General features: G+C 43.0%; 1 protein-coding gene across 1 annotated transcript; it reads right to left on the bottom strand.

The window, feature by feature from the left end:
* Window positions 1-20,770: 20,770 nt before the first annotated feature.
* LMO7 (LIM domain 7) lies at window positions 20,771-116,446 on the bottom strand (the record flags this gene model as incomplete). Its single annotated transcript, XM_083361305.1, has 32 exons — window positions 20,771-21,313; window positions 23,388-23,490; window positions 25,693-25,801; window positions 29,849-30,148; window positions 31,386-31,605; window positions 32,675-32,721; window positions 34,116-34,172; window positions 35,609-36,726; window positions 39,635-39,727; window positions 41,292-41,396; window positions 44,230-44,255; window positions 47,240-47,296; window positions 49,088-49,145; window positions 50,350-50,534; window positions 51,286-51,447; window positions 52,140-52,254; window positions 53,019-53,315; window positions 54,020-54,431; window positions 55,809-55,951; window positions 57,259-57,376; window positions 62,318-62,347; window positions 64,414-65,136; window positions 65,806-65,964; window positions 66,221-66,520; window positions 68,690-68,942; window positions 71,482-71,680; window positions 73,582-73,695; window positions 76,046-76,076; window positions 89,409-89,515; window positions 107,633-107,702; window positions 115,589-115,659; window positions 116,342-116,446. The coding sequence occupies 32 exons, from the start codon at window positions 116,444-116,446 to the stop codon at window positions 21,291-21,293; spliced, it is 5,910 nt and encodes a 1,969-aa protein (XP_083217431.1). The 3' UTR covers window positions 20,771-21,290.
* Window positions 116,447-144,179: the final 27,733 nt, after the last annotated feature.

The raw sequence follows: 144,179 nt of genomic DNA on the forward strand, positions 1-144,179 counted from the left end.
TAGGCAGAGAGGCAAATCTACCTGGTGCCCTCTTGCTGGATCTTCACCCTCATTTGGAAAAGTCAACAAATTCTATCGCTCTGAAAAAATGGCATAAATTCCTCCACCCAGATGACCAAGCTGTAGGGAGCCCTCTTTCGAAGCAGGGAAGGCTGTATGAGTCCAAGAGTTAAATCAGAGGAGGTCTGTCTCAGGGCCATAAAATGGCTACAAGAGCTATTGTATGGAAAACAGGAAGTACAAGTACAGGATCTTTCATTTCTGATATATGTCAAGGTGAAATCTTAGTGAAAATTTCAGTCATTCCTTATGTGAATTTCAATAAGTCTATTTCAAAGAAGCTTTTTCTAACCAAAGATATCAAAAGAGGCAAATCAGTCTTCCCTGTTTAGCTGCATAAACACAGCATTATTTCCCTCAAGTGTAGCACCTGCTTTTTTTCAGATCAACCAAGTGTTAACCCATCCGTTGCAATAGGAATTGACTGACTGGCTTGTTGCTCAAGCCTGACCTCATGGGCTGAGAGAGAAGGCCACCCAGCTGGATTTCATGGCTAAGGCTGGACTAGGCCTCACCAACTCATGTTGACTCAACTATTAGATCAAACAGGCTCCCATTCCCTTGAGACACCATAATATTTTGAAGTATGCAGGAAATCAGTGTGATTCCAACTCTTCAGCACCTCCAGCAACTCTGTGTGGATGTGTGGGTGTGTATTTGTGTCACAAGTACTTTTCTTTCCTTCTCTGTAGATGACCTATGGAGCTAACAAAAAAGAAAAAGAAAGAATCCAGCACTCAAATAAAATGTGTGACTATTACAAGAATGACAAGGGATCTCCTCTCCTCTCTCAATTACTCTCATCTGCAAAAAAATTGGTTACCTCCCCTGGCGTTTTCTATTTACCCATATTGACTTGAGACCATGAATCCAAAGTACACAACTGAAACTTGCTGACTCCCTTCAAGAAGCTTTCCATCTGGTAAAATGGAATAGGTCAGGGGTGATCAGGAGCAAAAGATAGGATGATGAGATGAGATGAGATGAGATGAGATGAGATGAGATGAGATGAGATGAGATGAGATGAGATGACATGAGATGACATGAGATGAGATGAGATGAGTATGGGGAAGAGAGAGGAGAGGAGAGGAGAGGAGAGGAGAGGAGAGGAGAGGAGAGGAGAGGAGAGGAGAGAAGAGAAGAGAAGAGAAGAGAAGAGAAGAGAAGAGAAGAGAAGAGAAGAGAAGAGAAGAGAAGAGAAGAGAAGAGAAGAGAAACTTTACTGTCATTTTTTTACTGTGGGCACATTGGCGCACATTAAAAATGAATTTTAGTTGCTAGCTCTCAAAAGTGTCCACAAATAACACACATTTAAACATGCTATGTACAACATATATATACATATATATATATAAACTTTCACCCTTACCTATAAATAATGTAAATATTCAACACTGTCCAACTTGAATACATAGTGGAAAGAGGAAGCTTTAGAATTCACTAGGTTAACACTATATGGAACGAAACTATGACTAAGAATGCAGATCTTTCTGAGCCGATAAGGAAGCTCCAGAAATGCCACCCTAAAAATCTGACTAAAATCAAGAAATGGCCAAAAGAATCACCACCATAATTATTCATTCTAAGGTTACCAAATTTGTTTGGTAAACATAATTGTTGTTAGGGGGGCTCAATGGCTCAGCGGTTAAAGACCCTGAGCTTGTCAGCTGGAAACACCGCGCGACAGGGTGAGCTCCTGTTCCTTGCTCCAGCTCCTGACCACCTAGGAGTTTGAAAGCATGCAGATGCAAGTAGATTAATAGGTGCCATTTCAGTGGGAAGGTAACAGCACTTTGGCACCTTTGGCATATAGCCAGGCTGGCCATATTTCCCTTGAAGAAATGGAAATGAGCAACACACCCTAAAGTCAGAGATGACTGAACAGAAAAACCTTCACCTTTACCTAATTGTTGTTAGTTTTGACTGATGACCCTAGCAAGAAAAAAAAATATTATTGTCAGTAAATAGTTTTGCAGAGCATGATAAGAAAGTGGTTTTGAGTAGCTCTGAAGGAATGCTAGTCATATTTTCTGTTGTGGTTTATGGAATGATATCACAGGAGAGAGAAAGAGAGAACAAACAGTACTTAACACCAGGTAATTCTGGTCACATGAGTTGCTATTTAGTGTTTTTGCTGATGCTCTTTTCAACAATCTCCTTCTTTACAATGGATGTCTAACAATAAAGTCCCAAGACAATAATAGAGAAAAGAATGAGCTGCTAAAGCTTTTGAAGAAAATCATTGCCTTTTCTAGTGAATGCAATCCTCAATTCAGTAATAGAAAACAAGGCCGATACAAAACCAAGGGATTTTTTTTTTGAAAAAATAAAATAAAATGCGGATAGGAAAGAGACTAAAAATGGAAGAGAATTGCTATGTACTGGGCTTTTGGAATATCACCACGTGCGTTGGTGATATTCAGTTCAAAATTTATTTACTTATAAACGTACCTAGTCAAGCTTGTATACCACTTCAGTAAGTTTCTAAGCAGCTTACAGTAAATAGAACACAATCCAGACCAAATTAACCATTGTCATTCAAATCAGTAGAAAAATATTCTAAAATATTCAAATATGCAGGAAGACCCTTGATTACTTTTCAGTTATTCCTCCTTGTTCTTACTTCTCATACTTGTCTGTCGAACACAGGAATGGCATAAAAACAAATGGCAAGGGAGTAAGTTCCTCAGATATTTTTCCTCACCTCCATACTATCTTATGAGCAGGAACTCAAAGAGCCTTGGTGGAGCAGTGGGCTAATGCCTCCTGAAGTAACACCAGCTGCCTGCAATTAGTGCAGGTTCGAGTCCCACCAGGCTCAAGGTTGACTCAGCCTTCCATCCTTCCGAGGTAGGTAAAATGAGGACCCAGATTGTTGGAGGCAATAAGCTGACTTTGTAAAAATGCCGCTTGGGGGGAGGGGGAAGCCCTAATAAGCAGGCATATACATAGAATGAAGGCTATTGCTAAGCACATTGATTTGTGCTTTAGATTGTATAGTAGAGTGTAAAGCTGGCCTGGTCTGAATACAAGTAGGAATTAACAGATGGTGGTTTATATATCTAAATATGGGAATGCCTCTCTCCTTTTGCTACCCACTCAGCCTGAATCAAGACAGACAAGAAAGGAAGCTGTAGGTTCCTAAAACAGTCATCCAAATCCTTAGTAAAGCAAACTAGGAAATATGTTGATTTCTCTTGACCTGAACTGAAAATGATTAAGGAAGATCTAAGAAATGCAGTATTTCTTAGAGCCCTATTATTTCCTTATCATTCTCAAATGGGTTGCCATTTATGAATTTCCGACAATCTTCTCCTCAAACGTTATCTCTGAAGATCTACAGATCTCTGAAAGACTATACTGTACAACCAGTTTTTCCCATTTATATGAAGACTTCCATGAGATAACAAAGCAAAGCATTCTTGATCATGAAAGAGGAAAGGGAGTGAATGAGAGAGATGGGTAGCAGGAACAGGCTTCTTCTTCTTCTTCTTCTTCTTCTTCTTCTTCTTCTTCTTCTTCTTCTTCTTCTTCTTCTTCTTCTTCTTCTTCTCCTTCTCCTCCTCCTCCTCCTTCTTCTCCTTCTCCTTCTTCTTCTCCTCCTCCTACTCCTCCTTCTTCTTCCTCTTCCTCCTCCTCCTCTTCTTCCCCTTCCCCTTCCCCTTCCCCTTCCTCTTCCTCCCCTTCTCCTCCTCCTCCTCCTCCTCCTCCTCCTCCTCCTCCTCCTCCTCCTCCTCCTTTCTTCTTCACAGCAAAGCTCCAGATAACAATATGAGAGCAACAAAGAGTCAACAGTTTCCCTATGTCTTTATTGCCCTGTGATGGTGTCCCAGACCTTATAGCCCTAGGTAGGTCTAATGCAGGAGATAGGTCCAGAGTTCACAGGTCACCACATTTGTTTTCTGCTATTTTCCTTCCTTCCAGGCAGACATTCAGTCTACATGATGCCATCTATCTGTAAATTGTACCACCTCCTTGACTGTGTCTTTTTATCTGCCCCTTCTTACTACTCAACAACTGCCATACTTACATCTTTTGTGATTGGTACAGTTTCTTGCAAATTGGTATTGTTGCTACCTCTCTCGCTTAGTTAATTAGCCCCTTGGTTAGAGAGTCAGATTTAGCAATCCTTATTAATTAAGTCACCTGTGTAGTGTTAATATGAAACACTGATTCACAATTCTGCTAATGAGAGAAAGATGGCTACCCAGAGAACAAGGTTTCTCTTGCCATCAAAAAAGCACACCTGTTTTTCCAGGATCCAAAATGTGGTTTTGCAAGGCTCTTTTCCCTGAAGGAATGTATCTCTATAACAACACACAAACATACTGTCACATACTAGCCCTGTGGGAAGAAATAAAGGGAAGCCAATTTAAAATGTTTTCCAAAATGTTGCTTATCACACTCGGATGACAGCATCAAAGGGATATCAAATCAGCAGAAAGTGTGAGGCTCATGGTAAGTTCAGTTTGCTATGCTTTTATATAGAAAGACAATGATGGTGTTGGACTAGAGTAGGGGTGTCAAACTGCTGGCCCACGGGCCGGATGCGTCATAATGAAACCACGCCCATCCCATTGCCAGCAATGGGAAAAAAGTCATGATACATCGCAACACGTCATGCAATGTCATGGGTTTGACACCCCTGGACTAGAGGGTACTTCATTTCAGGGCTTTTCATCCTTCTCAGCTGCAGTCTCCATGCAAAGTGTTCTGGTATTGCAAATTGTTGGGCTGTTCCTGGTGGCTGCATTTAAGGCCAGCCTGAAGTCAGGAGTCAGCAGAAAAGCATAAGGGTATAATTTGTATAATTATACCACAGGGTAATAATTTGATGGGGCATGATGGCCCAACAGTTAAAGATGTTGAGTTTGGCAGTTGAAAAGCTGAGAGTCTCGGTTTGAGACCCAAGCACTGCACGATGGGGTGAGCTCCCGTTCTTGCCACAGCTCCTGCCAACTGAGCAGTTCGAAAGCATGAAAATGTGACTAGGTAAATGAGTACCACTTTGATGGGAAGGTAACAGCATTCCTTGGTGTATAGCCATGCAGGCTACATGAGCATAGAGGTGTCTTCGGACAATGCTGGCTCTCTTGACTACAAAATGGAGATGAGCATCATCCCCTGGAAGGGGAAACCTTTACCTTTAGAATGTTTGTGGTCTTTCAGGTAATTTCTGCACATCACTGGATTCTGCTTATGTTTTTATCACTGGATCATCCTTTGTGGTAGGGGTCCCCAACCCCTGGTCCATGGACTAGCATTGGGCCACTGCATATCAGACACCAGGCCATGCAAAAAAGCAAAGCCCTATCCACAAAAAAAACACCCTCTATCCATTGAACTGGTCCTTGGTGCCGGAAAGTTTGGGGGTCACTGTGGCATCTGTGGCATCAACCTCTCAGCTGGGCATCTGTAGTCACGGCTTTTCTAGTCTTCCTGTAGTAGATAAAACTCTTTTTTTAAAAAATGTTTTATTGGTTTTTTATAATAACATCCTTAGTGCCTGGTCTACATCGTGTTGACTTGGTTCATAATTTTTTTAGATAAATATATACAGTTAATAATAATTAATAAACAATCAATGTTGTTGTTAGCTCCGAAGTTGTGTCCAACCCCATGTACAACATTCCTCCAGGCCTTCCTGTCTTCTACCATCTTCTGGAGTCCATTTAAGCTCACGCCTACTGCTTCAGTGACTCCATCCAGCCACCTTATTCTCTGTCGTCTCCTTCTTCTATTGCCCTCCATCTTTCTCAGCATTAGGCTCTTCTCCAGTGAGTCCTTCCTTCTCATTTAATATATAAATTGTAAATATATTTCCTAGATATTCTCATCACCCAATGATATTCTCCTTCTATATCCTTAAACAAATATAATTTCTAATATTTGACATTTTCCGTATATAAATGATTAAGTAAAAACATTTTCTTCTATATTTATACCAACAATAGTAGCGTCCATATATAGCATTCTTTTCCCAGCTTATGTTATTTTCATAAGAGTCATCTTATTGATTTACCATGTATCTTATTTTCATAAATCTTGTTTAAGCTCAATTTCTCCATCATATTCAAACAATTCTTGTCAATCATATTTTCCCAGTATTTAACATCTAAATATCAAAAATTTCCATTTAAATATATCATCCCAGTATTTTCATATTTCATATATTATAGAGATACTATAATACTTATCTATCATAACATCTATCCATAACATCTTTCTAGTCAGATTATATTTCACTTCCATTTGTAAAAGTTAGTTAAATCACTATATATCCTTTTTTTTTCAGAATTCTTATTAAGCCTAATTTCTCCTCAATATTCCAATCTTTCCTTAATCCTAAATCTTTTCAAACTTAATTTATCTTTAAAATTCAAACTTTTCCTTCACTTACAACATCCTAATATTTTTACATTTTGTATCTTATAAAAAAACAACTATATTACTTATGTCTCTTATCCCATTTATTCTAAAGTCCCTTTATGGCCAAAGTTATTTATTTATTTAGCCATATTCAAACAGGTGTTTACTCATATAATATTCCATGTGGTAGGGCGAATCCAGTCTCTTCAGCCTGTCTCTCATCTTCTTCCTTTGCCAAATTGTCTTCCAAATTAATATTTTCAACTTGCTCAGTTCTTGTATTTTCGTAGTTATTGTTAGGAGTGGGGGATACACAGCAGATAAGATGTGTGCTTTTTGCCTCCCAAACAATGATTCTCCTAGCAGCCTCCATTTTGTTAAGTCTTCTTTCTTCTTAGGTTTGTTTTGACGTTCTACTGCCTAAGGCAGGGATCTTCAAACTTGGCCCTTTTATGACTTGTGGACTTCAACTCCCAGAATTCCTCATCCAGCGTGCCTGGCTGAGGAATTCTGGGAGTTGAAGTCCACAAGTCATAAAAGGGCCAAGTTTGAAGACCCCTGGCCCAAGGTTATATAGTTATCGTTGTCTCTAAGTCTTGTAAGCTTTTTCTTGTTTGTATTAAGGTATAATTCCCTTCAATTGCAACTTCACCAGTCAAGTCATATTTTTTTCTACGTAGTTCACATTCTGTTGTCTGGATTGTTTGTTCATTCTTTACCATCATTCTTTGAATGTTTTTTGATTGTAGATTTAAGTTAAAAGTATATTCACTTATAGTGTCAAAATTATATTTACGGTAATCTCCTCTTGGTTTAAGCCTATTGTAGTTTGTATCTGTCGTACAATTACATAAATTTCGTCTTCAAAAGTATTTGTCTTGCCTTGAAGTGTTTCCAAAGGTCCTTGATCTTTCAAGATAAATCTTTCAGGAGTAGATATTAGGTGTGGTTTTCTATCATTTTTTGATGGGTATGTCATATCCATGTTGTCTCCCCCTTTCAAGTAGTCCATCATAAATGCCATAGTCTCTGTAGTTAGCGTTGTCCAGCTAGCCAAAACTTAACATCCATACAGTCCAATTTTGTATAGTTCTTGCTGTCATATATAATTTTTGTGATCCACTGTAGTTTTCAGTTGTCAAAGTTTCAGTAAAGTCAATTCTTTATAACAATTCTTTCTTTTCTTTCAGGAGTCAGTTGTCAATTCAGTATAATTAACCAGCTTAAATCCTTCCTGTTACTTCCCTTCTCAATACATTATCATAGATCAGTAGTAGGCAACCTTGGCTCTTTTATGACTCGTGGACTTCAACTCCCAGAATTCCTGAGCCAGCATGGCTCAACTTGGAAACTCTCCCTTTCCCCTCAGCATGGCTGGCTCAGGAATTCTGGGAGTTGAAGTCCACGAGTCATAAGAGAGCCAAGGTTGCCTCAGTAGTACCTCTGTCGTAGATCAAAGTTTTTAAACAGTTCATAAATTTAAACCACAATCAGAACATTTATTTTCCTTGAAACGCTTTCCAATCTTATAAGAAATTAGCTTACTTAACTTCAAGCGGCTCACAAGGGGACAAGTATCGTTTAATAAAAAAGAAGACTAGCACGCTTATGAGAGGGCTGGGAGACAAAATGTTCTCTTTGGAGAGCAATCTTGATAACCGTATGAGCAGCAGAGTCGAATAAAAGCGCCCCCCCTCCCCGGGTCTACCTCAGCCATTTATTGGGCAGGAATAGGCATTGCCGAGCTCTAATAGAGGAACACAGAACTCCTGCTGAGCTATAGTGCCATTTTAAAAAAATTGCAAACAACTAGAATTACAGCTGCTTATGGTTTTGTTTTAAAATATCCATGGAAACAAGCTGTTTCTAAATGAATCAACTCCAGTGCTCATTGTCCAAAGTATGTGATACGGAAAATGTCTTTACGCGCGCAAAATGGGAGATGCCAGGAGGTATGACCACTTTGAGTTAAATGGCTTGAAAGAGCATTGGGGTCGGGGCCAGGTAGAGCCAGGGTGATTTTTGCCTTTCACGGCTCACCTGAAATGTCCTTCAAGATGATTGTTTGACAGATGTCCCCACACAAAGACAAAAAAGGACATCTTCTCTAATGTACTGATTCCTTCCTTCCTTCCTTCCTTCCTTCCTTCCTTCCTTCCTTCCTTCCTTCCTTCCTTCCTTCCTTCCTTCATTCTCTCATCCTCCTTCCTTCCTTCCAACTTCCTTTCTTCCTCCTTCTCCCTCCCTCCCTTCCTTTCTCCTCTCTCTCCCTCTCCTTCCTTTTTACTTCCCTTCTTTCCTCCTCCTCTTCTTCCTTCCTTCCTTTTCTCCCATCCTCCCATTCTCCCTCCCTCTTTCCTTCCTTCCTTCCTTCTTTCCTTCTCACCCTCCCTTCCTCCCTCTTCTTCCTTCCTCCCTTCTTTCTTCTCTCCCTCTCCCTTCCTTCCTTCCTCCCTCCCTCCCTCTCTCCCTTCCTTCTTTTCTCCCATCCTCCCTCCCTCTTTCCTCCCTTCCTTGTTTCCTTTCCACCCTACCTCCTTTCCTCTTCTCTCCCTTTCCTTCCTTCCTCCCTCCCTTTGTAAATGTGATGCAAGGATTTCAACATCATCATTGTCGTCGTCGTCATCATCATCATCGTCATCATCATCATCATCCCCAAAAACCTTCAGACCTCCTTCTGAATTGGCTCTTAGTGGGACCGTTGGTTTAAATCTGCCAAGGTAAGATGCCATCCCGTTCATCAAGATCTTGGAAGGCAGCATGAAATTTTAATTTTCAACCCTGATAATTAACACAGGGAGTGAAGTAGTGGGAAATTACCACCCTTGTTTTGGTCTCAAGTGCTGGCTCATTAATGTTTCTCATAACGTAACAGATACATGATTGATATTTCTAGTTTTGATTTCTCCACTCTGGAGATTATTCCACTGTACTATCCTCAGGTGAACTTTGATTTCTGAAATGGCTGGCTGTCAAGTTGAGAGGTCAAGCTTCAATGTACATGTGCATGCCCAGCCTGGGAAAGAAAGGGATTTCTACAGATTAGAAATGCCTTTTTTTCTCGCAATTGCTTTCCCACAGAAGTTCAAGTTGGAAACCTTCCACACTATGATAATTATCTCTGTTATTACTGGAATGTCTGAAGGTGACTTTCTGAATGAATTGAGCTTCTAAATATAAAAGGCCCCTATGTTAATTGTTTGGATCGGAAGTGATGCTTCCTGAATTACCACTTCAAATTTGAGGGGAGAAAAAAGAAGGTGGCTGGTGCTACAATTATTTTTTTCCTAGATGCTTTTTATGGAAAATGTACAAATGCTTTTGGTTCCTATTTTGTAGGCTGTACCAGCTCTGACTAAAGATTAATCTTATTAAATACAAAAGCCCATATTTGATTAAACAGTTTTATTTTTTTTTTCTAAGAAAATATAAACATTTTCCACTTTTCTATGTATGCTTTCAAAGTAGCATCAGAACCATTTTATTACATTTCAGTTATATTCAGTTATGTGCAATCTATTCCACTAAAGTCCAATCTTTTTCTAAGCTATTCCGGAATATTACTTATCCTGAGAGTGAATTCTGCGATGGTTATGTGCAGCTGAGAGAACTGGGAAGAAACTGTATGGATTACATATGAAAGAATGCCTGTGGAATTTTAAAAAGTTTATTTGTTACTCAAGAGAATATCTTCAACTTTATATATTTGCATAAACGGAAACTCTAAGCTATTGGACATAGTAGCAAACTCTATTAGGACATATTATTGATCTGACTTTATATAAAGTTCTATCAATTTAAGCACGCATACGGTCTGTTGCTATAACAACTCTGAAAGGGAAATGTATATATGGTTAAATATAACACTATTTCATTTGCTGAAAATAGGAAAGAGGGGGCCCTTGAGTAGCGTGGTGGCCTAGAGGTGGAGCTCTTGCCTCAAAATCAGGCGGCTGGGAGTTCAGTGCTAGATAGCAGCAGGTATTTCTCTCTGAGTGCAAAAAGAAAATATCTGCTGAGAACTCCAAATAGGTGTCAGGAAGGACATCCAGCCAGTAAACACTCAGATCCATTCAGTCAGCACAACTCCACCCCAATGCAAAGGATTACAGAGTCATTAAAGGGGGGGGCACTTATAATAATAGCTAAGATGTCTAGGACTAGACCAGGGGTGTCAAATTGACGGCCTGCAGGCCGGATGTGTCACGTACAGGTCACGCCCACCCCAGGTCTGCCAAGGCAAAAAAATGACACAATACATCACGATATTTTATTATTTATTTATTTATTTATTTATTTATTTATTTATTTATTTATTTAATAATATTTATATACCGCCCTTCTCCCGAAGGACTCAGGGTGGTGAACAGGGCAAGAATAAAAAATACAAAGTTACAAAAGTTAAAAAAGGAATTAAATATATGCCCACTAAAAACAGTAAATGCAAATATTAAAACACAATAAAAAAACCCCACCAATCCCCCATCAGGCCAGGCCGGCTTGTTCGAATAAGAATGTCTTTAGATCGCGACGAAAGGAGCGAAGATCGGGCGCCATCCGGAGCTCAACCGGTAACTGATTCCATAACTCCGGGGCGCCCACAGAGAAGGATCTCCCCCTGGGGGCCACCAATCGACATTCTCTGATCGGTGGCACCCTGAGGAGGCCCTCTCTGTGGGAACGTACAGGGCGAAGGGAAGTTGATGCCGGCAGCAGGTGTTCCCTAAGGTACTCCGGACCCCTGCCATGTAGGGCCTTAAACACCATTACTAGTACCTTGAATCTCACCCGGAGATATGTCACGTGACAATCGAGTTTGACAGCCGTGCTCTACACTCTCTCAAAATAATACAGATGGCCTCTTGTCTGAAATGCGCTGGCTTTGGTCAAAGGCTAACATTTTCTCTGCTTGCAGAGGAAAGCTGCTTGATTTTGCCACCATCCTTTGACATGCCCTCTTTCAGTAGTTCTCTCCAGTTCAAGGCTGCATTATGACAGGAAGGAAATGAAGGCCTATGTTGAATTGTTTAGTCCCTGGGCTTAGACATTTAGCTAGGCAGCAGTTTCTTTCACTAACTTTTGCGGAATGAATGACAATTGGCTGGGCATATACCCCATGCTATGCTGTAAAGCAAAGCAAAATGCGAATCAATGGGTATAAGTTGGACCAAACCACCATCAATGCCTTTTGCTAAGGCTGAGATTTAGCTGCAGTTCTGCTTCTCATGGAAGATAATGGAATGTTTCAGGTGTTATTTTTTAAGAAAAAAAAAAAAAAGAAACCCTAATGCAATTGAAAAGGCATTCTCTTGCAATTTTAAACAATGAATTAGTATCCATCCTTAATTCTTGTTTCCTATATGTTTGCATTATGTTTTGGTATTTGGGGGATGGAAATATTAGCAAGCAAAAATAACACAGTTGGAAGGGACCTTGCAGGTCTTCAAGTCCAACCTTCTGCTCAGGCAGGAGACCCTATATCATTTCAGACAAATGGCTGTCCAATCTCTTCTTAAAAACTTTCAATGTTGGAGCACCCACAACATCTGGAGGCAAGCTGTTCTACTGATTAATTGTTCTCACTGCCAGGAATTTTCTGCTTAGTTCAAGGTTGGGTCTCTCCAACCTAGATAAGTTTCCATCTGTTGTTTCTTGTCTTGCCTTCAGGTGTTTCGGAGGCCCCTCTTCTTTGTGACAGCCACTTAGAAACTGGCCAGGAATTATTATTCTGCTTTCTTGCTTTTTTGCCTTCTCTCTCTCTCTCTCTCTCTCTCTCTCTCTCTCTCTCTCTCTCTCTCTCTCTTTCTTTCTTTCCCCTAAAAATTCTAGAATTTAACATCTGCGTGTACATAGTCTGTTAATTGGCTGGAATCCTTTTTTCTTTCACATAGCCAGGATCATGGATTTTGTCTATTGACTTCTGTGGTTTCTGCCTTGTTCAGCTGAATAATGTGGAGTTACTTCTTGGCTGTAAACGCTGTTTGTATTGATTTAAAAAACAGTCAAGGATATATTACAGTTTCATGGCAACTCATTTTAAACACTATATCTATCAACAATCAATACAATATTTAAATCCAAGTTGCTATGACACATCATTTTAAAAAGGAAAAAAAGGAGGAAGTATATAAATTCAGTTACAGAACTATTAATACGTTGTTGTTGTTGTTTTTTAAACAAAACTATTTTTTTCTGAGGAATGATTTTCCAAAATAACAATTTCTGCAACTTAAGGTTTTGTTCACCTACTGTATTTGCACCAACATGGTTTGCTGAATTTTTCTTTCGGTCCTATGTAAACTCACTCATTGTAATGTGTGAAAGGGACGTGGTGGCTCAGTGGGTTAGGATGCTGAGCTTGTCGATCAGAAGGTCGGAAGTTTGGCGGATCGAATCCCGAGTGCCGTGTAACAGAGTGAGCGCCTGTTACTCGTCCCAGCTTCTGCCAACCTAGCAGTTCAAAAGCACGTAAAAATGCAAGTAGAAAAATAGGGACCACTGCGGTGGGAAGGTAACAGCGTTCGGTGCGCCTTGGGCGTCTAGTCATGCCAGCCACATGACCACGGAGACGTCCTTGGACAAGCGCTGGCTCTTCAGCTTTGAAATGGAGATGAGCACCGGCCCCTAGAATTGGAAACGACTAGCACACATGTGCAGGGGAACCTTTACCTTTACCTTTAATGTGTGAAACCAATCTATTGTGGGCTATCCAACAAGCAGCAACTTTCCCAATTATTGTTAAAAGCTCTTTGAACTGAGGCCGTTTCCAACTCTAGAAGTGACCCACAGTTCCGATTTAGACAGTTTTATTAGTGTGTGTTATAACATACCAAAACAAAAACAAAAGCAGATACAGTAGTAGGGAACAGAAAAGAGATGGGAAGAGTGAGAAAAAGAAGGGGAGAAAGAAAGAAAAGGCGTTGTCTTCCAACTCCTTTTGGTGCAGTAGAATAAGGTATTAACATCAAACCTCATTTTTTTACTTTTACATAATAGTTTAAACTAGCCATTTCTATAACAACTAATCGATCTAATCGGCAAAACCCCAAATCAAACTTTCTTCCCTCCCCCCACCTCAAGCAAAAAGTCCAGAAGCGGTTTCCAAGTAAAAATAAAAGTATTTGTATTTTTTTTCTTTGATTAAAGCAATCAATTTAGCCATCTCTGCTAATTCCATCAACTTTGGCAGCCATCTGTCCATTGTCAGGATGGAAATATCCTTCCATTTCTGTATGTAGAGTAGTCTTGCTGCCGTCAACATATGTAACGTCAAAGTTCCAAAAAAGTTTCCCCAAGTCTTTTTCCATTAAACCCAAAAGAAAAGTCTCCTGTTTTCTCTTTTCTCGGCCTGGTCTGATGGGAGTGGGGTATTTTAATATTAATTTTATTAATTTTTATTGTAATTTGGGCTACACTATTTAATTCTTTCTTACATTTTGTACATTGTATTTTTTATTGTATTGCCCTGTACACCGCCCTGAGTCCTTTGGGAGAAGGGCGGTATAGAAATTAAATAATAATAATAATAATAATAATAATAATAATAATAATAATAATAATAATAATAATAATAATAATAATTAGATTCACTTTTAAGAATTTTCTGTATTAGAATATGAATCCTATTCCAATATTTCTTTCCTTTATCACACGTCCACAGTGACCCTCAGTTCAATCAATCCTAGTTCATTGCAATATTCAACCTGAAATCTTTTGTGATCCTTGGAAGTAGTGAGCCTGGCTCTTGACTGAACTATGTTCAATGGGTAGGAGAGAGGGGGAAAATTGTTAGTCACATGAAGTAAAATAGTACTACTGTTACTGATTTATAAATACAACTTCAATAATGAAATGTAGCCAATGTCTAGATTATTCCCATTTTTCTGTCTCCCTTTTAGAATTTTGGCCCTTGATGTATCACCAAAGCCACATGTGTGATTACCAATAAGAAAAATACGATGCTTCTCTATCATCAGAGTGCAGGTCACAGAATAAGAGACTTCTCCATCTTCTTTTCTGTTTATCTCATTGGGCCTTGCCTCGACATGTCTCTCCTTTCAACTCACTCAACATCCTGATTTACATGACCCTGGCTTTCATCATAGGCCTTCATTTGGTAAAAAGCTAGATGCTGGGCTTGTTGATGGAAAGGTTGCCAGTTTGAGACCCAAGTACCGTGTGATGGGGTGAGCTCCTGTTCCTGTCCCAGATCCTGCCAAGCTAGCAGTTGAAAAGCTTGCAAATGGAAGTAGATAAATAGGTACCACTTTTGGCTTGAAGGTAACAATGTTCTGTGCACCTTGGGATATGTAGTCATGCTGGCCACATGACCACAGAAACATCTTCAGACAATGCTGCCTCCCTTGGCTAGGAAATAAGAGATGAGCACACCTCCCCCCCAATTTGGACATGACTGAACATGACCTTTTTACCTTTCTTGATATTGCTTTTGATCTATAGCCAACTGTAATCAGGGTTTTCCTTCTTACAGTTCCCCATGCCTTCTTCATGTGACAGAAATGGGATGGCCAAATCATGATTAACAAAAGATTGCATTTTCTCAGATCCTTGGTGATCGGCAAAGATTAAGTAGCTAATTTCTTTGTTATACCAACTTGTTCGAATGCTAGCAAAAGTCATTCCTGGTTTTGACCTGTCAGTTGCCTCTTGCAATTAATTGATTCCTTTTCCCCAGAATTTCCCAATGATTAGTTGTTAAAACAGTCTTTCAGCCTTTGAGCCTTTTCCCAATCCAGAATCTCAGTGACCCCGTGCCAATAATTTCCATATACATCTTTCCAAAAATGTTCAACTTTACCTTATTTTGCACAGGTGAACTAGGCCTGCATCTTACCCAGGTTTGCAATGGACTGGATTTTGATCCAATCCTTAATTTCCTGTGTGACAAAAACAGACACCCCCCCCCAGATTGAGAACAGATGCAGTAGATATCTAAACAAAGGGACACATTTGCCTCTCATTTTAAATGGTGAGATGAAGTTTTCAAAAAGAAAACCTTATTGTATAAAAATTGCATTTAAACACTGCCACCTTGTGCTTAAACGGATCTATCTTTAATCGAAAAGCCAACATTCTACATTTTGCATTTGCAACTGAAGTATTGAGATATTTCAGAACACGCAGGTTTGAAATCTTATTAATGTATATCAATGTATAAGGGGCTGCCACAAAAAAGAGGGGGGGGGGTCAACCTATTCTCTAAAGCACCAGAAGGCAGGACAAGAACTAATCAAGGAGAGAACCATCCTAGAAATCAGGAGAAATTTCCTGGCAGTGAGAACAATTAATCAGTGGAACAGCTTGACTCCAGAAGTTTGTCTGGAATAGTATAGGGTCTTTGGCTATGGGATTTGGGTTTGGCTAGTCTAAAGAAAAGAAGAAATAGGGGAGATATGATAGCAGTGTTCCAGTATCTGAGGGGCTGCCACGAGGCAGAGGGGGCCAGGTTGTTCACCAGAGCACAAGGACAAGAAACAATGGCTGGAAACTGATTAAGGAGAGAAGCAACCTGGAATTGAGGAGAAACTTCCTGAAAGTGACAACAATCAACCAGTGGAACAGCTTGCCTTCAGAAATTGTGGGTGCTCCATCACTGGAGATTTTTAAGAGGAGACTGTCTAAGATGGTATAGGTTCTCCTGCTTGAGCAGAGGGCTGGACTAGAAGACCTCCAAGGTCCCTTCCAGCTCTATTCTACTCTATTCTACTCTATTCTACTCTATTCTACTCTAGTCTACTCTACTCTACTCTACTCTACTCTATTCTATTCTATTCTACTCTACTCTACTCTACTCTACTCTACTCTATTCTATTCTATTCTATTCTATTCTATTCTATTCTATTCTATTCTATTCTATTCTATTCTATTCTATTCTATTCTATTCTATTCTATTCTATTCCTGTTCCATTCCATTCCATTCCATTCCATTCCATTCCATTCAATTCCATTCCATTCCAATTCATTACTTTAATGCCTCCAAGATTTTGTTCACATATGACTATCTGCCTTGTCAAGGCACTGAAATAAGTCATTGTTTTCAGGAGGAAAAACAGCACAAGATCAGCAGTGGGGAAACAGCTACAAAAAAAATAGGAAGACCACCCCAGCCCAACACCCAGCAGGCTGTTGTCGGGAGGAGGAGGGGAGGGAAAGGGATTCTGTCAATTTCAGCAAGAGTCTCTGAGTGAAGTCAGGGATAGGAAACATTAGGGATTCCCTCTCCTGTTCTTCAACTAAAATCACCACCTTCCTACCCCACTGGATCAAAACTACAGTGAAGGAAGAGAGAATTGTTTCCATCCCATGAAGTGTTCTTGGTGGTAGATCAACAATTGGAAGCACCAATTCAGAGCGGTGGGTAAGATTTCTTTGCAGCAATTGCTTCCTCCATAGTTGCTGCTCCAGTGTTTCTTCCAGAAAAGGCATTTCCTCTGCCCCTCTCCAAAGGTCACACCTTTCCTCCAAATTCCATCCCCACTGCACACACAAACAACACCCCACCTCAGCCAAGAGATCGAGTGGAGGGGTGATTGATCTCCTCCTTGCACGTCTGGCCCCCAAGGCAAAGATAATTCAGTAGCTGTCTAGCCCATGGCAAGAAGGAGGGTGTTGTGATTCAGTGTCAGCCTGTGCTCCCAGAAGCTGAGTCTGAGGAATCTGAGGAGGAGGAGGGGTTTGGAGAGCCTTTGGTGTCGGAGGGAGGCTCTGATGCACTGCAGGACTCTCAACCTGGCCCCTCCAGTCGTGTTCCTCATGAGGCTCAGCTGTGTGAGGAAGAGGTGTCGGACTCAGAGGAGTCACAGCTGAATCTGTTCAGAGACGCTAGAAGCAGAAGGCAATCCAGCAGAGCAGAGCAGAGAAAATCAATGAGGCAACTGGGTGAAAGGAGGAGAAGGCATTGAGATGCCATGCCTTGGGACAGATAATAAAAGGGGAAGGTGTGGGCAGTGCTGGTTGCTGAAGGCAACCGTTTGGAGACATTCAAAGAGAATCCTGGTCTTCTTCTTGCTAATCTGTTTGACTCTTGTTGACTCTTGTTGGATGTTTTGAATCATGTATTTTTGGTTGAAGGAAATATTCTGCTGCTTTTTTGTTTGAAAGACTTTATTACTTGGAACTGTAAATAAATTTGGGTTGTGTTTTTTCCAGCCTATTGATTGTTAAAAGGGAAAAGGGGTTATCCCTGTCACACAAACAGGTCCAGTCGTTGGCTGGATCAGAACAGAGGGAGAGAATTTGTAGTCACTCAGGCGAAATGAGAACAGGAGCCCTGAGACAGATTCCACCCCAAATGACTCCATATTGGCCCAAAAGCTCCTGCACGAAGCCCACATAGTCATTGCACTCTTGAAACAATTTGTGTCCACATCCTTTGGGGCAGCCCCAGACTCAACCACAAGGCTGAGGCAAGCAACAGGCAAGCAACCGTTCCTAATTTCCGTCTGACGGTCAAACTTCCCAGATATGCAACAATGCAGAAGGTTTGAAAATTAAAACCAAAAAGTGGAGAGAAGACAATGAAGAGCAAGGGGGGGAAGGGGGGTAGGACAATGTTCCTAGGACCTCCAAAAAGATTTTACTTTGTGCCAACCAAGATAAAAAGCTTTATCAAGGACACGAGAAACCATCCCAAAGGTGCTTTTTCAGGAGCCAACTGTACTTTCTTGTTTTTCTTTGAAGATGTTTCGCTTCTCATCCCAGAAGCTTCTTCAGCTCTGACTGGACGGTGGGGAATGGAAGGATTTATATTCCTTGCAGACAGCTGGTCATTTGCCTTCTTTTAGAGAGTCCTTGAGGCTATTTGGAGGTGTCCTCAGGGTCACCTGAGTAGTGCAAATGGTTCAGGTGACCTTGAGGACATAGTTAAATCTCCAAGTGGCCTCAACAAATCTCTAAAAGAATGCAAATGATCAGTTGTCTGAAAGGAATAAAAATCCTTCCATTCCCCACCGTCCGGTCAGAACTGAAGAAGCTTCTTGGATGAGAAGTGAAACGTCTTCAAAGAAAAACAAGAAAGTGCAGTTGTCTCTTGAAAAAGCATCTTTGGGACAACCATGATCTGGATGTCTGATAATTTCCATAGATACTACAAAGCAAAATCCTACAGGATAAACCTGTCACATTTTTGTAGCAAGCAGAATTAAGCAAGCAAGAAAAAAAAATTAAACATATTGTTTATTTTATAGGAGCTAACAGAAACACATTCCAAAACAGATGCTAACTTGTAGCATTTTTAATATGCTGAAAATCCTAAACCAAACACTGATGACCGGGAGTTGATACAAATATGTTTGGACTAATGAGAAATATTTAGTTAAAAAGACTGAAAAATAAGTCAATGGTATGCCTTTCTCAAGTCATATTATACTTTAATGCACTTTGAACATTTTCACAATTTAAATGACTTATCTCTCATAAACATCTAAATATTGGGTGTTTTGTTTTTTTGCTAATTACTCATCAAAAATAGAAGTAAGAAAGATGTGCTGGCATATGTTTTTTTTCCATGTCAGCTGCAAGTCGCGTGAACCGAGTGAAATCATTAACCAGTTTTCAAAGGAGAAGTTTGACTAACTTTTATTGCAATGACAATGAAATCCCCTTTGTCAGTGAAAAATACCTTTTGGTTCATAAATTGAAAAGAACTTGATGAATCCAGCCTAACCCAACAAGACTGCAGAAGTGGAATTCTTAGGGCAAATGCTATTCTCTCATCTCCCAATGCTCAAAAGCAGGGGTCTTCAAACTTGGCCCTTTTATGACTTGTGGACTTCAACTCCCAGAATTCCTCAGCCAGGAACGCTTGTGGGAGATCTCAAGTCTTCTCCTTGTTCAGAGAAAAAATATGAACAGCTGGTCTACTCACTGCCTTTTTGTTTTTTGCCATGGTTTTTGGCTCCGCTTTTGGTGGAGCCATTTTTAAACTCTGGAATCGGATTTCTTTTTCTAGTTAAAGTATTTGATTGCTCATCCCACAGGTGCTTTTCAAAGGTCAACTGGAATCCTTGGTTTGCCCTTGAAAATGTTTTGCTTCTTATCTAAGAGGCTTCTCGGAATGATATTCCCCACCATTCAGTCAGAACTGAAGAAGCTTCTTGGATGAGAAACGAAGCATTTTCAAGGAAAAATCAAGGAAGTCCAGCTGACTATGGGACAACCATGACCTGTATTATTGAGACTCCCCATAGGTATTTGATGGGGTTCTAGACTGTTGCCTTTTTCATAAAATATTAACTATTATTATTTGCTTTTTTTAACAAATAATGTCATCTGGGGATCTTACCTAAACTTTGACTTTCAAGACAAAACCTTGTAAGATCCTTTGTCCAGACAACTAATTGATCTGCCAGTCTCCTTGCAAAAAATACAATGGCCCAAGTCATCTCTACTTCCATCTCTGTGTACGGGATGTGAACTTTGAATCCAATTCTACATGATCTAGATATGTAGATTCTGCCCTTTTGTGGGCAAGACTGCTTCTTCACAGTTGCCAAAAAGCCAGGGAATTTCAGTCAGAAAGCCCACATGATATAGGCATATGGGGATGTTCAAGATTTGTGAACCTAGTGAAGAGGCTCATCTGGAAACTTCATCATCCTAACCTATAACATTTCTAGTTATTTTTTACAATAAAGCCACACACCTGAAGGTTTACCATTATAAACAACCTTGGTGTGGATTGCTCATTATCTGTCATGGTGGCCACAATCGATGTGTTTGCTTAAGGTGAATCCATGGGGCCTCAGATATAACTATTTGTTATGTCAGAGGGAAGCTGCACTCACACAATTCACTAAGCCAAGACATGGTTTGTTCTTGTCTTTTTGCTACATGAAACAATATGGTCTTAGTGTTAGATGTGAACCAGGCCGCTATCTGCAGCCTAGTTCATCTTTGGCCAACTAAAAGTAAAATAATAAGAGGACGTTTCGTTTCTCAGTACTTGGCTTTTATTTTGAACGTTCTAGAGTCTAGACCAGGGGTAAGCAACCTTGGCTCTTTTATGACTTGCGGACTTCAACTCCCAGAATTCCTGAGTTTGGGTGTTGAAGTCCACAAGTCATAAAAGAGCCAAGGTTGCCTACCCCTGGGCTAGACAGATGCAGAAGTTGTCAAATGTACTGCTCCTTCCTTAACACCCATTTAATTTATTTCCTATGTGCTTTTTAATCTAGAATTTAAAGCTTCGCAATCTTGATTTAATTTTGACAATGTATAATTAAGAAGGAATGCATTTGGGATCTTAGCTCGGAAATATTGTACTCAAAAGAAGCCACTCAAAGTTACAAATTCTTTCTGCACAATTTTTTCCCCCCAGAGACACAGCAAGGACATTCGACCAGTTTGTCTAGGTGCAGCATCAGCAACTTTATTTACAAATACAAAAGAAAACAGAAGGAAAAATTCTTCAGTTATGTTAACCTGTTTGAGGTGCATGGAGAGTTACATTTTTCAAACACGGGACAAAAAAGAGTTTTTCACAATTTCCCCAGCTGGATTCAAACTGTTAAAGCACAAAGGGGTATCGAAGAAAGGGAAGTGGACAGTTTTAAAAGGGTAATATTACTTTAGCGTAGCTTAACTGAGATAAAGACTGCAACCACCTCTGCGTGTCTTCAAATGTAAATCTCACAAAGTTCTGCACAACTCTCTAGTATGTGATGACTTTCTTATAAATATTTCAAAATAGGTTTTTACGAAGGAGGAGGTGCGTCTTCCGCATGATCTAGACAGCCAAACTTCTGGTCCTATAAAACACACCCACTCCGAATATTTATAGATTTGCAGCAGCTGTTTCCTTCTCTCTCTGTCGCAGAGCCTTCTCCTTCTTCTTGTTCGGATCACATGGTGGTCACCTGTCCAGCTATCAACATCAGAAAGAAAAGAAGACTGCTAAGTGCAGAGTAAATTCAGGGTATTTTTTTTAAAAAAAGTTTGTATACAGTTAGTCCCTGGCTTACAATAGTTTGTCTAGTGGCCGTTCAAAGTTTAGAACAGGACCGAAAAAGTGAGTTATGAACCGTTTTTCAGACTTACGAATGCTGCAGTATCCCCATGGTCATGTGATCAAAATTCATTTGCTTGGCGACTAACTCGTACTGTTGAGGATTGGCAATGAGGGTGGGGTGGGGGGTGTTTGGTTTTTATTCCCCCCCCCTCTGCTGGGTGGTTGCAGCAGGTTTTGGTGGGACACTGTGACCGTCATAAATATGGATCATTTGCCAAGCATCTGAATGTAAATCACAAGACCCTGGAGATGCTGCAACATTCCGGCTGATCGGCGCTTCTTCTGGGCTCAGCAGAAGCACTGGGATCAGCGCCGAGTTCCAGATGGAGCCTGGCACTGATCCTGGCGCTTCTGCTAAGCCCTGACAGCCCTGCAGCTCCAGCCGTCTCTCGCTCAGGCTTGTGTGGTTGTGCTGCCACCAGTTCAGCTTATTCCCCTCCCCCACTACCACGTTTCTAGGATGGTCACATACCACCTGCCAGGTGCCAATGTACCACAGGTGGTACCCGTACCACTGGTTAAAAAGCCCTGTCCTAGAGGTCTTTCTCTTCCAGCTTCTCAATGGCTGATGAAATGTATTCGTGACACGAGAAGATTTCTAAAGTGCCATTTTGAGAGCCCTTCCATAGCTAGCAGTCGTAGCTCTAAGGACAGACATTCAGTCTCAGGCCTCAAAAGCAAGGAAGGAACAAGAACAAGTCAGCGACATCCAGGGCTGCCTAATAATTACTAGTCACGACGTCTAGAAGCTTCTAGACCCAGCATGGAAGATGAATTGAAAGCCAGGAGAAACATCTTCCACGTTTTGGTAGCCCATCGTCTCTCCACAGCAGTTCACACCAAGCTCAGCACATTTGGCCTTTTGCCTTCCGTTTGCCTTTAGTTTGATGTCACCAACCATGTCTCAAAAGGGCTTTCTTGATTTTTTGCTTTGAAAACATTTTGCTTCTCATCCAAGAAGCTCCTTGACATGAAGAAACTCCGTGGATAACAAACAAAATGTCTTTAAAGGAAAAAAAAAACCAAGACTTTGCAAGCATGTTTTTATAAGAAAAGCTTTGTTGTGCAGAGGGCAGGGTGGCAAACCACAAAAAGGGTGTTGTAACATCACAAGGCAAATGTAAGTCACAATGGGACCAGCCTTTCACGGCGTGCCTTTCAGCATTATTTCACCATCGGGGATTAAAAAAAGGCTTAAAATAACATTTTTCATAAAAAGTTTGTTTACAAAATAAAATGATTAAAATTCAGAATCGAGCTTCCCCATATACAGTCTGTGACCTAGTCCTCATTTAACACAAAGCAGGCTATTTTTATTTTTTTATTTTTTTGTTTTGTGGTGCATAAAATGAAATGTAAACAATTTAAAAAGGCGTGTTATTTCCTTTTCCCTCCAATTGGAGGGACTTTAAAGGCCACTTCCTCCAATTCCCTAGCTGGTGCACAATTGTAAGTTAAAAATATGCTGCAATGCTTTTAAAGTCATGAAAATCTTACACCAATTATTACTATATTTTACTGCACCATTTACACTACACTGGTTTCCAATTTATAATAGCAATATCTATTGCTCCATAGTGCTTTACAGCACACTCTGAAGAGCTTACAAATGTCAGCACATTGGCCCCAACAATCTTGGTCCTCATTTTACCAACCTCAGAAGGATGGAAGGACGAGTCAACCGTGAGCCGGTCAGGATCGAACACCTGGCAGTATGAGCAGAATTAGCCTGCAATACTGCATTCTAACTACTGCCAGGGATCTTAATAGAAAAATAACCCATTCGTTCAGAGCAGACCATCTTGTCCAACTTTGATAGCTAACTATCTAACCAAGTGAAGCATCTGATTTCTGAAAAAAAAAAAACTAAAAAACCCCTTTCAGGATCAGGAAGCTTGTATTGTGACTGTCTAGAGAAGGAGCTTCTTACTTTTAAATCTGAGATAGCAGCTGTTGCAGAAGAGTTCGCTGTTTCGGATACGGACTTCTGCTCCGGCTTGTGATCCTCCGAGATCGCCCTGGCAAGCAACGCACTGTGCAGAGAAATCAGAGAATTAGACCCAATCAAAAGTGGGAATCAGAAGGTGAGTTCTCAGCCGGGGATTTTGAAAGCAAGAAGAACAGGATGGTTAATATCCTGCTAGGCAAAGAATTGTGGAGCGATGGAATAAAACAAGACCAAAAAGCTGCATGGCCTACACAGAAATGGAGATCCATAGAGAGTCACGTCTTGCTTTCTGAAACAGAATTGAATGTATGGCACATGGAGAATTGAATGTATGGCACATGGAGAAAGCAACGATTTTGGCACCAAGCGGTTTCTTTTGAAGACTCCTATGCAGATTCTTCGCGCTTCAGTTCAGCCAGCCTTCCTAAATGATTTCTTGCTGCACTTTGCTTAGAGTCATAAATATGCCTGTTTCAAATGCATCAAGGATCACTGAGAATTTCCTAACAGTGAGAACAATTAACCAGTGGAATGGCTTGTCTCCAGAAGCTGTGGGTGCTCCATCACTGGAGGCTTTTAAGAAGAGATTGGATAGCCGGTTGTCTGGAATGGTCTCCTGCTGAAGCAGGGGACTGGACTAGAAGACCTCCAAGGTCCCTTCCAACTCTGTTATTCTATGTTCTAGATGAAAACTGTGTCCAAATGTCCCTACCATTGGGTTGGTGTGAACTCAATGTGACTCGTTTGATAAAAATGTTATTCTATATCACTATAATAGGATTGCATTTAATATACAGGCAGTCCTCAGTTTATGACAGTGGTCATAAAGCGACCGCCATGATTACTAATCTGCAATGGATGGGTTTGGGTTTTTTTTGGCCATAAACCAGAAATAAATGCCTTTTTCTGACTAAAAAATATTAATCACAGTCACATGACTGTGGGACACTGCAAACAACTCTAAATGTAGGCTGGTTGCTGAATGCCCAAAATGCGATTGTGTGATCATTAGAACTTTGATTCTGGGTGAAAAGTGGCCTGGGGTCTTCCATTGTCACTTCAGTCACTAAACGGCCAATCATAAATGTCTACTACCTGTAGACATTTAAGTGCTTTAAAAGATCTTGTAAGCACCATTTTGGATAGCCTGCAGTACATACTTCCTTGTTTTTCTTTGAAGACATTTCACTACTCATCCAAGAAGCTTCTTCAGCTCTGACTGGATGGTGGGGAATGGAAGGATTTATACTCCTTGAAGACAGCTGGTCATTTGCCTTCTTATAGAGAGTCCTTTAGGCCATCTGGAGGTTTATCTGTGTCCTGAAATGTGCAAATGGGTGTGGAAGATAAGCCTCCAGGTGACCTCAACAACTCTCTAAAAGAAGGCAAATGACCAGCTATCTGCAGGGAGTATAAATCCTTCCATTCCCCACCTTCCGCTCAGAGCTGCAGAAGCTTCTAGGATGAGAAGCGAAATGTCTTCAAAGAAAAACCAGAAAGTCCAGTTGCCTCCTGAAAAAGCACCTTTGAGGCAACCATGAATGACCTGGGGCACTAAGAATCTCCACAGGCATTTGCACTACTTATCAGCAACTCAATATTTTTGTTATGCATTTATACCTAAGCACAAGAGGAAGACATAAAATCTGGGCAAAAGTTGGTGACTTTTATGCAGTGGCAGTGATGGTGCTTTCCCTGCTGTGACGACAACGTGTGCAAGGAAGCGGATACAGAAGTAAGCCCAAGACACCAGGGGTTAAACCCATGCGGCCTGTTCTGCTTTATCTTAACATGTTCTACATCAGAGAAGCTTCATTCTCATTTGTTCCCCCCTCCCCCCCCAAAAAAAGCACTAAATCAAGGTGGACTCAGCCTTCCATCCTTCCGAGGGAGGTAAAATGAGGACCCAGATTGTTGGGGGCAATTAAGCTGACTTTGTAATAATGCCGCTTGGGGGTGTGTGTGAAAGCCCTAATAAGCAGGCATATACATAGAATGAAGGCTACTGCTAAGCTTGTAAGCCGCCCTGAGTCTTCGGAGAAGGGCGGGATATAAATGGAATTAAATAAATAAATAAATAAATAAATAAATAAATCAAGGAGCCAAGGAGCAACAGTCAATGTGGAAGGTTTCCCTTTAGCTGACAGATTTTGTTGCATTGGGTCTTGCACATACTACATTAGAGAGGCTAGCAAAGCCAGGATGCGGGGGGAGGGGGGGAGAGATATCGGCTGCCGTGCAAAAAAGGCAGGAAGCACCCCTGCCTCTCACTGGTTCCCCCTCTCACCTTAAAACAATGTAAGTGATAGCAAAGGCCAAGAGATTCGATGATCATAGCCGCTCCTTTGCCCAGAGCGTTTCTGCAGCTGGAACACATTCGCTTTCCACTCACCGACCTAAATATAGAACAAGAATGTGATTGAGAAGCAGATGGCAGCAGACCAGCAACCCAACAAGGAAAAGGCCTGGCCTCGGGAGGAGCAATGAAATAAAAAAAAACAACAACCCAAGACTGCAAGGAGAAAAGCAGAAATGAATCACCGGAAAGAGTTACCTTCTTCTCCAAATGAAACGCACAGCTGTTACGCAACTCAGAGTTAGCCTAAGCCAGTGATGGCGAACCTTTTAGAGACCGAGTGCCCAAATTGCAACCCAAAACCCACTTATGTATCTTCGGGGGCCGGGTGGGCGTGTCCCATCAGCTGGGTGTGGCCCATCGGGTGGGCGTGGCTGCAGTGGTAAAGGCAGACTGGGTGGGACTAAAAAGTTCAATCAATCAATTCCAACTTTGCTAGTTCTTTTTTTTTCCTGCAAGAAGTTGAAATTGATTGATTGATTGAACTCTTTTTTTAATTTTTTTGCACACGGCGGTGGAGGCCTAAAGCAAAAAGGTTTTATAAAGCCCAGCTGAAGGCATAGGACTGGGATGACGGCACACATGCCCACAGAGAGGGCTGCGCGTGCCACCTGTGGCACGTGTGCCATAGGTTCGCCACCACGGGCCTAAGTCATTGAACCCTCCTATTCTCGGCTAGATTTAGGAAAGCAGCCCATACAGTTGAGGGCCCCAACTCATTCCTTATGGGTGGAAGACAGTTTTCAAACCACAGCATCTGTTTCTTCTTTAGGCAACGTGATGATGCCTTTGAAGTCAGGCGATATTAAAGGTGGGGAATGAGACTGAAGACCCAGCCTAGCCAGCCTCTTGCCAGTTGCCAATGCTGGTAACACAGAGATGCTTCTGGGCTGGGGGAGTCTTGCCCCTCCCTTTGGGGGTTCAGGTAGCCTTTGCCTCACTTTCCTGGAGAAGCCCAGGGGTCACGGGTTCAAAGAAGGCCACCAAAGTACAGGTAGTCCTTAACTTACAACAGTTTAGTTCAAAGTTACAACAGCATTGGAAAAAAGTAACTTACAACCACTTTTTCACACTTAAAGACTGTTGCAACATCCCTGCTGGTCACGTGATCAAAATTCAGAAGCTTGGCAGCTGACTCACATTTATGATGGTCGCAGTGTCCCAGGGTCATGGGATCCCCTTGTGCAAACTTCTGACTGGCAAAGTCAAGATTCACTTAACAGCCATTTTACTAACTTAACAACTGTAGTGTTTCACTTAACAAAGGTGGCAAGAAAAGTCGTAAAATGGGGCAAAACTCACTTAATACATTTCTCACTTAGCAACATAAATTCTGGACTCAGTTGTGGTCATACGTTAAGGACTACCTGCATACTGCTGGGGATGACGTTTGTCTAGTCTTTGGACACTGAGTGTGTCCATTTTCAACCAGCACACTCTCTATGGATTTGGCTTCCAATTACACACCTGGAAACCTTTAAAAAGTCAATTATCAAACATAAAATTACATGGAATCTAGTGCTTTCATTGACTTTTCTGGCTATTTGGACAATATTTCTAAATGTGCCTTGTTGGGAAGTTGGTTTATTAATCAAATTTGTATGACTGATGTTCAGTGATGGCTGAAAATCACGAGTCTGGTTTACAGCAGCCTTTGTCAAAACTCTCTTAACAAATGTCTCACTTGGGAATTTCATGTTTGGGATCAATTGTGGTCGAGGATTACCCACATGTAAAACAACAGCCACGAAAAGAATAAGCAAGTAGCTTTGAGTACACTCATAAATTCTAAATGATACAATCAAAGGATTAAAAAAAATAAAAGGGTTCAGCCACCTTAGAAAAAGGAACAGCAAAAGAGAGGCAAAGGTGTTCTGTTGGCACTCACTATTTGTATTCAGTCACCATAGCTACATGTAGGCTGAAAAATGGTGGCTTGTTCTCCTGTTCACAGAAATAAAGTGGCTAAAGCAGAGAAAAGCACCCAATTGTTTCAAATGAAGGGATAGTGTGGATAAATCTCCCTAAAATCAATGAATCAGCCAATCAGAGCCTTGGTGGAGCAGTGGGCTAATGCCTCCTTAAGTAACACCAGCTGCCTTCAATTAGTGCAGGTTCGAGTCCCACCAGGCTCAAGGTTGACTCAGCCTTCCATCCTTCCGAGGTAGGTAAAATGAGGACCCAGATTGTTGGGGGCAATTAAGCTGACTTCGTAATAATGCCGCTTGGGGTGTGTGTGAAAGCCCTAATAAGCAGGCATATACATAGAATGAAGGCTACTGCTAAGCTTGTAAGTCGCCCTGAGTCTTCGGAGAAGGGCGGGATATAAATGGAATTAAAATAAATAAAATAAATAAAATAAACTATAGTAGTATTAAACATCAGAATCATGTTAATTTCAAGAAGATGGATGACCTGCTGTGGAGGAAGGCATACAGTCAGTCCTCGACTTAGGTAAAAGGTAAAGGTTCCCCCGCACATGCGTGCTAGTCGTTTCCGACTCTAGGGGCCGGTGCTCATCTCCGTTTCAAAGCCGAAGAGCCAGCGCTTGTCCGAGGACGTCTCGGTGGTCATATGGCCGGCATGACTAGATGCCAAAGGCACATGGAACGCTGATACCTTCCCACCGTAGTGGTCCCTATTTTTCTACTTGCATTTTTAGGTGCTTTCGAACTGCTAGGTTGGCAGAAGCTGGGACGAGTAACAGGCGCTCACTCTGCTACGCGGCACTCGGGATTCGACCCGCCAAACTGCCGACCTTCTGATCGACAAGCTCAGCGTCCTAACCCACTGAGCCACCGTGTCCCTTTTAAGTTGTTGACTTACAACCATTCATTTAGTGAATGTTTGAAGTTACAACGGCACTGGAAAAATAAACAAGTAATGGTCCTTTTTCACACTAAAAGCCACTGAAGCATCTCGTTGGTTACAGGGTGAACATTCGGTCATTTGGCAACTGACTCCTATTTGTGACGGTCACAGTGTGTCCCAGGGTCCTGCAGTCAATTTTTGCCACCTTCCGACAAGCAAAGTCAGTGGGGATTCACCTAACAATGTCACCAATTTAACAACTGCAGGGATTCACGTAACACCGGTAGCAAGCAAGAAAGGTCATAAAATGGGGCAAAACTCACTTAACTCTCACACTCAGCAAGAGGAGTTTTGGGCTCGACTGTGGTCGTAAGGCGAGGACTACCTGTATACTTTTTGGTACTATAACACAGGGCTTTTCAACCTTTTCACCCATTGTACCACTTTTAGGATATGGCAACATCCGAGTACCACCAGTCACCTAGCAAGGTGTCAAAAACTTGATGACAAAAAAAAGGAAAAAAGTGATGAAGTACAGGTAGTCCTCAACTTACAACAGTTCACTTAGTGACTGTTCGAAGTTACAACGGCACTGAAAACAGTGCCCCCCAAGCCACAGCCGAGCAAGACACCTGCCTGCCTGCCCGGCTGCGCTCTTCCTCCTGTCCGAGATTTTCATTGTTGTGAGCATTTCTGTTGAGGATTGGCAGCGGAGGTGGGGTGGGTTTTTTTGGTTTTTATTCCCCCCCTTCTGCTGGGTGGTTGCAGCAGGTTTTGGTCACTTCACATGACCCTGGGACACTGTGACCATCATAAATATGAATCAGCTGCCAAGCATCTGAATGTAAATCACAAGACCCTGGAGATGCTGCAGCATTCCAGCTGATCAGCGCTTCTTCTGGGCTCAGCAGAAGCACTGGAATCAGCGCCGAGCTCCAGATGGAGCCTGGCACTGATCCTGGCGCTTCTGCTAAGCCCTGACAGCCCTGCAGCTCCAGCCGTCTCTCGCTCAGGCTTGTGTGGTTGTGCTGCCACCAGTTCATCTTATTCCCCTCCCCCACTACTTTTCTAGGATGGTCGTGTACCACCTGCTAGGTGCCAATGTACCACAGGTGATACCCGTACCACTGCTTGAAAAGCCCTCGTATAACACACCCAATAACATTGCAAGGAATTCACAGCAGATCTCAGGGGGGTTGCCAGGTTGTTTTTCTCAAGCTCCCACCCCAAAAGATGAGGGAGAGCCAAAAAAGGATTCAGCAGATGCTTCTGATACCTGTTGCGCTGTTGCGTCCCAGACTGAGAAGAAGCGGTTGGCGAAGGAGCTTGAGGAAGAGAAGGCGATGGGGGGATGTGGGGCAGGGAAGATGTTTTCATAGATACAGAGGAAGGAGAGGGCAGGCTGGAAGACGGGGTGCGCATGTAGGCCCGATTGGAGGTGGACACCACAGGAGGAACATGCTGGCCAAACTCTTGGCTGCTTGATAAAGATGTAGAAGATGCAGATTGGTTCATCCAGGAATGAGGCCTCCAGGTGTTTGTCCTTGAAGAGTCAAGATTATCTAAGCTCTCACCTCTGGAAGAGAAATGTACAGTGGCTGTAGCAGATCATTCTACACAAAACATAGAAAAATTCTACACTGTAACTGGAGAATAACTGCGGTGAGGTTTCAACAAATGTAATGGAGTTGCTTATGCCAGTGATGGCGAACCTTTTAGAGACCGAGTGCCCAATCTGCAACCCCAAACCCACTTATGTATCGTCAGGTGCCGGGTGGGCATGGCCCGTTGGGTGAGCGTAGCTGCAGTGGTAACGGCAGACTGGGTGGGACTAAAAAAGTTCAATCAATTCCAACTTTGCGAGATCTTTTTTTTCCCCGTGAGAAGTTGAAATTGATTGAACCTTCTTTTTTTGTACACGGCAGCGGCGGCGGTGGCCTAAGTGAAAAGGTTTTATAAAACCCATCTGAAGACCTAGGACTAGGGCGATGGCATGCGTGCCCACAGAGAGGGCTCTGCGTGCCACCTGTGACACGTGTGGCATAGGTTTACCACCACGGGCTTATGCTAATAGAATGACAAGGGGCAGAAAAATCACAGCTCGATACAAGAGAAGATGCTGAATTCCACACACTGACCGAAGGGCTGACTCTTGAATATCTTGAACTGCACGCCCGAAGACACCAAAAGAAGCCCCGGATGTAATTGAGCAGGCACTTGCAAAGGCAGCTTATGAGAGGAGAAAATGTTATTGAAAAGGGGGAAATTTCATCTCCGAGAAGAAAGAGAGAAGTTGGATCTCTTCTTCCCCAAAAGGCAACCGGACTTTCTTGGTTTTTTTTTTATCCTCAAAAAGGTTTCGCTTCTCATCCAAGAAGCTTCTTCAGTTCTGACTGAATGGTGCGGAATGGAAGGATTTATAGCCTTTGCAAGTCATCTGGTCGTTAGCACTAGGTGGATCTGACACTACGTATCTCCTGCTTACAACGCAGTCCTTGCAGCAGTCTCAAGAAGGTTTCACCCCTATTTGCACTCTGATCGGATGACTCTCAGAGCGCTAATGACCAGATGAGTGCAAAGAACAGAAATCCTTCCATTTCCCACCATTCAGTCAGAACTGAAGAAGGATGAGAAGCAAAATCCTTTCAAGGATAAAACCAACAAAGTCCAATTGCCCTTTAGTGGGTGGGTGGGTGGGAACACATTTGGGACAACCATGACCTGGATCACTGAGAATCTTCAGGGGTCAGAGGGGGGAGATCAGAACTGGGGGTGTTCAGTCACGGTAGGGCTGTTCCTGGGGGCTCCATTACCTCCTCATTTTACTGCCGGCCAGACTGAAGGGCTCTTTGTGCATGCTGGAGCTGCGCTGCCGGATCCAGCTGTTGTCCGTGTGCAGAGAGGTCCTTTTCCTCATTTCCTGAAGAATCTGCTGCCTTTCCAGCTCAGCGGCTGACAAGCCCTGTTCCTTCTGAGATCTTTTCAGGGAGTTGGTGGCATTCCAAGATTGCTCAGAGAACTTCTTCTTCAGCCCTAATGTGATAGTGTTTTTTTTAATTTCATTCAGAAGAGTAAAATGCAAATTCAAATTGAAAAAAAAAAGATTTAACATTGACAAAACAGAACAAGACAGCAACTTTTTTTAAAAAAAAATTAAAAAAAATCAACAACACAAAACCATTTGTTCGCCATTGCTTCCTACCTACCTACCTACCTATCTAATCAAAGAGCAACCTGGAACTAAGGAGAAGCTTCCTAACAATGAGGACGATTAACCAGTGGAAGAGACATTTGGGTGCTCCATCACTGGAGGTTTTTAAGAAGAGACTGGACAGTCACTTGTCTGAAATGGTATAGGACAGGGGTAGGCAACCTCGGCTCTTTTATGACTTGTGGACTTCAACTGCCAGAATTCCTCAGTCAGCTAAGCTGACTGAGGAATTTTGGGAGTTGAAGTCCACGAGTCATAAAAGAGCTGAGGTTGCCTACCCCTGGTATAGGATGTGCTGCTTGAGCAGTGGGTTGGACTAGAAGACCTCTAAGGTCCCTTCCTGCTCTATTCTGATTCTGATTCTACATATTATGCCCCCAGCTGAGCACTGACAAATCTATTGCAACAATAATAGCTCCCCCCTCCCGCCTTGCAAAACTGGTTGAAAATTTATAAGATTCTACGTTTCATTTGCAATTTGGTTGACCTGCTGTATATTACATACATGAAAGGGGAAAAAAATAGCTAACAGGTTACCCGACAGCGAAGTTAAAAATTCAAAGCACTCTGCTTAACAAGTCTTGTTTATTCATAGAAAATCTACTACAGTTTCCTATTCACCACAAGTCACTCCAATCATTACAACTCTGATCTGTCCAGGATCAAAATACCTTTGTTTGGTGCTCGATAATTTGGTATTAAGAACTAAAAAAAGACCTAATCCGAAACAAGGGATATATACTTTGATGCCGTGAAGGCTGCAGAAAACCCTAAGGCCTCATTTATTACTAAGACTACATTAGTCATGGCCCCTTGGAATTATGTTTTATTTACAGATTCACTTTTCCTGGCTCTCTGCCTGTTTTTTCCCCTTTCCACGACAGAACTTACCACTGGGCTGAGGATTGTCTAAATCAGTGGTTGATCTGGATTTATTTCTGGGGAAAAAAGGAGAAACAATATTATTGACGTTCTTCACAGAATGACATATCACATGCAACATACATAACCATCTCTGGGAGTGCAAAGCATGTTATAACAACTCAGACTGATGATTTAACGATTATTTGTAAAAGTGCTAAAGAAGCCCCCGGAAAATGGGAAGTAATAGGTTCACGGCAGAAAATATGACTTCTCACAGGAATTTTCAAGATATAACTTTAGTATTACTCAAGAGCTCCTAAGAATAGAGTTAGCGTGTGGGGGTTTTTTTGGGGGGGGGTTTGTTTTCTGTTCCAAGAATCTCAAGATATTGGTCTGGGCATTTTACATATAAGCTGCCAACTGTTTCTTCCAATCTATTGCAGATGTTGAGCTCATATTTTCCAGGAGGAAAATCTATCCTAAAGCACCAAACCAGAATGGCATTTTCTCTGCTGAACGTCCAGGGCTGGCTTTTATTAAACGGTATCTCTGCATCTTTAGTGCCTGCAAACGAAGCACGCCAATCTAAGCCGCATCCCACACTTGGGCAGCGCCAATAGATGTCAGTCTTGAAGAAGCCACAGAGATCCTTCATCCATTTTCCTGGGGTCGCTCCAGCCCGTGATGACAGAGGTTCAGCCACACACCTGGTGGGCAGGAGGGTCCCAATCTAAAGAGCAGAACCTTGGGAGAAATGGCCCAGAGAGATTCCTGACAATTAATCAGTGGAACAACTTGCCTCCAGAAGTTGTGAATGCTCCAACACTGGACATTTTTAAGAAGAGACTGGACAACCATTTGTCTGAAATGGTATAGGGTTTCCTGCCTGAGCAAGGGGTTGGACTAGATGACCTCCAAGGTCCCATCCCATTCTAATCCATTCCATATTGCTATTCTATTCTATTCTATTCTATTCTATTCTATTCTATTCTATTCTATTCTATTCTATTCTATTCTATTCTATTCTATTCTATTCTATTCTATTCTCTCTTCCATATTGTCTATTCTATTCTATTCTATTCTATTCTATTCTATTCTATTCTATTCTATTCTATTCTATTCTATTCTATTCTATTCTATTAATTAAGGCAGAGGGAACCATTCTAGTAGCTTCCAAATTATGGGGGACACCATGTTTGTAAATGCTGATGCCCATGCTAGATCACACTGATGGAAGCTTAAGTTTAAAGGGTTGAACAGCATCTGGTTGTCCTGATTTGTTCCTGCTCTGGACCAAACCTTTGAATTCAGCATGTAGGGATATGTTTAGGAAATTATGTGACTTTAAAAAAAGAAAAAAAAGGAATCAATCAAGAGTGATTCACTTTCCAGAAGGGAAGGACCAGGAAGTAACTTTTCCTTTTAAAATTCCAAACAGCGCCATTAGTAAAAACTCATTGATTTTTACCTGTCCACACTGAAGTACTTTCCTTGCTCATTGGAGAGTCTTGGTGATTCATAATGTCTGGAGTAAAGAGACCATAAACAAGAGTTAGCTAGAGTAAAGGCCAAGAGCTTCTGACTATCCATCCATCCATCCATCCATCCATCGAGATTGGCTGGCAATCTCAAACAAATGATTCAGGATGATGAACAATCATAAAATCATAACTGTAGATAATAAACAGGAGATGGGGCCCCTCACATACCCAGGCCCAGGAACATAGGCATTCAAGAATGTCAGGCCATCCTAATCTCTGAAGAGAGAACGTTCTAAGGATAGGGGCTATGACAAAGGAAGTCCATCTCCTGGTTCCTGCCAGCTGACTATCCTTGGCTGATGGGACTCATCCTCTGTTGCAATCACTAGAAGACAGTTATTGCATAAGCTAGGAGTGGCCCTCATGTTTGATCATCCAGCTAAAAAAATGTATATAGTTCTCTGGATCACAAGTTCCATAAATAGTCTTTGACGAACATATGAATTGGGAATACAGATCTGTATACTACAATATAATAAATGGTTGACTTGAATTTCTCATGTCAGTTTTTACTATCAGGTCAACACAGCTGCAAGAGCTTGGCAAGTCGTGTTTTACTGGCAAGCTACCTTTAGAAGTAAGATTGTTGAGATTATCTAAACCATGGGGTCAAACTCGATCACGTCCTGTGACGGATCGTGACGGATCGCGACATAACTTGCCTCTGTGGAGCTGAGGTGAGGCGTGGCCTGCACGTGACACATCTGGCCCCGTGGGCCGCCATTTTGACACCCCTGATCTAAAACATTTACTGAAGATGACTTGGTGTGAAGTCATTGAAAGGCTTTCAAGTGAAATGACAAAGCAGCAGCAAAATATATAAGCATCAAAGAACAAAATGCTTCCACAGCAGGACCAAAGAGAGCTATGGATGGAAGCCTATGAAGAAAAATGGCCCCCAGCAACCATTTTCTCATCACTCCATGGTTTTAGGGGCAGTGAGGATTCAGTCAACTTCTTAAGGAGTCTGAGGAAGGAACACACTTTCTCGATGCAGGGACCCTGAAAAGTCCTTTCCGCAGTTTTACTAAGTCAAGAAGGCAGTAAGGAACACTCACACCGCACAGTGGGACAAAACCTCCATCCATAAATACTGGGAACTAGGGGGAAAATCACATCTATTTATTGCTTGGGAGCTAAGAGAAGACAGCAGGTCCAGTCTGGGCACCAGCCCATAAAATACTATGGCTTTGTGTGACATGCATTAATAATATAGGATTTCCACAAATTCTTCCCTAAACCTTAAATGTAAGATTAGGGCATAGAGCAGGGGTCCCCAAATTTGGCAACTTTAAGACCTGTGGACTTCAACTCCCAGAATTCCCCAGCCAGCCATGCTGGCTGGGGAATTCTGGGAGTTGAAGCCCACAGGTCTTAAAGTTACCAAGGTTGGGGACCCCAGGCATAGAGTAATGCAGACCTTTGATACTGAAATCTTTGCACTGACACCTCCTTGACTGGTTCCACCAGCGGCTTTTGAGATGCTTCGCCACGATATCTTGGTTCCTTGATTGGTTCCATCAGAAGGTCCTTAGATGTTTCTTCCTGATACCTTGGCTCCTTCATAGGTTCCATCACAAAGTCTCGAGATGCTTCTTCCCGATAACTTGGTTCCTTTCTAGGATCCACTAACAGCTTTTGAGATGCTTCTTCCTGATACCTTGGCTCCTTGATCGGTTCCATCAGCAGGTCCTTAGATGCTTCGCCACGATACCTTGGTTCCTTGATTGGCTCCATCAGCAGGTCCTTAGATGTTTCTTCCCGATACCTTGGTTCCTTGATTGGCTCCATCAGCAGGTCCTTAGATGTTTCTTCCCGATACCTTGGTTCCTTGATTGGCTCCATCAGCAGGTCCTTAGATGTTTCTTCCCGATACCTTGGTTCCTTGATTGGTTCCATCAGCAGGTCATGAGATGCTTCTTCCCGATACCTTGGTTCCTTGATAGGTTCCATCAGCAGGTCATGAGATGCTTCTTCCTGGTATCTTAATTCCTTGATTATTTCCACATGAGTTTTGTGAGATTCTTCTTCCCAAAACCTTGGTTCCTTGAGCGGTTCCAGCAGTAACTTTTGAGATGTCTCTTCCTGATACCCTGGTTCTTTGATTGGTTCAAAGAGCAGATTCTGAGATGTTTCACCACCATATTTTGGTTCTTTAATTGGCTCCATCAGAAGATTTTGAGATGTTTCTTCCCAATGCCTTGGTTCCTTGACAAGTTCTACCTGCGATCTTTGAGGCACTTCTTCTGGATAACTTGGTTCCTTTGCATAGTATACTGTGTCCTGTCCATTCCATCCCTTCCCATTTTCTCTTTCTTGTAACTTTCTCTTTTGCTCCACCTGTAAAACTCCTTGTTGTTCTAAGCTGCTTCTCGCTAGCTCGCCATCTTTCCCCTGATACTCTGGCCTGCTTTCCTCTTCCCAATTTCTTTCGGAACTAAGACAATCACTCTTGTTACTTCCATTCCTTTCCCACAAAGAAGTTGGGACCTCCTGTACACTCCCGGTTATAGCAGGGCACGTCAGGTTAGTCTGTTCCTAAAAAAGAATACAAGTTTTGAAGAAGTTAAATACAGAAGAGAAAGTTAGGTATGTTTTGCTATGAATTGAGGTACACGTGATGGGTCTTTCATTAGAAAGATAGTTCAGGTAGTATATCAGAGATTTGGATCAATGGATTTTTAAAAAAAAACCAAGCAAAAGGTATTCCACCTGTCTTTGGAGTTGACTTTATGTCACTTCAGACCATCCAAGTCTCTAGCTGATTGTCTACATCAGGGGTGTCAAACTCAATTTCATTGAGGGCTGCATCAGCATTGCGGTTGCCCTCAGGGGGCTGGGTGGGTGTGGCCTGGGTGGGTGTGGCCTACTGGGTGGGCGTGGCTAGAGTGCATATGGCCTACTGGGTAGGCGTGGCCAGCTCTACATCGTTGGCATCAAGGGTGCCTATGGGGGCCTGGGCAGGAGTGGGACAGATCTGAGGGTCTCTGGCAGAAGGAGGGTCTCTGGGCCACGGCCAAGGCAGTGGGGGCCGTTCCCTCATTGTTTCCAGGATGGCTTCGCAGGCCACATGAAACCACTTCGTGGGCCGGATCCGGCCCCCGGGCCTTGTGTTTGACACGTCTGGTCTACATCAACAAGCAAATGCTGTTCCTATGCAGAGGATTTTCCACAATACTGATAGTCCTCCACTCACAACCTTTGTTTAGTGATCGCTCGAAGTTACAGCGGCACTGGAAAAAAGTGACTTATGACCTTTTCTTCACACTTATGACTGTTGCAGCATCCCCATGGTCATGTGATTAAAATTGAGACACTTGACAATGTGAAGTTCTAGGACCACATTATAAAAAACATCTTGAGACTCTGGAAAGAGTGCAGAGTACAGCAACTAAGATGATGAGGGGACTGGAGGCTAAATCGTAGGAAGAGTGATTGCAGGAATTGGGTGTGTCTACTCTAGGGGAAAAAAGGTCTAGCGGTGACATGGTAGCAATGTTCCAATATCTGAGGGGTTGCCACAAAGAAGAGGGGGTCAATTTATTTTTCCATAGCACCAGAAGGCAAGACAAGATACAATGGATGAAAATTAATCAAGGAGAGAAGCAACCTAGAACTGAGGAGAAATTCCCTGACAATTAGAACAATTAGAACAACTTGCCTCCAGAAGTTGTGGGTGCTCCATCCCTGGAGGCTTTTCAAAAGAGACTGGACTTGTCTGAAATCATACAGGTAGCCCTCAACTTACAACAGTTCACTTAGTGACCATTCTGAGTTACAACAACACGGAAAAAAGTCAACCATGACCATTTTTCACACTTATGACCATTGCAGCATCCCCATGATCATGTGATTTGCATTTGGATGCTTGACAACTGACTCGCATGTAATGACAGTTCCAGGGCCCTGGGGTCATGTGATCACCCTTTGTGACCTTCTGACAAACAAAAGTCAATGGGGAAGCCAGATTCACTTAACAACTGTGTTACTAACTTAACAGCTGCAGTGATTCATTTAACAACTTTGGCAAGAAAGATCCTAAGATGGGGCAAAACCCACTTAACAACCATCTTACTTAGCAACAGTAATATTGGGCAGTGATGTGGTCATAAGTGGAGAATTACCTGTACCCAAAATAGATGATGATGATGATGATGATGATGATGATGATGATGATCATCATCTTCTTCTTCTTCTTCTTCTTCTTCTTCTTCTTCTTCTTCTTCTTCTTCTTATTATTATTATTATTATTATTATTATTATTATTATTATTATTATTATTCTTATTATTATTATTATTATTATTATTATTATTATTATTATTATTATTATTATTATTATTTCTGAATACCAGGGACTGAATCTGGTAATCTTATGTAAAAGTGCATGCTATAGGACCAGACACATCTTATAACTTGATTAAATTAACATTATTTTAGGCTAGCTGGTTGAAGCCAGAAAGAACCAAAGAATCCTGTATCTTTCAAAGATGAATTTGCCCAAATCCATTTGAAATGAATAAAGTTGTGCATCCAAAACCAACCAACCAACCAACCAACCAGTATTTTCTTTAGATGGGCCTTTCTGGGGTTCTGTCTTTTTGCCAACTAATTTTGACTGCATTTTTAATCTGTAACATTTGGTGTGTAATTACACCAAATTCAGTCAAGTATTTCAGAGGTTCCCCTGTGTTGTTTTCTCTGCACCCTTGCTTTGGAGTTTATTTGTAACACATGTATGTGAAGATCATAGACCCTAACAGAATAATGCAATAACAGAGTTGGGAGGGACCCTGGAGATTTTCTAGTCCAACCACCTGCTCCAGCAGGAGAACCTATGCCATTTCAGACAAATGGGTGTTCAATTTCTTTTTTAAAGCCTCCAGTGTTGGAAAACCCACAGCTTCTGGGGGCAGGTCGTTCCACTGTTTGATTGTTCTAACTGTCAGGAAATCTCTCCTTAGTTCTAGGTTGTTTCTCTCTTTGGTTAGTTTCCATCCATTGCTTCTTGTCCTCCCTTCAGGTACTTTGGAGAATAGCTTGACTCCCTCTTCTTTGGGGCAGCTCCTGAGATATTGGAAGACTGCTCTCAATATTAGAACAGAAGTTCTCCTAATTTTAATTTTCAACTCTGCAGTGCCTGGGAACAATTTCTAGGCTTTGGCACCTCATTCGTAATTTTTTTATTGACAGCTAAGGAAAGACAGAGAGTTTTCTGCTGGGTTTGTGCTAACTGCCCAGTTCTCTCGGCTACCAAAACACTTTGCTTTTTTTTTTCTTTGAGGTTTATGCTTTGTCTACATTCAGCTTTTCCTCAACAAAGGAACAAGGCCGGTCTGTGCTTCTGCCTTCCAGGTGTATTGCTTTAGAAATGGCCTTGAGAAGCTCAGGAGCAATTTTTGCCTTTCTGCAAGAGAGGTCAAACTGCAAACAGGCTGAGCACTGACCTCCTTTAAGTAACTGGATATGTCTTTTTCTGCCTCCCGCTGGGCTTTCAGCCACTCTTCCTTAAGCCTGTCTTGCTCACGCTTGTACTGCTCCTGATGGGAAGAAGCAAATCAAGGCAAAATCTTACAAAGGCAAAGAGAAACTCCAGGAAACAGGATGTTTTCCGTCCCGACTCACCCGCCAAGGCGTTCCCTTTTTGTAAGCAACACCACGCAAAGGATTGGACTAAAGAATGGAGAGGAAGGCAAGGAAATTATACACATTGAGTCGAGATAGTCTGTTTTCAGCCATTTTGGCCTCATTGGCTCTTGCTCCACTGTGGTGGCACAGTGATTAGAATGCAGTATTGCAGGCTAACTCACTGCTCACTGCCAGGAGTTCGATCCTGACCGGCTCAAGGTTGACTCAGCCTTCCCTCCTTCCAAGGTCAGTTAAATGACCCAGATTGTGGGGGGCAATGTGCAGACTCTGTAAACTTAGAGAGGGCTATAGAGCACAATGAAGTGGTATATAAATCAAAGTCCTATTGCTATTGCCGCACCCGCTTTCTCGAAGGAAATGACAATGGCCTTTTTCCAATCACCTGGCACAAACCCTTCGCACGCACACTAAACAAGTTGTACAACCACCCCAGAAGCAAACCGCATCCACGTGGCAACATTTTCCCAGGTACACTTCCAGACTCATCGTTGTAGGCCATTTTTCTTTCATTACCATTTTTATATGATTCCCTCCCACCTTAATATATTTTTTTTTCTTATTTGGAGTTTTTTCTTCCATTTTTATCATCCTGCCAAGCATCCAACACTAGTTTTTACTACTATTTCCCCCCACAACTTTTTAGCAACTTTCCCACAAATGCTTTTCCAAAAGGCAACCGGACTTCCTTGGTTTTGTTCCTTTGAAAATGTTTTGCTTCTCATCCAAGCAGCTTCTTCAATTCTGAAGAATTGAAGAAGCTTCTTGGATGAGAAACAAAATATTTTCAAGAAAAAACAAACAAACATGAAAACCCAGTTGCCTTTTGGAAAAGCACCTTTGGGACAATCATGACCTGGATGATTGAGAATCTCCGTAGACATTTTAGCAACTTGTAAGACCTGGAATATGTAGTAAAAATGCTATGGAAAGCCTATGTTTTGCCCTCCAAACTCCTCCCTCTGAGGGGTCCTTGGTGCTTTCTGAGCTTGGTTGTTTTCTTGCAGACATTTCGTTACCCAAACTAAGTAACATCATCAGTGCATTATCTATTTCGGGTAATGAAATGTGTGCAAGAAAACAACCAAGCTTGGAGAGCAGCAAGGAGCCCTCATTTCAGTCTTGGGCTACAAATCTTCTCCTTTAATGACTCTTCTCCCTAAACAGATCTCCAAGATCTATGAAGGACACTCAGCCACCAAAACATCCCGGCTTTATATGGGCAAAAATCCTTTGATCATTGCTAAATGTGTAACCAAGTGCACCTGGATAGAATCACCCTGCCAGTAGCTACCTAAAGTAGCATGCTGGGGCAGGTTTTCTATCCTCAAGTGTTTCACCGAGAAGAGAGGCCCTGAGGGAGCGTCAGCTTCCAGACATGTTTTAGTCAGGGTGTTCTGCTCCAAGAGCAGAAGCAGCTCTAGCAGGAAGGACAACCACACAAGTTTACTTCCAGACCTGGAGTAAGCGTTCCTGCTCTGCTTGCCATTTCTCTTGCCTTTTTCTTTCTTCCTCTTGATCCCAAGTCCAACGGCTGGGAGCCGCAATGGGTGGGACAGGGAGCTGAAAGAAGAAACCAAAGGTTAGCAGGCCCAGAGGGTTCTCTGTAGAAGGCTGGCAAAAACAGGAGTGCTGGGCTATCAAAATGGGTGCTGAACCCTTTGCAGGGCAATAAACAACAGAATAACAGGCCTTCTAGTCTAACCCCTTGCTCAAGCAGGAGACCATTTCAGACAAATGTCTTTTTAAAAAGCTCCAGTGATGGAGCACCCGTAAGTTCTGCAGACCATTCCACTGATTAATTGTTCTCACGGTCAGACAATTTCTCCTTAGTTGTAGGTTGGTTCTCTACCTGATTAGTTTCCATCTGTTGCTTCTTGTCCTGCCTTCTGGTACCTTGGAAAATGGGTTGACCCCCCTTTTCTTTGTGGCAACCCCTTGGATATCAGAACACTGCTATCATGTCACCCGTAGTCCTTCTTTTCGTTAAACTAGACATACCCAGTTCCTGCAACTGTTCTTCATATGTTTTAGCCTTCAGGGAATAAACCTTCCCCTCCAATTCAACGCATCTGGAATCCAGTCTAACCCTCTTGATGGGAATGGAGAGGGGAGGGGAAAACTTTGGAGAACAAATTGTCAAGATCAGGGATAGGCAACCTTGGCTCTTTTATGACTCGTGGACTTCAACTCCCAGAATTCCTGAGCCAGGCTGGCTCAGGAATTCTGGGAGTTGAGGTCCACGAGTCATAAAAGAGCCAAGGTTGTCTAGCCCTGGTCAAGATGATGAAAGGAGACTTCCGGTTTGCCAAGCCAGCCGGCATGGATGTCTGGAGGATGGCTCTCGTCTTCCACGTCCAGTTTTGCATCGCTGGGGGGTCCTAAAAGGGCCGAAGAGTCACCCTGGAGGGGTGACCAGAAAGAAGGGGCTTTTGCAGAAACACGGGGGAGCCGCAACCCCCCTCCCATTAGTGCCTGCATTCCCTTTGTACCGGCGTACGAAAGACTGGCCATAGTAATATGGCCAGTTACTAGGCAGCAGACAGCCAATGTCAAATTTACCATCAGGCAACATTAAAGCAGCATGGAAGAGATGGGGTAAGATTCCTCTCTTATACCTTAATCTTCTTCTTTTCACCTAAATAAGCTGCTAAGTACCTTCCCCCTGTGGAGAGGGAGGGGGGAATTTAACCGCCCCTTCAAACAAGTGGCAAGCAAGCTCAGGGGTGTTTTTTTTAAAAATGTTGAAAAAAGAAACGGATTAAAAGAAAAGAACTTTCAAAGCGCTTGGGGGACACCCAGTGGCTAAACCTGAAATTGCAATCTGATTTTCTTTTTTAAAGAAAAAATTAAGAAAACGTTTAAGAAAAATAAGATAAGATTAACCTTGAACACCAGATGTAAAACACCACCATGGAAGAGTTTCAAAAAGAAATCTATGCTATGTGGGAAATATCCTACCAAACCTATCAGTTCCTTTCTGCAGCTGGCAATGAAATAAGACCTTTTGGAAAAGAAATAGAAAGTATCTCGAAGAAACAAACTCAAATTGTGACTACAGCTACTATTTTATCGGGACAGAACTTAACAGAAGAATCAAATACATTGGCAGAAGAATTAACTACTCAAAAAACACAGGTTTTCGAAGACAAAAATGAGAAACAGTTGGAACAAAATTTATTCAGCCCAGCGCAACTATATCAAGAGGCGAAAATAATAAGAAGATTTGGTGTTGTTAACAGACCCCTCAATCCTTCAAAAACGGAGACTAGAGGGCTACTTAAATATGATACAACAATACAAGAATGTTTTGATGACCTTGAGGCAAAGAAGCGAAAAATGACATGGCAAAGGAAGAAAGCAAGAATAAGATTGAAGAAATATGGACATACTTAAGAGGCCTGAAATAGATAACACCAAAACAGATAGGATTGTACTTGGATTATGAGAGATTGCTTTGATTAGTAGATAAAAATATTGACTAATTAAAAAAAACAAAAATAAAATACAGATGTATGAATACTAACATTGAAATACTGAACTCTTTAAATGAAATGGATTAAGATGTATATATGTTAAGAATGATACAATGTAATTAATATACTTGGATGTAGTAACATGAAAGGATGTGTTAAATATTGAAACAGAGAAATTTTGGTTAATTTTCAATATCTGGAAATTATAAATGAGAAATAAAAATATTATATTGTCCTCCTCCTCTTCCTCCTCCCTGCAATTGGTATTCTAATGACTACCATTCTCATATTGTACTACTAACTTGTCGATACGAAAATGAGATAAATAAGAAGTGTATTTACATTACTAGGTATTGGAGAAAACTGTGTAAAGGGAAAGGTGGTTATTTACAAATATGAAAATGGGAAACTTTAAATGTTTAATCTTAATATTAATGTAAAATTAAAACTGGAAAAATATATAAGGTGTTTTGATATCTTAAAAATGGAATGTTATAATATAAAATATATTAAGGTATTGATAAATATAAGAAAACTATTAAATGACTGATGGATAGCAATGAGAAGTATGTTAATTTAGATAAGAGATAATATGTATTAAAGGAAATAAGAGAGAGGGAATATTAGTTACAACAACTTGGAGATCTGTAATATTATGCATTTGTCTGAAATGGAACTATTGTAACCCAGGCACCACGCTGCTTTTTAAAGATATTATTGTAATAGTGGAAAATTAATAAAAAAACAAATGAAAAAAAAAAGATGATGGAAGGACTTGATAGGTGAATACAAGTGGCAACTCTAGCCTAAACATCTGGCTGACATGATGATGATGATGATGATGATGATAGTAATAATAATAATAATAATAATAATAATAATAATAATAATAATAATAATAATAATGGAGCATTACTTACATCAAGTATTGCAGGCTCCTGACCTCCTGGGTGATTTATGAAAAAAAGAAGAACAAGAAGAGGGTGGAAAATCTTTGTTACTCTTATCTGGAAGAGATCCTTTCAACCCATACCAAAAGGCTGCCCTGGAACCACCCCTTTTTTGGATCAAGTATTCATCTAACGTGTTCCAACAGGCAAATATTTCTTATGGTCATTAAAAAAAGGAAAATCATTAAACAGGTACTCCTCGACTTACAACCATTCACTTAGGGACCATTCAAAGTTACAATGGCACTGAAAAACGGGATTTATGACTGGTTTTCCACACTTAAGACCACTGGAGCATCCCCACGGTCAGGTGATCAAAATTCAGCTGCTTGGCCTCCGACTCATATTTAGGACGGTTGCAGTGTCCCTAGATCGCCTTCTGCAACTCCTGACAAGCAAAGTCAATGGGAGAGCCAGATTCACATAACAACCGTTTTACTCACTTAACAAATGCAGTGAATATTTAACAACTGTGACAAGAAAGGTAGTAAAATGGGGCAAAATTCACTTAACAACTCTCTCACTGACCAGCAGAACTTGTTGTAAGTTGAGGATTACCTGCTTTGGTTTCATACAAACACCATGAATTGCACATTTTTTTTAATCAAGTCTGCCATACATACACAACAATAAAGTATTTATGGTAACCTCCTTGATTATTATGCCAGTACACCAAAAATAAATTCTGAGAAGACAGTTCAAGAAGAAGATTTCCAAGAATGCTATGGTAGTATACTGTTTTGTTGGGGGAATTCACATTCCTGTATCATTTCCAACTATCTCTTCTTTGCAAAACTATATCCCAATTCCCCAACCAGTCAAAAATGTGTGGTCTTCAAAAACAAGCATGTCACACCAGCCTTGGTAGGCTGATGGGGACTAATCTAGAATTTTGAGCAATTTGAAAGGAAGTGAGCTGAGTACATTATTTATGAAATCACTGTTGCAATGGCCACATTCATTGAGGCAAAGTTCAAAGCTAACAGATAAGTAGTTTATCCAAAAACATTTGTATGAGACAGAAATGGAATTCAGCCCCAGCGTTCCAGCTGACTCGTCATATACTTTCCACATGAGGTACCTCATGGAAAAATCCCATCCCTGAAGAGGTACAAACTTCAAGAGCTGTTCATGTTATAATCCATTTTCTTTTATTTTTTCCAGAATGGATAGATTGGGACACACACTTGGCCTTCTAGCCCCAGGGCCTTCCAAAATTCTTTGTGGTACTGCACTCTATGGTTCTCCTGTCCAGACCTGGACTTCCTCTTTGCCCCCCTCCTGCAGCGTCGGCTCTCATTTCCCCACTTCTGTCCCCACCAGCCTGAGTCACCCCCTTGCCTAGCCAAACCTTCCTTCCCATGCCAGACATTTTGAGAAACAGTGTTGGCATCCATTTTTGCTTTTCCACAAGTGCTTCCCAACTGACTGTGTTAAAATTATATTTGAATTTTAGGTGATCCTGCTGAGAAGACTTAGTGATGTGATACAAGTCCACTCTTTAGTATAAAGCTTCCACTATAGTGTGTGTGTGTGTGTGTGTGTGTGCGTGCACGTGTGCACACATGCGCACACAACTTGCCCAGAAAAACTAAACTAAAAACAGAGTCTCAAACAATATGCATTCCTTATGCAAAAACCTGATACTGGGGAAAAGATTGACAAAGAAGTCAAGTTGCAGTTTTCTAACTGCCTTCCTTCCTTCCTTCCTTCCTTCCTTCCTTCCTTCCTTCCTTCCTTCCTTCCTTCCTTCCTTCCTTCCTTCCTCCCTCCCTCCCTCCCTTCTTCTCTCTCTCTCTCTCTCTCTCTCTCTCTCTCTCTCTCTCTCTCTTTCTTTCTGTCTTTTGTGATAAAGTTACATTCTGCATTTAGGGAAGTTTGGCCTGCATTTCTGAAGACCTTGCCAGCTTGTGCACAAAGCCGTGCCATAAAAGAGCGCCTGGCAGAGATGCTGAGGGCAAGATATAGTTAGGACTAAGACAGGCCTTTCATCCTTTGTATGGAAAAAACGGAGACAATGGTAAAATAACACCGAGGAAAAAAGACCTTTGACTAATACATAATACAAACATCAGTGAGAAATATTGTCTTCATCACTTCAAAACATTCCACGTATAACAAATAAAACAAACACAGGTTTCTGAAGTGAGGGTGAAAAAGGTGACGTGTGGCATGCAAAAACACACTCCTAGCAGCTTTTAAGAACTCAGGTATAGGATTCGTGGCGTAACACCAGCTGCCTGCAATTAGTGCAGGTTCGCATCCCACCAGGCTCAAGGTTGACTCAGCCTTCCATCCTTCCGAGGTAGGTAAAATGAGGACCCAGATTGTTGGGGGCAATTAAGCTGACTTTGTAATAATGCCGCTTGGGGTGTGTGTGAAAGCCCTAATAAGCAGGCATATACATAGAATGAAGGCTACTGCTAAGCTTGTAAGCCGCCCTGAGTCTTTGGAGAAGGGCGGGATATAAATGGAATTAAAATAAAAATAAAATAAAATGCTTCCTTTAGTTTTTGAAGGATTAAAATTGTCCCATGGAGATAAGACATCTATTCCTATAACACACGGATGCACCAATTGTAATAATAAATGTGACTTTAACATTGATCATTTCTTTCAGCCTGGTCATTTTACATAACACAGGTTTTGCTGAATTCCAGCACGCAGGAGAAAAGACGATGAGTCGAATGAAAACAGGCCGTACTACATTTGGTGCTCACTACGAACAGGATTTGAATTTGTCAAGAGTGTCAAAGGTTTGAGGGAAAAGGAACACACAAATCCCATTACCACAAAGATATACCCATGAATTGTAACCTGATGCCCCTAGGGAAAAGAATGGAAAGAGATTAAGAAAGTTGGCATGATAGAACCCAACACCAGAGGCTGATTAAGAGAAGGCAGGGGAGGCACAATTTCATGAAATTACATGAAATGTTAGCTTTGGGGGGTGGGTGGGGGGAATACTGATTGCTTTTACCTTGTTCAAAAAACTGGGATCGCCTTTTTAAGTTTTTCAAAGAAATAGGTTCTGTGTCTATTTGGAAAAAAATATGGAGATACAAACAGGTCAGTGTGGCGTGGTCTAATTTCACTGAAAATATCCAAGGTATTATTGTTGTTGTACAGCATTGTTACCGTGGCCAGGAAACCACAATGCTGTGGCAGAGTAGTAGCTTGGCTTGACAAGGTACCAGTCCTGCTAGAGGACATGCTTGCACGTCTCCCGAGGTGCGCCACAGAGCTGCCTCACAAGTGGGCACCACAAGCGGGAAGGTTCAGAGCCATCTGGAATCTGACTGCCTGCACAGAGCACCAGCTCATCTCCCCACCAAAGTGGTACCTATCTATCTACTTTCATAGAACATGCTTTTGAACTATTAGGTGGACAGAAGCTGAAGGGAGTGACAGGAGCTCACCCCACCATGCAGTGCTAGGGCTCAAAGTGCTGGAGCTGAGACTATCGCCAGCATCATTAAGCCACTGAGCCACCGTTCCTCAACATTGACAGGCATTGGCTTGACTGCATTCAAACAAATGGGTCATCGCTTTGGGGATAGGGGGACCCGATTTTTCAGAGCCTAAATCCAAGCCCTGCTCTTCGCTAACCCAGACCCATTGAAGCATCACCAGATCAGAGCCAAATCAGCAGTTCCTGCAACCGGGTTAGGTCCGAGTGCCAATTTTGCCCTAGCAAAGTTGCCTGATCCCAATGCTATTCTCAGCCTAAAGCACTTGTAAAGGAGACTATTTGTAGCTCAGGCTTGAAATGAGGAGTCCTTGGTGCTCTCTGAGCTGGATTGGTTTTTTTTTGCAGACGTTTCATTACCCAAACTGGGTAACATCATTAATAATAGGGTCACTATTGATGATGTTACCTACTTGGGTAATGAAACATCTGCAAGAAAATGATCAAACTCAAGAGAACGCCAAGGACTCCTAAGCCCCTTTATGTGGTAACTCTACAGAGGGTCTTCAGCTCTTTGGAGGACAGGTAGGTCTTCTCAATCATGATGATGATAACTTTATTGTCACTTTGAATGTACACCAATCGGCATACATCAAAATGAAATTTCGTTGCATACAGCTCTCAAAGGGTCACCACCTCCGATATATACTCCTTGTTCGGGGCCCGCTCAAATTTCACATTGTCCATTTTAGTCTCTAGGGAGTGAACGATGGCAAACAGGACAGATGGAAACTCCTTTTCAAATTTTATTCATTGGGAAAGAGCTCACCCCAATTTAAAGAGGTTTTCCAGGCCAACAAAAAGCAGGGGAGCAACTGCCGTGATGGCTTAAAGATCCCTCCAGGATGGCCTCAGTTTTGCTCCCAAGCTGTACTGTTAAGCTGGGCTGAAAAGAAACAGACCACTGCTCTCTGACCATCACACACAGTTCTAGCAGACCATGCAGGCTAGTATTAGGTTACAGCTTAGGTTTTCCTTCTTTTATTTTCCAATAAAGGCTAACATTAAAAAAGAAGCCCAAATCTTATAAGGCACACAGACAAATATACCTGGCCAGAGGGTTGTTGTTGTTTTTTTTTAAGCTTGAAGACCCCTTACCCATTTTTCTGGAAGAGGCCGTTAACCTGCCCAGCAGGTTGAAAATGGAGTCAGAAGGCAGATGAGTCGAAGCAGGTAAAAACCTCTCCTTTTGCTATTGACTTGCTGCATCTCTGCCTGGGTTTGTATTTCTAAAACCACTGTGTTTTTATTAGCAGCTAATAATATGTTATTTTTGTTTACTTTTTGTAGAACCGACCCCTTTCTGCGGCTTAACTAATAATAAGCTCTCTTACTTCCAAGTGCACTGGATAGGTTTACCTTTTTGTTCACAGCAGCTGGCATCATCCTGCATTCCGTTGACTTTTGTTTCCGAACCCTGGAAACAGAAAATGAGCAGAGGATGGCTTTAATTTCCTTCCAGAAGGTAATACTTGACTTTGACTCGTCTGACAAACCAAATCACCAGCTACCTTGCTTCTCTCCTGGATTAGTTTCCAACCATTGCTTCTTGTCCTGCTTTCAGGTGCTTTGGAGAATAGCTTGGCTCCCTCTTCTTTGTGGCAACCTCTGAGATATTGGAACACGGCTATCATTTCACCCCTAGTCCTCCTCTTCATTAAACTAGACATACCCAATTCCTGCAACCGTTCCTTGTATGTTTTAGCCTCTAATCCACCAAGAACTCCTTGTCTTCACCCTGGCAGGATTGGACACCCACTTTATGGAGTGTTATTAATGACTCTTTGACCCAGCGCAGAGCCACCATCTGATTGGGCTGCCCACGTTCTAAAGCTAAAGTCTTGTAGCTTTGCCTTAGAAATGCTGTTCTTTGGCCTCGTGATTTCTTTATTAGAATTCACGAATAATCTATATTTTATATTATATTAAATAAAGTGTTATATATTAAATGTTATTTGATATTTATTAAATTTATATCTGCCCATCGGGCAGATTAAGGCAACTCTGGGTGGCTTACAATGTAATGAAACATACAGTACACCCCCCAAAATGATTAGAAATGTAAAAACAGATTAAAATTTACAAAAGATTAAGAACACATTTTCCTTGGCAGATTAACCTGAAGGGCTGGAATTGATTTTGGACTGGCAGAGCAGAATTTGAAGAAAATTCTCATGATCCCAATTTAAAGCAAATGCTTCTCTCTCTCTCTCTCTCTCTCTCTCTCTCTCTCTCTCTCTCTCTCTCTCTCTCTCTCTCTCTCTCTCTCTCTCTCTCTCTCTCTCTCTCTCTCTCTTTATGTGTTTGTGGTTGTGCCTTTGTGTCACCTTTGTGTGACTCCTTGGCTACTGTTTGGATTAGTCCCTGCAATTTTAGGGACTGGCCCAAGGTCACCCAGCTGGCTTCATGTCTAAAGTAAGACTACAACTCACAGTCTCCCAGTTTCTAGCTCAATGTCCTTAACCACTACCCCAGATCACTTTAATACCCCTGCAGAAGGAGATGAAGACACCTCCCCCACCCCAGGTTTAAGGGTAAAAGAACAGTGTTACATCTTGGAATCACCCATGACTAGAAGTTGTGAACACACTTTCTTCTGGAGGGACAGGTCCATAACTTACATCATTCTGCAAATGGCTGCGCAACTCCTTTTTGGACATCTGTTGACTTTGCGTTGAAGCGTGATCTCCTGATGTGGCATCGATCCATTTGTTTTCAGGTGTACCTATAATTTTGGTAGCCATACTGGTAAGATTGAGGATTTTGTGCCTTGCAAATGGCGGGAAAGGCTGGTCTTTGCCCCAATCTGATTGATAATTGGAGATCAAAAGAAATCGAAAAGGTAGACAGGGGGAACGTCAAAGTGTAAAGGGAATTGACAAAAATATATCCAAACAATACATAAAGAGGAGAAAAAAATATAATAGAGGACAGGAGAAGGAAGGAGTGATTTTGGGTGTTAATGTGGAATATGCTATTAGGGCTTTTTATGATAGACCGCCTTTTCCCCAAAGCAAGAGTTAGTCAAAAGTGTGCACAATCAAAGCAAGTTAACTAACAGCAACTATTTTATAGACCACCTTTTGCCCAAAGCAATAATTAGTCAAAAGCTTGCACAATAAATAGCAAGTTTACTAACAGCAACTTTATTTTAAATTAAAAGAATTTCAAAATGTTGGGAAGTAGAGTTGATCTTAGAGTCTTCACACATATCGTTGCCTAATGAATGGGGGCATAGACAAAATCAGAGTACATTGAGATCAACTCTTACCAAGAACATCCTTACTCCAGGAAATGACTTCCCAATTTCTAGAAAGTAAACTTGCTCAACCAGCTGGTTACAGTGTAATTCATGCAACGATGAGAAAATAATAAATATTTCTTGCCACAAATGCCTTTTTTTTACAAAAGCAGAAATACTAACTGTAGTTACTTTAACGGAAACAAACCACCAGCTCCTGCTGAAGGCCGTAAGAATTCAGAACTTATCCACCATAATACAACTTAGAGGACAGAGGAGACAACTCACACTGCACTCAGTGCAAGTAAACACGCACCCTTCCTTCCATGCCGCCTCACGTCCATGATAAGGCATCCATTTTCCATGGCCTGGCAAATGGCGGCTTCCCACTCGCCCTGCTCCAGGTGTGAAACCCTGGTGCCCCCAAGGGACAGGATTTCATCCCCAACTTTCAACTGACAAAAATCTGCAGGACTCCCTGTGGAGAGAAAGGCCAATGAAGTCACATAAAGCCTCCATATAGCCAGCATCAGACTGCAGAGCATGTTCGTCCAAGCAACTCTCTCCTAACGTTTTAAGGAAACCTGCTTGCAAGATTTGAGGTCATTGGTCGTATCGGCTGTATTGGCGCCCTTTCGAGCAGGTGTGGGAAAGCCATGGGGGCGAAGTAATGCTTTGAGCTCAAGTCACAAAGCTTTGCAAAAATGCCCCTTTGGAATGCCGGATGGTGCCATGAAAGTTTGTGTGACACCAAGGAAGGGATATTTCTTATGAAGAAAAAGAAGGCCTTTTTTTTGCAGGGGGGGGGGGAAGGGAGATCAATGTTGGAACGAGACACTCCAGGATGGAAAGTTAGCCCAGAATTTCTTGCATAGCCCCGAGATCCATAGTAAAAACTGTTAGGAGATGAGATGGTCCTGCATTTGAATATTAATATCAAACTGTTTGGGGCTTTAGAAGGAACCAGCAGATCCTAAAAGCAAGTCAACTTTGCATGTCCACAGTCTCTGTTTTTTCACATCCTTGCAAGCTGATTTTTTTTTTACCTCCCCTTTCTCCTTTTCCATTTTCTCCCTTCCCTTCCCTTCCCTTCCCTTCCCTTCCCTTCCCTTCCCTTCCCTTCCCTTCCCTTCCTCAAGGAAACTGCAAGACTTAAATACTGTTATTTACCTTCTTCTATTGATTTTACAAAGACACCAGAAGGATTCTGGTACACGGCAAATCCAAAGCTATGATTGCTGCCTGGTTTCTGATTTATACTGATTCTCATATCGCTGTATTGCTCCTAAAAAATGGAGGAGGGGGAGGAGGGGGAGGAGGAGGAGGGGGAGGAGGAGGAAGATACCAAAGAAAGAATGTCAACAGTCACTCATTCACATTACCCTAGCTAGTCTTGTTAGATTGTTTCAGGCACAGCTGGAGCATTCACTATTTATGTCCTGTCTCTCCTGACATTTTAAGTAATTTAAGTAATTTAAGAGCCTTCGTGTGGTTTGAAGTGATAGAAATCCATCAAAACACTAAACCAGGGCTCTTCAAACTTGGCCCTTTTATGACTTGTGGACTTCAACTTGTGGACTTCAACATGAAGTCTACAAGTCATAAAAGGGCCACGTTTGAAAACCCCTGCACTAAAGAAAGAGAATATCCAACAAATATAACAGTCCTTGACAGACAAGAGTTGAGACCATCCTGGATTAATTGCCAGAGAGTTGTGCAACTAAGAAGGCATTTCCTGCAGGATTAACCACTGAAGCTACTTCTTGTCCCATCAAACTGTTCTCCATAAGCTCTGGCACTTTCCAGCCCTCTTCTGAGCTCTCTAGAGAAAGTCTTCTGAGCCACAGAGAGTCCTAGAAAACTGTTTCAAGTCCTCACATTTATGACTCATTAGAAGAACCTCCCATTTATTCCCCAGGTTGACTACCCTCAAGATTCCCTTCTCTAGGAAAGTTATCCATGATCTTCTCTAGCTTACAAGTAACGCCTGATTCTTTGCGGTGTGGAGCTTCCTGTGCTTTGGAAAACAGAAGCATGTCTCCAACTTACGTGCTGTCTTGACTCTTCAGTGCCAGAAATGCTTCTCTCCTTGGGGGTAGAAGATATAACGGTCATTGAATCAGGACTGGTTTGATGATCTGATTTAGGGTCCAACTCAGGTGTTCTCCTTCTCTGCTCCTCCAGTAAGTGGCTTGTCCTGCTTTTGCTGCCTTCTGCAACTCGTTGCTCCATCTGGCCTTGGCTTTGTAGTGACTCTCCTGTCTGAGCTTCAGAGCCCCTGCTGTGCCCTGACGGAGCATTCCTGGGCCCTTCCATTCCTCCATTGTATTTCATGGCTGCATCCATCTGGAAGAAAGATTTTTAAAAGAGACATTTTCAACAGTGGCCTGGGCAGCATCTACTGAAAATCTTCCTCATGTTTTCCCAGACTTGGGAAATTAGCCTTGCTAATTATCTGCAGTGTTAACGCAGCATTCTCGTTGGCTTTAAGTCAGAATGTTCTAGTCTGGATGAAACCGCGAAAGACTAGGTTGCAAGGACATAATAGCAATAGTACTTAGACTTATTGACCGCTTCACATTGCTTTACAGCCCTTTCTAAGCAGTTTACAGAGTCAGCATATTGCTTCCCAACAATCTGGCTCCTCATTTTACCGACCTCGGAAGGATGGAAGGCTGAGTCAACCTTGAGCCGGTGAGAATCGAACTGCCAAACTGCAGTACTGCATTCTAACCACTGCGCCACCATGGCTCATACACAAACCTAGAGAGGTCCAGATTTAAAACACTGTTGTGTTGATATACAAATAGTAGAGAAATAGTTGCAAATCCAAAGTGAAATAATTTTGATTCCTTTTAAGTGAGTAGTTTTACCATTTCTCTTGGAAATCTCCATGAGGGGCTTGTGCATCTATACACAAGAACAGATATACATTATATTTTCTTTTTTATATCTTAGATATGAGACTGCAATATAAAAGCAATTAAAGTGTGAAATTAGCCAGAGTTGCTCTCTTTGGATACAAGCCAGTTTTTTTTGTTTTTTTTTACCGTAAAGGACCTGGGAAACGAAGAGATTCCTCTCATAGGGGTCCCAAAAGGCCTGGGGGTGACCACCGATGTCAATCTGGCTGTGTCGGTCTTTTGATAGCTTCTTGGTAGAGAGGCTGAAACCAGACCAGATCCAGTTTGGGCATTTGATGAGTGGGAACTTGGCAAAGGGGTCTCCATCCTTTCTCCAGCCAGGCTGCCTACTGAGGTGAGAGGCTCATCCTTCACCTCACGTTCTGGTTTCCGGTCCCTTAGCTCATGATCATCTTCCCTTTTCAAGCCTCCATTTGCCTCAGTTGGAATACAAACTTTGAGAGATGCTTTCTCTTCCCTAAAGACGTCATCGTTTGAGAAATACGATTGTTCCATCTCCTGCCAAGAGTTCCTCAGAGGAGCTTGATCTCGCCTCTCTCTAGAAGAAAACCAAAAGCTTTGGGTAACCTATGACCTCACAAGTACACTCTCTCTCTCTCTCTCTCTCTCTCTCTCTCTCTCTGCGTGTGTGTGTGTGTGTACAACTTGCAAGGTTGCAGTTATGTTGATTCAAGGGGACACAGCAGGATTCAGGGCTGTTCTACAACACTCTACTGTCCCCAAAGTTACATGTACTATTTTCACGATGCTGGTGGCACATTTTTTCTCTGGACTTTTTTTTAAAAAAAAATAATAATAATTCTATGTTACATAAAGAGGATTTGTGGACGTTTCAAATTAAAAGGTAAAACCTCCAATGCTGCTTGACCATCAGGGGAATATATTTTAAGAGCCAATGGTATCAAATCCAATCCTCCAGTTACAACAGCTCTTTTAGTTGACCATTTGAAGTTACAAGGGCACTGGGGAAAAAAAAGGCTTTGTTTTTCACGGTTTGCATTGCAGCGTTCCCATGATCATGCGATTGACATTCAAATGCTTGGCAACTGGCATGAACTTATGACTGTTCCAGTGTCCCGGGGTCATGTGATCACCTTTTGTAACCTTCTGGTCAGCAAAATCAATGGGAAAGCCAGATTCACTCAACAACCCTGTTATTGACTTAACAACTGCAGGGATTCACTTAACAATTGCGGCAAGAAAAGTCGTAAAACACAGCCAAATTCAGTTAACCACTGTCTTGCGCAACAACAGAAATTTTGGCCTCAGTTGTGGTTGCAGGTAGAAGACTACCGATAAACAGAATTTTATTTGTGCGTTCCTTCTTAAGAAAGCACAAAGTGCCTCCTGCATTTCATTGAAAAGAACTCTGGATACCTGATAGCATCGAACTAGGACAAAATGAAGCAGGCCAAGAAAGATCTTTGAAAGGCTCTTTTGCAGGGCAAACATCACCCATTCCCCACACCCCTTCCAAACCTCCTCAATAGTTATGTAAGACTTGTATTAAGAATGCAGAAATGGAGCTTGTGTCAAAGCAAGTTGGTTCGAGAGGCCAGAGACAAATCAATATTGTAACGGAATAAGCAAATAAGGAAGTTGAAAATGAACCCAGTTAACGTGGCGACATCAGCGAAGCTTAAGTTAAAAGGCTTCTTTCAAAATGTGGCCTGAAATGACTGACGTATTTGTTAAATTAATTTCATTGATATTCGATCGTCATCATTTAATTATGGAGGAATCCAATTATCAAATCACTCCGGAGAGAAGAACTGACAATTAAATACGCTGGCAACTGAGCGTGTAAATAAAGTCAATCAATTAAAACTAGTTGCTGCTGAATTCCAGCCAACGTAAAAAAAAGGGGGGGGGGATTAAGCCTTTAAAGCTGCTAGACATGGCTGGCTAGTATTACCTGTCTCTCTGCATTTCTTTCAGGGTTTTGCTGCGTCGTTCCGAGCTTTCCGAAGCTCTTCGCTCAATTTCTTCTCTCTCCTCCTTTTTCCTTTGCAGATCAGAGGTGTGACTCTTGCGCCTACTTTTCCATTTTGCCAAATCCTACACAAAAAAGCCAGATCAAGCAACGTTAGGTAAAGCCTCGGTCTACGAGCAACTCCAGCTGAATGCTCAAGGGCCGTGTTCCCTGACCAAGAGTGAGCAGCTGACTGTTTTCACCTGAGATGCCTGCTGTGTTGCCTTCTCAAGTGTCTTTTCACCAGCCTGCACCCCAATCTGAACAATGGCAGCCTTTCAGCTTCCTGACGGTTACCAAAAAGTTTTGCAGGAGAAAATGCACCTACTGCTCTAAAAAGGAAGCTCGCGACATTCCAATATTCCTTCCTAATTTCTACACAAATCCTAACCTCCCAACGTTTTAGGCTTTGTTATTCAAAGCAGCAACGGGAGCTGGAATTTGATCACCTGATCACAACCTGATCACCCAGCTCAGGACCATTTCACATACTCTTGAATTACCTGGTGTAATTCAAAAGGGTGACTGAAAACCAAAACAAGTATTGGATTCTCAGATGCCCCAACTGAGGAATACAATCCCACCACAGTGATTACTTCGCCGTGGTGACGCAGTGGTAAGAATGCAGTATTGCAGGCAAATTCTGCCAACTGCCAGCGGTTCAATCCTCAAGGTTGACTCAGCCTTCTATCCTTCTGAACTCAGACTGTTGGCGGCAATAGCTGACTCTGTAGAGAGGGCTGTAAAGTATATAAATCTAAGTGCTATTGCTATTGTTGTTGATGTTAATTTTAGCCTCACTTTCAGGAATTGTTGTTATTCCCACACTTTAGCCTATGAGAACATGTGTGGTAGGCAATTTCTTAAGAACTAAGCACCTTAATGGTTGCACTTTCCAGTCTTGGATTCTTCTCTGTTATCCTTTTGGCTACAACAAGATTCAGGCCTTTTAATCATGTCTGATCTTTCTGTATCATGATCTGCTAATCAGTTTTATATCTGCTGTTACAATATTTGCTATCTGCAGATGTCAATCAATTCTATTTTTTTCTCAGACAGAAAATGCACCTTTCTGAATTCTCATCTGATGCCAAGAATCACCATTGGAAGAAAAATCACATTGCTTCTCTAGCATTTCTATTGGAAGATATGGAGACCAAAGCTAGAGAAAGCATCCTTTGAAGTTCTCCTGGGCCTTTAATCCATCTCCCATTACTCTGTTCCCACCCTCAGCCCTCCTCCCACTTCTAAAGGAGAATCCAACCCATGTGCCATCCCATCTCCTACTTCTGATAGGCACGGGGTTAATGGCTGCCACCCAAATTCAGCTTCTTGTGACCGTCTTTTAGAACCACCGAGAGGGACTGCAAAGAGGGGTCTTTCCAGGTCTTACATCTTGCCACTGCTGATCTTGTTCCCGCAGCTGAGCTTTTATTCTCTGGAGCTCTTCGTAACGCATCTGCCGGATCGTTTGTAGCTCATCTGCACTGACGTCATTCAAGGATTTACTCCTAGAGGTAGAAACAGACTTTTAGAATTCCAGACCATTTCCTTCTTCAAGAAGGGATCAAACAATCTGATTAGCAGAAATAGGACTAGGTGCTCTACAACCAGGCAGTTTTTAGTGGTGTGTGGGGTGAGAATGCTTTGCTGCACCTATGAAATGGCCATCTCAGAGAGTCACAAAATTGTGGAGTTGGAAGAAGCCAGAAGGATCCCTTGGTCCAACCCTCTACAAGGGAGAACCAATTAAGAGAGTTGGCTCTCCAGTCTCTTCTTAAGAAACTCCAGAGATGAAGAAGCCATATCCGTCACACTGTGACACTATAGACTTTGCCATCAGATTTTTTTTCTCCTTATACTTAAATGAAATGCAGGTTTCTAAAAACAGTTCCTGACCGTCTTCCGTGGGTTATCCTTTTATAGAGCACTTTAGGTAACTTTTAATGGTCTTTAATGAAAGGGTCTAAATATGAGCTGGCCATTCCCACCAGTCTTTTCAAGGCTCTGGGTCAATATTTAGAAGATCTCTCTTCCAAATGCGTAACTCGGGACACTCAGAAAGTTACTACACTGAATATCAAAGTCTGCCTCCCACTTCATGGTCAGGATTCTCTTGGAATGCAGGAGAAAAGGAAAAAAAAAAGATTCTGAGATCATGTATTTCCTGTAGCCCTAAAATAGGCTGAGCAAAATAGACTGCAGAACCATAGTACAAAAAAAAATAAACACTGCCCTTTGCATCTGATCTTAAGCATTACAGAGAAAGCGGTCTCCCACTTCCTATTCAGGAGTTTCTCCATGATCCCACCAATCTTGACCCTCCCTACAACAGATTTTGACATCATGCATAAATGCAGGTGGCCACAGTTGAAGATATGAGAAACAATGGGCGGGGGGGATGCTAAATCTTGATCGTCTTAGGTTTGTCCATTATGTGTGGCTGGGGTACCCCAACATTTGCACTATAACCCCCTAAAGTACACCATGAAGCTATGTGGCTCCCTGATTGAACAAAGGGTGATAGGACGTAGGCACAGGCAAGAAAGAAACAAATCCCATATTTTAAAGAATTATGGCACAGTTTTGGTATAATACAATGTGATGTTGTGTTTTATCAACCAGTTAATAGCTTCATCCTACAGTGGTTGAGATAAGCTATTATTTATTTTATTTTATTTATTTTTATTTTATTGCATTTATATACCGCCCTTTCCCTGAGGACTCAGGGCGGTTTACAGGGAGTTAAAAATCAACAATACAAAAGTTAAAACCCAATTTAAAAAATATTAAATCAACCCTGTACTATTAAAAACCCCAATTAAAATGAATGTCTCCTCAGCCTGGGCCCGAGAGCTCAAAGAGCCAGGTCTTCAGGCCCCGGCGGAATGATCGGAGGTCATTGGCTTATTTAACATGAGAATGAATGCTTCTTTTTTTCATCTACCAAGAAAATTCCATAAATGAGATAGCTTGATTGTATACATGGGGAAAGTTTATAAATCTATCTATTTTATATTTATTTTGAAGGAGGAGGAGGAGAAGGAGAAGAAAGAGGAGGAGGGGAGGAAAAATATGAGGAGGAGGAGGAGGAGGAGGAGGAGGAGGAGGAGGAGAAGAAGAAGAAGAAGAAGAAGAAGAAGAAGAAGAAGAAGAAGAAGAAGAAGAAGAAGAAGAAGAAGAAGAAGAAGAAGAAGAAGAAGAAGAAGAAGACGACAAGGGAGAGAAAAGTAACATATGACAAAACTCATCACTTCATAATTAATAACAAAAGATCTAAGCACATCAGAGTCGAGAGTTATATGTCCCCTCGCAGTGACCCTTGATGATTCTGGAAGCTGATAACCGGTTAGGATGGAGTTAATCTCCAGACTGATCGTGGATCTGATTCTCTTCCAAATCCAGCTTCCCCCCAACCCGCCCTCCCCCGCTAGACAAAACTTCAAAAAACTGATGAAAGACTCATGCATCTTCACCCAATCCTCATGTGCCCCCCAACCCCAAGGCAGCCCCCATGCACATCAGCAGCATCAGCATCAGCCAAAGCAACTCTTGGAGCTCAGCCTGGACCAGCATTTCCTTCTGGGCTTATCTTTTATTTTCTCTTTTCTCTTCTTTTCACTTTCTTTCTTTACTTTCTTCCTTTTCTTTCCCTCCCTCCCTCCCTTTCTTTCTTTCCTTCTTTCTCTTTCTTTTTCTTTCTTTTCCTTCCTTCCTTCCTTCCTTCCTTCCTTCCTTCCTTCCTTCCTTCCTTCCTTCCTTCCTTCCTTCCTTCCATTCTTTTTCAGGGTTAAAGGAATCTTGTCAGCTACCAGCTAATTGATTCATCCTCTTGTCCAGACAAATAGATTGTCCCCCACCCAAGGGGATTACAGTATATTAACTAAAATCCAGGGCAAACCATAATTCAAATAGCATATTAAATTCTGAGATGCAGCCACAAGCTTTCTTTCCATCTGGAAATGAAACAACCCTTTCATTTTCATGGATCATTCCGGGCTGTAGAGTGTGCTGAGGAAGAGCGTGGTGAATGATGATTAGAAGATCTTACACATGAGGGGTCCTTGTTATTACCTGAGCTTGGTTGTTTTCTTACAGATGTAACAATGAAGCTCAGAGATAACCAAGGAACCCTCATTTCCACCCTGAGCAATAAATATTCGTCTTTATCGGAATTTAGAAATACTAGGAGTGACAACCTCTGAGTAACATTAGTCCAATCCTAACTGAACTGCTCTTGCCCTATCTCTGCCATCAGCTAAAAAAAATGGAGTAGCCTTTATTGATGTATCTGTATCTATATCTCTCTCATTTGTCTGTCTACCTGTCTACCTACCTGCCTATCTCTCTCTGCCTAATTCTATCTGGGTGTCTGTCTGTCTCTCTCTCTCTCTCTCTCTCTATCTCTCTATCTTCTATCTATCCATCCATAAATCCAGTGGTGGGATTCAGCCATTTCACACAACTTCAATAGAACCAGTAGCTAATTTCTTGTTGACTTTGGCAAATCGGCTGAAGCTCTAAACGTTTTTCACAAGGCCCAGAACAACCCACTGGAAGTGCGTGAATGCCGCTTCCAGAACTCCATTCTGAGCCTCAGAGGTCTGGGGCAGTCCTCCCAGGCCCAGAACAGCCCACCGGAAGTGTGTGGATGCCACTTCCAGAAGTCTATTCTGAGCCTCAGAGGCCCGGGGGAGACTTCCCCGGCCCAGAACAGACCACTGGGAGTGCATGGACATCGCTTCCAGAAGTCCATTCTGAGCCTCAGAGGCCCGAGGGAGGCCTCCCAGGCCCAGACCAGAGCACTGGAAGTGTGTGGACACCACTTCAGGAGTCTGTTCTGAGCCTCAGAGGCCCGGGAAAGGCCTCACAGGCCCAGAATGGCCCACTGGAAGTGCATGGACACTGCTTCCAGAAGTCAGTTTTGAGCATCGGAGGCTCAGGCCCAGAACACACTTCTGAAGCGGTGTCCATGCAGAGAACCGGTTGTTCAGGTATTTAAATTCCATTCTATCTATCTATCTATCTATCTATCTATCTATCTATCTATCTATCTATCTATCTATCTATCTATCATCTATCTTTCTATCTACCTACCTACCTACCTATCATCTGAAAAATTCATATATAGACTGATGCTTCAGAGGTGCCTCAGGTGTTCTGAGTTTAAAACAGGGCGGTCTTGGATTCAAGCATTCTCTTGGGTATCAGATTTCTATCCAGAGTTCAGGAGAGAACTGGCCACTCAATTTCATGCTGCAAAAACGGCCCATTTTCTTTTAAACTCCTGAAAGGCTGGCGTGGCAGAGCCGGTTCGGCACACGTTCACAGGCCGAGAATAATTTTGAACATAAGTAAGAGGTTGCTGCCTAAGACATTGTTTATATTCTCTCTACATTCTTTACTGGAATTAGGAAGAAAAAGCTGGAATTAAAGAGTCCAGGAATGGCAACACAAGGCCGACCTTCCTGTAGGTTGTGACTTCTTTTCTTCAAGCGACTGCCAAATATAAAACCTATATTGTGTGCGTGGATTAGAAAGCGATAAGGAGCCTAAGAAATACAGGTTTCAGGTTTGATTGTGTGGTTTGTAAGTTGTTCAGTGCATTCAACACTGTAGCTTCTACTATTGTTGAGGTACCCAAAGATACTGCTTTGGGTGGCCTACTGTACATTGCTGGCTATGGGGAAGTAAACATTTTTAGAAATGTTTTTCAATCCACGTTCTGCTATTTCCCTTGCCTGCCCTGCGTGGCCTCTAACCGCCCTTATTCTGTGGCCCCTCAAACGTTTTAGGCGTTCTTCTACATAATATGGAAGGTTTTGACTTTCTGTGGGGATGTTTCTTTGTTTATTAAACTGCTTAATCACCCATCTCCCTCACAGAGGGGCTCTGGGCGACATACAATTTAATCAGTACTATAAAACTTCAAAAGCCCCAATAATTTAAGATTAAACAATGCTCTGAGTGCGGCTGTTTCAGAGACCTGGGACAAACAGCTGCATGCAACTGAACACCTCCCACACGTACAGACAACATCAGCATGATGGCTTGTGACAACTGGCTTATGCAGCAACAGCTACATTTTATTTTTGACTTGGTTGTATTTATTTCTGACTTATTTGGGGTCTTCAGCCAAACAGGAGCAGAGTCGCCAGCTCTTACCAGAACCGGAGCGGTTTGTGAGAATTTGCAAAGCTGTGCCTAGAGCTCGCTGCCCCATCTCCCAGCTTCCAAGTTAGATTCTTGTGGGCTTTCAGGGACAGCAGCAAAAGCCCCTGCAATCTCTTGGGGGGGGGGGAGTCCCAAAGATGCTTCCGAGGGCGCTTTGCAAGCCAGTTGAGCGCCAGACCCAAAGCACATGCACACATGGCCTCAAGCAGAGTTACAAGGAGGTCAATGGGGAGGTTAGGGACGTTCACAGTCTGCCATGCTTCCATCATTCCACTTACCCGTGTTCCTCAGAAATCTTTTGCAACAGCCTGAGGGAAATCAGAAAACCAACAAAGTTCATGCGTTCCGTTCCACTGGCATTGCCATATGTAACGATGCCCACAGGTCCATGCCCACCTTATCAGCTACAGCAGCAGTTGAGCTGGAAAAAGGGCATGAGGTCCCTGCAACTAGCTCAACAGCTTTGTCTTTTAAAGAACCACTTTAACTTTTTCTGCCCTCTGTTTCTCATTGTTCGATACGGACCATGCAAATGTACGCGCTTCACTTATGAAAATGCCAATGGTTACATCACATAGTTGTACACAGAACATTTTTTTTCACTATTTCAAACAAATATTAAGACATGTCAAAAGCTTCACACAGGGGGAAAAGAAACAGCTGCAGCTGATTTAGATTCGGTCGATTTTTAGAAGATAGGTACGTTGTCGACTTACAACCACAATTGAGCCCCAAGGCTTCCATTTCTACGCAAGGCAATTGCTGAGTAGGTTTTGCCCCCATCTTGCCATCTTTTCTTGCCACTGCTGTTGTTACAGTCATTGAGTGAATTTGGCTTGTCCCATTGATTCGGCTTCTCGAAAGCCATCTGGGGAAGGTGATCACATGAACCCAGGGCAGCACAACTGTCCTAAATACATGCCAGTTGTCAAGCACCCAAATTTTGATCATGTGGCCATGGGGATTCTACAATGGACGTAAGTGTGAAAAACGGCCCTAAATCAGTTTTTTAGTGTCATTGTAACTTTGAATGGTCACTATACAAATTGCTGTAAGCCGAGGACTATGGGTACTAATTCCAGAACTGCTTAAAGACCATGTGAATTGAATGCCTGGCCCCTGCCCAGTTGGTGGGCACGGGAGAAAAAAAAACCCAGTAAGAAAGGCTCTTGCCAGCAGAGAACTCAATACATGGGTGGAGTGGTCAAGTATTTATTCTAAATTTAATATTTAAGTTTAAGAAAATGATCAGCTTGCAGATACTTATTTCCCAATGAAAAATGTACAATGGGTCCTTTGGAATGAGGCGGTGAGCAAAGACAGGGAACGCTTAAAGAAGAAGTTATGACTGGTGCAAGGAGAATGGAATGGATGAGGTCATTTCAAGATGAAAAAGACTTTACCAGATGAACATCAGAAACCTCATTAAGATTGACCAAAGACTGTGTCTTCACGGTGAACGATGGGGCCAATAATCAGCTCTCTAGAATCCAAACTTCTTCTGTAAAGGTTGGAAAAACCCTCCCATATGAGGGGAATTAAAAACAAAAATCAGTGGAAATGTCCCTGCCTTTTTCCCCTTCCTCAAGTATAAACAAACATGTCAACTTCTTTGGAACTGGGCTTGTTTTCTGAGCAACAAGGAAACAATTCTGGACAATTCAGACAAAAACAAGGCTTGGGGTGGGGGAAAGAAACTGTTGTTGTTGTTTTTTTTAAAAAAAAGCCGAATATTAAGCCAGCGTGATTCAGGGGGCACACATTCTGAAACAGTTTAATAGACATTAATTAATAGTCAAGCCAGATTAAATATTGCCAAAATATAGATTCTACTTTGAACTGATCAAAGGAGTTGCAGGCTAAGCAGCAACACATTAAGCCCTTGGTGGGGAAGATAAAATTGTAAAAGAAGTTTATCTTCCTTCCATCTCAGTTTCAAAGACGATTTTCAACACGATAGAAGCATTTTATATTCACATAAGATTTTTTTTGTGGGGGGGAATAGGCTGTCAGTGATTATGGCTTATGTTTATTCAACTACAGACTTCAAATATACATCATTTTTTGGAGAACAATTGCATACTAAGGGGTACCAGCTTCTTATTAAGAACAGAAACCTGTATTCTTGACCCACTGCAATAAACGTAACCTTGGGGTTACTCCACAAATAGGTCTGTAACTTCTGACAGATGGATTGCGAGCCGTTGATGACCTGAATGAGCAACAACAGAACTTATGGGGATAGACATGGACATCAAGCTTAAACGTCACACCAAGACATGCCTTGTTGAAAACCAAACACCACCGTTTGCTTCCAAGCACTATTTCTAAATACTCAGATGCAAGCACGATCCATGCATGACCACGAGCTGACCTTTCAACCATTTGCCGTTTCTTGTGCCTGATTCTGCTGGCCTCTCGGATGGTTTCCCATTTTTCCATATCTTCTTTGCTACACACTCCTGGAGAGAAGCTCTTGCGTTGCACGCTCCCTCCTAGGCTGAGCAGCTCCATTTTTCGGATCAACATATCGTCTTTCTTTTGCCTTGAAGAAGGAGACAAGACTTTTCCTCTGCTTTCACGTTCACTCTTAAGGGTGGACTTCTCCAGCAAGCATAGAAATTTGGCCTGAATTTCTGGGGGCAGACTCCAAGGGTCCGGAAAAAGGGCTGGCCGGTATTTGTCAGGGCCCCCCGATAAAGGCACTTCTTTCTTTTGCGGTTGAGTTTTGCGAACTGTGAGGTCATCTTTTTCTAAATCTGGGAATATTTCCTCTTCCCCATCTCTGGGCTGAAGCACAATTTCTCCTTCGACCCAAGGGCCTTGTTGACAAGACCTCCTAAAATACTCAAAATCTTGGAGAACGACGGGATTCGCGTGGGAGGCACCAGTCTTACGGACGAACAAATCATCATTTTCCAAATCTGGGTAGAAGTCTCTAATCTCATGGATTCTTTGGTCACAGCCTGGCCTAAGGTAATTATATTTTCTGCACGTTATGAGCCGAGGCCCTGAAGATGGGTCAACTTTGGTTCTATGGTCAGAAGACAGGTAACCCTCTGAATATTTTTGCAGGGCTCGAAGAAATAAAAACTGGCTGAGATATAAAAGATACATATAAACGTTAGACTTGCAGAATGCTGTAGGTCACAGAGACCACAAACTTAGCAAAGGTTGCTAGCCTTAGCAAAGGTTGCAACCTTAGCAAAATTTATCAATTCTGGGCTCTGTCATTTCTGCACAGGAATGAAGGATTCTCCCCGTAGACAAAGATCTGTCCACATCAGAAACGGATGCAGGAAAGAGAGGAAAAGATTACAATGCTTTCCCCTCTCCTTTTGCTATCATAGCTGGAGGCTTTCAAAAAAAAAACTATTAAGGAACATCCCCTCGAAAGAGGTTGTCAGCTGCTGAAGTGATACAACCCAGAGAAAGTTTTGCCGACTTAACAAGCGCTCAACTGATGCAGACACTCCAGAAAAGTTCACAAACACACATGGAAGCAAGGATGCCCAGTTCTTTAAAAGGACAAGACGTCTACTTTGGGGTGACAGCAAAGCAGGCCAGCCATTATAACAGGCACAGGAGTAGCAACCAGCAGACATAAAGCGATCCAGATCGCTTTAGTAGCATGAATTCCAAAATGCTCAGGTACAGAGACTGTATTAGAAAAACAGCTTCCGTATCAATATTTCACATCCCCGTTTAGCAAACCACAAATGCCTTCACTCAGGTCAACCCATCTGGCTCATGCAATTGTAGGAACCTTGGCAGTTCAGAGGAACAGCTACGTTTCTCGCCTTCAGCAATTTCAGGGGCTGGCTTGATAGGTTGAGAATCTTCTTGGCATCTGATGCCCAAGCTGTCTATGATGCTATGGCTGGGCTGGGCTTTTGCTTCCTCCTCTTCAGCATCTGCCAAGTTACTGTATAGGATCCCACATCGGGAGAAGGAGAAAAGGCAGGGAAATAAGTCCTGACCGAAAAGTTAGGTGTAGCAATCTATTTCAGCAAACAACACAGAGGCCACAGGCAACGATGAACAGAAAAAAAAACTATCCACTGCAATTGCCACAGGCAACAATGGACACCTCCCCCCCCCATGTTCATTGACTCCAATGAGCTAAAATGCATTTTCTAGAAATCAGGTTGGGTGCAGAAAGAACATGCAAGATGACAAACCTGAATCCTTGAATTTCCTTATACCACTGTTTGGAAAAAGATATCCTTTGTGCTTTTTTCCAGTGCAACTCTTCACCGGGAGCCCAAGACTTAGGGAGAAATTTATGAGAGGAAACTTTTACAGCTGATACAGCAGCACTTATTTTGCGAGCATAAAGGTCATCGGCTTCAATGTCTGGGATGCCCGTGGTTTTCTCCTCCTCCTCCTCTTCCTCCTCCTCCAAATAGTTGGAGAAGTCTGAAAGAATGTAAGTTGCTGACTTGCGTTCCATCCCGGGCCCCAAAATTCTTCTGTGGTTGCTGCACAAACCATCCAGCGAAGTTGGATATATTCAAATACAAACAGAAAAATTGGCTATTGAATACAGAAGACCGTCTTGCCCTTTGTCTTAAAATTACTGACTTGCGAATGAAGCTAAAGGAATTATCGGCACAAAACCATTGTACCAAACAAGTACAAAACTGTTGAATACATGTAATCCTTCTAAGAAAATAAAATTATAGGAATCGTTATTAAAAAAAAACCACCCTACTGATGGAAGACATGTCTTAAAGAGACTCCCAAAATATTATTTACAGAAAGCTTTTCGAGAACAGATTATTTTTGATCTAGAGAGCTGGATATGATGAATGGGTCAACTGGACAATGATCCCCAAATCCTTTCTGATGGTTACCAAAAGGGGAGCAGAAGCTTTTCTTTGCCAAGGACCCACATTTTGCCAAGTCCTCTACAAACACCTGAAGTATTCTCTCACTTTCCTCTTCCAAGAGATGCTTACCGACAGGCCAGCAGATCATCAGTGGCCATGCAACGCCACTATCACCTAGTCCGATTCTCTGCAGAGATTGGCCCAAATAGTAGTTGAAGAATAGAAAGAAAAGACTAGCACCAATGATGTTATCTAGTTTGGCTAATGAAACATCTGCAAGAAAACAACCAGGTTCCAAAAGCAGCAAGGACCCCCTCAAGAAAAGCGATGGAATATAATTAATACCCATGGCATACGCTAGAATCATGTGATGTACAAAAACCATAGCAAACAAACCCTTGCAGTCACGCGCAGCTAGTCCCTATGAATTTCAGAAGGTAGACAAGGAAAGATGCTCCTGGTCTACAGTTTCTACCCTCTTGGAGAATAGCTTGTCTGGGGTGGGAGGGAAAGATGGAGCCTGAATGCGAGTTATGGCTTATTTTAGGTTCCAACCAATGAACAGCAGTTTTACCCTCGATAATCTTATTAAAGAGACAGAACACAAAGAGTCCAATTTTACCATAATGGTTGATAAGTGATTAATAAACCTAGTAAGCTGTAAATAGAATCCAACATTGTCCAGACATCTTTCGGAGTTCCCAAGTTAAACTAAGATGTTCTTCAATTAAGTGTGCTTCGTTTAGTTTTTAACATACACAGTTAAACGGCGGAATTGGTGACAACTACTAACAGAACTGAGCCCATCACTGCAAAGTTAACTCAGTGGTTTTTCACTGTAATTTGAATTACTAGCAGCTGAAAGGGAATCCGAGGGACCAGGGCTACCATCCTCCTGCCCAGGTTATGAGCCAGGAGGCATCTGACATTCAATAACCTGATCAACTGAAGTCTTAGATTCTTGGCTATTAAAGGTGCCGGCTGTTCTGTACCAGCCTACTACCTGCCCTGCAGAAAAGGCAGGGACAACCCCTTTACAAAACGGCAAGAGGCTGGAACTAAGCCTGCCAAATTTATTCACATAAAACAGATCCAAAACAGAGCAAACTGAGCAAAACAAAATATGAACCACTAAAACAGGAGCTATTCAAACGGTTGCCTTCAGCAAACCAGCCCTCCCACACATTCCCCTTTTAAACAGTTCAAGGCGTGGCTTCTCTCTGCCTCCTTCCGAGGTGCCCCATTGCCTTCCTCTGTTTACTCCTGATTGACTGCCTCCTGCATCGGGCATCCTTGAACAGGGCCAGCTATGGGTCATCTTCATCCACGCTGTCAGGCTCACACAGCTGGGTCTGCGTCGTAACCAGATGGGAGGGGCCTGGCTGAGGGCTCTGCGGAGCCTCAAGGCTATCCTCAGCAAGCTCTCCAACACCCCCCTCCTCCTCCTCTGAATCGTCCGACCCAACTGCCGAACCCACAGGCTGACCCTGAATCACAACACCGGCATAACCAGAACTAGCAAATGGAAATAACTTTTCCTTCTCCTTCCCCATTGGGTTTCTCGCTTTCCCAGTTTGTCTTGGTTTAGCAAAGCATCCCTCTGTATCAGGATGAAGTCACGATTTGCCCTCAGAGCTAAAGGTTCAAATTAAGCCTTGCCGCTCACAAAGATGAAATGCTAAACCATTCCTAAGGGAAACAGCAGGGAAAGAAAATTGCATCAGAAAAGACGACGGTGCATTGGGGACCAACAAGCAGATTTTTCTCAGCCTTTGCTGTAATCAGGGGGTTTGACATACGTGAGCATTGCGAGAATACCTTGAAAAATTGCCATCTGGTTCAGTAAATACGGGACTTGCCCAGCTTCTTCTGTTATCTTCGTTCTTCTCGATTCTCTTCTTCCTTAAGGGAGCTGGCATATAAGTTGGTGGCTTGGTTTTGCTGGGCAGGAAACGGTTGAATTCTGCAGCAGGCTTGGGTTCAATTAAGGCAACTCGGCGGTAGGACATGTCATCTTTGCCGGGATCGTGCATTCTGGCGCGTGTCTCAGAATCCGTGTCACTCTCAAAATCTTTTACAGATATAAGAAGGGACAAAGATCCAGTGAAAATGTAAGAACTGGGGACCCACAAAATGACAATCAAATACTGGTTGGTTCATTGCTTTCTGTTGGAAACAAACAGACCAAATGGCTTTTTTAGATGAACACCATAATTTCGCATCAAAATTAACTTGGTTTCATCTTCAGGAGATCCATTAAAAAAATATATTAATTCCTATTTTACACTTGCAAAATGATGCATTAGTCCCAGCGCAATGCCACAGACAATATTCCGTTCCAGAATTTGCAGTACAGGTAGTCTTCAACACACAATCACAATTGAGCCCAAACTTTCTGTTGCTAAATGTCTATGGAGATAGTCATCCAGGTCATGGTTGTCCCAAAGGGTGCTTTTGCAGGAGGCAACTGTACTTTCTTGTTTTTCTTTGAAGACGGAACATTTTTGAAGAAAAACGAGAAAGTCCAGTTGCCTCCTGAAAAAGCACCCTTTGGGACAACCATGACCTGGAAGACAGAGAATCTCCATAGACCAGGGCTTTTCAACCAGTGGTACGGGTACCACCTGTGGTACATTGGCACCTGGCAGGTGGTACGCGACCATCCTAGAAAAGTGGTGGCGGGGGAGGGGAATGAGCTGAACCGGTGGCAGCACTGCACAAGCCTAAGCGAGAGATGGCTGGAGCTAGGTGACTGGTGGTACTCAGATTTTGCCATATCCTAAAAGTGGTACAATGGGTGAAAAGGTTGAAAAGCCCTGCCATAGACATTCATCTGTGCATTTTGGGATGAACAGCCTTTGAATGGTACAGGAGTATGAATGGATTTCCAGAAAACATTGCAGGCTACGGGAAACCATTTGCACTTTCAGTTTGAGATGCAGACAACACAGACTCATCCCAAACAGCCTCCGCCTGTCTTCAACTGTGAAGGGACACAGGGCAGAAAACATCCTGCAGCCATGAAGGCTCCACACCTATTTGCATCACTCAGGTGACCCCGAGGACCTAGATAAACCTCCAGGTGGCCTCAGCGTCTCTCTAAAACAGCCATGTCAAACTCCCAATGGCACGTGACGTCGTGCAACGTATCGGGACTTTTTCCCCATTGCCAGCAATGGGGTGGGCACGATTTCGGTGTGACACATCCGGCCCACGGGGGCTGGCAGTTTGACATGCCTGCTCTAAAAGAATGCAAACGACCAGCTGTCTGCAAGGAGTATAAATCCTTCCATTCCGCACCATCCAGTCAGAGCTGAAGAAGCGTCTTGGATGAGAAGTGAAACGTCTTCAAGGAAAAACAGGGAAGTCCAGTTGCCTCCTGGAAAAAAAGGGAATTTTGCCCCACTTTATGACCCTTTTTTTTCCACGACTGTTAAGTGAATCGGGCTTCCCCCATTGACTTTGCTTGTCAGAAGGTTGCAAAAAATGATTACGTGACCTCGGGACACTGCAACCGTCATAGATATGAACCAGCTGCCAAGCATGTGAATTTTGACCATGGGACCACGGGGATGTTGCAAGGGACACAAGTGAGAAAAACAACCATAAATTGCTTTTTTCACTGCTGTTGTAACTCTGAAAGGTCACTAAATGACTGGCTGTAAGTCAAGGACTATCTGTATCAGTATGCATATGAATGAATCAGAATGAATGAATGAATGAATGAATGAATGAATGAATGAATGAATGAATGAATGAATGAACAAACAAACAAACTCTAAGGTTGAAGTAGAACCCACTTTTTAAAAAAAAAATTAAAAAATCAACGCTTTCCAATGCAAAATCAAGGGATTTTGGTAGAAGGGAAAGTTGGGTTTGGAAGGGAGTGAAAAATATATATATATATCTCCCACAGAGCACGTGAGATTGAAAAAAATATCAGCTGGGATGGAACTGAAGCCCTGAAGTATTGATGTAATTATTATTAGAGCTCTGAATGATGAAATATATTGAGCAGAGCTGAAACGGAAGGCTATAATTTTAATGCTCAAGAAAAGGAATGATGGAAATAAAGTCCTAAATAAGTGTGACAAAGGATGATAAGGCGTAAAAAGTGCAAACTTCAAATAGGGGATGAAGGGGTAGTGTGACTTTTTTTAGCCTGTGCATCCAAGCTAGGGCATTTTAAAAATTTATTGCCCTTTTAATTCTCTTGCATTTTTGTTGCATTGACGACTGTATATCTAATGCAAAGCTCCAGTGTATGTTTTCCCAATCATTTTAAGCCACCGTTCGAAGCTAACAGCTTGAGGTTTACTGTAAATTGCTTTGGGACTTTTGTTTCTGTTTTTAATGAGAAGCAATTTGCAAACGTTTTAAATAAATAGCTTACGATGCATTTATTTTTAAATCAGTTGCTCATCATTAAATTTTCTGTGCCTTTGGGCAACCTAGCAGACAATCTGAAGGATAACCTGAGGAAAAATTACACACTAAAGTGAATGCGGCAACGGCGCCAAACAACACTGGACTTGTTTCCAAAGTCTGCCTTCTCAAAAAAATAAAATAAAATAAAAAGATAAAAAATTAACCCAAAGCACAGGAATCACCTTCACTGCCACCTTTCAGAGTGAGATCCGAAGAGAAACTGGTGGAAGATCTTGAGCCAAAAGAGTCCAAGCTGTCTAAGGAATCGTCCCGCTTGTGGCTGGTGGACAATGAAAGAGGATCAATGCGTTCGCTGCACCAAAAATCCCCGTAACCGCTGTCTCTCCCACTTTGTTTGGGGCTGTAGGATTCCCCCAGGGCCTGTAGGAGAAAAAGTACAAAAGAGAGGGGTGTGTGTGTGTGTGTGAAGTTTAGCAGAAAGCCTGTAGGATTCACAGACCAAAGCCTCTTCTCCTTGCCGGTATCACAACTGACAGGAAAAAGGGCTCCTATTGAAGCTGTCAAAGGCTATTGTTTTAGTCCACAGGTTAAAATGAGATCCACACAAGAAACAGTTGGGGACCTGTAAAAAGGTTAAAGCTTTTTGGATTAAAATTTGGTGGAATATGCAGAAGATATTTAAGAAAAGGATAAAGTTTTGTCCACAATTGCTAAGCTTGTAAGCCGCCCTGAGTCTTCGGAGAAAGGGCGGGATATAAATGGAATTAAAATAAATAAATAAATAAATAAATAAATAAATAAATAAATAAATAAATAAATAAATAAATTGTTTTTGCTGGGCATTATTACTGATACTACCGTTGTGGACACTAAGTTGATGTTGAATCTAATTACGGCAGCAAGACTTTTAGTAGGGCAATATTGGAAGAAGGAAGAACTGCCGACTATAGAAGAATGGACTTTAAAAGTTTCCAACCTGGCGGAAATGGCAAAGATCTCAGCGTACTTGAAAGACCATTCACAACAGAGATATATTGTGGAGTGGAAAAAATGGATTGATTACATCCAGAATAAATATGGGACTAAAAAGTTTCATTTAGCATTTGAATAAGTATTGATGTGATATTTATATTGCTTGTAGTCATTTTATATGAGTTAAAGTGCGATAGACTTAATAGCTTATTGTCGTTTGCATATGGTAGATTATGATTGTTTTTACCGTTATACCTTGTATTTAGCTCTGGGAAGTCGGGGAGGGGGGGAAGGGGAGGGAGGGAGGGGTTGGGGTGGGTTGGGAAGAGGGGAGGGGGTTGGGAGGGGTTTTGTTTTGTTAAAGATAAAATGTACTGAAAAACTTTTCAATAAAAAACAAAAAAAGAAACAGTTGGGGGAAACAGCAACAGCCAAGGATGAGTCTCATATTTTCATGGGGAAGAAAGGCACTAAAATTGCCAGGCCTCTGACATTAGATGGCTAATATCTCTGCCAATGATTTTGAAGCTTAGGAGTTCACTCATTCTGGGGGATGTCTACCGTCTTTGTTGCCTGCTTTGTCTGTACACAATGAGCAGATAAGAGGGCCAGTCATTATCTTGCTGGGATGTCGGAATGAGACAATTCGTCAAAGCCAACCTGTCGTGGCCATCTCACCACACAGCCATCTCACTGCAGCCATTTTGCCATGGCCAACCCATCACAGCCATCTCACTGCGGCCTACTTGCTGTGGGACAATTCCATGTAGGATAACTCAATGAGATAAATGTTATTCACCACTGTTTCTTTGATATTATTTCCATTTTTGTCAGTGTTATTTCCATCAAAGAAACAAGTGGTGGGTAACATTTGTCATGTTGCGTTATACAGTGTGGAATTGTCCACAGCGAGTTGTCCTGCGGCAAGATGGCTGTAGTGGGTTAGCCATGGCAAAATGGCCGTGATGAGTTGACTGCATTGAGTTATCCTAGACCAGGGGTCTTCAAACTCGGTCCTTATATGACTTGTGGACTTCAACTGCCAGAATTCCTCAGTCAGGCACGCTGGCTGAGGAATTCTGGGAGTTGAAGTCCACAAGTCATAAAAGGGTCAGGTTTGAAGATCCGTGTCCTAGACCCTTGTGGTATTTCCCTTGGGAATTCAGAGTGAAAGTCATCAGAAAAGATTTCCTAGAAACATCACTGAGAATCCATTTGAATTGCCAGTTTGAATGTTTGTTGAAAAACATTTGTCAAGTGAGGCAGTTGCCGAACAAGGTACTATGAGAGAGACAGAGATGCCTGTGATGTTTATCATTTCTAAAATGATCCTTCCACTGAGGCCTTACCTTGGTCAAAGCTTGTCCAAGCAATTTCTCAAAGGCTTTCAAATCAAGGTGTGGGCCATGATAGGAAGGGCTACGGGCTGCTTTTCTGCCCAGCCAGTACAAGGTAATCAAAACCTTAAAAATAACAGAATTATAGAGAATAGTTAGAGTAATCAAACGAGGTTCCAGAAGATATTTCTCAATTTTAAGTTTCCTGTATTAAAAAGCTGACCAAGAGATGCACAATTGCAGGATATGATAAGTGGTTTCTTTGGACTATGAGTGTGATGGAACCAGGACTGGGCTTGAACATCCTCACAAAAACCCACCTTTCAGGGATCTCTAAGTTAGCTCATCAGATCCCAGTGTATGGAGATATCTAGGCCTAAACTGTGAAATGTTCTAAAGGTAACAACCAGCAACTCTATCTGGAAGGGAACTCGTAATCAGAGCACATCCTCAGGTAGAGATGTCACATGGAAGAATGTCATGAGCCAGAGAAGAACTTCTGAAAAGTCTTCCAAGGGTGGTTCAATGTCAAGAGCACAGCTTTTTACAGTTTCCTAATTATTTATTTAATTGGGTGTTAGATTTACGCCCTCCAGGAACCCACGTGGCTCCCCTCTATTCCCATTTCTCCCCATAATGAACACAATAGCCAGGGAGAAAGTCAACCAGGGAGATTTGCATGGCTGAGGTCAGCATGAACCTAGATCAGGGGTCTTCAAACTTGGCTCTTTTGTGACATGTGGACTTAAACTCCTCAGCCAGGCATGCTGGCTGAGGAATTCTGAGAGCTCAACTCCACAAGTCATAAAAGGGCCAAATTTGAAGACCCCTGACCTAGATCTTTCCAATTCTATTCCCACACCCTTAATTACTTACACCACCCCAGCTCTCTCTTATATGTAAAGGTAAAGGTAAAGGTTCCCCCGCACATGCGTGCTAGTCGTTTCTGACTCTAAGGGCCGGTGCTCATCTCCATTTCAAAGCCGAAGAGCCAGTGCTTGTCCGAGGACGTCTCCGTGGTCATGTGGACGGCATGACTAGACGCCAAAGGCGCATGGAACACTGTTACCTTCCCACCGTAGTGGTCCCTATTTTTCTACTTGCATTTTTACGTGCTTTTGAACTGCTAGGTTGGCAGAAGCTGGGACGAGTAACAGGCGCTCACTCTGTTATGCGACACTGGGGATTCGACCCGCCAAACTGCCAACCTTCTGGTCGACAAGCTCAGCATCCTAACCCACTGAGCAACCGCGTCCCACTTATATGACTCATCTGTTAAAGAATTTCTTCAAACCAATAGCTAAGCATCAGCATTTCTGTTCTAGTTCATGAGCATTCACCCCAAAATCCTTAGCCAGTGTTCGGTAATACTGTTGGTGATACCATCTGCCCACACCCATATTTTCTTCTCCTTCCCTAGTCACATGAGCATCATTCAGAAACCAACCCTTTCAACTGCTACAGGCATCACTTCTACAGCAGTATCTGTTGTGCAGTGAATGGTGTTTCCATACCACCACCTTCTCCCTTAAGGCCTCTCTAGGCCCACCTAGCATACTTAAAAGAAACAGGCAGGACCAGAAAATCCTGGAGCAGATGCTTAATACTTCCCCAATTCTTCTTTTTTCCAGCTGAAATAAATCCTGGAAAGTCAGCTGGAAAAGATCTATACCAAACATAAAGTTCCTACCTCTTTGATCTTCCACCACTGCTCCTCCCAGCAAAAGTTTGCTAGTTGCTAATAGTAATAATTAGTCTCCTGTAACATTTACTTGATGGTTTGGTGGCTAAAGATGCAGGAAAGCTGATGGCCCGGGTTCAAGACCCAAGCGCCACGCAACGTGGTGAGCTCCTGTTACTTCTCCCACTGGCTGCCAATCTAGCAGTTCAAAAGCATGCAAATGTGAGTAAGTAAATAGGTACCACTTCGGTGGAAAGATAACAGTATTCCATGCACTTTGGCGTGTAGTCATGCTGGACACATGACCATGGAAGTGTTTTTGGACAACACCTGGCTCCCTTGGTTAAGAAACGGAGATGAGCACCACCCCAAGGTTTGAACAAATACCTGCCAGCTTCCCCATTGACTTTTCCTATAGAAAGTTGGCAGAGAGTGCTGAAAATGGTGATTATTAACTACAGCTGATTGTTGTAGTATTGTAATGACCACAATTTTGCCAAATTTCAATCCCACAGGAGTCATGGGTCCTGGATTCTGAATGCATGCTGTAGCCCATTTCAGGTTGGGCTACAGGGAAAACGTTTACTCTTGTTTGACATTTACTTCTAACATTTTTGGAATCATAAAAGTTACTAAACCCACCAGAGGCAACCAGCTGACATTATGGCTATGCTGATCCTGGACTTATGTCTAACAAGAACAAACCAGGTAAAAGGATCAAACCTATTTTTTTTCCTTAATCTATTAATATGTGGATCAAAGTAACAGCAAAAAGAAAGAAAATGCATATCTTACATTTTTCACTCTTCGGTCAGTTTCTTCTTGTCTGCAAGAAATACACACATACAGTGTCAGAAAGTTAACTTAGATTAATAGTTTAGCATGACTAATACAGAGCAGTAACTGCAGAACAAAATTGTCTGCCGTAGTCCATCCTCACACAATTAATGGAGACCATAATATTCAAAGAAAGGGGTTTTTTAAAGCAGGGAGTCCAGATACTTGGAGAACTCTTACATCCCGGCCAAAGCACAGCAAAATGGATTAGGATCACCTCTTCACTGGGCAATTTCAAAGTCCTCAAGTTCTAGAGAAGAATTTAAAATATAGAATCCCACAAAACTCCATCAATTAATCGAGTTGGAACAAATGCATTTTGCCTGGTAGAGAATTTCACTAGAAAAATAAACAGCAAATATTTTTGTTGGGTAAGAAAATTGGAGTCCCTTGAGAAGAAATCTCATCTTTTGGGGAGGGGGACAACGAATCCTTGGGTCCCATTTCAGAAACAAAATGCATGCAGCACTTCCTTGCAGTTTGGCAATTCCAGTGGCTGATTGAATAGCTAACAATAGTTATAACAAGTCTCAACTTACTGGTTTATAATTGTGTTTCTCTGTGTTGACAGAGTAAAGTAAATTTCACTACTTTCCTTCACTCCAACTCTAGGGAAAAAATGGATAACGGGCACAGGATTCTTATTTAACATTCACTTTTTAAAAAAAATCATGTAGAAAATGAACTTGCACACGAAGGCAAATATACGTGTCCCAGGATAATGTTGCAGGAGCCAATCTGGTTTGGTCACCTGACCCAGAGGTTTAGTCTTCCGAGCTTTTGGACTTGTGCTGGAGCCCATTCTTAGAGAACTTCTCTCTCACCAAGGTGGGTGAAAAAGAGGTTTCCTAAGGATGGGCTTCAGCACACTAAACCCAGTGGTGGGATTCAGCTGGTTTGCACCACGTCAGCAGAACCGGTAGCTAATTTTTTGGTTGCCCCAGGCCCAGAACGGACTTCTGGAAGTGGCACCCCACACAGAGAACCGGTTGTTCGCCTATTAGAATCCCACCACTGACTAAACCTCTGATCCCAGTGACCAACCCAGGTTGGATCCTGCAAAAATGAACTTGTAACAGTGAACAGGATTGGAAGATCACGATGATAACAATGCAATTTTCAAAGGCCATTGACAAAAGTAAGATGCCTTGAGAGAGAGGCGCCATGGGAATCGCATGTCTCTAGCACATGGGTCCTCAACCTTGGCAACTTTAAGACTTGTGGACTTCAGCTCCCAGCTTTGCTGGCTGAAGAATTCTGGGAGTTGAAGTCCACAAGTCTTAAAAGTTGCCAAGGTTGAGGACCTCTGCTCTAGTGGTCCTGTTTAAAATGGCTAATTTACAGTATACATCAGCTAATTGATGGTAGACACAGAAAATTCATCTCAAAAGTTTCACCTCTTGAATGTGCAACATCCTCTTTAGAGAAAGTGAAAGGTCACTTTCGCTTCAAGATACCCTAATTGATTTATAAAATGATTACATGAAATTAATGAGAACGTTGGTAGAAGAAAAAAGAGCACAATGTTAAGAGTGGAGAAATATGTCGAAAGCTCTTATATCCTACGTACTGTTGCAAATCTATACTGAAGGATACAATCACATGCCTGTCATAAACATTGTGCTGTGAGTTTTTATTCCCAATGACAGATTAATATTTGACTAATTCAAGTACAGGGGGGGGGGAAATCCATGCATAATTTAATTTTACTCACTTAGCATTCTGAACATTTTATTATTGTTCCCAAGGGTGAAGGTTGCAAAACCCACCATTTGTTTAATGAAGAAATAAAAACAATAAAAGGAAATTAAGACACCAGCCCTTCAGAGTGCTTCCTTCTCCTGGCCAATACAAATATTTCTATTATATTTACAGTTGGAACAGGAGAAGAATGTTATTTTGATTATACTGAACTCACAGCAAGAGGACACCACATGGCCTGGTTAAGGCAAAGTTTGCATTGGCTGGTTCAGTCTAGGACTCAAAGAATGGGCTGGTTTAAACGGGCTTATTCAAGGCACTGCAGACAGCTCAGCCAATCAGGAGAAGGATTGAGATGGCTAATCAAGGATCCGGAAGCCTTCGGAAAGCCTTAAATTTTTACTCCTGGAAAATGTTGAGTCTCATCAGCTTAACAAATTGTTGAGATGCTTGAAATTGCTAGCACCTAAGGAACATTTCCATTGTGATTATGGCACGGTACTGGATTTCTGCTTAGTTTTACTTTGTTCTCTTTCCTTTCAATGCTTGATATTTCCTCTTGGCTCTTACATAAGCTCTTTTGTTCTTGGAGAGTCACAGATGAAGCTGAAGACAATGGCCTTGAAGTGCTTTTTTTTTTTAGCAGCTTCCATAGAAATGAGTAGCAAGTTTTATCCTTAGCGCTCGTCACCTGGCCTTCTTTCCAGAAAGGACTCATCATAAATGGCATCAAACAACAGTGGCTTCTCAACCACCTGCCAGCTGAGATAGACAAGACCTTGCATGGGTGCCATCTGCTTACAACAGGCCTAACCCTAACCCTCAGATGCAGCCTGTTCCCCATTATTTATTTTGCTCTTGTATCAGCTTCCAGGAAGATCAAGACCACTTCACAGGCTCACCAGCGAAGCCGTGCTTAATGACCCACCTAGGAGAAAGGGTATAGGACAGTGACGGCAAACCTTTTAGAGACCGAGTGCCCAAACTGTAACCCAAAACCCACTTATGTTTCATCAGGTGCTGGGTGCGCGTGGCCCTTTGGGTGGGCGTGGCCCATTGGGTGGTCGTGGCCCATTGGGTGGACGTGGCTGTGGTGGGACTAAAAAGTTCAATCAGTCAATTCCAACTTTGCGAAATCTTTTTCCCCCCCGCGAGAAGTTGAAATCGATTGACTGAACCTTTTTTTTTTGCATTAAAAAAAAAGCAAAAAGGTTTTATAAAACCCAGCTGAAGGCCTAGGAGTGGGCCGACGGCGTGCGTGCCCACAGAGAGGGCTCTGCGTGCCACCTGTGGCACCCGTGCCATAGGTTCGCCACCACGGGTATAGGAGCAATGACTCCTTGCCTACTTGAGGACATGTATGGGGTCCCCTGAACCAACTTGCTTAGACTGAAGAAGCTACTTGGATAACCAAAAGGAAAAGAAGTCCAGTTGCCGTGACTCAACTTCCAGATATCTGCTGGCTAACTTCTCGTCCTTCATCATTCTTTCAGTGTCTCCCTCTCGCTCTGCCCACATCTTTGGCCCATACCCTTTACTGCCCTGCACAGCTGCACATTCCTCTGCCCATCATCGCCCACTCCAATCTTGGACAATAACCTCAGTGAGCAGGGCATGGGCAGAACAGATGCCCTGGTTTGTTTCAGATTGAGGGAGCCAATTTGCCTAGCCATGCTGTGGCTGCTGTCCCCTTCTACTCAACAAAGAATTTACCCATTTCTGCCTTGAATCACCTCGATGGCCAATGTAGGCAAGGAAGAAGGTGTGGCAGGACTAAAAGAAAGACTCACATACTAGAAACCCTTCTTCTGGGCAGCTGCGCTTCCATTCATGGGAAGGCTATTCAGTACATTTTAAGTCACTCTTCATCTCGGGCGAGATGTCAGAAAGACACACAAACAAACCATCCCGGAAATGCTCCATTTCTGATCAGAATGGTTAGCGCACACAAATACACACCCTACATTGAAATCAGCTGAAGAATGCAAGCAGGAAGTCTTTCTCCGTTTCCCTCCCCGCCTCACTCCATGATGCAGCCTAGGCTGTGAAGGTTGACCACGGACACTAATCCACCTCCAGTTTAAAATTCTTGTGCTAATGTAAGTTTTGTGGAAGGGAGACCAAAGCACGTTAGCCTTTTGTGACTTGAGATTCTGCCAGCTATAATCTCATGTCCATGGCCTGGATCCCTCTGTAGATCTGGATGGCAAAAATCTGCTAGGATCTGGGGTCAAAGTCAGAATGAGTCCTGGCTGAAATTAGAAAGACTCGTAGCTTCTTCTGCAACCTGGGAGATACGATGTAGATCAGGGGTCTTCAAACTTTGCCCTTTGATGACTTGTGGACTTCAACTCCCAGAATTCCTCAGCCAGCGTGCCTGGCTGAGGAATTCTGGGAGTTGAAGTCCACAAGTCGTAAAAGGGCCAAGTTTGAAGACCCCTGATGTAGATGAACTTCACTTCTGGTTACTCTACTTCCCTCAAACCTCTGAATCCTTTTCAAGGCTCTGCAAGCCTAGTTTGGTTCCTCTCAGATACACAAGACGGTTTGCTAGATTTGGATAAGCAGCCGGAGTGCTCTTGATTTTAAAGTCTTGGTAAGACCAATTTTTTGGCTTCTTCTAATATCTTCTGTCACCCCTACTCCTAGACTAAGCATGAACCCTGGGTAACTTTTGCCTTCTCCCACTTTGACTAAGATCTTCTTTGAGGACAACTATTTTGGAATATTTTTTGACAGTCATCCCTGGAATCTGGCTTTGGTCTTAGGACTGCCATTTTCTTTCTTTTGATGCACCCACTACAGATTTTGCAATTGGTCCTCTCCATCAATTTACTTTATCATTACCATTTCTCTGAAATGGTATAGGGTTTCCTGCCTAAGCAGTGGGTTGGACTAGAAGGCCTCTAAGGACCCTTCCAACTATTCTATTCTATTCTATTCTATTCTATTCTATTCTATTCTATTCTATTCTATTCTATTCTATTCTATTCTATTCTATTCTATTCTCTCTTCCATATTGTCTATTCTATTCTATTCTATTCTATTCTATTCTATTCTATTCTATTCTATTCTATTCTATTCTATTCTATTCTATTCTATTCTATTCTATTTTCACACAAAAGTAGAGAGAAGAATTAAACTCCTGAAATGATGATGCCCATTGCTTATCACTTAAAAAGTTGTTTCGCTGGATCACAAAATATTGTACAGACAATAAAACCAAATGTTGTATTTTTCATCCAGGGCAACCAGACTGTAGTATAGTGCCTATTGCTGTCTCCAGATGTAACAGGACAATTTAAAACCTTGAATACTCAAAACACTTAAGTAGTCAATGTGCACAGTTAAAAAAAAAATCACAAGTTTAGATGCTGGCTAAATTGGAACTTTCTAAAGACGCTAAAAGCAAACATTGCCTCTGTTTTTCAAAAAGAAAGACAAAAAAAAATGACCTCATAAATAAACACGTGAATGCCTAAACCCACCCATTTTGTCCAAAATTGGTACTGTCCATTTTTTTATGGTCTATAGACTGAAATAAAAGATTACATGAAAAACAGAAGGCACAAAAGAAAAGACAAAGATATGACAAAATGATTTCTTGGAAAGCAGAAAGGCTTGAGAATTCCTTTTTAAAAAATTGTAAGTTTCTAAATCAGACTCTTAGCTCACTGGCCCCCAAACATTGTAAACAGAGGATAAATATAGCTGATTGCAATTAAAGACATTAAGTTCTATACTTTGGATTGTTCTTTGCTATTGCTGGGAAAACAGACTACAGACTTTGAGAATTTCCTTCCTTCCTTCCTTCTTTCTCTTTTCTTTTCTTTTCTTTTCTTTTCTTTTCTTTTCTTTTCTTTTCTTTTCTTTTCTTTTCTTTTCTTTTCTTTTCTTTTCTTTCTTTCTTTCTTTCTTTCTTTCTTTCTTTCTTTCTTTCTTTCTTTCTTTCTTTCTTTCTTCTTTCTTTCTTTCTTTCTTTCTTTCTTTCTTTCTTTCTTCTTTCTTTCTTTCTTTCTCTCTCTCTCTCTCTCTCTCTCTCTCTCTCTCTCTCTCTCTCTCTCTCTCTCTCTCTCTCGTGCAAGGGGATGTCTGACAGGTGATATTGGGAAATTGCTTAAGACCAGTTTTTATTTTTTATTTTTTTATTATTATTATTTTTGCAAATAAAAAACGAAATACAGACCTTTCCCCCCTATTCCATTAATCAAAACATCTCACTTGCCTTTACAAAGGTGCCCACCAGTGCCTGAGTGCAGGCAATTTGTGGGCTTATTTTTAGACACACCAATCATGTGTGGGGCTGCACTTATGTTCTTGCCCGCATAGCTATCGATCTACTCTGCTGCCTGAAATTAGCATCGTATGTGAGTCATCCACAAGAATTTTCTGTTGTTCCTCTAAGGATACAACCAGACAAACTTGGAAGGGTAACGTTCAAGTGGGCAAATGGCAGTGAATCAGCAGTAGCATTCTTGCAACTGCACCAAGCTGACATTTCAACAAATAAAGTGTCTTTCTGAAAGCGATCTCAGCAGAGAAAGTTTCTTTCGGAGTTTTGTCATGTGACTTTGTATATACAGGCACTATTATCAGAATTATGGAACTGGCTGGGACCTTTCAAAACAACAGAGAACAGAGAAGCTGGTTCAGGGTGGAGGACCGTTCAGTTTCCATGCCCCAAAAGATTCTGCTGTCAGCAAACAGGGGCCAGCTGATAAATACTTTCCTTCTTATTATAGCCGCTTGATCAAAAAAGCAGCATTTGAACATGTTCCAACATATACACATATAGACAGAAGAAAAACAGATCCACGCCCTTTGGGATTAAGCCACACTAGATGAGGACTTAGAAGAGAAACTCATTGGACGTTCTTTACAGGACCTTCAAAAAGACATTCCACGCATCTACCTGTCATTCTTCTTTTCCTTTGGTTACCTAAGGCCAAGAATAGAAACAGAATTTGGATGGTATCAAAACTGTTATTGAGACAGAAAGTCATCCCATATATATTAAGGTGAACAGGACTAACCTTGACTAACCATCCAGGGTCCATTTTCTCCCTGCTTTGGGTAGTAACCACCACTGACAAGGTCTCTCACACTCTCTCTTAAACACACAACTCTCTAATTCATAGTTGGTCACCTTCTAATCATCGGGAACTGCCTTATTATATTTTTAAAAAATGGAGGTTAGACATCTGAGGGCCACAGGTTCCCCTCTTCTGGAAACAACAACAACAACAACATCAAGCAGGTAACTCTTACGTCTAAAGATGCTATGATGCTATGACTTTCAGAAGAGCTGGCTTCCAAAGGGAATTATTAAGGAAGATACTCAGTGACAATGAGCTTGTAGTCATATTAAAACAATATACAATGAAGACAAGCTATGTAAATCTATGACACATACATACCTCTTCATTTCAAAGCTAAAGCATTATTCATCTCTCCATAATACACCTACCTATTTTGCATTCTACAGGTATTACGTATGTTTAGCCATTGATCAACAGGGATAATCTCATGATCCTGTTGTATGGATAACCTATGGAAAGTACTCATGTGACATTCCTACACATGAAAAAAAATAGCCATAAGTGTTCTGTGGAGATAGGAAACGTTTTCTGATATTTCCTGTGGTTTAGAAATTCAATTATACTTCGTTTAATTTTTACATGGCATTGTAAAGTTTTAAAAATACCACAATACACCAAGGTTAAATTCCATAATTATCCATGCATCAAGAGGACTTTCCTTTTCCAGTCTATGGTGAATTTAAAAACATGAGATTGTTTTAATAATTGAAGTACAATTGCATAATCCTGTTTAGGATTAAATCGAGAATGAAAATGGCTTCTAAAAAGGGATTGCTGCTAATCGTTCATTATGGTAGTAATTTTGGTAGTGCTATTAACATAAGCTCTTTTCACACAACGAGATGATCCATACTCACTGTCACCCCAACCTCAACTTGGTCTTAGCTGCAGAATCAGAAAAAGCACCAAAAAGCAACTTCTTCTCCCTCTGGATCTAACAGAAGTTCACAGAATAACAGAGTTGGAAGGAATCTTAGAGGTCTTCTAATCTAATCCAACCTTCTGCTGGAGCAGGAGACCCCATACCATGTCAGACAAGTGGATGTCCAGTCTCTCTTTAAAAGCCTCCACAGATGGAGGACCCACAACTTCTGAAGGCAAGCTGTTCCATTGGTTAATTGTTCTCACTGTTAGGAAAATTCTCCTTAGTTCTAGGTTGTTTCACTCCTTGGTGAGTTTCCATCCATTGCTTCTTGTCCTGCCTTCAGGTCCTTTGGAAAATAGTTTACCCCTTCTTCTTTGTGGCAGCCCCTCAAATATTGGAACATTGCTATTGTGTCACACCTAGTCCTTCTCTTTACTAGATTAGCTAATTTCAGCACTATGGAAGGCTAGATTGAAAGGGTAGACTTCTTCCTAACCTTTACTTGGGGATGTGGCAATGCTAAGAGAATTTCTAATCAAACCAATTTCTTTATCTCAAGATGTTTGACAATTTGTGGTACAAAAACGTCAATTAGAAAGACATCCTTTCCTTCCTACAATAAAAAAAATTAGCCAGCCCTTTCCTGTGGTGACATCCATGTTCCATCTGACTACCTTCAAGACCATTGAAAGCAAAGTTATCAGTGAAATCCCAACTGTTCAGGTTTTCCTATTGCTTAAAGCAGCGTTTCCCAACCTTAGGAACTTGAAGATGCGTGGACTTCAACTCCCAGAATTCCCCAGCCAGCATAGCTGGCTGGGGAATTCTGGGAGTTGAAGTCCACGCATCTTCAAGTTCCTAAGGTTGGGAAACGCTGGCTTAAAGAACTGGTACATAAACTGTATGCATTTCTGCCAATCTTTAGTAGCATAGATATAAAATTTCTATTGAAGCAATTTACTTTACTAATTTATTTATGGACAGATAAGATTTGGCCACCACGCCTACTCCAGAATTTCAGAATTTAATTTAAAGCACATTAGGTCTGACACCACATTTAATACCCCGTTCAGGAAAAGAGCTTTTTGGCTAGCCCTGTTAAGATAATAACTAGCCAATAACTGTACGTCTGGACACAGGATTCACAGTTTCATTCTAAATCTGCTTCACAGGTAAATTCCTTCTAGAAAAGTTCAAAGGTACTTAATTACTGTAATCTGCTGGAGACTGCAGAGGCAGACATCTGCCGAATTAAGGCAATTCAAACTAATTATTAAGAGAATTGCTTAAGAGTTCATAAATCAAAATAAGAAACAGACAGGCTTAGGCACAAAACTCAAGGTCCCCCGTGCTATTATGCAACAGGCAATTGAAGGTCATCTCTTGATAAAGATGCATTCCTTAGGTAATGAAATGCTCACAATACTTTTGTTGCAGACCAGATGGGGAGAGACCTCTGGGTTAAGGCCTCATTCAGGACATATCCTCACCATTCACTGGGAATTCCTAGGGAACCAAGTCCTCGACTTACAACTGTTCATTTAGTGACAGTTCAAAATTACAACGGCATGGGAAAAAAGTCACTTATGACCCATTTTTCAGACACTCGGTTATTGCAGCTTCCCCATAGTCACATGTTCAAAATTTGACTGCTTGGCAACTAACTGACTCATATTTATGACGGTTGCAGTGTCCCCAGGGGTCAGGTGATCACCTTTTGTGACCTTCTCACAAGCCAAGTCAATGGGGAAGCCAGATTCACTTAGCAACCGTTAAAAACTGCAGTGATTCACTCCATAACCAGGGCATGAAAAGTGATAAAATGGGACAAATTTCACTTAACAAATGTTTCACTTAGCAACATAAATCTGAGACTCAATTGTGGTCATAAGTCGAGGACTATCTATACAATGGCCTGAAGAACACTCCAGAGCAAACATGCTTAAAAATAGCTGGACAAAATCTTGGGTTATTCCCACAGTTAACGAGAGCACATATATAGGTACAGGTATAGTATAGTATAGTATAGTATAGTATAGTATAGTATAGTATAGTATAGTATAGTATAGTATAGTATAGTATAGTATAGTATAGCTTTTCGGCTTTGAAACGGAGATGAGCACCGGCCCCTAGAGCTGGAAATGACTAGCACGCACGTGCGGGGAAACCTTTACCTTTTTATAGTATAGGTGGTACCTTGCTCAATAATAGTAACTGTGAGAGGGATCTCGGAGTCCTAGTAGACAATCACTTCAATATGAGCCAGCCGTGTGCTGCAGCTGCCAGAAAAGCCAACACAGTGCCTTCCTTAACAGAAGGAAAGAATCAAGATCATGAGAAGTATTAATACCACTTTACAATGCCTTGGTAAGGCCACACATGGAATACTGCATGCAGTTTTGGTCACCACGATGTAAAAAAGATGTTGAGACTCTAGAAAGAGTACAGAGAAGAGTAACAAAGATGATCAGGGACTGGAGGCTAAAACATATAAAGAATGCTTGCTGGAATTGAGTATGTCTACTCTAATGAAGAGAAGGACAAGGGGGGATATGATAGCAGTGTTCCAATCTCTCAGGGGCTGCCCCAAAGAAGAGGGAGTCAAGCTATTCTCCAAAGCACCTGAAGGCAGGACAAGAAGCAACGGATGGAAACTAACCAAAGAGAGAAGCAGCCTGGAACTAAGGAGAAATTTCCTGACAGTTAGAACAATTAAGCAACCTGCCTCCAGAAGTGGTAAATGCTCCAACACTGGACGTTTTTAAGAAGAGACTGGACAGCCATTTGTCTGAAATGGTATAGGGTTTCCTGCCTGAGCAGGGGGTTGGACTAGATGACCTCCAAGGTCCCTTCCAACATCATCATCATCATTATTATTATCATTATGTTGTTATTGAATTCATTTTTCAGAGCAAGATTCTTTCTTAAGTTGAAACTAATAATTCAAATTAAGTATGTCAAAATTTACAAAAAAGGAGCATGGGAAACCAAAACCACATCAAGGTCCCAAAGCCTCAGGTTGCAGCACCTCCTCAGATGATGCAAAAAACCAAAGGATGTTGTGTAGCTTTCTCCAAGTGCCTGCAAGTATTTTTAGCTGGAGCTTCACATTGCACCCTGTAATAATCTTGGCTGTTTGACCTTGAGACATGCTCATTTCCTAGAGAAAGCGGAGATTAATGCACAATCTGCTTGTACGGAAAGTCAGTGCCAAGAAAAATCTGGATGCACTTTTCATTCTCTTGGTCCATCTAGTTTTTGAATATATTTTCCCCCAGCTGATTAAAACAGGCATCAGATTCCAAAGTTTGCAAAATTGGAAGCGGACTTCTGTAAAAGACAGTAGCTTTCCAAATTCCCCCTTGTGGGTGGTGGTCGTGAAGGATATGCATTATTTCATTCATCACAGCCTTCCACTGTTCTGGCTGGAGTCGCAATCCAACATGTTTGGAAGACACCACCAAGTACTTTAGATATCTCAGCTAAGATGGAGGAAGAAAGGCTCTGTTTTCAAGCACAGCTTGAAAAGGAAAGGAAAGGGTTGTGGGAATAAGGGTTCATCACAAGAATGAAGACTGCCTTTTCTCAGAACAATCAGCAGCAGCCTGGATGCCAATCGATTTGCCCAGTTTCGCCCAGAATCTCATCATCGCTAGTTGGGCTTTGGTTCCTAGGAGAGTTTCAGCACAACTCTTACACAACAGATTTACTATTAAGCTGCCTGATCTCCGCTGATTCTCTCTGCCAGGGACTGCCACCTCCAAGGAGCTCCTATTACAGACTTATCATTCCAGCCTTGCTTAAGCCAACCCAGAAGAAAGGAACCATTTCTGAATGACTATGGTCCTTCAGCCAGGCTGCAACTCTTTGACCAGGACAGTCTTGGAAGAGGGGTGTTTTTCCTCGTAAAGGTCAAGAATTCTGGGAGTTGAAGTCCATCAGTCATAAAAGAGCCACAGTTGCCTACCCCTGGTATAGGATCTCCTGCCATGGGCCAGGGGGCTGGACTAGACAACCTCCAAGGTCCCTTCCAACCCAATTATTCTATATATTTTTTCTGCAGCACAACATTCACAGAAAACCCTGCTCTTTTTCTCTCTCACTCCCAGATCGAAAGGCTTTGGGAAGGGAGACGGAAACCACCGGTACTTGAAACGGGTTACACACGTGGGTTTGTGACAACGCAAGGAGGAGAAGATTGTGGCAGAAAATTCTCTCACCACACAGGCAGGCAGCAGCCAGTTCGACAGCATTTCCAGCAGAACGAGAGGGAATTGCACCACCTTCTCAACTTACTCCTGCAGCAGGAGGGGAACGAGAGAGGCAACTCCACAGGAATGCAAATCTGAGTCTCGGGAAGTTGCCAAGCCTTCTTGTCAAGCCCACACGTTGAAAGGGAACCTGTTAGGAGACTTGTCGGCTGCTGCTTTGCTTTCCCCTAACAGGAAGGGGAACCGGTGCCATGGCGTTCCTGGCTTGACCGCCTGGGAACAATCCTGGCACACCACAGCAGGAGTTGTCAGATAGGTCACTTTTGATTACTTGGCTTTCCAGGTTGCAAAAGAGCCAGTCAGGTGGATTTCGCAAAGGTGTTTACCATTCTTTCACGTGCTGCCTTTCACAAACCAAAAGAAAGCCAAGCGGGAAGAGAGCATGAGATTCTTCATTTGTGTCCTCTTCCACAAAGGCCACAATTTGCCGAATGCCTCCTTTAACCCAGGAATACTTATGAGGGACTTTGCCATTCACTGCTTTTAAACTTAGAAACCACATACGTTTACAAACACACGTACGCACACCTTTTCTGGCATTCTCAAGCAGGCTGTGCAAGGTCCAGCGCACTTAAATGAGCAAATCTAAAATAATTATTTGAACAATTAAGCAAGTCCATTTATCTGGCCACAATGTCCTTGACGTTCATTTTGCTAGGTGTATCCCCTTCCTGAGGTACAGCAGGTCCACCGATATAGACAAAGCCGTTCATGGCCAAACTTTCTGACCACTTCCTGATGGGTGTAGGGAAAACTCTCTTTTAGGAAGAGTGGAATTCCTCTTTGTCACTCTTGGGTCATGGTTAGGGAGGGTCAAGGTGATGAATGCCATATCTCAGAAAGGATGTCATCGGTTAAAGGCGCGGCCACCCATTGCTCCAGGTAAAACGGAGGTTAAAGTTAAACCGAAAGATTTCCTGGTCCACCGTTGCTGAGTGTAGCTAGCAGCTATCAAGTAGCTCACATGCCCCCCTAACCTTCTCTACAGAGGACAGAGTCTGCATTCTCAGTAGAGTTTTACAGGTGTCAGATCTGAAGTCTTGGCTAAAGACAACCCTAGACCACCCTAAGTAGACATCTCATCCCAGAATAAACACTCAACATTACCATCTTAGAGTAAAACCAACTTTTCCGGTCAAGTTTTGCATTTTCGTCTCTGAATTAATATAACTATCAATCTGTCAAGTAGCTTTACACACACTCTCTCTCTCTCTCACACACACACACACACAAACACACAGACAAACACAAACACACAATCCTCAGGATTGGGCTAGCTTTTTCCTGGCACTTAACAGCAAATCTCAACTTGCACATCTCAAAAAGGATTCAGCCCCAAGACAACGTACAGACACGTAATAAGCAGAAGACTTAGCCGTACTTACTTGACGGTAACTCGATTAGATAAATCCTGAAGGTCACCAGGATGAAAAAGCTGAGCTTCTTTTAATCCAAGGTTTTCGCAGGCTTTCAAAAAGACGTTGATATTATCCTGCGAAAGAGAAGCAGAAGAAGGCGGCTACTTTAGTGAAGGAGCGTGGCGGAAAGCGTGCGGGTCTCAAAGTCCAGCCTGTGGTCCTCAGGATCACAGATGACAAGGAACATTATTTCCTGTGGCTCTGAAAGCTGCTTTGACTGACAGGCACGTTAAAGATTAGCAGGTAAAAAGGCAACACGGGCTGGCCAGTGAGGAGCAGCGTCGTCCCCTCCGTGTCAGCTCTGCAAACAAACGCCCTCTTTTTTTTCCTTTTTTTTTTTAGCTTTGCATGACAAGCCTCACCTCTCACATTTAAAAATAACTCTCCGGCTGCTGACATTCACCCACCCAGGAATGGTTGGCAACGGAGGAGCGAAGGAGGAGGAACCCTGTTTCTATGCCACCGAGGATTGCAGAAAGCAGCACCTGCGAGTGGGTTTTGGTTACCGAGGATGGGGGGGGAGGAGGAGAGGGGAAGAGAGAGAGAGAAGGCAGAAGGCGAGGCAAGAGCAGAGACTGAGCAGAATCTGCAGTTTCACTGGGCAAATTAGGTGTGGCTGAGCAGAGATTTGTGCCACCTGCCTCAGGGAGAGCTTACTTTGAACCCTGCAGAGAGGTGGAGGAAACAAAGTTCTCCTTGGCTGGGCATGCCAACTATTTTTTTCATTTATTTATTTTAATTCCATTTATATCCCGCCCTTCTCCGAAGACTCAGGGCGGCTTACAAGCTTAGCAGTAGCCTTCATTCTATGTATATGCCTGCTTATTACGGCTTTCATACACCCCCCAAGCGGCATTATTACAAAGTCAGCTTAATTGCCCCCAACAATCTGGGTCCTCATTTTACCTACCTCGGAAGGATGGAAGGCTGAGTCAACCTGGAGCCTGGTGGGATGCGAACCTGCACTAATTGCAGGCAGCTGGTGTTACTTAAGGAGGCATTAGCCCACTGCTCCACCAAGGAGCCTAACTCTTTAGCCTAATTCTCTGAGGTCCCCCCACCCCACCCCCAAATGTTCAGATCTAGATTCTAAACATTGGGGAAAACAACACTCTGGGTAAGAAGCACGCCCAACTAGGAAACAAGCAGTCCAAACTTCAGAAATGGGGGGTTTCCAGTTAAAAGTTGGGCTATTTTTCCAGTCGGGCTGAGTTGGATTTCAGAACATCCTACGCAGTGCTTTTTTGCTAAAAGAAAAAGGTGCCGGAACTCACACATGTCATACAACCCGCCTTGCCTAGCCTACAAGGTTCCATTCAAAAAAGGTGCCGGAACTCCGTTCTGAGCGTTCTATGACAAAAAAAGCCCTACGGCATCTCTCCTTCCTGGCTTTGGCTGGCCAGCTGGGGCAGAGGGAATCCCCGTTTGGCAGTTTTTGAAAAAAATGGCAAGCATCCCATGTGTCCGAGGGAATTTTAAGAGGAGGGGGGGGGGGAGGAATGGAAGCTCTCTCACCCTCCAAGCACAAGAGGATAAGACTAAAACTAACCACGCTCTGGATTCAATGTCCCTGCTCTGAAAACAAAAAAAGAGAGCTCTTTTCTAGGACAGCCGGGGATTATAACACTTAAAATTACCATTCATTTCCGCAGTCCTAAACATTTGTATTTGTCCTATTTGCATCCTATTTTGTGGGCTGAGAGTGTGTGAGGGTCCAAAGTCCATGGAGAAGGGTAGGCTGGAATTTTGCTTATAAACAGGGCTGTAATAACTCCAGCAGCCTTTGCTCCCTGGCACAGCATGTGGCTAAGCTGGGCAGGTGCCCAGGATGCTAATTGTTTTGGGGGATCAGCACACTCCCACATGACTTGGGGGTGGCCGTACCAAAGGGCTGCCCACCCACTACTGTTTGCTCTGCAAACATCCTGGAAATTCCTGAATTCCAGAATTTTTTCGCTTCTGGTGCTCAAGCTTGGCTTCAACCGGCAATCCGTGAACCCGCTGCCTAAAAGCTTCCTAGCTGCAGTTATCAAAAAGATAATTATTGGATCACTGGAGAAAGCAGTTATGTTTGGAAGAGTTAGTGGTAAAAGGAAACCAGGCTGCCAAAGAACACGGTGGCTGAACACCATCAAAGCTGACACCAACCAGAACGTAGAACAACTCAAAGAAGTAGCGCAAGATCAGAAGATATGGAGAGACTTGGTTGATAGAATCACCAAGAGTTGGACACAACTGGATAACATCATCATCAACAACTATTGGGTCACACATTCCAATTTGCAGCCTCAGTGCTTCCCTCCCGGAGTGCCGTCTTCCCCTCTGAACGATGCACCCTTCTATTCTTTCTCACTCGTAAGATTGTAGATGCCAAGGCATATAGCTGCATTTACAGAATATAGAATGATAGAGTTGGAAGGGACTTTGGAGGTCTTATAGTCCAATCCTCTGCTGAAGCAGGAGATCCTATACCACTTCAAACAAGTGGCTGTCCAGTCTCTTCTTAAAAGCTTCCAGTGATGGAGCACCCACAAGTTCTGAAAGCAAGCCATTCCACTGGTTAGGAAGTATCTCCAGAGTTCTAGGTTGCTTCCCTCCTTCATTAGTTTCCATCCGTTGCTTCTTGTCCTGCCTTCTGGTGCTTTGGAAAATACCCCCTCTTCTTTGTGGCAGCCCCTCAAATATTGGAACACTGCTATCATATCACCCCTACTCTTTCTTTTCTCTAGACTAGCCAGACCCAATTCCTTCAACCATTCTTTATACATCTTTTAGTCTCCAGGCCCTTAATCATTTTAGTTGTTCTTCTCTGCGATCTTTCAGAGTCTCAACATTTTTTTTTAGAATGTGCTGACCAAAACTGCATGCAGTATTCTAGAGGTGGTCTTGTTGTTGTTAGTTACGAAGTCGTGTCTGACCCATCGTGACCCCATGGACAACGTTCCTCCATGCCTTCCTGTCCTCTACCATCTTCTGGAGTCCATTTAAGCTCACACCTACTGCTTCAGTGACTCCATCCAGCCACCTCATTCTCTGTCGTCCCCTTCTTCTACTTCCCTCAATCTTTCCCAGCATTAGGCTCTTCTCCAGTGAGTCCTTCCTTCTCATTAGGTGGCCAAAGTATTTGAGTTTCAGCTTCAGGATCTGGCCTTCTAAAGAGCAGTCAGAGTTGATCTCCTCTAGGACTGACCAGTTTGATTGCCTTGCAGTCCAAGGGACTCGCAGGAGTCTTCTCCAGCACCAAAGTTCAAAGGCCTCAATTCTTTGGCGCTCAGCCTTTCTTATGGTCCAACTTTCACAGCCATACATTGCAACTGGAAAGACCACAGCCTTGACTATGGTGGTCCTACTAAGGTTTTATATAGCGGTAGTAGTAATTTACGTGATCTTGACTCTATCTCTCTTTTTCCAGCTTTCCCCAGTGGGACAGGATCCATTTGGAAGAACGGAAGCAATCCAGAAGAGGCAGAATTACCCCCACTGAGTTCGAGCAATCTCGAGTCCAGTAACTAAATCAATGGACAATTTATTATTTCTTTTTGATGTTGCAGAAAGATGCAGCACTGTTTGCACACAAGGAACCCAAATCATGAGAAAGGCATGTGAGAGACAGGACGTGTTATGTAGTAAGTTTTTTTAAAAAAATAAATAAAAATAAAAATAAAAAAGTAAAAATCCTGGCCTGCATTCAATTCCAGCTGAGCAACGCTTGAGTTGGCTGCTTTTTACACTTGCTTAAGCAAAGGGCTGGGCGGGAATCACGTCATCAATGCGAGTTCTGGAATGTGGCACCAAACCATTGACATCACCCTTCAGCTGGGCAGCACTGCAAGCCTAGAGGCCTCTTTATCAGGTTCCCCAGGAATGGGAAGAGGGGAAGAGGTGTGTAAACATGTGTGAGAAAGGGATAAATCGCAGTCTATACCAGGATTTGATCCTGCAGCACAGATGCTGGATTTTTTTTTTCTGTCTTGATTCACACACTCGTTCTTCTACTTGGGTTTCAACAGGGCTAAAAGTTAGACAGGAAGGAGAACGAGTCGTAATAGCTGTGAATTAGTTAGTAGATGTAGGCCCTACCAAATTAAAACCTTTCAGTCAGCTATGCAAACACTTCTCTTCAAGGATTTATTCTTGCCACTTCAAGTTGTTTCAGGGTTATTTTTCTTAATTCTTAAAACTTCAACAGCACACCCCTGTAGCTTGTACTAAGCGCTACACAAATCATGTCGTTGTAATAACAGGAACACTGATGAATACCGGATAAAAAAATAAGCCAAATCAAAGCATTACAGTTGAATTGGGTTGTTTTTCTCATTAAATATCATACAGCAGTTAATTTATAGTACACAAAGTGGATATATTTGCCTATTGTGTGAATGGTGCATGGGTATGCACTAGATACAAAGAATAAATATCGATAAGTATTTTTCTTCTTCTTCAAGAAGATCAGACTATAATAAATTATGAACATGTACAATGAAGTTTTTCTCTGTCTCTTTTTTTCTCAAATCTAGTCAAAGGAGGAAATTAGGGACAGAGTTTCATGGGAGGTAGATACAGGATTACTCAGCACAATTTTGTTCCATTACTCAACAGTTGTCGTAGAACTGAACAATCATAACCTTTACCTTTGAGATGATTTGATTTTTTTCCCCTGATTCTTGGGATAGTCTTTGTAATAGACTCACAGCCTATTCATGGCTCTGGGTTATCAGCAGTCTAAATTTCATCATATAACCATGAGATTTCTCCATCAAAAAGGAGATTAAAATCCTTGTCACATGAATTCATTTCATCGCCTTTCAAGAAAATGTTCTGAATCCTAAAGGAAATCGTATGGTGTACCATACTAAGCTCTTTAATTAACAAAATTCAAGATGTTGAATATTCTCTCTCTCTCTCTCTCTCTCTCTCTCTCTCTCTCTCTCTCTCTCTCTCTCTCTCTCTCTCTCTCTCTCTATCTATCTATCTATCTGCCAGCATATATATATATGGTTTTCTAACCAATAACAATAATAGAAATAGCAATACCATCTAGACTTAATATACCACTTCATAGTTCTTTACAGCCCTCTCTAAGCAGTTTACAGTCAGCCTATTGCTCCCAACAATCTCATTTTACGGACCTTGGTACGAGGGAAGGCTGAGTCGACCTTGAGCCAGTCAGGATCGAACTAGTGAAGTGCAGTCAGCCGGCAGTCAGCAGAAGTAGCCTGCTGTACTGCATTCTAACCACTGTGCCACCACGGCTCATAAGAGCAAATATTTAATTGATTCATAAAATGACTCTAAAATATTTCCATAGCAATAACTGTAAAGCCTTGCAGATATACTGTATATGTAGCCGAGTATCTGCAATTGTATGAAAGTTACAGAAAGTCTTGATATTCTTTGAGCAATTGAAATTCAGTTAGTCCTCGACTTAACAAGAATCCATTTAGTGACCGTTCAAAGTTACAACAGCTGTGAAAAATGTGACTTAGGACCGTTTTTCACACTTATGACTGTTGCAGCATTCCCACGGTCAGATGATCAAAATTCAGACACTTGGCAACTGGTTCCTATTTAGCACGGTCGCAGTGTCCCGGTGTCAGGTGATCCCCTTCTGGGACCTTCGGACAAGCAAAATTAACGGGGAAGCCATTTCACTCACTTAACAACTGCAATGATTCACTTAACAACTGTGGAAAGAAATGTTGTAAAGTGGGCCAAAATACATAATAAGAAATGTCTCACTTAGCAACATAAGTTTGGGGGGCTCAATCGTGGACGTAAGTCGAGGACTATCTGTATCTGTAACTGTATGAACGTTACAGCCTTGACACTCTTTAAGCACTTGAAATAACTTGAGAAAAACTTAAATTCTGGCATATTCAGATTGCTGTACATCTACATATTGGTAGAATACATACTTACATGCAAACACACCTAGAGCAACCCTTATCACAAATCTCTGGAAAAGTCAACAACCTTGAAGCTGTTTCGAGTTTACGTAATTCCACTTATGACAGTATACGGTTCTAGCTATATGCATTTTCCGTTCCTTCTAGCTCTTTTCCTTCTTGCACGTTCTCTGCCCTTTTTCACTTTCTAAGCCTAGTCAATTCAACACTATTTTGCCCTTTCCAACCTTGTTACGTTGATGAATCACTGCCTCGAATGAAACGTACAGTTTCCACTAGTATTCCAAAGCGGGGGGGGGGGGGGAAATGTTGCAATATTTTCGGTGTCTGTACGTATGTTTGTGCTTGTTTGTGTGCAGGCGTGCATGTATGTGGGCTAAACAACATTTCAGACCCAGGAAATATCCCCCATTATTGTCTTTGTTCTGAGCATCAGAAAGAAAGAGTGAGAAGAGAAAAGCAAGTAAGACTATCGTTCTCTTTCCTTCTGTTCTGCTAATAGGTAGAAATTTAACGCCCTTTAAATTGTCATTCAACTCCGTAATGAAACATCCCAGAACGCTGCCGTTTTTATTTTGTGAGTTCCTTTTGTTTAAGAACCGTGGACATCGCAAATTTGGGACATGAAACCACAGAACCTTGGGCTACAAATTAAGACTTGTGAAATAATAAATAAGATCTTTCATAGCGAATAAATCCACTGGGCTGCCCTTAAGGGCATATGATCACGTACTTAGTTCTGGCTTTGTGGAACTGCATGTGAAGTGAAACTATGGCTGCAGACTGCTAGCCACACCCTATTTTTTAATGTAGACTGTACTGTCTTTTTTTTTCCTTCCATGGCACCACGTTCTAGATGCACTTATCTCTTGACATTCCCCTACAAAGAGGCAAGGAATCGATGCTAAGACCAGGGAAATCCAGGATCCGCTTTGGACGCTGCTGCCTTTAGGAAGACGGAGAAGCATTAAGATTATATATCTCCAGATCCCATCAAGGGCTAACCCAGATGCTAAGAAAGGCTTGCAGGGATTAGATCCTGTCTTTAAGGAAGCAGGGAATCTGACAGTTGCCAAGGAACTGAAAGACATGCATGTAAAACCCCACTAACCATTCACTATTCTCAGTGTGAAACGCCTCATTTTTGCAGGCAACTTCCTGCAATTTTGTGGTTTTGGATTGCGGTGTATACAATGTGTGTATTCAGGGGGATGGGCCCTAATAATTTAGCTTACATGTTAAGAGCATGAGAACGGCTCTGATGGATGATGCCAAAGGCCTACTACTTAGGGCAATTTGGCACACTGTGTTGTGGTGTCCAAAGGGTCAGCTGACCATGTGGTGTTGCACAGGATTCAATTAACTCTAACCATCAGGGCTACCTTGAGGGAATCCAAACCCCGTCCACTGTCTACCCGGTTGGCCTAGAGAAAGAGCTGAAGGCAGAGAGAAACTGGAAGATCCAAACTCTTTGTTATGTCGTGGGCTCGAGTGAACAGGAATGAATACAGACAGTTGTTCATAAAGCAACACATCCTTTTTTGGTTATGACAGAGCTTAACCTGGGCCATGCCCAGCCACTACATATACATACAGTCCAACCCTCTAGCAGCAGCCAATAGAATGGAACCATGCTTCCCGCCAAAGGTAGATCACTTGCAAGGCTGGAGATGGCCTGTCTAGGTTTCAAGGGAGCCGTTGGCTCACGTGGTATGGTACCACAAGCTCAGTACATAACACTCTTCTTGTCAAAGGGGGACAGCATTGAACCCAATATCCCAAACTCAATCAGCCTGCCACAGCCCAGCCAGACCCACTGCTGTCTGCCTGGCCAAGAGGGAGAGGGACATGGTGTCCTGAAGTCACCAGCTCTTCCTGCTGTAGATATGGTTGGCTGGCTGGGTTCAGCTTGCTCTAGGGAAGGGCCAGGACCAGCAGGGTTCCGAAGACGGGAATCAGCCTGCTCCACTGATCCTCCCAACAGTCATAATTGAAGCATGATGTCACCGGGAACCTGCTTCCCTATTAATTTGTCTGATCCTCTGCAAAACACTCAAATTAGTGGCGAGCAGCCCAGTTTAAAACACAGCCTTGTGAACAGAAGAACCACTCTTCCTGGTTCTGAAATTATTTGTGCAGGCAAACACCCATTCCATAAGCCCAGCAGCTGACAAATGAATAGCCGAGCTTAATGACCAGTGTTATCTTCCTCAAGATGAGATAAGGCAAAAAAAGGAGAAAATGATCAAAAGAAGAAAAGACAAACAAAAGATGGGGAAAAAAATAAACCAAGGAAAACTTGTTCTGGCACTGCTATATAACAATCAGCAAGTAACAATTTCCATAGGATGGACCGAAATGTGATTATCTGCTATTGCCTCCAGTTAACCTGCAGGAAAATGAGCAACAAAGACAGCTGTAAACCAGACTCGGGAGTTTCATCCATCACTGAACATCAGTCGTATAAATTTGATTAATAAACAAACAGACTTCCCAACAAGGCACATTGCTTCATTTAGAAATGTTGTCCAAATGGCTGGAAAAGTCAAGATGTCCCAATGAAAGCACTAGGTAAAGGTAAAGGTTCCCCCGTTTCCAACTCTAGGGGCCGGTGCTCATCTCCGTTACAAAGCCGAAGATCCAGCGTTTGTCCGAGGACATCTCCGTGGTCATGTGGCCGGCATGACTAGACGCCAAAGGTGCACGGAACGCTGTTACCTTCCCACCGTAGTGGTCCCTATTTTTCTACTTGCATTTTTACGTGCTTTCAAACTGCTAGGTTGGCAGAAGCTGGGACGAGTAACAGGCGCTCACTATGCTACGCGGCACTCGGGATTCGACCCGCCAAACTGCCGACCTTCTGATCGACAAGCTCAGCGTCCTAACCCACTGAGCCACCGCGTCCCTATATGAAAGCACTAGATTCCGTGTAATTTTATGTTTGATAATTGATTTTTTAAAGGTTTCCAGGAGTGTAATTGGAAACCAAATCCATAGAGAGTGTGATGGTTGAAAATGGACACACTCAGTGTCCAAGGACTAGACAACCGTCATCCCCAGCAGTATACAGGTAGTCCTTAACGTATGACCACAACTGAGTCCAGAATTTATCTTCCTAAGTGAGAAATTTGTTAAGTGAGTTTTGCCCCATTTTATGACTTTCCTTGCCACAGTTGCTAAGTGAAACACTGCAGTTGTTAAGTTAGCAACACGGCTGTTAAGTGAATCTGGCTTCCCCACTGACTTGCCCTGTCAGAAGTTTGCAAAAGGGGATCCCATGACCCTGGGACTCTGCAACCGTCATAAATGTGAGTCAGTTGCCAAGCCTCTGAATTTTGATCACATGACCAACAGGGATGTTGCAATAGTCTTAAGTGTGAAAAGTGTGAACAGTCACTAAACAAACTGCTGTAAGTTGAGGACTATCTGTACTTTGGGCTGTGCTGCCTAGGAGTTGGGGGGGTCATTGTCACTGATTGGCTTGGAGAAGTCAGACAGATGGTAAAGTGGAGGAAAAACATGAATCTGGGGCTGTAGGCTGAAGTTGTTATCACGGGGGGGGGTGGGGTGGAAAGAGAAAAACGTAAATTAACTACTCAAGAAAGTGCACGCAACTGAAATTTAGAGAGTTTGCTTTCATTTTCTCTCTTAGCCTCCTGACTGCAACCTTTGGCTGAGGGGGTGGAGAAAGCCCAACTGATTCTCCGACTTTCTCAATTTGGATGCAAAACCCCAAACCCAGAAACAAAAAAACAGGTCACAGAGTCTGCAAGAACAAAACTTTATAGGAGGAGGTTTAGCTCAGGTTTTGTGGTTCTTTTTTCCAAACTGTTCCTTAGGATGGCCCAGCTTTTTCAACTCAATTTCACAAAAATAATGCCAGATTCTACAGGGAGAACAGAATCAGAATAGAGCGGGAAGGGACCTTGGAGGTCTTCTAGTCCAGCCTTCTGCTCAAGCAGGAGACCCTAGACCAGGGGTGGGCAACCTCGGCTCTTTTATGACTCATGGACTCCAACTCCCAGAATTCCTGAGTCAGCATAGCTGACTCAGGAATTCTGGGAGTTGGAGTCCATGAGTCATAAAAGAGCCGAGGTTGCCTACCCCTGCCCTAGACCATTTCAGGCAAGTGGCTCTCCAGTCTCTTCTTAAAAACCTCCAGTGATGAAGCACCCACAATGTCTGAAAGCAAGCTGTTCCACTGGTTAATTGTCCTCACTGTTAGGAACTTTTCTTTCTCACTGAGAGGAATGCTGTAAGGCAGCGGACCCCAAACCGTTTGGTACCCGGGGCCGGTTTCAGGAAGACAATTTTGCCATGGACTGGGGCGAGGGGAGGAGTGTGCAACCTAGACCCCTCACACACCCAATTTACATTGGGGTTTGTGCTCCTATGAGAATCTCATGCCTGATGAGCTGAGGTGGAACTGGGGTGGTGATGTTAGCACTGGGGAGCGGCTGCAAATGCAGATGAAGCCTCACTAGCTCACCCACTCACCTCCAGCTATGCAGCCTGGTTCCTAACAGGCCGCAGACCAGTACCAGTCTGTGGCCCAGGGGTTGGGGACCCTTGCTCTAAAGGGGGTTATTCCCCACCTAGAGCACAGATGCCTGGAGGCTCCTGACACTCCCTAAGACCCGTCCTTCATTCCTCTCCCAGGCATGGGCTGCTGTGGCAGCTGGTGGTAGCTCCTTTCTCAGCCCATCAACTTCACCAAAGCCGCAACCCACAGCCTGCCGAAATGGGCAGAGTGTCAGACGTTTGCTGTTTCCCCACCCAGTGCCAGGAAAAATGAAGGGAACGCTGATTTGCACCAATGATGCACATCATAAAAAACTCACTTTGAAACCAGAGATGGAGAAGAAAGACAAGCTCCCAGATAGCTGGCCAGGAAGTGTTCAGGGCAGGGCAACTATGCACATATTTTACCCACCCATTCTCAGGGCCGCCTACTCACTGGCTCCTATGTTGAAGGACATTCGACAACAAGGAGACAGCAACAGAAGATGACAGTTCTCTGATCTGCCGAGGTTTCTTTTTTGCTTCACACTCACTAGAATGCACATCTTCTGGCTGAACCAGTTTGGGGTTCAAGACTGCCAGGGGATGAGCTGCCAACTCCCTGGCATAATCCCGTGTCATTGGGCTCACTGGAAAGCAAGAATGCATGCACCCAAGACCTCTGAATACCTTAATGCCTTTGCTGGGTTTAATCAGCCACAAATACAACATGTCGACTTGTTTGTGTTTCCACCACGGTGAACGTGATCCCAACTGCTCAGGAGGTTCCCATGTTCACCACGCGCGGACAATACAATCAACCTAGAGATGGACGCAGATGATACCACTCTAATGGCAGAAAGTGAAGAAGAACTAAAGAGCCTCTTGTTGCGGGTGAAGAAGGAGAGTGCAAAACTTGGGTTGAAACATAACATTAAGAAAACCAAGATCATGGCATCCGGCCCTCTCAATTCCTGGCAAATAGAAGGGGAAGAAATGGAGGTAGTGACAGATTTTATTTTCCTGGGCTCCAAGATCACTGCAGATGGGGACTGTAGCCAAGAAATTAAAAGACGCTTGCTCCTCGGGAGGAAAGCCATGGCAAATCTAGACAGCACACTAAAAAGCAGAGACATCACCCTGTCAACAAAAGTGTGTATAGTCAAGGCTATGGTCTTCCCAGTTGCAATGTATGGCAGTGAAAGCTGGACCATAAGAAAGGCTGAGCGCCAAAGAATTGAAGCCTTTGAACTCTGGTGCTGGAGAAGACTCCTGCAAGTCCCTTGGACTGCAAGGCGATCAAACCGATCAGTCCTAGAGGAGATCAACTCTGACTGCTCTTTAGAAGGTCAGATCCTGAAGCTAAAACTCAAATACTTTGGCCACCTAATGAGGATGGACTCACTGGAGAAGAGCCTAATGCTGGGAAAGATTGAGGGCAAGAGAAGAAGGGGACGACAGAGAATGAGGTGGCTGGATGGAGTCCCTGAAGCAGTAGGCGTGAGCTTAAAGGGACTCTAGAAGATGGTAGAGGACAGGAAGGCCTGGAGGAATGTTATCCACAGGGTTGTGATGGGTTGGACATGACTTCGCAGCTAACAACAACAACAACAGAGACGGACAGTCAAGCAGGTTTTTATTTTCAGGGATGGGAAGGTGGCATGGTCTGGAAGTTGCTTCCCAATTTGAAGTTTCTGAACTGAGAGGACAGGTCTTCTCTCCACCATCAGAGAAGCTCAACCTAGAAGGACCTCAAGCAAGGAAGGACCCTGTCCCGGCAAGCTCTGTCCAAAGTCAAGTTATATCTGGAAATCTCTGCAAGCAAGATCAAACTTTGAAACCTGAATCTGAGCTCTAGTGTCACCACTCGCTTTGGAAACAGGACCCGGGGGATAAATATAATTTTAACAGTAATGGCTTAGGAACTGCCATCTGTAATTTAGCACAGAAGAAATAGATTAAATTCTCCAGAATGTCCCACTGTTCATTCTAGAGCAGAACAGAAGAAGGAGGTCGTGGGAAAGGTTTTTGTGACCAAACAAGGCAGGACCAAAAGGACATCTGGACAGGAAAGGCTGGGGAAGAAGCTCTGGTGGGTTTGGTTTAATATGGACTTTTGGGTACAGAAAAGGTATCTTGGTTTTCCAGAGCAGGTGTTGAGTTTTAAAGGAGTGCCTGGTGATGCTCATGAAAACTACTTAATATGAGGTTTGATTGCTGCAATATAGCATTTCTTCTGTTTGCATTTCATGGTGAAAATGGACTTTATGCCACCAATCGCCACCAGCTGTTCTAGACTAGTTACAGTTCAACATTTATTTTACACATAAATCAAACAGATCGGACAGCTATTGGGCAATCATAGGAGCAAATTAAGTGTGGCCCAAATAGCCTTTCAAGCTTAAACAGGATTTTCCCTCTGTGCATAGGCAGTGTGCAAGGGAAGCCTACTCAATCACTTTTTATCTTTCTCCGCGATTATAAAAGGGAAAATGGGAAGTACTTCAGTTCATAAACCATGACAGTTATGGCTGAGGTTAATTTTTACAACTTGTGTTTGTAAAATGACAAAATTATGCATCTCCTTTGAAGGATTTATAGTTTGGTGGGGGACGGGGTTATTATACATAGAAAAAGAAATCCTATAAAAAAATAAAGGCATCTCTGTTGCTCCACAGAAATAGATGCACTGGGGCCAACAGGAGCGGCATCCTGGTTAAGGTATTGCTGCACTACAGTTGAAGGACCCATTTCTAGCCCGCTCCCCAGCTTCCGAAGCTCCCTACATCAGAGGTCCCCAACCCCGAGTCGGTGGATGGGTACCGGGCCGTGGCATGCCAGCAACTGGGCCGCACAAACAAGCAAAGCCCCATTCGCGAGATGCAGGCAGCACACAAAACCATGCCCCTTCCAGTCCGTGGAAAAACCTCTCTCCATGGAACCAGTCTGTCAGAATCCATTTATATAATATTCATAAATGTATGTTTAAAATGTTGTTCCTGGATTCTGCCATCTCCCGAGGAGGAAGGAACGAATGTGTATTGAGCCTGTATTAGGCATTTCAAAGGAAAAGAGAAGCCTTTTGAACTGGGGGAACAAAAGGGAGGGTTAGGATAGGTAGCATCTGGCTTGTGTCAAGGAAGAGAGCAATAAACATAAAAGGTCCTAAGTTCCTTTTTCCCACGAGAGGGATGACACGAGGTAAATGATGGGGGGCTGACCAAATGGGGTTAAGGGGGGGTTGGACCGGGAACTCTTTATAAGGTTTTAGTTTGTAGAACAATATCAAGTCCTGTCTTGTATTCCTACAACCAAGCATGTCATAGTAAAGATTCCTTTTGGACTAGATTTGGCTCCAAGAGTTTTGTCTTCCTAAGACGTGGTTTGGGGTGGGTCCTGACACGGTCCCTGGTGCCCAAAAGGGGGGCACCTCTGCCCTACATGACTTGGGGTCTAGTCCTGACATCACCTTCTAGCACTGCCTACTTCATGGGCTCCTTGCTATGGAAAAAAAAATAAAACCCAGAAGAGAGAAGGCATGTACAGACAGGCCTTGACTTAGATTTGTTTAGTGACAGTGTGAAGTTACAGCAGCATACAAAACGTTTTTTGCACGTATGACCGTTGCAGTATCCCTGTGGTCACACGATCAAAATTCAGATGCTTGCCAACAACCTCGTACTGATGACGGGTGCAGCATCCCGGGGTCTTTCGTGACCTTCTGACAAGCAAAGTCAATGAGGAAGCCAGATTCACTGAACAACCGTGTGACTAATTTAACAACGCAGTGGTCCACTTAACATCTGTGGCAAGAAAGGTCATGGAAATCGGACACAACTCACTTAATAAGTATCAATAGGGATCAATTGTGGTCATAGGTTAAGGGCTACTGTACTCTGCCCTGCTCTCCTGGAGGGAAGGCCAGATACAAATCTCACCACTTAGTGCAAACAGGAATCCATGCTCTGTTGTGGTGCAGTGCAAGCACCGCTACCCAAAAGTTAAAAGTTAAATTAAATTAGGGACACATGCGTGTTTGCCTGATCCTAGCAGTTCACCAGTTCTGCTTGGCTTTTGAGGTGAATTGGCTTCAATTCAATTCAATTCAATTCAAAACATTGCAAGAATGCGGCATGTCTAGTTTAATGAAAAGAAGGACTTTGGGGTGGCATGATAGCAATGTTCCAATATTTGAAGGGCTCCAACAAAAAAGAGAAGGGGCAAACCTATTTTCCAAAGTATTCAAAGGCAGGACAAGGAGCAATGGATGGAAATTAACCAAGAAGGGAAGCAACCTAGAACTAAGGAGAAATGTTCTGACAGTGAGAACAATTAACCAGTGGAAATAGCTTGCCTTCAGAAGTTGTGGGTGCTCCATCACTTGGAGGCTTTTGAGAAGAGATTGGACAGCCACTTGTCCACAATGGTATAGGGTCTCCTGCTTGAGTAGGGGATTGGACTAAATGACCTCTAAGGTCCCTTCCAACGCTGTTATTCTGTTCAATTCACTTCACATGGCGATTCATCTAAAAATCACAATGATTCCTGTTCAGACCCAGGCTGATTTTGGACCTTCTACTATGCAGCCAGCGATCAGTCCTGTAGCTTCCACCATTCTTGGAGGGGTGGCTGGGGAGACCGTGTTTTCCATCCTCTATAAAAAAAAAATCCTCCTGTCTTTCATCAGAGCTGAAGGGCAAACTCAGCCACCACCCACGAACCACTGGCAGATGGTCCTGCCCCCGTGACAGGAGATGATTTTTATTTGGTTTGTGGTTACAGAATAAGGGAGACAGCAATAACATCACGATGTAGGACAGGCAAGAATTTATGCACCGCTCCGAGTGTATGTATGCAGAATAATCTATTTAGTCATCATTATGCAATCCTAGTATTACCATCCTTTAAACAGGTTTGGGCCCTGCTTGGAAAAAAAGAATGCTCTTTCCAGTTTTACGGAAGAAACAGCTTCTACGAAAAGGAAGGTTTCAAGGCATTTTTGAACCCCAAACGTAATTCCCAGGAACAGAATCTCAGTGATGGAATCATTGTAAGATGTTATTAGCAGATTCCCCCAAAGATATGACGCCTCGGCTGAGACTGGGAGAGCTTGGTCACGATGAGTAACTACAAAATGTTATTTCCCTACAGGACCCCGGGCGTCACTTTTACTTCTACTGTGAAAAACACAGGGGTGCCATTCTGAACAAATCAGGAGTAAAACGACTGTGGAGACTCTCAGTCATCCAAATCGTGGATGTCCCAAAGGTACTTTTTCAAGAGGCAATTGGACTTTCTTGGTTTTTTTTTCCTTAAAGACGTTTTTATTATTAATTTTATTATTAATTTTATTTATATACCGCCCTTCTCCCGGAGGACTCAGGGCGGTGAACAGGGCAAATATATAAAAAATACAAAAATACCAAAGTTAAAAGGAATTAAACATATGCCCAACTAAAAACAGTGAATACAAATATTAAAATAACAATAAAAAAACCCACCCATCCCCCATCAGGCCAGGCCGGCTTGTTCAAATAAGAATGTCTTTAGATTTAGTTTCACTTCTCATCCAAGAAGCTTCTTCAGTTCTGACTGGCTGGTGGAAAATGGAAGGATTAACAACCAGCTGTCTGCAAGGAGAATAAATCCTTCCATTCCCCACCACCCTGTCAGAGCTGAGGAAGCTTCTTGGATGAGAAGCGAAAAGTCTTCAAGGAAAAATGAGAAAGCCCAGTTGCCTTTTCAAACAACTATGGAAAGAGGTAGGATATTCAGGAGGTAGATATTCAGGAAGAGTCTGTGCTGCCTAAGGAACTGTAACCGGCTGTAGAGAGCCGTTCATTTATTTTTCAGCAATTCCTACAGTAGCTTTCCTAGGCAAGTGCTTGCTTTTGCAAATGTCTCCGTTTATTTGCTGCAGCTTTAAAAGCCCGCTGAATGTTTTTTTATAAAGAGCAGCACAGATGGAATTTGCTAATTGGAACACTGCCCTCCCTACAAACACAATGCCCATTTGAAAACAACCAAGGACATCAATCTCTTCCCCAAACATTTTCAAGTAAACACCCAAAAATGTACTTTGCTATGAGCAGTATTTTGAAGAAAGGTCATAGATTTGGTTCTTAAAACTACACCCTCTTTCAGATGAAAGCCCAGAATTTGATCCAGTGGATATAACCAAAAAACAGAGTTGGAAGGGACCTTGGAGGTCTTCTAATTCAACCCCCTGCTCAAGCAGAAGAACTATACCATTTCAGACAAGTGGCTGTCTAGTTTTCTTAAAAATCTCCAGTGTTGGAACATTCACAACTTCTGGAGGCAGGTTGTTCCACTGGTTAATTGTTCTGTCAGGAAATTTCTCCTTAGTTCTAGGTTGCTTCTCTCTTTGGTTAGTTTCCACCTGTTGCTTCTTGTCCTGCCTTCAGGTGCTTTGGAGAACAGGTTGACCCAAAGTATGCATGAGCCCTTTAAAATGCTCCTTGCAGAGATAGATAGGTAGGTAGGTAGATAGGCTGATAGATAAATAGGTAGATGATATAGATAGATAGATGATAGATGATAGATAGATAGATAGATAGATAGATAGATAGATAGATAGATAGATAGATAGATAGATAGATAGATAGATAGATGGATGGATGGATGGATGGATGGATGGATGGATGGATGGATGGATGGATGGATGGATGGACGGACAGACAGATAGATAGATAGATGGACAGAAAGACAGATTTAAAAATCCTTCTTAATACTGACCATTGAGAAAACTCTCACCTTATTTAAAAGATGATGTATCAATTTGCATTGCATAATTCTTCCTCCTCCTTTTTAATTTAAGTGCACAGGACCCTAATCTGGATCAGGATTATTGGGGGCAGAATTCACAAAGTTCCCACGCCATTGTTTTTTTATGGAAAAATCATATACTTTTTTTAAAAAAATTCCATTTATATCCCACCCTTCTCCGAAGACTCAGGGCAGCTTACAAGCTTAGCAGTAGCCTTCATTCTATGTATATGCCTGCTTATTAGGGCTTTCACACACACACCCCAAGCGGCATTATTACAAAGTCAGCTTAATTGCCCCCAACAATCTGCGTCCTCCTTGCAGGTTTGGGAGTTTGACTTTGAAACATACACACATAGTGTGGGATTGGGGTTAATAGATCAAAGGGGGGGATAAATCTTAAACATTTGGAATGATAATGAATGTTGCATAAGAAAAGAGTTGGTAGAAGGAATGAGACCACGATATCTAATCCTTAGTGTCAGCATCCTGCCGTAGATCAAGCCACAAGCCATTTCAAGACGGACAGTCAGCTGGAGAATATGTCATCCATATGAACTGGGACCATTTCAGCTCAGTTTGGCATAGGAACCAAAAGTCTGCCTGAACTCAACACCTCTTCCATCAGGGAAGACCCCAGAAATGTCACAATTTGTGGTTCTTATTAGCTATTTTTCTGATGGACCACAACAGCTTTTCTGACCACTAGATCCTCTTGCCTTTGGAGAAAACATTGCATTTGAAAGGAGAAATGGAAGACAAAAGCTTATGTTGTGTACGGTTAAGAAGCATGTATATTTATCTTTTTTGACGTTTGTGTACAGAAACTTCTACAAAATGGAACTACTAGTCATGTCATGGCTAACCAGTATGAAGAGCAACCAATAAATCTTCATCACCTCTATAAAAATAAGATGTAATTATGAGACAATAAAGCTTTAATCAGGATCAGTGCCAACCACCCCTCCTTCAATGCCAAAACATAATTTTACTACCTACCAGTCCAGCTATTGGTGTTGACAGTCGATTGATCTTTTTAATGATGCCAGGTTTGATCTTGTTAATTAGACTATTAAAAAAGGGAAAGAGAGAGGGTTAATCAAAAATGTAAATGCATTTTTAGTATGCATGTATAAATTCATTAAGTAGAAAATTATTGTTTGCTTCAGCTTTTGCATAGATTAGATACCCGATATATATATTAAATACAAATATTTTTAAGCATTGGAAAATTAAAACTCTATATAATGAAACATAGTAAATGTGGGCTTTACAGAGCTGGCTATCTAAGATACTAGTTTTTTTAAAAAAAATTCTCCTTGCTTTCAAGGAAACTCTGTTGAAGCAAAAAAAATCATCCTAGATTGTGAATAGTTCTTGCCAAACCTTTGGCTGGTCTCAGTATCACTATGTATGAATCAACAATCCAAAATCTTTTAAAACCTCTTTTGTCGTGGAATAAATTTCTGATAAGGGTCTGACTTTCTTGGAACACAATGAGACTGCTGCTGGCTTAAAGATATCATTTCTCTTTATAATACCAGAAAGTTATTATACTGTACTTATCAGTTCTTTTTGAGAAACAGAACACAATCAATTCTATGGTGTGAATTAAGATCCCGGAGTATAAACAGCAGAGTAGCTAGGAAAGTCTTTACTCCAGGGTGACTCAAACCAATTTGTTCCCTAGTTTGACTCGGATTTTCAAAATTCCTCAGAATAAATAAACCATCATGGCCAGATTCTCACATGACTGTCTTTGAAGAGGCCCCAACGTCTGCTAAAAATAGATTTTATTGAGACCCAAGTCAGTCCCCATTTGGCTCCCGCTCTGCTGATAATTATGGATAAGCACTTTTCTTTAATGATCGGTGAGTTATTATGGCTGGTCTACTGGAGATCATTTCTATTAAACGGAACATTTATTGGTGATGATTTATCTTCCAAGCTGTCAAGTAAAAAGGAGTTATGAATCAGCTCCAGTGACTTTAAGAACAGGAGAGGGAATCAGAATGCTCTACTTTAGGCAAGGTTGAAGAACTGCTGGTTGATTCAATGCCCAAAGCACTATGATCAACTAGAAGTGAATTAAGCAACATCACCTTCATCCCCCATGGTAACCAAGAACAAGGATCCCTTCAGGGTTTGTACTTCGATACAACATAAGGCAGGGGTGTCAAACTCAATTTCATTGAGGGCCTCATCAGCATTATGGTTTCCCTCAGGGGGCTGGGTGGGTATGGCCAGGGTGGGCGTGGCCTACTGGGTGGGCGTGGCTAGAGTGCGTATGGCCTGCTGGGTGGGCGTGGCCAGCTCTACATCGTTCGCATCAAGGGTGCCTATGGGGGCCTGGGCAGGAGTGGGACAGATCTGAGGGTCTCTGGCAGAAGGAGGGTCTCTGGGCCAGGGCCAAGGCAGTGGGGGCCGTTCCCTCACTGTTTCTAGGATGGATTCGCGGGCCGCATGAAACCACTTCGCGGGCCTGATCTGGCCCCCAGGCCTTGTGTTTGACATGTCTGACATAAGGCGACATCTGTTTTTATTTTGATAGCTCAGCAATGAATAAGTGGTGATAAGTTCATCAATCAATCAACCAGAATAGAGCTGGAAGGGACCTTGGAGGTCTTCTAGTCCAGCCTTCTGCTAGAGCAGGAAACCTTATACAATTTGAAACAAGTGGCCGTCCAGTCTCTTCTTTAAAACCTCCAGTGATGGAGCACCCACAACATCTGAAGGCAAGCTCTTTCCACTGGTTAATTGTCCTAGCTGTTAGGAAGTTTCTCCTTAACTCCAGGTTGCTTCTCTCCTTGATTAGTTTCCATCCACTGTTTTCTTGTCTTGCCTTCTGGTTCTCTGGAACATCTGTAAAGCCAAGTTGCCCCATCAAAGAAAACAAAGCAAACCATGCTTGTATTTTCTTTTCCATTTCCCCCCACCACCACCACCACCACAATAGACTGAAATAGTTCCAAAGTCAAGAGGCAGTGGCAAAGCATTGCTGGAAACTTTGCTAAGAAAACTGCAGGGACTTTGGGAATTGGACACAACACAACGGAATGGAAGAAAAGCAAGAATATTAAAACACATTTATTCAAGAATTTGTGGGTGCTCCATCACTGGACTTTTCAAGAAGAGATTGGATAGCCGTTTGCCCAGAGTGGTATAGGGCCTCCTGCTTGAAAAAAGGGGTTGGACTAGAAGACCTCCAGTGGATTCTGTCATGCATTCTGTAATGTTGGTGTTTTTTTTCCTTATTCCCTTTTTAAAAAATTATTTTAAAGGGGATAATCCAAATCAGAACATATTTTGTTTGCAAGTGGGTGCTCGTTAGCATAAAAAGAAGCTTCAGCAGGAGGTCTCCATCTGCCAAATGTTGTATATTCTCATATTTCATTGCCTGCCAGAAACAATAAAAACTACCTTAATGTTCTTGTTAAAATTAAGGTGCTTGCAAAAAGATGAGGAGATGTGCCTTCTCTGCCTATTGTTCTCCCTTGCGAGATCAGGATGGCCTTCAGCCTTTTGGCCTCTTGAAAGGCCATGAAGACCTGGTTCTGTGTCCAGGACTGGGGCTCCAAAGGTGTTCAGGACCCCATTTCCTGGATATGTTATCATCTATGAACACTTTTTTTTCTTAGTTGCTTTATATGTTTATTTTTGGCCTTTATATATTTATCCATGTAGTAGGGCTGTATTGCTATTATCCTTCTCATCTTTCCTATTACCTTCTCCTATTGGTATCTTATGATTTATCACTTTGTTGTCTGTATCTTATGATTTAGGGTTGTATCTAATGATTGATGATTAATCACTTTGTTGTTTGTATGTACACTGAGAGCTCATGTTTGTATCTACACAGTATGTTTGTATGTACAGTGAGAGCTTATGCACCTGATTCCTTATGTGTGCAATCACATTTGGCCAATAAAGTACTCCACTCTCCACTCCATTCCATTCATTTTTTCTATTCTATTCTATTCTATTCTATTCTATTCTATTCTATTCTATTCTATTCTATTCTATTCTATTCTATTCTATTCTATTCTATTCTATTCTATTCTAAATTCCATTCCATTCTATTCATGTTTTCTATTCTGTTCTGTTCTGTTCTAGTCTAGTCTAGTCTAGTCTAGTCTAGTCCAGTCCAGTCTATTTTCTATTCTATATCCTGTCCTATACTATACTATACTATACTATACTATACTATACTATACTATACTATACTATACTATACTATACTATACTATACTATACTATACTATTTTCTATTCTGTTCTCTTCCATTCTATTCTTTATTTTTGTACCATATTGTAATTGTTTTAATTGTTTAGCATTGTTCTCTTCCCAGAGTCCCTTGTTTGAAATGGGCGACTCTAGAAAATAAATAAATACATAAACAAAAACGCGGAAGTTCAGTTCGGAGAAGTTCAGTTTTCAAAAAAGTTCAGTTCAGGAGGAAACGGGCACCACGCCAATATCAGGGGGGGGGAAAGCATGAGAAACGCCTACAGTGGTTTGGCCATGTTCTACAAGCAGCACCCCCCCACACACACACTGTTGTCTACATCACCATCCCTTTAATATAGATGGCAAGTGTCCCCATGGAAGGCCAAAAGAGAGGGAGCAAGATCCAATAAATGCCGACATGAAAAATGGATGCTTCATCTGATTACACAAGATGGCGCTTGTTGATCCAAGAAGTGTACTCGTAGAAAAAACACTAGGATGATGATGATGATGAAGCAACGGATGGAAACTAGTCAAGGAGAGAAGCAACCTAGAACTAAGGAGAAACTTCCTGACAGTTAGAACAATTAACCAGTGGAACAACCTGCCTCCAGAGGTGGTGAATGCTCCAACACTGGAAGTTTTTAAGAAGAGAGTGGCCAGCCATTTGCCTGAAATGGTATAAGGTTTCCTGCCTGAGCAGGGGGTTGGAAAAAGATGACCTCCAAGGTCCCTTCCAACTTTATGATGATGATGATGATGATGATGAAGAAGAAGAAGAAGATGATAACGATAAATGGAACGATGGAAGTCTATGGAAATTCTCAGTCATCCAGATCTTATTTATGTACACAGAGAGCTTATATTTGTATGTACACTTAGAGCTTATGCACCGGAGACAAATTCCTTGTGTATATTGTGAAGGGACACAGGGCAGAAAACATCCTGCAGCCAAGAAGGCTTCACACACATTTGCATTACTCAGGTGACCTTGAGGACACAGGTAAACTTCCAAATGGCCTCAACAACTCCCTAAAAGAAGGCAAATGAACAGTTGTCTGCAAGGAATTTAAATCCTTCCATCCTTCACCATCCAGTCAGAGCTGAAGAAGCTTCTTGGATGAGAAGCGAAAGGTCTTCAAAGGAAAAACAAGAAAGTCCAGTTGCCTCGTGAAAAAGCACCTTTGGGAAAGGTGGAAGACTCTCAGAAGGCATTGTTCCTGCTTTTGATTTTTTTTTTTACTTTTTAAAATGTCCTGCGTTCGAAAGATACACTCAAAAGTTCATATGAAACTTTTTCCAAGAGATACCCCGATGGAAGAAAATTGATTAAAAGGAGGCAGGAAAGACTGGAAGGAAACTTGTGCCCGGAGACATTTATTGCAGTCTTAGAACATATGAGGAAGATTGCCTGAATTATTTTAGCAGCAAGATAGTTTGTCGAAACCAAAACCAAGGAAAACAAACCAAATAAAATCCAAAACAAAACGAACAAAAACAAAACTTAAGTTTCCGGGTTGCTGAGTTTCTGAAACCGGAGCGATTTTCATTTCTACAACAATAATGTTGCCAAACGTGACCCAGGGCAGCCATTTTTCAAAGGTAGCAAGCAAGATTATCTAAAAGGAAGCTTAAAAACGACACTTAATATTACAGTGATCCGGATCAGCACCTTTCAGCCAGTCCAGAAACCAAGTAGGGAATCCAGGAAAAAAAAAAGGTGGCCACTTCCAGGGGCTCCAGATGGGCTCCCTCCCGCGCCCCCTCCCCACCCCAATGATTTTTTTTCCTTTCCCCGTTTGCTCTTCAAACAAGTTTACTAATTTAATTCAGTTTTGAGACCGCCTGACTCCTTAACAAATTGGACAGCTTACAGTGAAGAGACAACTTATTTAGAAATGGCCACAACCGACCAGAAGATTATATACTCCTAATAAAAACCCCAAATCATAGCCACTCCCCCAACTGTTCTGTCTCAAAGCCTGGAAGAACAACCACATTTTTAACCATTTCCTACACATTTAACTATTTCCTACACAGACTGGACAGCCATTTGTACGAAATGGTATAAGGGTTTCCTGCCTGAGCAGGGGGTTGGACTAGATGACCTCCAAGGTCCCTTCCAATTTTGTTGTTGTTGTTGTTGTTGTTACATCGTCTCTTGGGGGATAACATACCTGGGTCATACAACAGGGCGACAATATAGCTAACCCTCCATTTATGACCACAACGGAACCCCAAGTGACTGTTGCTAAGCAAAGACTGTTGTTAAGTGAGTTTTGCCCCCATTTGATGACCTTTCTTAATTTAATTTTTTTAATTTTAATTCCATTTATATCCCGCCCTTCTCCAAAGACTCAGGGCGGCTTACAAGCTTAGCAGTAGCCTTCATTCTATGTATATGCCTGCTTATTAGGGCTTTCACACACACCCCAAGCGGCATTATTACAAAGTCAGCTTATTGCCCCCAACAATCTGGGTCCTCATTTTACCTACCTCGGAAGGATGGAAGGCTGAGTCAACCTTGAGCCTGGTGGGATGCGAACCTGCACTAATTGCAGGCAGCTGGTGTTACTTAAGGAGGCATTAGCCCACTGCTCCACCAAGGCTCTCTTGCCACAGTGGCTAAGTGAATCACTGCAGTTGTTAAGTTAGTAACATGGCTAAGTGGATCTGGGCTTCCCCGTTGACTTGGCTTGCAAGAGAATTGCAAAAGTTGCAAGTCCATGAACCCTGGACCCTGTAACGGTCATAAATACAAGTCAGTGGCCAAGCATCTGAATTCTGATCACATGACCATGGGGTTGCTGCAACAGTCATAAGTGTGAAAAATGGTCGTAAATTACTTTTTCTGTGCTATTGAGGACTCAGATTGTTGGGTGCGATATGCTGACTCTGTAAACCGCTTAGAGAGGGCTGTAAAGCACTGTGAAGCGGTATATAAGTCTAAGTGCTATTGCTATTCTTTCCTTCCTTCCTTCCTCCCTCCCTCCCAGTGGTTGGAATGCAGTACTGCAGGCTAACTCTGCCCATTGCTAGCAGTTTGATCTTGAATGGCCTAAGGTTGACTCAGCCTTCTATCCTTCCGAGGTTGGTAAAATGAAGACCCAGATTGTTGGGGGACAATACGCTGACTCTGGAAACTGCTTAGAGAGGGCTGTAAAGCACTGTGAAGTGGTATATAAGTGCTATTGCTAATGCTATTGTAATGTCAAATGGTCACTAAATGAATTGTTGAAAGTGAAAGACTACCTGTATTTCATTGATGGCACTCAGGCTGCATTGACTCTCCCTGACATACTGGCTAGGCAGAAATACTTGGGGCAAGCAGTCCCTCAGCCAGCTATGCTAACTTGATTTCCCCCCCCCCCCCAATATGGTCATATACAGCAGAGTACAAACCTATTTATAAGACACCAAAACACCACAAAATGTCTGGCTGTCACGAAAGCAGAATTGCTTCTGCAGCTTCAGATGATTGACAGCAGTGCAGAGAGACTTCGACTTAACAACAGTTTCTTTAGTGTCTGTTCAAAGTTACAACGGCACTGGAAAAAAGTGACTTAAGGCCATTTTTCACACTTAACAACCATTGCAGCATCTCCGTGATGAAAACTTGGCAACTGACTCATATTTATGATGATGGCAGTGCCATCCCGGGGTCATGTGATCCCCCTTTTGCGACCTTCTGACAAACAAAGTGAATGGGGAAGCTAGAGTCACTTAACAACAGGTTAGCAACTTAACAATGCAGTGATTCACTCAACACGTTTGGCAAGAAAGGTGGTAAAATGAGGCAAAACTCATTTAACAGATGCCTCGCTTAGCAACGCGCTGTCATGGTTCCGACAGATGAAACACTTCAAAGAACTTCGAGGCATTGTTTACCTTAAAAAAGGGGTGTCAAACTCAATTTCATTGAGGGCCGCATCAGCATTGCGGTTGCCCTCAGCGGGCCGGGTGGGTGTGGCCAGGGTGGGCGTGGCTTAGTGGGTGGGCGTGGCTAGAGTGCGTATGGCCTACTGGGTTGGCATGGCCAGCTCTACATCGTTCGCATCAAGGGTGCCTATGGGGACCTGGGCAGGAGTGGGACAGATCTGAGGGTCTCTGGCAGGAGGAGGGTCTCTGGGCCAGGGCCAAGGCAGTGGGGGCCGTTCCTTCACTGTTTCCAGGATGGCTTTGCAGGCCACATGAAACCACTTTGCGGGCCAGATCCGGCCCCCGGGCCTTGTGTTTGACATGTCTGCCTTAAAGAATCTTTATTCAAGGAGCATAACATCAGCACTTACATAGCCCAAGCCAAAATCTGAATTCCCCTCCCCTGAGCACATAGTATCAAAGCACAATTCCCTCCTCTAATTAACAGTCATAAATACATTCTCCAATTAGTTTGCAATGCAGGCTTTCCTTCCAGTTCTCCAACCCGCCAATTCTTATCTCTTATGTCAATAACCGTGGTTCACACATTGTTATGTCTAGCTAAACTCCCACGCACGTTCCTCCTCCTCCCCCCAGAATCATCTAATTCTAATTCTAAGAGTAAAACATAAGAAGGAAAATGGTTGCATCTCCATATGTTGTCAAAGCAAAAACATCTGATGTTAGCAGTGTTGACACATATATTTTGGGCTCAGTTGTGGCTGTAAGTCAAGGACTACCGGTATGAGTTCAACAGTATGGGCTTTTCACAAAGAAATCCTAAGTTTTTTTCTGGCTCTAGATACTTACTCACAGAGAAGGATTCCATTTTCCAAAGCAGCACGAAAACCCTTGCTTCCGAAACTTTTCCCAGTAACTGCCTGCGAAGGAAAGCATAACAACAATGAGCAATCTCATGGGAAACTTAGACATATCAATGGGTAACTTTCAAGAAGGAGCATCTATGCTTCTTTGAAGAGCAGGAGACCTCTTCTTTTCAACCATGAAGCAGCTGAATATGATGCTGTTATAGGTGCTCAGAGAAAATCCATAGTGGGAGGAACAGCCCAACTCATGCAGAATTCATATCCAATCTTGGCCTTATGAGATTTTTGGTTTCAACCAGCTTGAGACCAAAAGCCTCTTTGATGTCCAATGGAGCAGACATCAAAGTAAGACAAAGCATTGGTTAGGGAAGCTCCCACTCATGAGTATTGAGACCTTTATTGAAGAAGGGATGTGATGATGAAGTGTTTTAGATCAGGGATCCCCAAGCTCCGCTCCATGGACCAGTATCAGGCCGTGGCATGCCAGCAACTGGTCCACACAAACAAGCAAACCCCATCTGCAAGATGCGGGCAGTACACAAAACCACACACCCTCCGGTCCACAGAAAAACCTCTCTCCATGGAACCAGTCCCTGGTGCCCAAAAGGTTGAGGACCTTTGTCTTAAGATGGTCTCTTTGGGCCAGTGGTCATCTCATGATGAGTTAGATGGACACTGCATTTAAATTAAACCATATTCTAAAAGTATTACATAGGTAATTTGGATCATAAATTACAGTATTCAGAGGCTTCTCCTTCAAAAGTGATTCCATCAAAGATTTCTCCAAGAGAAGGACACGGTTAACATCCAGCTCAAATCCAAAATAAAACTCCAGGTTCATTCTGTCTCTGAAAAGCTTACTGATTATTAAATACACAGCTTGGCTATGTCAGAGGAAAACTAACTCTGAGGTTCCAACATCAATTCATAGACTTAAATTCATAGACTTAAATAGTTTACCCAGCCAAACCTCCCAACGCCTTATGTAATCCATATCAACACATCCACTTTGTTATGGGAACCGTCTGCTTCAAATCCACACCTGTTCTGGTGTCCTTGACAAGGCTTCAAGCTCTCAGTCTTCAGCTGAATTGAAGAAGTTTTGTTTCTCCATCTACCCACTTGAAAGTAACTCCTCCCCCCACTAATCTAAAAGCAAGTTGAAACACAGAGGAACGTAGCTGCCAAAGTTTCATCCTTGACAGACACACACTGATTCCCCCCCCCCCAAATCCTATTGGTTTCCATCAGCATCGGGCCATGCAATTATGAATAAAAATAAAGAATTTTCTCACGTTCCAGCCGAACTGTAGTAATAAATTCTTATAATAGTCGAGGAAGAAAAAGGGTTGGGGAGGGAAAACTACCTCTATCAAATGTTTCGTTTGCTTTAGGGAGATAAATAATGCAAAGAAAAGTGACATTAAATGAACTGGTATCTTCATTTAGTGACCCTGAAACAAAGAGAGAGGGTTTTCCAAAACATACAGTTGGAGATAAGAAGGTCTTTGGCAAGGTGGACAATATTGCATTTTGGGGAAAACCATTTCTCCCCGTGTCTTTAACCCCCCCCCCAAAAAAAAAAAAAACCTGGGCAGAAATATTTTGATCATTTGCTTAACTGTCAAGTTTCCTTCCTTAAAATATGTTTTATGTTCAGATGGTGAAAGTTGCGTGTATAAAGAGGAAAAGTGTTCCAAACGTGTTAGCCATCATCATCATTGTTGTCATCATCATCATCATCATGTTGGAAGGGACCTTGGAGGTCATCTAGTCCAACCCCCTGCTCAGGCAGGAAACCCTATACCATTTCAGATAAATGGCTGTCCAGTCTCTTCCTAAAAACTTCCAGTGTTGGAGCATTTACCACTTCTGGAGGCAGGTTGCTTAATTGTTCTAACTGTCAGGAAATTTCTCCTTAGTTCCAGGTTGCTTCTCTCTTTGGTTAGTTTCCATCTGTTGCTTCTTGTCCTACCCTCAGGTGCTTTGGAGAATAGCTTGACTCCCTCTTCTTTGTGGCAGCCCCTGAGATATTGGAACACTGCTATCACATCACCCCTCACCCTTCTCTTCGTTAAACTACACATACCCAATTCCAGCAACCGTTCCCTATATGTTTTAGCCTCCAGTCCCCTGATCATCTTTGTTGCTCTTCTCTGCACTTTTTGTAGAGTCTCAACATCTTTTTTACATCGTGGTGACCAAAACTGGATGCTGTATTCCAGGTGAGAGATCTTTTAATCTCTCCCAAATCTCTCTATAAGTATTCCTCGACTTACAAGCATTTGTTCCGTTACTGTTCAATGTTACAATGGCACTGAAAAAAAGGTATTTATAACCGCTTTTCACACTTGCAGTATTTACAACCGCTGCAGCATCCCCGTGGTCATGTGATCAAAATTCAGATGCTTGGCAACTGGCATGTACTTACAATGATTGCACCGTCCCACGGTCATGTGATCACCATATGTTGCCTTCCCAGCTGGCTTCCAACAACCAGAGTCAATGGGGGAAGCCAGATTCGTTCAACCACCCGAAAAGATTCACTTAACTCCCTGAGTGATTCACCTAACAACTATGGCCACAGAGTCGTAAAATGGGGCACAAGTCATTTAACAACCATTTTGCTTAGCCACGGAAATTTTGGGCTCCACGGCGTCCATAAGTTTAAGTTTATTAAGTTTAAGTTTATTAAATTTTTATACCGCCCTTCTCCCGAAGGACTCATAAGTCGAGCACTACCTATGCCAACAAAATAATGACAAACAAATCATGTACAGTACATCATAATTATTTAAAAATAATTTTCTGACATCAGCTGACATCAATGCATCCAGCTGCAAGTGCAATTTTCCATTCCTTGATGCAAACTATGGTCGGAAAAAGAAATAATAATCTCACCATCACCGCGAGTACAAATGCTACCTTTGTCTGGTGCTCCAGGAATGGGGTTATATTTTCCAGTGGGCCCCGAACGTACTTTTTTCAGGAGGCAACTGGACTTTCTTGTCTTTCTTTTGAAGTCGTTTTGCTTCTCATCCAAGAAGCTTCTTCAGCTCTGACTGGATGGTGGGGAGTGGAACGATCTAGTCAGAGCTGGAGAAGCTTCTTGGATGAGAAGCAAAACGTCTTCAAAAGAAACAGAAGAACACCCAGTTGCCTCCTGAAAAAAGCACCTGTGGGACAACCATGACCTGGATGACTGAGAAGCTCCATGTTCAGTGGGGATTCAAGTGTCCACTGAGATTTCTGAAAAGCCTTTTCCAAAGCAACTGCTGCTCGCAGAACCTAGAGGTGAAAAAAATTGTGAACGTGCAACTCATCTGCTTGGCAGATGGTTGCTTAGCAGTCAACAAGTCTCACTTTTAAAATACATTTTGTACTCCTATGGAGAACCCCAGGCGTAAAAGGCAGAAGCTGACTTTAGGCATTATTTTAAACCATAGGCTGGCACAAAGGATTTGATAAATCTTTGCATTTGGTTTCCTCTAAGCACATATTAAGGGACGTGGTGGCTCAGTGGGTTAGGACGCTGAGCTTGTTGATCAGAAGGTCGGCAGTTTGATGGTTCAAATCCTGAGTGCTACGTAACAGAGTGAGCGCCTGTTACTCGTCCCAGCTTCTGCCAACCTAGCAGTTCGAAAGCACGTAAAAATGCAAGTAGAAAAATAGGGACCACTACAGTGGGAAGGTAACAGCGTTCCGTGCGCCTTTGGCGTCTAGTCATGCCAGCCACATGACCACGGAGACATCCTCAGACAAACGCTGGCTCTTCGGCTTTGAATCGGAGATGCGCACCGGCCCCTAGAGTCGGAAACGACTAGCATGCATGTGCGGGGGAACCTTTACCTTTTAAGCACAGATTGGCACACTATCTGGAATAGAGATTGTGGTTTATCCCTTCACTCGATTAGTTTCATACACCGGGTTGACATAGACTTAACTGTGCTTTCTTTTAAATTTGAAAAGTGGCCACAGCACTTCTGTACTGAAATTCAGGTCTTGTGGGTCCCTGAGTGATCCCAAGTCAACAACTCTGGTGATGGCAATAGCACTTAAGACTGATATACAGCTTCTCAGTGCTTTACAGCTGTCTGTAGGCAGTTTTTATAGAGTCAGCATATTGCTCCCAACAATTTGGGTTCCCATTTTACCGACCTCAGAAGAATGGAAAGCTGAGTCAACCTTGAGCCATTGAGAATCGAACTCCTGGCAGTGAGCAGAGTTAGCCTGCAATACTGCATTCTAACCACTGCACCACAAGGGCTTAGATGTTGGACTTTAAGACTTGTTAACTTCAACTTCCAGAATTCCCGAGCCAGCATTCCCCAGTTTGTTAAGATTAAAGGGTATTGATTAAATAATAGTGAAAATACAAAGCCATTTGGAATGGGCTGTGATGGTGCAGTGGTTAGAATGCAATATTGCAGGCTAACTCACTGCTCACTTCAGGAGTTCGATTCTGACTGCTTCAAGGTTGGTAAAATGAGGACCCAGATTGCTTGGGGCAATATGCTGACTGTAAATCGTTTAGAGAAGGCTGTAAAGCACTATGAAGTGGTATATAAGTCTAAGTGCTATTGCTATTGCAGGCTAACTCTGCCCACAGCCAAGAGTTTGATTTTGACTGGTTCAAGGTTGACTTAGCCATCCATCCTTCTGAGGTTGGTAAAGTGAGGACCCAGATTGTTGGGGGCAATATGCTGACTGTAAATCATTTAGAGAAGGCTGTAAAGCACTATGAAGTGGTATATAAGTCTAAGTGCTATTGCTATTGCAGGCTAACTCTGCCCACAGCCAAGAGTTTGATTTTGACTGGTTCAAGGTTGACTTAGCCATCCATCCTTCCGAGGTTGGTAAAGTGAGGACCCAGATTGTTGGGGGCAATATGCTGACTGTAAATCATTTAGAGAAGGCTGTAAAGCACTGTGAAGCAATATATAAGTGCTATTGCTATTTAATAGCTAGTATTTTATTTCTATTTGTTTGCTTACTCAAAGGGCCTTTTCAATGCTCGACCCTCTCTGATTTCCAAAGAGGGTAGCTGGTGGTAGTGGGAGTCATAGCCCAGGGCGTTGGGTTTATTGGGTGGGAAGGCTGCATTAGACAATTTGTGTCTAATACATGATGGCATCAGAAAATAATTGACTGTTAAATTCAGTTATTTCTAATCTGATCAAAGAAAAAAAAATTGCTCTCCAGCTGGCTGAATCAGGGGTGTGGCTCATTTCTTTAACAAATGTGAACTGAAAAGAGTCCTATGAATCTAATGCCCAAAGGAAAAGCTCAACCCATGTAATTGAATTTTGTATTTATTTATTTTTCCCTCGCCAGTGGGTTCTGGCCTTGATTTTTCAACGGCTACAACTAAAAGAGCCTTTCTGAAATATTTTTGCAATGTATTGTCAACTAAGTTGGCTCAAGTGAGTGTTTATACTCTTGCTGAATTCTTGCTTTTAAACTTCTGTTTCAAAAGGCTGCAACAAAGAGGTCAAAGTTATAAAGGATTCTTATCGCGGGCCACGATGTTAAAACTTGTCCAAAGAAAGACCCATGTTACAAGATCAAGGGAAGCTGTTTCTGCAAAATCAGCCAATTCAGTCTGACTATCCAGGCCAATTCCTTTCCAGAGTGCACCAGAAGCTCAGACTTACTCATCTTCTGGCTCAAGTGTGCTTATCAAGACTGAGCCGTCTGCAAACTTGATTCTAATCTGGGCTTTCCCAGACATCACTTGACCAAGAACATGTTGCATCCAGGCTGCCTGCAAAAGTTTCCAGAAGCTCATCCATAAATCCAGCTCTCAGGAGAGGGGCAGACCCAGCCTGGCTAGGTTGTAGACTTTACTGCAGACATAACACTGCAGAGCAAAGACGGACATGTTCTCAAGAGCCTCGGGGTTCTTCTCACCCTTGTGAATCAATAAATCGTCTCGAGGGACTGGGGATCCTACCTTGCCAGCACCAGCCCTTAAAATAGCTGGATTACACACTGCATTAAACCAAACACAAAAAGTCATATCATGGCTTCTTCCAAAGACGCATGCATAGCTGCTTTCATGCACAAGATGAAACACAGTGATCTGGTTCAGATCCAATAACAGCCATTCAGGCTGGTTTTACACCTTAAGCGAAACATCCTTTTCTATCTTAATATGCTGTGAGAAGTTTTCTATCAAATATATGTTACATACTTTATAGTGTTTGCATCTTCCCTTAAAACGTTAACAGAATTCACAGCGTCTTCACTAGATCATTGATAGTCAATCTGAGATTAACGTAAGTAAAAATAGCAAATGGAGAAAAAAATCTTTTACTCAAACTTCATTAAACCTCCAAATAAGTTACCCAGACCTATTCCACATATCAAAGGAGATGGTCTGTAAACACAAATAGAGTTAGGTCTCCAAGTATATAAGTGTGTGTGTGTGTGTGTATACACATACATACATATACACCCAAGTCTCACCCTAGAATCAGCACATAGACACTTCCACATTCACGACAAGGTCCCCTATATAACTGTTTCATTGTACCCTATTTCTCTGCAGCTGGCCGTAAAGGCAAACTATTTGCTTTTAGGAATAAATATTTATTTTATTTATTTATTTATTAGTTTTTATAAACCGCCCTTCTCCCGAGGGACTCGGGGCGGTGTACAGAGGAAGGACGAAGAATACAGACCGAACAATAAAATAATAAGAAACACTAATGAACACAAACTGGGACCCCAATTAACGCTATCATGCCAGGCCAGCCTGCTGGAACAAAAAAGTTTTTAAGTCGCGACGGAAGGTACGGAGGTCAGGGGCCATCCGGATTTCGGTAGGTAAGGTGTTCCAGAGGGCTGGCGCACCCACTGAGAATGCCCTCCCCCTGGGGGCCACCAGCCGACATTCCTTGAGCGGTGGCACCCTGAGGAGGCCCTCTCTGTGGGAGCGCACAGGACGGTGGGGTGCTGACATCGGCAGAAGGTGCTCCCGTAGGTAGTCCGGACCCATGCCATGTAGGGCTTTGAATGTCATTGTTAGCACCTTGAACTTCACACGGAAGGCAACCGGAAGCCAGTGCAGCGCACGGAGGAGAGGTGTGATATGGGAGTATCGGGAGGCTCCCAAGAGTGTCCGTGCCGCCGCACTTTGCACCAGTTGAAGCTTCCGAGTGGATCTCAAGGGCAGCCCCATGTAGAGAGCGTTACAATAGTCTAGGCGAGATGTCACAAGGGCATGGGTGACTGTACGTAAGGAATCCAGGTCTAGATAAGGCCGTAGTTGGCGAACTAGTCGAACCCGGGAGAAGGCCCCCTTGGTCACAGCTCCAATGTGGTCTTCCAGGGAGAGCTGCGAGTCTAGGAGGACACCCAGGTTGCGGGCCCTATCAGCAGGGGGAAGTAACTTGTCCCCAATGTTAAGCAGTGGGACGTTCTGAATCTCCTGGCTTGCCGGTACGTACAGCCATTCAGTCTTGTCCGGGTTCAGTTGAAGCCTGTTTCTCCCCATCCATTCCCGGACCGCTTTCAGGCAGCGGGACATCACGTCTAGGGCATCACTGATATTGTTAGGAGTTGAGATAAAAAGCTGGGTGTCATCAGCATACTGATGGTACCCTACTCCAAAACTGCGAATGATCTCACCCAGCGGTTTCATGTAGATGTTGAACAGGAGAGGCGAGAGGACCGACCCCTGAGGGACTCCGCAAGCGAGAGGCCTCGGGGTCGACCTCTGTCCCCCTGTCATCACCGACTGCGAGCGACCCTGGAGAAAGGAGGAGAACCAACGCAGAACCGTGCCTCCCACTCCCAGTCCCCTGAGGCATCGCAGCAAGATACCATGGTCGATGGTATCGAAAGCCGCCGAGAGGTCTAATAAGACTAGGACAGAGGAATGGCCCCTGTCCCGGGCTCTCCAGAGATCATTCATCAGAGCGACCAATGCCGTCTCCGTGCTGTAGCCCGGCCTGAAACCCGATTGGTACGGGTCTAGATAAACCGCTTCATCCAGGATCTGAGGAAGTTGGTGCGCCACCACGCTCTCAACAACCTTCGCAAGGAAGCGAAGATTGGAGACTGGACGGAAGTTATTCAAAGAGGATGGGTCCAAGGTGGGCTTCTTGAGGAGAGGTCTCACCACCGCCTCCTTCAAGGCGGTGGGGAAGTGACCCTCACTCAGAGAAGCAGAGATGACCGCTAAGAACCAGCCTCGTGTCGCCTCTCGAGCTGCATAGGCCAGCCAGGAAGGGCACGGGTCCAGTAAGCATGTGGAGGAGCTCAACCTTCTCATAATCCTGTCCACTTCCTTAGGAGTTACAGGATCAAATTCTTCCCAGATGATGTCAAGACTGTCCATGTCTTGTTCTTCCATCTCAGCCCAGTTGGAGTCCAGACCAGTTCGAATCCGAGCGATTTTATCCAGCAGATATTGACCAAATTCCTCGGCTCGACCCTGCAAGGGTTCCCCCCTCACCTCTTGGTTTAATAGGGAGCGAGTCACCCTGAACAAGGCAGCCGGGCGATTATCTGCGGACGCGATGAGGGTGGAAAAGTAGTTGGATTTTGCCACCCTTATCGCAGCGAGATAAGACCTGGTGAGGATTCTTAGTCGCAATCGGTCGGATTCGGATCGACTGGACCTCCAACGGCTCTCTAGGCCCCGTCTCCGACGCTTCATCTCCCGGAGCTCCTCGGTGAACCATGGGGCTCGCTGGGATCTGCGCCGGGTCAGAGGCCGCAAGGGTACAACTCGGTCCAGAGCCTCCGTGGCTGCCTTTTCCCAGGCTTCCACTAAGGCTTCCGCCGAGCTGTGAGCAGGGGGTGCATGCGAGTCCCTAAGCGCTGCCTGGAACTTACCAGGGTCCATTAGGCACCTAGGGCGGTACCATCTGACTGGCACCGTGCACCCACGGTGGGGGGTGGCAAGGGGGAAGTCTAGCCGCAGGAGGTGGTGATCGGTCCATGACAGGGGCGTAATAGTTGTGGCACCCCCACCGACATCATCACGCCACCGTCCAGACAAGAACATCAAGTCTGGGTTGTGGCCTCTCTCATGAGTCGGCCCAGAAATTATTTGCAACAGGTCCATGGCCGTCATGGAAGCCATGAACTCCCGAGCCAGTTCGGACGATCCTCCCAGGGACGGTAGATTAAAGTCGCCCAAGACCATGAGTCTTGGGAATTCAACCACCAACCCTGAGAGGACATCGAGTAGCTCGGGTAGGGCCGCCGCTGCACGATTAGGTGGTAGGTACGCCAGCAGCAGACCCAACTGCGCCCCTGGGCCGAATCTCAGTAGGAGAGACTCACACCCGACCATCTGAGGGACGGTGGTCTCTCGCGGGCTAAGGGATTCCCTGATGATAACTGCCACTCCCCCGCCCCTCCCATGAGCCCGGGGCTGGTGCAGTACCTTGAAACCTGGCGGGCAGAGGTCAACCAGAGGAACACCCCCCTCTGGGCCCAGCCAGGTTTCCGTGATGCAGGCCAGGTCCGCATGCTCACTCTCCACTAGGTCACGAATGAGGTGAGCTTTGTTAGCTGCGGACCTTGCATTCAGGTAGACCAGCCTTAGCATGGGAGGGTGCGCACCTTTGCTCCCGGGTCCTCCGGGGGAGAACAGAGGGTCGGAGCGTCTCACCGCCTGTACAGGGCGGAGATGACACTCCCGGTGACGATACGGCCCTCTGTCTGTGCACTTTCTGCCATTCCCCACCATCCTAGGGATGGGACGTTTGTCAGTACGCCACTGGGTGTTATCGGCGACTGGTCCTCGTTGTACGCCGTCGCGAACGGCCGTGGGCCTGGCATGCATTATGGTGGCTGGAAGGCGTGCCTTTCCCACGCAACCATAGTCTTCTCCCTCCCCCCTCCCTAACCCCACAAAAAACTTAACTAAGAACTTAATCAGGGGCCTCTTGTTGGGCTTATGCTGGAGGCCCCTGACCCTGCCTGGCCATCTCTCAGAGGCCCAGTGGTTGGGCCCGTCATCAAGATTGGATGTGATGCAGGCGGGTCGCACCCAGGAGAGTGGGGAACCCCTGAGGGCGTGCAGTGCTATGCTAGAGTATTGAACGAGCATAGTCACAGGTGGTTCCGGGAAGGCTGTCCCCTGGATGGTGAATTTGCAGGAGGGTCGAGTCGGGTAGGTGCGTATCTGGATCGTCGCCCTGCCACTGCCACTTGGCCGGGCGAACCCCCAGAAGCAGGCCACTTCTCATCCTCTCACGATGGGTTGTGTCTCTGCTTCCGGAGGTGGTCCAGAACGTACTCTGGGTGAGGCATACCCCATAGAGCTCTCACCTCCATGGGGTAGCAGGTGTAAGGCCCAGCCACTCTGCCACTGTGGCTAGCACCCAGGCCCGTTATGTCCTGTGGGGAAAGAATGGGCAAAGATGGGTGAGAGTGGGCAGAAGGCAGGATGGAGGGATCCATTAATTGGCGTCAGCTCCGGTGGTTCAGCCGCCCCAAACAGTTCCCTCCCTGATCCTCTGGGCGTTGTTCCCGGCCGCAGTTCCATGGCCCCTATTGGTTGGTTGCGTCTTTCCTCACAGTTGTCTGGATCGCATTTTTATTTATTCTAGCACAACCTCACCTCGAGTTGGAAACCCAAATTGTTCTTCTGACAATACCTATGTGTAACTCAGATCATGCTGACCAACATTTCCCCACCTTCCCAACCTCCCCCCCCCGCAAAGCCTTTACTCATTGTTTTCTTCCTGGCATTAAGCACACATGGAAAAGTAAGAGTCAGGTACATTATCATCATCATCATCATCATGTTGGAAGGGACCTTGGAGGTCATCTAGTTTCTCAGGCAGGAAACCCTATACCATTTTGGACAAATGGCTGTCCAGTCTCCTCTTGAAAACTTCCAGTGTTGGAGCATTCACTGCTTTTGGAGGCAGGTTGTTCCACTGGTTAATTGTTCTAACTGTCAGGAAGTTTCTCCTTAGTTCTAGACTGCTTCTCTCCTTGACTAGTTTCCATCCATTGCTTCTTGTCCTGCCTTCGGGCGCTTTGGAGAATAGCTTGACTCCCTCTTCTTTGTGGCAGCCCATGAGATATTGGAAGACTGCTATCATGTCACCCCTCACCCTTCTCTTCATTAAACTAGACATCCCCAATTCCAGCAACCGTTCCTTATATGTTTTAGCCTCCAGTCCCCTGATCATCTTTGTTGCTCTTCTCTGTACTCTTTCTAGAGCAGTGATGGCGAACCTTTTAGAGACCAAGTGCCCAAACTGCAACCCAAAACTCACTTATGTATTGTTGGGTGCTGGGTGGGTGTGGTCCTTTGGGTGTGTGTGGCCAATTGGGTGGGCATGTCCCATTGGGTGGGTGTGGGTGTGGCTGCGGTGGTAACGACAGACTGGGTGGGACTAAAAAGTTCAATCAATCAATTCCAACTTTGCGAGATCTTTTTTTCCCCGCAAGAAGTTGAAATTGATTGATTGATTGAACCTTTTTTTTTGCCCATGGCGGCAGAGGCCTAAAGTGAAAAGGTTTTATAAAACCCAGCTGAAGGCCTAGGACTGGGGCGACGGTGCGCATGCCCACAGAGAGGGCTCTGCGTGCCATAGGTTCGCCACCATGGTTCTAGAGTCCCAACTTCTTTTTTACATCTTGGTGACCAAAAGTTAAAAATGGTCCCAGAAGAAGGTGAGCTGTAGTTAATCAAGGGAATAAAGGAAATTAAATCTCTGCCCCTTTTCTTGTGGTTTGGCCATCTCCGCAGATTTCACACCGAGGTAGAACAAGAAATGACATCCAAATGAACACTTGTAGAAAATATTTAATCAACATACGGAGAAACTATGTCTGGTAGCAACTGTAGAATTTTTGTTTCAGATAAAATCTCGCTTGTGTTTGAAGTCTGGTATCCTAGACTAAGCACCACATTTCCACAAACCTGAGTCACTTTCAGCTATGTGGTGCTTTTTGGAAGCCAAGGGGTTTTTTTTGTGACATCCACAGCTGCGGTTACAGATTCTACATTTCTGGCAACCGACGTTGCCTTATGGAAGGAGTGGCACCACATGAAGGAGCTTTGCAAAAAATATTCACTCGGGGCATCGGGATCCAGAGAAAGTTTCCCAATGACATCAACAGAGGCAAGAGACTGCAATGGTCCCTTCCCCTCCCTATCAATTAAAAGCATTAGGGATGTCCTTGGGAGAAAGCCAAGCTTCAATTAAGCTGCAGATAGAGTCAAATAATGTGGTTGCTTGCATTCATTTTTTTAACTTATCCGACAATAAATATATATGATTCCTGTGTAGCTCTGATTGTGTTGACATTTTGAGGCTCTCTATTCATGCATACATAGCATGTCCAAGGCAGAATCTAGATACGATCAGAATAAACACAATAAATCAGAATAAAGCTTTCCTGACTTTAAAATACAAACGTTAAATTCTCCAGTAGAATCAAAACATCTGGCCTTCCCATAAAATGAGTGAATGGTAATGATTTTCGAATTGCAAGCTGCCCAGGGTCGCTTAGTTGAATTGGGTGGCTATAAAAATTAATTAGTTAATTGATTAATTTAATGAAATGTTTTCAGCAAACCTTGAGGTTTAAGCACCATTAAGAAGCTGTTACCTTCCCCTGTATTCTTGCTATTTCTGGAGTAGAAAAAAAAAAGATTGAGACATCACACATACCCTCAATCAACTTTAATAGCACGACCAAACTCCTAACCTTACTTGACAAATACAATAACTGAAATATATTTAAGGGAATACATGACTGACGGTTCCCATGGATTTGGATTTAATTTATTCACAAACGCCGTGAAGTCTACAGAAAAGAATATGCCGCCGCCGCCGCCACCACCAAGCACAACTGAAGGAAAGATTTTAGGTGCAATATTACCCTAAAATATTACAGAGCCAAATCAAGCTCCTTTCTTGTTAAGAAATGGCCTCTGGGAAAGACATTAAAAATCATAACATCAGCAGGTGAGGACATAAATCAAGCAGAAACTGGATGAGCCAAAGGAAAGTGAATATAACACCAAAGCAATTTGATAACAAAAAGCTTCTATTTCATTTTGCTTAGAAAATAATTGTTCTAAAATAAAAGATGTTTCTCTGTCCCGAGCCAAATTCAATCATCCTTCTCTTATTTTCATTACAATAAAGAACCCTTCGGCTTGGTTTGGTCACTCAGCTCAGGAAGGGGTTTTGTTCTGAGTAAGCTGGCAAGGCTCAAACGCGCCTCCCCTTTGACCAGGGCCACCGAGCCAAACCGACTTTGGTTCTCCCCCCCCCCCGCCCCGCCACTTTGCTGCAAACATGGCTGAGATGAGCTAAACAAGTTGGGCAGAATCCTCTTCTCTTTCTGAGGCGTGTTTCTGTGAACAGGAGATCAAATTACCCTCTGCTAGTTGTTGCTATGTACATTATCCTCATACCAGCTATAGGATTAACAAACCCAAAGCTATTATTATGCCTATAACCTCCTACAGAGCTTAAGGAACCCATTTCCAAAGCTAACCGTCATCCACGCTGGGTAGCTGCCTGTTCGGGAAACTCCCGCAAGCTTCTTCTCTGGGTGCTGGGTAAAAAGGAAATTTATGAGAGGTCCTTGGTGCTGACTAAGCTTGGTTGTTTTCTTGCAGGCATTTCATCGCCAAAATTAGGTAACGTTATCGGTGCTAGGATCTTAGGACCTAGCTCCCTTCATTTCAGCCCTGAGCTACAAATACGCTCCTTTCAAAAAAAAAACAAAAAACTTGAAAAGCCCACCTTCTCCTCAAACCCCCGGAGACCCCCAAGGAGTAGCAGTCTCAATTCCAGAAGACTGCTCTGTCCTACCAGTAAAAGTTCAGCTTTCGTGCAATCAGCATAAGGTCTTTGGAAAGACGGAGGGTTTCTGGAGAAGGCAGTGGGCCACAGGTGTGATGCAAAAGAAGGGAAGGGAAGGCAAGGATCCAAAACAAGTCATTTTGGCTCAGGAGGAAAAAGGGGTGAGAATAGATCAGGGTCTAGATGGGTTAAGTAGAATCAGGGCTTTTTTTCTCATAGAACGCTCAGAACGGAGTTCCGGCACCTTTTTTGGATGGAACCTTGTAGGGTAGGCAAGGTGGGTTGTATGACATGTGTGAGTTCCGGCACCTTTTTCTTTTACAAAAAAAGCACTGAGTAGAATATACAGATCTCCAGGAGGGAACGTAGACCATTTTGGCTCAGGAGGAAAAAGGGGTGAGAATAGATCAGGGTCTAGATGTATATTCTGCTTAGATGGGCTAAGCAGAATATACAGATCTCCAGGAGGGAACGTAGACAACCAGGGCAAATACCCACATTTGAAGAAATGTGCTTCAGAATGACAAAGTGAGATTAAGGGAGAAATTAGTAGATTTTTTAAAAAAGTGCCCTAGTTAAACCGCACAAGGAAAAAAAGAACCAACCACCCACAGCCAGCATTTTGCAATAGTTAAAAAGTCAACATCTGTTCCCCTTCAAGGGTGCTTCGCTTGTCCCCATTGCTGATTGGGAAGACTCTGAGACTCTTGTTAATTCTCTGAGCCATTTATTCACCACTCAGCCCAGCTAACCACACAGGACAATTCTGAATATGAGGCCGGAGTCTTCCATTCATGGAATATCTGAAGATCTTTGAATGGTTGAAATGTGAAGGTCGTGTGCCTGGAAAACATGGCATTTGGGGGCCAAAGGAATTGACTTGGTTGCCCATGAACTAAACCTGGAATTAAGGAGAAACTTCCTAACAGTGAGGACAATTAACCAGTGGAACAGCTTACCCCCAGAAATCGTGGGAGCTCCATCATTGGCGATTTTTAAAAAGAGACTGGACAGTCACTTGTTTGAGACGGTATACGTTCTCCTGCATGAGCAGGGGGCTGGACTAGAACAGGGCTTTTCAAACTTTTCGCCCATTGTACCACTTTTAGGATATGGCAACATCCAAGTACCACCAGTCGCCTAGCAAGGTATCAAAAACTTGATGAACAAAACAAACAAAAAAAAGGAAAAAAGTGATGAAGTACAGGTACTCCTCAACTTACAACACTTCGCTTAGTGACTGTTCGAAGTTACAATGGCACTGAAAAAAGTGCCCCCCAAGCCACAGCTGAGCAAGGCACCTGCCTGCCCACCTGAGGTTTTCATTGTTGTGAGCATTTCTGTTGAGGATTTGTGTGTGTGTGTGTGTGTGTGTGTGTGTGTGTGTTTGGTTTTTATTCTCCCCATCTGCTGGGTGATTGCAGCAGGTTTTGGTCACTTCACATGACCCTGGGACACTGTGACCATCATGAATATGAATCAGTTGCCAAGCATCTGAATGTAAATCAGAAGACCCTGGAGATGCTGCAACATTCCAGCTGATCGGCACTTCTTCTGGGCTCAGCAGATGTGCTGGGATCGGTGCTGAGCTCCAGCTGGAGCCTGGCGCTGATCCTGGCGCTTCCACTGAGCCCTGACAGCCCTGCAGCTCCAGCCGTCTCTCGCTCAGGCTTGTGCGGTGCTGCCACCGGTTCAGCTCATTCCCCTCCCCCGCTACCACTTTTCTAGGGTGGTCGTGTACTACCTGCCAGGTGCCAATGTACCACAGGTGGTACTCGTACCACTGGTTGAAAAGCCCTGTACTAGAAGACCTCCAAGGCCCTCCCAGCTCTATTCTATTCTAAACTGCAACTGGGCACATGGACGCAGGCTTCCATTAGGAGAAGCCTCCTAGGACTTCCAAGAACCTTTTCTCCACTCCTGAAAATCAAATTATCCTTGGGTAGTTTTAAACAGCCATGATCTTCATAACATTACATTGACTTCTCTCTGCAAATTGAGATGAAAATACCTTTCAGGCACCTGCTATTTTCAACATAAGTTGCCACATGCCTCAGGGTGGTGCAAATGGCTTCTATACATCTGACCAAGATGCTGTTTTCAGACCCCCAAGGATTTCAACCTCCCCCTCCCCCTTGGAATGCTCCTATTTAAGCATGTCTGAATCCTCCCCACCTAGCAACTCAAACAAAAAACAGGCCATTTCATTTCACACATATATATATTCTCTGCAGCCTTGTCATGGCATCCTGCCCATGTTCTCAGCTCCTTAAACCCTGCAGTTATTTCCTAGAACAAATAAAAATGTTATTTTCAAACCTGTAAAGCAGGATACTTCTTTCCCTTCACTTAAAGTAAGAAATGCAAATTTGTAGATGCTTTTCACATTAGCTCATGCTTCAAAGCACAAGTGTCTACGGAGATTCTCAGTCAACCAGGTCATGGTTGTCCGAGAGGTGCTTTTTCAAAAGGCAACTGGACTTTATTGTCATTGAAGTTGTTTCACTTCCCACCCCAGAAGCTTCTTCAGAACCAAAGAAGCTCCTTGGATGAGAAGTGAAATGACTTCCAGGAAAGCAAAGAAAGTCCAGTTGCTTTTCGGAAAAGCACCTTTGGGACTTCAAACACAAGATTACAGCTACAAACTAAGGAAGAGAATATTAAATGAAGAGCTAAAGTATTAAACCTGTCAACAAAAGTGCGTATAGTCAAGGCTATGGTCTTCCCAGTTGCAATGTATGGCAATGAAAGCTGGACCATAAGAAAGGCTGAGCGCCAAAGAATTGAAGCCTTTGAACTATGGTGCTGGAGAAGACTCCTGCAAGTTCCTTGGACTGCAAGGCTGTCCAACCGGTCAGTCCTAGAGGAGATCAACCCTGACTGCTCTTTAGAAGGCCAGATCCTGAAGCTAAAACTCAAATACTTTGGCCACCTAATGAGAAGGAAGGACTCACTGGAGAAGAGCCTAATGCTGGGAAAGATTGAGGGCAATAGAAGAAGGGGACGACAGAGAATGAGGTGGCTGGATGGAGTCCCTGAAGCAGTAGGCGTGAGCTTAGATGGACTCCAGAAGATGGTAGAGGACAGGAAGGCCTGGAGGAACATTGTCCATAGGGTCGCGATGGGTCGGACACGACTTCGCAACTAACAACAACAACAAAGTATTAAAATTCTCAATCAACCCCTTCTTTTCCCCCGCTGAGATTTTCTTTGTTCTGTTGATACCATTTCCTTTTTGCCTGAACATTTCCAAAATGAGATACCACTGCCCATCATTCAGAGGTGAAGCATATTTATGGGACAGAACCACCGTGAACAAACCTATAACCTAAATTCATTCACATTAGAGACAAAATGGACAATTTTACCCTCCTTTTCTGTACAAAGATTTGGGCCATCAGCACAATTCACCCAATCACGCCGTGGGCAAATCCTATGAAATGTTACCAGAAGGGGTGTACAAAGGCAATTGAGACACCGACAAACGAAAAGGGATTTTTTTTCAAAGTCTCTGGCATTTCTTAGATGTGGTTTTACTTCAATCAAGGGTTCATCTCAGAGATTTATTGCAAAATGCACATGTTCTACAGATCTCAGAAGTCACAGAACAGGCATCATGATATACTTCAACAGGAATCCGACACCTGATATTAACCGTATGTTTAGCTCCATTTTAGGCTGTAAATCAGTAAGACAACAGGATGTGGACCTATTGTGCAACTCCTCTCAAGAATGTGCAGTTGTTACAACCTCCTACTGGAGCTCCCGTCAACAGCTGCCTTCTTTATTTTATTTTATTTATTTTTTTCTGAAGCACAAGATGCCTCATTTGTGAGGCTTTGTTCGTTTTGCTGAAATCTTCAAACAAGAAAAACCACTGTAATTAAAGCATTCAGGAGGCAAAGTGAGAGCTATGAATTTATTCAGTCTTTATAAATGGCTGATTCTTCGTACGAAACAACAAATTAACCAGTGGGTTTAAATGCTTAGCCATCAATGTTTAAATGTCAGGCTGAGCTTGGTTCTGCAGAGAGAGAGAGAAAGAGAGAGACACACAGAGAGACAGACAGACAGACAGACCACTATTCACGCCTTTGCAGTCTATGTGAAAAAGAACATTGCAAATTCCAGCAGGACAGAAAAAGGAAAATAATTCTCGAGTCCCATCACAAGGGACCTTCTGCTATGTATACTCTCTACAGAAAAGTTTGTTTCCCTAAAGGCAAACCTTTTAGAGACCGAATGCCCAAACTGCAACCCAAAACCCACTTATGTATCATGGGGTGCCGGGCGGGCGTGGCCCATTAGGTGGGTGTAGCCCATTGGGTGGGCGTGGCTACGGTGGTAAAGGCAGACTGGGTGGGACTAAAAAGTTCAATCAATCAATTCCAACCTTGCGAGATCTTTTTTTTTCCCCTGCGAGAAGTTGAAATTGATTGATTGAACAACCTTTTCTCTCTCTCTCTTTTTTTTTTTTGCACACAGCGGCAGAGGCCTAAAGCAAAAAGGTTTTATAAAACCCAGCTGAAGGCCTAGGACTGGGGCGACAGCATGCGTGCCCACAGAGAGCGCTCTGCATGCCACCTGTGGCACCCGTGCCATAGGTTCGCCACCGTGGCCCTAAAGGTTTTGCTGCCTTCCACCCTACATGCAACAAGCGAACCAATAATGGTTGACATGCTAATTAGCAGTCACACATTTGTACCACTGCTTCCTTTGGGACAACCAAGGGGTGCTCTACATTAAATCCCAAAATTCTGGAATTCTTGTTCCAAATAGCAAGCCACAACATGGACAGCTGGTTATAAATACAGCACAGGACGGAAGCACCCCTTTCTTCCCCTATTGGAGAAGAAAGGCTGGATTAACAGGAGTGTGCTAGAGCAGAGGTCCCCAACCTTTTGGGCACAAGGGAGCGGTTCTGTGGAGAAAGGTTTTTCTGTGGACTGGAGGGTGTGTGCCTGCTTCCCATGGATAGGGCTTTTTTAAAAAAAAATCCCATTTATATCCCGCCCTTCTCTGAAGATTCAGGGCGGCTTACAATCTAAGAAGCACAAATCAATGTGCTTAGCAATAGCCTTCATTCTATGTATATGCCTGCTTATTAGGGCTTTCACCCCCCTCCCCAGTGGCATTATTACAAAGTCAGCTTAATTGCCCCCAACAACCTGGGTCCTCATTTTACCTACCTCGGAAGGATGGAAGGCTGAGTCAACCTTGAGCCTGGTGGGACTCGAACCTGCACAAATTGCAGGCAGCTGGTGTTACTTAAGGAGGCATTAGCCCACTGCTCCACCAAGGCTTTGATTGTTTGTGGGGACTGGTTGTTGGCATGCTGCGGACCGGTGCCAGTCCACAGACCAGGGGTTGGGGACCCCTGTGCTAGAGACAGAGGTTGGATCTGGGCTGGCAAAATTGATCAGAATTCCTGCAACAGAAACTTCCCTTTGTTTCACCGCAAAGTCTGAGTCATTTTACAGACTGGCCAAAGAGAAATGGCTGCTGGGCTAGAAACTGAAGGAGGAAACCATGAGTCATGAGGTGTGTCAGGGAATCGGGAACCATTTTCCAATCTCAATGGGTCAGCCTTGCAAGGTATACCAGCTACGAAATGTGCACAGATGACCTTATCCTACTTTACTGTAAAATTTAATAAATGTATTACAATCTTAGACCACAATATAACGTAATGTTACAGTAACAGAATTTTGCAACTCTCTCCCCTTTGTTGGGTCTCTCCTAGGCTTGCCCCATCCACATTCCTGCTGCGGGCTAAGTTGTTGTTTATCTGACTGCTCCTTTGACTGTCTCTCTTTGCCCTGTCCCCCAAGGTCATTCCCACATACCATTAGGCAATGTGAGATGGGGGAAATTATTCCCTGGAGATTTACATCAGATCAATGAATGAAGCAACTTCTGATTTGAGACCTGCTGAGATCCAACACAAGAAACAGCATCCTCCTGTTGCCAGGAACCGACAAGGAGACACTCCTACATTTGCATTTTTTTTTCTGTGGGTGCCAAACACTCTGATCCAACAGGTCCCGTGATAATTTTTAGTTTTACGATGAAGATTATGGCAATAAAGCCATTAAAAAAATTATTCAGTTGCATGTTGTTCATATCTAGCCATCTGAATAAAGGATCCAGGCGCAAAAAAAGAGAAAAGTCTTGCAAAAAGCTTACATCCAAAAGCTTAACTATCTCCACCATCTGGAATGAGCCTTCTTTAATTAAGGGTTGCAAGCAAATTTCCAAGCTTCTTTCCAATCCCTACCTCCATGCACCATTTCTTTACAGAAGAGTTTCTATCCCAGCCCTTCAGTTGCAGCTGGCCACTTTTTAAAATCAGTGCAACTTTTGTGCTTCAAAGTCAAAACAAAAACAAGACAAAAAAACAACAACAATACAAAATATCCACCAAAAAAAAAAAGCACAATGCGGCAAAAGTGCAAGATGACAACTTTAATGCTTTCGTATGAAGCAAGAGAAGCCACAGATTGAACCCGAGCAGAGAGGGTAAAACACGCCGGAAGAGTTATAGAATTTAACTGCCTGAACGGAAAAGGTCTCTTTGATGGCCCAAAAAACCTCGGTTGTATTCCAGGGAACAGGCAAGCTGAGAAGAGAAGCGATAGTCCTGGAGAGCTTCTGAACCCACATTCTTTAGGGTAACGATCCACACTTGGAATGGATATGGAATCCATTTAGTCCCTAGTGAAACCCTTACAAGATCTCTGTAATAACTCGGCCTGCAAACACACCCACCAAAATTCTCAGTTGTCTTTTGGATGGATTATGGTGCTAAATTCCCCCCCTAGGGCAGGGGTAGGCATGGCTCAGGAATTCTGGGAGTTGAAGTCCACGAGTCATAAAAGAGCCAAGGTTGCCTACCCCTGCCTTAGGGGAAAACCCCCAAGTGAAACGTGTGTGTTGCATTAATCTGATTTGGTGGTTGCTAAATCATGCCTCAATAAAGCCAGATCTGACTGTCTACAAAGATAGAAGCATTCGGTGCATCAGATTAAGCTGGGCAAGGCACTCCTCACTTCAGTTGCCACCTGAGCTTCCGGCTACAAAACCGAATCCTATCATCAAAGAGGTGTTGAAATCCTACCGGAATGATGGCACACCTCTGTTTTTGCCCTCATTCACTGTAAGCCCATCTCTAACCGGTTCTGCCAGCAGATACATCGACTGAGAACCTCAATGGAGTTATTGCAGCCATTTCCGGTCTGAAGATTACCCTCCATCTTTGTCACCATGAAACAGAGAAAGGGTCATAGCGTCTAGTGCCTGGTCCTCAGATTTTAAGCTCACATGCCACTAGAGTGCTAGGCTGCATTATCAGAGGGATAGAATCAAGATCACATGAATGTTAATACCACTTTACAAGGCCTTGGTAATACTTGGAATACTGCATCCAGTTTTGGTCACCGCAATGTAAAAAAGATGTTGAGACTCTAGAAAGAGTTCAGAGAAGAGCAACAAAGATGATTAGGGGACTGGAGGCTAAAACATATAAGGTTGCTGGAATTGGGTATGTCTAGTTTAATGAAGAGAAGGACGAGGGGTGACATGATAGCAGTGTTCCAATATCTCTGGGGCTGCCCCAAAGAAGAGGGAGTCAAGCTATTCTCCAAAGCACCTGAAAGCAGGACAAGAAGCAATGGATGGAAACTAGTCAAGGAGAGAAGCAGCCTAGAACTAAGGAGAAACTTCCTGTTAGAATTAACTAGTGGAACAACCTGCCTACAGGAAGGCTGAATGCTCCAACACTGGAAGCTTTTAAGAAGAGACTGGACAGCCATTTGTCTGAAATGGTATAGGGTTTCCTGCCTGAGCAGGGGGTTGGACTAGATGACCTCCAAGGTACCTTCCAATATTATTATTGTTGTTGTTGTTATCTCCATCTTTTATTCATTAAACATGAACCTCAGTCAACTGAACATTCAAATTGACTGGTGGTTATTATTATTATTATTACCATTATTGAGTGCTAATGCATCTGCAGTAGGCTGCATACAGGTAGTCCTTGACTTAAGACCACATTTGAGCTCAAAATTTCTGCTGTTAAGTGAGCCATTTGTTAAGTGAGTTTCAACCCATTTTTTGCAGCCTTTCTTGCCACGCTTGTTAAGTGGATCCCTGCAGCTGATCAGTTAGCAATCCAGCTCTTAAGTGAATCTGGCTTCCCCATTATGGCTTCGCTTGTCAAAAGGTCACCAATGGTGGTCACATGATCTTGGGACAGAGTGATAAATAAGGAACCAGTTGCCAAGCAGTTGAATGTTGATCACGTGACCATGGGGAGGCTGCAAAGGTCGTAACTGTGAACAATGGTCATAAGCGACATTTTTCAGTGCCTTTGTAACTTTGAACGGTCAGCAAATTAACTGTTATACATCAAGGACTACCTATACTTGATCAACACTAACAGAAGGAATTTGCTCAATTCTCTTAGAACAGGGGTAGGCAACCTTGGCTCTTTTATGACTCGTGGACTTCAACTCCCAGAATTCCTGAGCCAGCCATGCTGAGGGGAAAGGAAAAGTTTCCAAGCTGAGCCATGCTGGCTCAGGAATTCTGGGAGTTGAAGTCCACGAGTCATAAGAGAGCCAAGGTTGCCTACCTCTGTTTAGAACTAATCTCTCAGCATGAAGTTTCTCTCTGTGTAGGTATTCTGAGCCTATGAGGACAGTTAGGTGATCCTTCAACCACCATTTTTTGTTGATATGCTTCTTCTTCCTTGACCAGCCTCGCACTGAGCCTTTTTTGTTCACTTTCATGTTCAGACTACCCTCAATATCCTCAAAGCAGGGAAACATGTGCCTTTTCTGGCATGACTGACTTATCTGAAAAGTACCATATGTTTGTAATGATTTTCTCTTTATGAGCACAAAACAATCTTTCCTTTAATAACTTATCAGAAGCAGGATTCATGGCTCCTCTCTTTAGACTTTAGGCCCCTGTTCTCCAAGACCTGCTTTGGCAATTATTCATACCCATAAATATCTAATTTAAGAGTACCTACTTTAAACATTAGTATATTTTCCAATATATTTGGAAAAGAAGGCATTTTTTGACTGAAATTCTGGTTCATGTTGTAACCAGTCTGACCTCTGCTGTTGTTAAATGGAATTTCTTTTTTGGTTTGTTTTTTAAACCCATGCAAACATGGCTTGCCTAGCTCAGGGGTAGGCAACCTCGGCTCTTTTATGACTCATGGACTTCAACTCCCAGAATTCCTGAGCCAGCAACAATTAAAAATGACTGCTTGAGCAATGACACCTTCCATTCATAAAAATCCTATCAATAGGGCTAGTCCAGGGGTAGGCAACCTTGGCTCTTTTATGACTCATGGACTTCAACTCCCAGAATTCCTGAGCCAGCTTGGCTGGCTCAGGAATTCTGGGAGTTGAAGTCCATGAGTCATAAAAGAGCCAAGGTTGCCTACCCCTGGCCTAGCTGAACACCTTTCCTAGGAAGGTCTCTCTTGAAGCACATGTGCGGCCATGTACATGTTTTACATGGTATGGTTTTGTTCAGCCACCCTTCTCTATGATAGATGGGGAACTCATCAAATTTGCAGATGACACCAAGCTGGCAGGAATAGCCAATACTCCAGAAGACAGGCTTAGGATACAGGAGGATCTGGACAGACTCGAATACTGGGTGCTATCTAACAAAATGAAATTCAATGGTGAAAAAAGTAAGGTTCTACATTTAGGCAGGAAAAAAATCAAATGCACAGGTATAGTATAGGTGGTACCTTGCTCAATAATAGTAACTGTGAGAGGGATCTCGGAGTCCTAGTGGACAATCACTTCAATATGAGCCGGCCGTGTGCTGCAGTTGCCAAAAAAGCCAACACAGTGCTAGGCTGCATCAACAGAGGGATAGAATCAAGATCATGTGAAATACTAATACCACTTTACAATGCCTTGGTAAGGCCACACCTGGAATACTGCATCCAGTTTTGGTCACCACAATGTAAAAAAGATGTTGAGACTCTAGAAAGAATACAGAGAAGAGCAACAAAGATGATTAGGGAACTGGAGGCTAAAACATATAGGGAATGGTTGCTGGAATTGAGTATGTCTCGTTTAATAAAGAGAAGGGTGAGGGGTGACATGATAGCAGTGTTCCAATATCTCAGGGGCTACCACAAAGAAGAGGGAGTCAAGCTATTCTCCAAAGCACCTGAAAGCAGGACAAGAAGCAACGGATGGAAACTAGTCAAGGAGAGAAGCAACCTAGAACTAAGGAGAAACTTCCTGACAGTTAGAACAATTAACCAGTGGAACAACCTGCCTCCAGAAGTGGTGAATGCTCCAACACTGGAAGTTTTTAAGAAAAGACTGGACAGCCATTTGTCTGAAATGGTATAGAGTTTCCTGCCTGAGCAGGGATTTGGACTAGATGACCTCCAAGGTCCCTTCCAACTACTTCTTCTTCTTCTTCTTTTCTTCTTCTTCTTCTTCTTCTTCTTCTTCTTCTTCTTCTTCTTCTTCTTCTTATTATTATTATTATTATTATTATTATTATTATTATTATTATTATTTTAGAAACTTGACTGAAAAATATGGAACTCAGCTCACAAATGGGAAGAAGAGTCCAATCTTTAAAACACAGGATGCCAAGAAAATCACCCCAACCTTTGGACACGTCTCTTGTTCTTCAATATATTTAGAGGTCCTTGAAGAACGTAGCCTGAGGAAGCTGGTTCGGCCGTTATCGCCCTTCATTGCTCTCTTCAACAGCCAGTCCAAAGGCCATCTATTTTCTCAACCAAATTATCAGTTCAATTTTCAGCACCTGATCACAATTTTTGGTACAAAAATGTGTGTTACTTTACATACTAGAAATAATACAGCCATCACTCCAAGCAGCTCAATTTCTTCCTTTCAACTTACGACAGTTGAGCACTTTTGTAACATCACTAAAGAAGCTGTTGTAAGTCAAGGGCTACTGGTAAGAAATAACTGATGATTAAAGGGGGAATGTGCTGAAAGTGTGGTAAGTTAAACATAGTTTCAGAAGGGGGGGCAGGGCGGAAAGACATTTTAATCCACACTCTGTCTTGATCTTTTCTCAGAGTAGTTGGAAAACTGGTCAGCACTAAAAATAAAGTTAAGGAACAGAAGCTTCGGGGCTGAAAGGCTGAGAAAACTCTATATATGTTCAAAATGGCTGTTTTACTCATAGACCTAAAGAAAAAGAAGCAGCTGTTCAACTCTGCTAATCTGAGCCAGTAGGAATTTTAAATTAAGGAGGAGGAGACTCTCAGCTGCCAGAGCGAAAAAGAGCCCGTTTTTCCATAAAGCAGCATGTCAAACAGACCATCTGATGGAAAGATACTGAAGTCTGCTCAAAGATGCTAGATCAGAAAGTTAACTAAGTCTAATTCCAAGGCAAGTAGAATTTGTGAGGCATGTTATTCCTGAAAAACCAGCCAACTCTTCCAGTTCTTCTCACAGGGGTGGGATGGGAGGGTTTGGCCAAGGTGGCTTACTGGAGGTGGGGTCTCCTCCTTCAGGGATTCGTCTCCGACGAGATAAGGAGATGACTAGGTGGGGAAAGAAGGAAAGGTTTAGGAGAGGATCTAGCAGATCTCTTACTCACCACGCAGGGATCCAAGCTATCTCGTGGAAGTTGACAGTTCATATTGTGCAAAGGGAACTCCTCCTCTGGAATAACTCCAGGGAGAAAGAAAAAGGGGCCAATGGAGCAGCTTTTGGTGGTAGGTGTCATCTACTCAAAGCTCTCCTCTCCTCTGGGGTTCTCTGAAGACAGAGAGATTTACAATCCTGTTGGGCCCACGGAGGGAGGATTCCAGCTGGACAGCCATTTGGGATGTTGTTCTCCATATTTTGGAAGCCTGCTTAGCCACACTTTTTGCCAAGATCTGATTTTGCCTCCCGGGGCAGGGCAAAGGGCGTAAGAATGCAACATGTGATAGGATCAACTTTTCCCAAATGGAAACTGGGGAATAACAGGAATGAGGTGGGAGAAGAGTTGGAGATAGTACAAATCAAGGGAATTGGGGCCTGCCAAGAAACGGATTCAGAGACCAACCATCAAATGTTCTGGGAAGTATCCCCACCTTCTTTCCTGTGGGGAGAAGGAGGAAAATAGGCAGTAAAGATACGAAGCACAAAAATACAATGTCTATATAGATTCTCAGTCATCCAAGTCATCGTTGTCCCAAAGGTGCTTTTTCAAGAGACTTCTTTTGTTGTTCCTTGAAGAAACTTCTTGGATGAGAAGCGAAACGTCTTCAAGGAGAAAAACAAAGAAAGTCCAGTTGCCTCTTGAAAAAGCAGTTTGGGGACAAAAACAGAACACTTTCCTATGACTCTAAAGGCAAAGTTCGAAGAAGTCTCATGATTTTTACCATCAATATCAACTGTTATCAGACAATAAAGTATAAAGGTTTATCAATGATTTATGAGACCAAAGGTAGACAAGGATCCTGAAGTTATTTTATTGCTTCTCTGCCACCAGTGAGTCAGGAGGAACAGCTTTTGAGCAGAGAGAGCTGGTATATCCAGGGCTTTTTTTGTCATAGAATGCTCAGAACGGAGTTCCGGCACCTTTTTTGGATGGAACCTTGTAGGGTAGGCAAGGCAAGTTGTATGACATGTGTGAGTTCCGTCACCTTTTTCTTTTACAAAAAAAAGCACTGGGTATATCTAATAAAACACATAGTATACAAACCGCAAACTCCTGTCTGCTCTGCTTCTCACCATGTTCTCTGCCAGGTGGGAGGTTTTAATGGTCAGGCAGGATTTCTCCTCTTTCAAGGTGGACAAGGAATTGAATCCAGCCAAGCAGCTGGAAGCTCATCTACACTGGGGTGACAGTATTCCAGTATTTGAGAGGCTGCCGCAAAGAAGAGGGGGTCAAATTATTCTCCAAAGGACCAGAAGGCAGGACAAGAAACAAATGGATGGAAACTAATCAAGGAGAGAAGCAACCTGGAATTAAGGAGAAACTTCCTAGCAGTGAGAATAATCAACCAGTGGAATAGCTTGCCTTCAGAAGTTGTGGGTGCTTCATCACTGGAGGTTTTTTATGAAGACACTGACAGCCACCTATCTGAAATTGTAGAGGGTCTCCTGCTCAAACAGCAGGTTGGACTAGAAGACTTCCAAGGTCCCTCCCAGCTCCATTCTTGATGGATTGACTTTCCACTATTGATTATTGATTGCATCCATATTGTATCTCTTTCTCAACAGCAAGCAAAGCGGTCTCCTCTGATTCTAACCCTTCACCAACAGTCTTAATGAGGTTAGGCTGAGTGAGGGAGTGTCTGGCCAGTCACTTCTTGGCCAACAATGGATCTGAGCTGGACCTTGCTGTCCACATTCACAACTGGACCTCCTGACCTCTCTTGAAGGACAGAAATGGCTCCTTAAGTTCAGAGTGCCACGGTGCCACCAAGATAATCTCACCATTGTATAAAAGGGTGTGACCTGAACAAAGAAATGCTGTTAAGAGATATATTTTAAAAAGCATATAACATACCACAAGTTTATTTTGAGATGTTGGCATGCTATTAATCTGGGCACGTTCGTTCAGCCATTTGTAAATGATTAGCTGAGATTTTCTGGAACCATGTAGAAGGCTTGCCTAAATCCATCACACCAGGCTGTGTGTACGGAAATGAATCACAGGTCAAAACTTCACTCAGAAAAGTTCTGGATCTGGTACATGATGGATCTGATATATTGGCAGGCATTGCTCGGCTACAAGCCAGTCTATTATCCTCATTGACAAAAGCTTTCCACAAAATATTTGAGAAGCAAACAGTGGCTTGGATTGCAAGTAAATGCTCTTTTCCTCCCGGCACAAAAGTGTGAAGAAATAGGTTTATTTAAAATATGTTGCGTTTATTCCCTTATCTGACAGCAGTTAGGTTGTGCAAGGTTGTGAGTTGGGGGAATTTGCCATTGGCTTTCCAGAATTAATTCCATAATTACTATTTTTCCTCTTTCTTTCTGATCCTGGCTGAGGAATTCTGGAAGCTGAAGTCCACAAGTCTTAAAAGGGCCAAGTTTGAAGACCCCTGTCTTAGATCATTATCATATACTATAATGCTGCAGAAATTCTTACTCAGTAGTTAATACACTGAGAACTAATAAAAAGCACACCTGAGAGCAGCCATATCACAGGAAGACACATTCTCTATCCACCCAGCAGTGCCCCATGGAAACACCCGAAAGATGTCCCTCTTACCTTTTCAATGACAGAAGCATGGGTATCTGGTTGAGGGAACGAGTCTCCCCACATAGGAGAAGGCATCAAAGCAGCTCCTCTCCCCTAAAGAGAGCTTACAAGAAGTGCTGAAAAGGTAGGCAACACCATAGAGTTGGAGTCCCAGACTCTACCAAATTCAACAGCTTCTGCCACTGCCATCTGGCAGGTCTGCCCCTCCACCTATGTCCACTTGGGCCATGCAGCTAGAGCAGGGGTAGGCAACCTCGGCTCTTTTATGATTCATGGACTTCAACTCCCAGAATTCCTGAGCCAGCTCTGGGAGTTGAAGTCCATGAGTCATAAAAGAGCAGAGGTTGCCTACCCCTGAGCTAGAGGTTAGAAATTTTCTTTGGCCATGAAGCTGTTCCTACAACACTATCAGGTGCGAAAGATTAGGACCACCACACACAAGTTCCAATTAAACTGATTATATTACTAACGGTGCCAATGCACAAGAATTTACTCAACAGACCATTAGCATTATCTTGGTGATAGACTGGAATTCAAGAAGAG

Source organism: Vipera ursinii (assembly GCF_947247035.1).
Source record: "Vipera ursinii genome assembly, chromosome: 4".
NCBI classification, from domain to species: Eukaryota; Metazoa; Chordata; class Lepidosauria; order Squamata; family Viperidae; genus Vipera; species Vipera ursinii.